Source organism: Oncorhynchus tshawytscha, linkage group LG04 (assembly GCF_018296145.1).
Source record: "Oncorhynchus tshawytscha isolate Ot180627B linkage group LG04, Otsh_v2.0, whole genome shotgun sequence".
NCBI lineage: Eukaryota > Metazoa > Chordata > Actinopteri > Salmoniformes > Salmonidae > Oncorhynchus > Oncorhynchus tshawytscha.
In genome coordinates, this window is record NC_056432.1 from 61,968,455 (window position 1) to 62,085,952 (window position 117,498).

The 117,498-nt window shown below is 42.8% G+C and overlaps 4 protein-coding genes across 7 annotated transcripts; all 4 read left to right on the top strand.

The window, feature by feature from the left end:
* Positions 1 to 2,831: 2,831 nt before the first annotated feature.
* Positions 2,832 to 5,318, top strand: LOC112249751. Its single transcript, XM_024419528.2, has one exon. It carries the CDS (start codon positions 3,549 to 3,551, stop codon positions 4,404 to 4,406), a length of 858 nt encoding a protein of 285 aa, XP_024275296.1. The 5' UTR covers positions 2,832 to 3,548; the 3' UTR covers positions 4,407 to 5,318.
* An 8,410-nt stretch (positions 5,319 to 13,728) lies between these two features.
* On the top strand, positions 13,729 to 30,613 carry LOC112249137 (cytochrome c oxidase subunit 5A, mitochondrial). Its single transcript, XM_024418803.2, has 5 exons — positions 13,729 to 13,895; positions 21,210 to 21,326; positions 21,505 to 21,626; positions 29,302 to 29,426; positions 30,483 to 30,613. The coding sequence occupies exons 1-4, from the start codon at positions 13,823 to 13,825 to the stop codon at positions 29,413 to 29,415; spliced, it is 426 nt and encodes a 141-aa protein (XP_024274571.1). The 5' UTR covers positions 13,729 to 13,822; the 3' UTR covers positions 29,416 to 29,426; positions 30,483 to 30,613.
* A 3,003-nt stretch (positions 30,614 to 33,616) lies between these two features.
* LOC112249138 (protein FAM219B) lies at positions 33,617 to 38,408 on the top strand. Its single transcript, XM_024418804.2, has 6 exons — positions 33,617 to 33,839; positions 35,149 to 35,263; positions 35,392 to 35,485; positions 35,593 to 35,670; positions 36,170 to 36,221; positions 36,535 to 38,408. The coding sequence occupies exons 1-6, from the start codon at positions 33,765 to 33,767 to the stop codon at positions 36,682 to 36,684; spliced, it is 564 nt and encodes a 187-aa protein (XP_024274572.1). The 5' UTR covers positions 33,617 to 33,764; the 3' UTR covers positions 36,685 to 38,408.
* Positions 38,409 to 39,160: 752 nt separating this feature from the next.
* LOC112249139 (AT-rich interactive domain-containing protein 3B) lies at positions 39,161 to 113,776 on the top strand. Of its 4 annotated transcripts, XM_024418806.2 has the most exons (10): positions 39,161 to 39,787; positions 41,088 to 41,738; positions 77,913 to 77,990; positions 78,303 to 78,375; positions 104,800 to 104,983; positions 106,676 to 106,929; positions 108,447 to 108,716; positions 109,385 to 109,426; positions 109,607 to 109,699; positions 109,798 to 113,776. In XM_024418806.2, exons 1-10 carry the CDS (start codon positions 39,752 to 39,754, stop codon positions 109,977 to 109,979), a joined length of 1,863 nt encoding a protein of 620 aa, XP_024274574.1. In that variant the 5' UTR covers positions 39,161 to 39,751; the 3' UTR covers positions 109,980 to 113,776. The 4 variants fall into 4 exon arrangements, 2 of the variants coding, with proteins under 2 accessions (XP_024274574.1, XP_024274575.1); XR_002953315.2 differs by having other exon boundaries at positions 39,162 to 39,787; positions 108,447 to 109,139; positions 109,385 to 109,699; positions 109,798 to 109,853; XR_006083276.1 differs by having other exon boundaries at positions 39,162 to 39,787; positions 108,992 to 109,699; positions 109,798 to 109,853.
* The last annotated feature ends 3,722 nt before the right edge of the window (positions 113,777 to 117,498 follow it).

Here is a 117,498-nt window from a genome sequence, read left to right on the forward strand (position 1 = left end):
AGGAGAAAGCAATGGCTGGAAGAGAGGAGTCATTGTGCATGTAGAGAGAGAGAGAGGAAGAGGAGAGATGGCGGGGAAGTGGGAGAAAGAGGGAGATTAAATATGCAATTCAGCCACATCATGGAGTCATGAGTGACACCTTGGTATTATTGCCTTTTGACACACACTAACACATAGACCAATCAATCTTATCCAGAAGTGATGACAATACTGAGAGGGTCATGTACCCCTCCACCCCCATATAGACTCTCTCATTAATGGCATCAGCATTTTTCCTGGTCTCTCTCCATTTCCCTCCTGATGGCGAGACCCTGCTTCATTGTGTTCTGCCATGTTCCTGTAATTGCTGAAACGACCTGCCTTATGCTGAGCATGCACGTGTGTGTGTGTGTGTGTGTGTGTAGAGCAACTCTGTACCCCACCGAGGCCGGCTGGGAGTTTGTGGGGCTGAACGGCAGCAGAGCCGCGGGCGAGCTCCACACTGAGGGAAATGACAGCCTCCAGGCCAGCATTGGTTGATGACCGTGAAACTCTTGCGGTTAACGTAAAGCGAGCGGGAGGCTGCCACAGCGAGGACTGTGAGGCTGTGTGCAGTTCTGCCAGCAACACAAGCCCCTCTCCGACTCTGCAGTACAGAAACAAAACAACAGTCCGTGTTACAATTCATAACACCAGCAGCTATGCCATCCAAGGTAAGCAGAGAGGAGCTAGACAGAACAACTGCTATTTGTCACAGTCTTTAAAGAATAAATTGTTTTGTGCGTGAATAAATGCTGGTATACACGCAGCAGAGAAGGCTGAGAGAACCTGTAGGTAGAGTAAACTACATGGTCAGAGAACAGTATTTGGGAGAGATAGAGTGCCTGCCTGCCTGCAGTCAGAGCAGAGGTGTCAGGAGAACAGATAAAATGTAGGAGTAAGTGTTTGGAGAGGTGTGGGAGCAGAGGGCAGCCGTGGAGGAGGTGTGAGAGGGTGAGTGACCAAGCGTGAGCTGCTACTGCTCTCTCTGTCATTAAACACCACCACCATTTTAAAAAGCTTCTCTCTCTCGAAAAAGGTACAAATACAGTCTGATGGAAATGTGTGATGTTTTCATGTAGTGATTTCGAAAATAGAGAATAGATCATAATTTTTCATACGCACAATCAAATGAAATGGCTTTTTCAGAGAAACTCTGTTGAAGACATTGAGTTCTTAAAAACACCGGATTCGTAAATCTATATTTTCCCCCTAAGCAGAGAGCTTTTTCAGGTTAAATTGAGGTTCAAATGTGGTGCTAAAAACAGGTTGTGAAGTGGGAGTGATTACTGGCAGCTTTTTATCATGTAGTTTAACCTCTGGGCACTTAAATCAGCCCTCTTCTCTCTCTCTCTCTCTCTCAGTTTATTATGCAGTAACATCACCAGATCTCCTTAGGCAGCTGTGCATCTCCTTATGACTGATGAGGGTAATTTCTCCCAAACAGCAGAATGATCACTTTGGTTTGGTCCCCCAACTCCCTCCTCCTTCTCTATATCCGAGTAGAAAGAAAACAGAGACGTTTGCTGCTATGTCTCCAGCAGTGGGTAGAATGGGTTCAGATGATGAATAGCTCTCCAGTCCCATGCATTTGAGATACGCACACATTGGCTATAATAAAGTGGTTGGTGAGAAAAGAAACAAAATTGTGCACAAACAAAAGAAATTGGCAAATGTGTTCAGTTGGTGATCTGGATTTTTCATTGGTGAAGAAATGGAGCTTCTCAATCGTAGAAACTTGGACTAGAACACAACATTTAATACTGATTTAAATAATACCATCATGTGTGAAAACAACAAACCTCCTTATTTTCTTTGATTTTCCTTTGGGGATCCAAAATAATACCCACGCCAATGCTAATTACCTTCATGGACTAGTCCCAGATATAGCGTGGCTCTTATTCCCGGTGTGTGCCCTCAGAGGAGTGATTGGAGAACAGTTAGGAGTTCTATGCCTCTCTCCTAGCCTCATAGGTTCAGCCTCAGTGGGCTGTCTTTACCAATTTTCCCATCTGTCAGTCACAGGCCAAAACAAATCCACCTGTCTTCCAGGAGGCTGGGCTCAGAGACGCTGCAGCTGTCTGGGCCGGGACAGGAGAGTGTGAGCGCCCTCCTCTGGTGATGGAGGGTCCATTAGTCTGCTTATTAGCCCACCTGTCACCACTACGACACCATCTCACCTGGAGGTGCCTCCAGCACACTAATGTGCAGACCTATCGATGCCCCATCACAACAATACTTTGGTGATAGAAGTAATGGCTCTATGCTTCTGTGATCCACACGTCCTTGATCATCATGAGGTTGTTTCCAACCTGGTAACAACATAACAACTCATCCATGAGAGACATGCCCCTCAGTGGACTCATGATTGCTTGAACAATGAAGCCATTAACACCACATTATGTAAATAATAATGGACAAAAACATCTAATAGGATAAAGGCTTAAGTACAGTGCAATATAATGCCGCTGACTTTAACTGGCTCTTTGAATGATGTTTTCAATTATAACCTTGCTAATGTAATTCATTGTTTCACAGCCGAAAATGCATTTTTAAAGCTTCACTGAGTCATGTACATTGAACACATGCACTGAAACGTCCTCTAAAGAGATTGACAAAGTTGCCCGGGATCTGCGCTCGCTCCAGCTCTTAAAAGGGATATAACCCCCTCCCCGCCATGGCAGGTTTCCATTGTGGAGGGAAAGTGTTCATCTGAGATATGAAATGCCTGTGCCTTTAAGAGGGCTGTCCCCCCTTTTCCTCATGCTCCCCCTCAACCACACAGAGTAGACACTCCTCCTGCGAGCATTTGTGAAGCAGCTCCTGTCCCTTACGTCTCTTTGTGGGGAAACAGAGGGCACACTTTCTAGAGCATAACTGGAGACAGAGACACAGAGGTCCGCAGGACGCCCAGGGTTCCAGCCTACAGCCACCCCTGGCACAGCCCTGAGGGGGACAGCTCCCACAGAGCACCTTGGCCAAGAGGTCCACGAAAGGAGAAGAGACGCTAATCAACTGGACCGTCCCAGAAAGTGAGATGAGAGTTGATGATATGAATGATGTGAATCCAACTGATCAATGTGGGATCTGAACCCTAAGTGAGAGGTGTATTGAGTGTGTTGTATAAAGTAGCAGTTCTCTTGAAAAGTTAGGCTGAAGCATCGAAGTATCCAGGTTACAAGGATAAAAGCTCATCGAGAGAAAACAAGAGAAAGGACACTTCAGCTGAGAATGTATGCATTTTCAAGGTTATTTTTTACATCTTGAATTGCCCCATTTGTATTCTTAATTCACCACCCAGCGTTTATCTTATTTTTTCAGCTGTCTGTAAAGCAGCATGAAAAGACTCCATTGAAAGCACTTTCTGCAAGCCGGATAATATTCCTTTCCAAAGCCTTGAAACTTTCGCAGACGTCTACAGAAAAAAGAAACCTATAACGAGAATAAGAAAACAATGCTGTGCTGGATCCCATATGAGTACGAATCGCTGACTGGACTTTTATGATTGGAGAAGATACAGGAGTGAAGAGATGTATTCCGACTGTGGAGTTGGAGTGGCCAGCATTCAAAGACAGTATCAGGTCAGGGACTCTGTCAGACCATACACCGGACCTGGAGGGAATACACAGGTCCCAATGGAAACCGGTGTGACCCCAGCTAGGTGCCCAATATATCAGGTTCAGCCTTACAGTGGGCAGCCCTCCTGCACTGTCAACAGTGTTTCCAACACACAGCCCACTCCGGTGCCTACACATCTAACTCCACCTCCCGCTGCACTCAAACCGGGCCAGGATGGGTTCAAGAAGGTGTGTCGCACAGAGGAGGCCAGCCCGTGTCCCTTCCCAGGATTGGCCTCAGGAGTGCTGGAGATGCGTGTCAAGGAGGGCAGTAAGATCCGTAACCTCATGGGTTTTGCCATGGCTCGCATGCAGGGGGATGTCAGTGGTGTTGGGGTTAGTGGAGGTGGTGGCCTGAGGCAGGTTGTTTTCTCTGGGTCAGGTCGTGCCGTCACCAAGACCATCACATGCGCTGAGATCATGAAGAGAAAAGTGGGGTCTCTGCACCAGCTGACCAAGCTGCGCTACAAGGGTGTGAGGGAGGTGTGGGAGAGCAAAGAAGGGGGGGCATCGGAGATGACTGTTCACAGGACCGTCCCCGCCATCAGCATCCTTTTGTCCAAAGACCCCCTGGACCCGCAGGAGCCCGGCTACCAGCCCCCTGAGACCCTCAGTGCTCTCTGGGAGGACAGAGATGGTGTGGATGCCCTACAGACAGCCAGCAAGAGACCTCTTGGTCTGTCCCCATACAGTAGTTTCCCGGACTCTAAGAGAGTGTGTCTGAGTCTGGACGAGGGGACTCTGGCTCTGTCCACCCCCCTGGCTAACTGACTGACTGAACTGGTATCAAACAGTCGAGTGGGAAGGATCAGAGGAGTTCATTCTGCACTGCCCTCCACTCAAGCACAGTGCTGAAACAATCAGAACATTCACTCAGACAGAACAGTGCTTTCTGAGGAGAACTGAGCACCCTGCCCACCCCATCCTCCAGAGGTCAGTCAAAATAGGACCTGAAAGCTTGTCTTTGTAGATACAACATTTATTGAACCCATTTCTCAGCACAATCAATCGTTCGCCTTTGTGCCCAGAAATACTTAATGTCATCATACTATATGTCACACTGTAAAAGCTTAGACATGACAGCACACTTATCACATTTTAAATCATCAACACAACAAAACACAGAGCAACCAATCACCCAAGATCCCAGATTTCTGCTTTCAGTAGACTGACAATACCTTTTGAACATTGTCGTTCTGTTTTCCTAATTATATCCTACAACTGGAAATCTGTTCAAATGCACAAGGTAGGTCCACAATATTGTAATGAATACACAGAATATCTACACTCCCCTCCGTATATATTTGGACAGGGAAGCATAGCATGTTTCATTTGGCTCTACATGCCAGCATTTTGGATTTGAGATCAAATGTTTCATATGATGCAACAATAGAGTATGTCACCTTTTAATTTGAGGGTATTTTCATACATATCCATTTTACCATTTAGAAATGAATGCACTTTATGCATCTAGTCCCCCCATTTGAAGGTGTCATAAGTGTTAAAGGCACTTACAATAGTCTACATTTTATACACTATAACACAATAAGTGAATTTGTCCAAATACTTATGGCACCTTCAAATGGGGGGGACGATATACATAAAGCGCATTCATTTCTAAACTATCCATAATATGACAAATGTATCATGTTTTCAAATATCCAAACATTCAAATAAACTATATGCAGGAAAAGCCTTTTTGTGTATTTCTATCCCTCAGACTTGCCTATAGTACTGTACAAAGTCCAGATTGAAAAGGAAATCACAGCATGCTGATGTGTTGATAAGAGTAACGGGAGTGAAATTTGTCTAAGAGACAGCTGATTTAATGACATGGCCCCTGATAAGACGCAGCTCCAGAACCAAGCAGCCTGACAGATGCTGGGGGCTGAAATACAGGGACAGATTATCATTAAGATTACAACACTACATTGCGGCACACTAGAGAAAAGGATCAAAACTAGGCTTGATATAACTAAACACAGTCAGTGTCCCACCAGAATATGAAATCATAGCAGCAGACTCAACTCCATACCATTACTACAGTGCTAGGGTTCACGTAGAGGATATCGTATGCAGTGTTTGGGAGTAGTGAACTACATGTAATTCAACAAGTAATTTAATTACATTTGTTAGTGGAACTCAATTCAAATCTTGGTAGTGTTTCCGGAGTTAATTACATTTTTGAAGATGTGTAGCTAACGAACTACACACAAAGAAAATATTGGTGAAGTAGGCAAGAATTTCCTTTCTTTTACGGCATCAGACCTGCCTAATTCTCGCTTGTAACAGTTTTTGTGTTGAATAGGCTAAATTACACATTATGTTAAATACGATCTTTGGGTAAAACATTTTGGAACTGTATCAACAGTGGGCTAATGAAACAAATACCAAAAGGTCATTTTTGAGAGGTATTTTTCTTTAACATCGGACTCCAGAGTGATATGTTATTGCAATTTGAGGTATGACATTTCAGATATGATCATTTAGTTTGGATGTTTCAAAAAACAACTTTAGAGTCATTCCACCTTAAAAAAACATAAGAAACACGACTGATCATTTATTTTCATCATGAGCAAAAGCTATTGGTTTTCTACCCAAAGTCGCAAAGAAAATGTTTATTTAATAAACACAAGAAACAAGCAAAATGGATAAAAGGGTGTGGTGGCAGTAGCAGGAACAGTGGCATCTAGTGGGCAAAACGTGGTACTTTCACACTAGCTTATATTAAATAACGCAAGTGACTTCAATGGCTAATTTCTCTGAACAGGAGGAAAAGACCATCACCAGATTCACATGGAATACATTACAAAGGATGAAGAAGCAATACTCCAAGCAGCAGCTCCAAACTACCTGTCAGACAGAGAACTGATATTGTATACTGGTTGTTGAGTTGGGGTGTGTGGGTCCGTAGGTGGCTTTTGATCGTTTTATGGGATTCCTCATGCCTAATCATTGTTAGGTTGCATTATGGACCAAGTCAAATGTTAGGTACTATATTTATTGAAGAATATATACATCCTATAAATTAAAATGGCCAATATGGGTGCAATCAATTATCAATGTTTCAGGAATGCTAATCGTATCTGTTTCAACCTACATAAAGGATTTCAGAACAATCTGAGATGGTGGGTGTCACGGCTTGCTGAAATGACCCTTCAGTTAGGTAAACGATATGTTTCTTAAGGGTAGCTTTAGTGGAGCTCAACTTCTTCCAGTGTGAAGTAATTGGTAGCTTGGTAAACTATATTTTCAGAGTAACCTCCCCTTCCCTATATCTTATGGGATACTGTACATCTGACCCGAAAAGGAGTCAAGTAGTCCTAGCTCCATCTGTTGTGGACGACTCATTCAAATACAGATAAGTGTAAGAAGGTTATCCTTTATCAAAAATGATTAGATACTGTCCCAAACTGAGATTACACTTCCCAAGAGGTATTAGTTCTATATCAGCCATGCCTGCTGAGTATGATAACCTTTTACAAACGGAATGAAGTGTCCTTTCTCTTCATCATAATGAAAATCTGCAAGGACAACACAACACAAGCCTTATACAATCCATTTATCAAACTGCCTTTAGAGCGCTGGAAATGGTTTTGAACAATTACAAGTGTGAGCCCATGCACTCCTAATATTTTGGCTGAGATGACATCTTTCAAAATAATTGTAAAAAAATAATGAAATGCCAAACAGTGCTTTTGTAGCAAAGGTCTGCCTGCGTTTCACTGTCTAGAGCGGACACAGCCATTAACCTCCTTCTCAAACCCATTAAATTAATCTGAGCAAAGCAGAGAACCCAAGGTTGAATAAAGAAATGCTGCGACTGCAATAAAGCCCATATGGAACAAACTCTGTGTCCTCAAGACTGGAGAAGGTTATCACTTCAGGTCGCTGTTATCATACAGTTAACAGCTTCCAGTGAGAAGCCTGAAGGACGGCCAGTCAGTGATGCAGGTCACATAGATAGAGGCTCTATAAGTAAATCTCCAATCGACCTGCTCAATCCGTTATCAGGCATGACGAATTCTGGGCCAAGTGTAAAATGCAGAGAGGGTAATTAGGGAGAACTGGATAGTGTATGCCTGAGTGAGAGGACAGATAAAACACTGTGACAAAAGCATTACCCTACAGCCAAATCACATGTGGCTGGTGAGAAATAGCATATCAGACGAGACAACAAGGCACCATATGAGCCTGTGGCGTACAAGGATACACAAGCTGGAAGTCGATTTCCCCAATGACATTGGTTTTCTATGAAGTACCACAGCTTTTTGTATGGAACACGTCAAGTGGTATCCTCCTAAAACATATAGGCCTACAATTACACTGAACCAAAGTATAAACGCAACACGTCAAGTGTCCCATGTTTCATGAGCTGAAATAAAAGATCCCAGAAATGTTCCATAAGCACAAATAGCTTATTTCTCTCAAACTTTGTTCACAAAATGTGTTTACGTCCCTGTTAGTGAGCATTTATAATCAATCCACCTGACAGGTGTGGCATATCAAGAAGCTGATTAAACAGCATGATCATTACACAGGTATACCTTGTGCTGGGGGACAATAAAATACCACTTTAAAATGTGCCGTTTTGTCACTCAACACAATGCCACAGATGTCTCAAGTTGAGTGAGTGTGCAATTGGAATGCTGACTGTTTCAGCATGATAATGCACGGCCCCATGACGCAAGGATCTGTACACAATTCCTGAAAGCTGAAAATGTCCCAGTTCTTCCATGGTCTGCATACTCACCATACATGTCACCCGTTGAGCTCGTTTGGGATTCTCTGGATCGACAGCGTCAACCAGTTCCCGCCTATATGCAGCAACTTCGCACAGCCATTGAAGAGGAGTGGGACAACATTCCACAGGACACAATCAACAGCCTAATCAACTCTATGTGAAGGAGATGTGTCGCACTACATGAGGGAAATGGTGGTCACACCAGATACTGACTGGTTTTCTGATCCAAGCGCCAACCTTTTTTTTTTTAATGGTATCTGTGACCAGCAGATCTCATGTGAAATCCATAGATTAGGGCCTAATTTATTTATTTAAATTGACTGATTTCCTTATATGAACTTATATGTAACTCAGTAAAATCTTTGAAATTGTTGCATGTTGTGTTAATATTTTTGTCCAGTGTACTACAACTACTACTAATAATAAATATGTTTTAATATTGATGAATCATAATCCTTTTTTGCCAAAACCTTCCAATGACGTGGATGTGGATTGAGGCAGCCCCCCGTACCGCTCTGATTCAGAGCATGTGAGTTAAATGCGGAAGACACATTTCAGTTGAACTGACCAGGTATCCCCCTTTCCTCTTCCACTGCATAGAGAATGAGAATAAATTCATTTTGAACTTGTGATAAAAGTGTGCACTCTGTTTCTTCCCCCCCCCCGCTGCAGCAGATGAGAGCGAGGTCTCTCGGATGGCGTGGGAGTTTGCTATCTCCCTGCCTCCAGATGGTCCCATCTTTTCTTATCTAGAAGAATGGGTGCTGCCTCCATTCCCTTATCTGGGAATCCTTTCAATTGAATATTTACGGGGCCTATGTTGCTTTCTGCCTGTGTTAGCCCCACTGAACACACTATTCCTCTTGCTTGGGAAGACAGGCCAAAGGGTTTCCTCCCCCCACCCCCTCCCTTCACTCTCCATCTCCCTAGTCAGGGAATGGGACAGTGATTGATTATGTGATTATGCCAGAAAAGAACGTAAGGTTTAGCTGGGCGCAGCACGGAGGTATTAATGAATGACCATACAGGGAATATGTTCATCAATAGAGAAACGTATGGATTATGACAGGGGGAATACCTCCTCCATCTTGTGTCAAGAATAGAATAGATGGAGTTAATCACTTTTTCCCCCACACTCTTATTTCCTTCTTCACGTTGTACACCACGGATTAAGAGGCACACTCAAACAGTCATTGAAAACGTCTTATTGCAATATAACTGGCAGGCTGGGGTCTATCAGCATGAACAAACCAGGTCACAGCTCCTCCCTGGTAAGTGTCTCAAAATGTATTTTCAAAAAACAAATTCCTCCATGTTGGATTCATCAGTGCAGCTGAGGATGTAATTGCAGTGCTGAAGTCAAAGCTGTAAGTGCAGATAATAAATACTGAATAAAGGGCTGCCAGAATTCAAAGTAAAAAAAAATTGAGAATAGCAGAGACCATTGTGCCCCTGATTTATATGCTCTAAAATTGTAGCGGGCCAGAATGCAAAATGATGGGACTTTAGTTGGTTTGACATTTTATATAAAACAAATTGATCTATACCCCCAAATTCCATTTCTGATGTGCAAGCTGATGATTGAATGAGAAAAGTGGGTTAAATTAATATTTTTTTGTTTGTTGCCTAAATGGTGGTTTTAATATTTTTTTAAAGAAGTATGGTCATCTTCTGATGCTCTCTCAAAACTCTCAGATAATCTCCATTGAAATAGCTTTTTAGTCCAGGACTAAATTAGTCTCGTGTCCAGGAAACCATCCCTCATTGTGTTACATTGGTTAAGGTAAAATTGTGAAAGCTGTCAATTTGGTGACTTGAACTGACTGTTGCTGCCCTCTGGTGGAATATTATAAAATATTATGAAATATTATAGACGCCTACATTTGGAAAGGACATCAGTAAATAACAATATAGCTCTATATGCTTCATTTTCAGGCCGTTTAAGGGACTAGATGATGGAAAACTTTTGTTTTGGCACAAAAATGTGTAAAATTGTTCAGTACATTGATTGATTGATGATCCTCAAGTTATCGCACTTAGTCTAATGTATAGGGCCCTAGCCCAATATTGGACTTTAACGTTTCTCCTTACACCATACCGGGCACTCACGTGCATCCGCAAACTGATTGTGTCCCCCCCCACACCAAACACAATCACGACACGCAGCTTGAAAAATAAAAACTCTAAACCAATTATATTAATTTGTGGACAGGTCGAAAAGCATTAAACATTTATGGCAATTTAGCTAGCTAGCTTGCAGTTGCTAGATAATTTGTCCTATTTAGCTAGTTTTCTGTTGCTAGCTAATTTGTCCTGGGATATAAATGTTGAGTTGTTATTTTACCTGAAATGCACAAGGTCCTCTACTCCGACAATCAATCCACACATAAAACGGTCAACCGAATCATTTCTAGTCATCTCTCCTTCTTCCAAGCTTTTTCTTCTTTGGACTTTATATGGCTATTGGCAACTAACTTTCATAAGGTGTATTACCACCACCGACCTCCGTTCATCTTTCAGTCACCCACGTGGGTATAACCAATGAGGAGATGGAACTTGGGCAAATGCTTCTAAAAGCCAATGAGGAGATGAGAGAGGCAGGACTTGTAGTGCGTTCTGCGCCACAAATAGAAGTTGCTTCTATGTTAGCGCCTGGCAACGCAGACGTTTGTTGGCGCGCGTGAGCAGTGTTGTGCAATGATTGAAATATATGTATGTTTAGATTTATTTTGCAATGCTCACGCATGGGACGTGAGCAGTGTGGTCAGCATGTTAGTCCAATGACCTTACATTTCATATGATATGTTACGAATTGCAATTTGTATGATATGTTACAAATTGCAATTCGTACAATATGTTACGATTTTGCAATGCGTATGATTTCTTACGAATTTCAATTTGTTGTGGCTAATGTTAGCTAGGCTAGGAGTTAGGGTTAGAGTTAAGGTTAGCTAACATTAAGTAGATGCAAAGTAAACTCAGCAAAAAAAGAAACGTTCTCTCACTGTCAACTGCGTTTATTTTCAACATGTGTAAATATTTGTATGAACATAACAAGATTCAACAACTGAGACATAAACTGAACAAGTTCCACAGACATATGACTAACAGAAGTGGAATAATGTGTCCCTGAACAAAGGGGGGTAAAAATCAAAAGTAACAGTCAGTATCTGGTGTGGACACCAGCTGCATTAAGTACTGCAGTGCATCTCCTCCTCAAGGACTGCACCAGATTTGCCAGTTCTTGCTTTGAGATGTTACTCCACTCTTCCACCAAGGCACCTGCAAGTTCCCAGATATTTCTGGGGGAAATGGCCCTAGCCCTCACCCTCCAATCCAACAGGTCCCAGACGTGCTCAATGGGATTGAGATCCGGGCTCGTCACTGGCCATGGCAGAACACTGACATCCCTGTCTTGCAGGAAATCACGCACAGAACGAGCAGTATGGCTGGTGGCATTGTCATGCTGGAGGGTCATGTCAGGATGAGCCTACAGGAAGGGTACCACATGAGGGAGGAGGATGTCTTCTCTTTAACGCACAGCGTTGAGATTGCCTGCAATGACAACAAGCTCAGTCCGATGATGCTGTGACACACCGCCCCAGATCATGACCAAATCGATCCCGCTCCAGAGTACAGGCCTCTGTGTAACGTTCATTCCTTCGACGATAAACGCGAATCCGACCATCACCCCCGGTGAGACAAAACTGTGACTAGTCAGTGAAGAGCACTTTTTGCCAGTCCTGTCTGGTACAGCGATGGTGGGTTTGTGCCCATAGGCGACATTGTTGCCAATGATGTCTGGTGATGACCTGCCTTACAACAGGCCTACAAGCCCTCAGTCCAGCCTCTCTCAGCCTATTGCAGACAGTCTTAGCATTGATGGATGGATTGTGCATTCCTGGTGTAACTCGGGCAGTTGTTGCCATCCTGTACCTGTCCCGCAGGTGTGATGTTCGGATGTACCGATCCTGTGCAGGTGTTGTTACACGTGGTCTGCCACTGCGAGGTCGATCATCTGTCCGTCCTGTCTCCATGTAGCACTGTCTTAGGCTGTCTCTGTCTCACAGTACGGACATTGCAATTTATTGCCCTGGCCACATCTGCAATCCTCATGCCTCCTTGCAGCATGCCTAAGGCACATTCAGATGAGCAGGGACACTGGGCATCTTTCTTTTGGTGTTTTTCAGAGTCAGTAGAAAGGCCTCTTTAGTGTCCTAAGTTTTCATAACTGTGACCTTAATTGCCTACTGTCTGTAAGCTGTTAGTGTCTTAACGACCTTTCGACAGGTGCATGTTCATTAATTGTTTATGGTTCATTGAACAAGCATGGGAAACAGTGATGAAACCCTTTACAATGAAGATCTGTGAAGTTATTTGGATTTTTACGAATTATCTTTGAAAGACAAGGTCCTGAAAAAGGGATGTTTCTTTTTTTTTTGCTGAGTTTAGCTAAAAGGTAGTAAGCAGCTGCAAAGTTGGTAATTAGTTCAAACGCTAAAATTGTCAATGATGAGATTAACACACAACCCTTAGGTTCCTAGATGTTCATGTTATACACCCACCCTCCATTAGTTTTTGGCCTAAGTAACCTTCTGTCTCATGTAAACATACCAGACATAACATATACTAATTTGAGTGTCCCGGATTGGCGTTTACTATTTTACGTCTAGTCAATGTGACCAGGCTGTCCGTTTACACACAGGTGTTCAGAGAGGGATAGCTAATTAGCACAGGTCGTCCAATCTCTCTTCCCTCTTGTACACAAGCGCTGTATAACATGGATATATGGCCGTCTGGGAACCTTAACCCTATAAAAAGGTGTGTATCAATTGAAGCTTTGTTTTTCTAAAATGATTTCTCACTGATAGGAAAGATCGTTTATATGCTTCCAAAACCATACTGCAAGCAATGCCCTGTTTTAATTGTTTTATTTAATTAGGCAAGCCAGTTAAGAACAAATTCTTATTTACAAAATGACGTCCTACCCCGGCCAAACCCTAAGGACTCTGGGCCAATTGTGCGCCGCCATATGGGACTCCCAATCACGGCCGATTGTGATACAGCCTCGAATCGAACCAGGGTCTGTAGTGACATCTAACACTGAGATGCAGTGCAGTGGTAATGTAGCCTCGCAGTTTATTTACTGCGTTAGGCAGGTTAACACTGCTATGGGAGTGTGTATTTACAGCAATTATGTTGTAACGACCCTGGGTTGAATGTATTACCTGAAGGTGTATGTTCATTGTATGCATTTATTTCCAAATGGCAGTTGTTGATAAGACCACCAAAGGTGAGGCTACCAGCCTACCTCGCGCGGTTGTCTCCTAGCACGTAACCCTGCGGTTTTGCGCAGACGCAATTGCTTCCCTTTTCGATGTCCCTCTGAATCTGTTCCTTAGCATACGACACCGTTAGCCACTAATTCTCACCGGTCGGCAAGATGTTCAGACCTGTTGTTCGACTTTCAACCTCTGGGGTACGGAGTTTAACGCGGACACGACAATGCTACTCGGGTAGGATTGACTGCAAAGCCTATTGTCTATTTATTCATAAAACGGTTTGCCTTTCGTGTTAGCTTGTTTGCCAGTTGTCCATAGCAAGTAGCCATCAAGCTAACGTTAGTCGTAAATGGTATGTAACGTAACGGTAGTCTAAACAACACTCGACATTATATATAGTTTGCACCTTTAGGCAAATTCGAAGCATTGCGGTAAGAATGAAGTCAAATGTATTCTGATCATACACCGCTGATTAGACTAGATGGCATTAGCTATATAGCTAGCTAAAGCTAAGTCAATGGGACTAACGTTTGCGTCAGGGTGACATTGATTTTCATTTGATCTAAAGTAACATTTCTTGGTGCCCATAAAGTGTAGAGTTTTCACGTTCTTAAATTGATGCCATATCCAGTGTGAATGTATAGAACCATCAGACAGCTAGTTAACTTTAGCATGTGTCCTTGTGATGACCCATGATTCGTTTTTTTGAGGGAGTCACAGCAGTGTTGCCAACTCCTCAGTAAGGAAAGTAGCTATTGGCTGTCCTAAAAGTCGCTAAATGACATCACCTAATTTGCATAATTGGCCATGTGCATGTAATTGTGATGGACGCTGTAGGAGAGAGGAATAACGTAGCCGGAGAGACAAAGTGAGTAAAAAAACACACAAATAATGGTTTAGAACTACAAATTATCTTATCTGTCTCTTTTTCTTACGTCACAATTCCAAACCTCCTCCTTTATCTGGGCTTGGGACTTCGCAAAAGTGATCCAAAAGAGAGACTCTGGCGGAGTTACTTAGTTTTTTATTATTTTTATTTATTTGGTTTGGGTTTTAACCTTATGGTCCATCTAGTCCACTACAAGTCACAGTAAAACATGAACATTTTTAACCATAACATGTTTTACATTTTTATACAATCTAAATGGACCAAAAAGAGACATTAGAAAAAACTGTCAATGGCAATGTGAGAATTATGTTAATGAATCTGGCCCTAATTCAGGTTAATTAAAGAAAAATTCAGACCCCCCTCACTCACACAGGCTGTGCTGGCTCACAGAAAGAGTGGGTCATCGTAATTTTTGTCAAGGCTCTATGGCAGGTTCAGCAACTGAGGGAGTTGACTTAAATGAGTAAGCAGCTGATGTGCCAAAAAGCTGCAAAACATTATCAGGCAGCTGGTGCTCATAGCAAGCCTCACCAGACAGCTTCAGTCCATATTGAATGTACAGGATGGAGTTAAGGGTCTGCAAGGACATCAGATTTCTAAGTTTGCTTTTTACCACTCATCTGGCTGAATACTCTCTCGACTTCCGCATTAGCATTCGAGTGTGGCAAGGACAACACAGACACAGCAGCCATGGCAAGTTCTTGAAACGGGTTGATATCAGCAGCATCCCTGAACTTCCGAAACTCACTCCAGAAGCCCAGTGTGTTTTTTTTTGTCTTGTTCCATTTACTAAGATGGCTGGCACGCCATTGCTGGACAATCTTGTCTATCTCTGCAGGGGAGTAGCCAAGGAGCTTGGCTATTTTTTTATTTCTCCAGGGCTCTTATAGTGCTTTAGCGTTTCCTCCACATTGAAATCTGACATGTACTGCAATGCTTCGATGTTGTCAGGCAGTCTCACCCTCAACTCATTAGTGAGGGAAATGGTGAAGGCTACACACTGCTTTCGGACATTGTTTTCATCCTCAGGCGCAAGGTGGAGCTCCACTGCCTTTGACTTAAAAAGGTAACCAAGGTACGGTTTGGGACTGATGTATCCATCTATTGGCCCTTTGCTTACATCAACATTTGCCAATGGATTCAGCACCCCGCTGCTCACAGACTTGATCAGGCTAACCAAGCTTAACTTCTTGCGTCGAGCCATCCCGGATCCAGGATCGTGAATACAGCCTCAAAGCTCATTACCATAACGCAACGTTAACTATTCATGAAAATCGCAAATGAAATGAAATTAATATGCTAGCTCTCAAGCTTAGCCTTTTGTTAACAACACTGTCATCTTAGATTTAAAATATGCTTCTCAACCATAGCAAAACAAGCATTTGTGTAACAGCTAGCACAGCTAGCGTAGCATTTAGCGTAGCATTTAGCGTTAGCATCAGCAGGCAACATTTTCACAAAAACCAGAAAATATTCAAATGTTTTCAATGAGGAGACTCTCAGTTAGATAGCAAATGCTCAGTTTTTCCTGAAAGATTATTTGTTTAGGAGAAATTGCTCCGTTTGGTGCGTCACGTTTGGCTACCAAAAAAAACCCGAAAATTCCGTCTTCAAAACGCCAAACTTTTTTCCAAATTAACTCCATAATATCGACTGAAACATGGTAAACATTGTTTAGAATCAATCCTCAAGGTGTTTTTCACATATCTCTTCATGATATATCATTCGTTGAAAGCCTCCTCTCAATCACTGGATGACTGCGTGCAGCTTGTAGATTACGCACCAATTTAGACAAAGGACACCGGGCGGACCCCTGGTAAATGTAGTCTCTTATGGCCAATCTTCCAATGATATGCCTACAAATACGTCACAATGCTGCAGACACCTTGGAGAAACGATAGAAAGGGCAGGCTCATTCCCGGCGCATTCACAGCCATATAAGGAGACAATGGGAAACAGAGCTTCAAAAATTCTGCCCATTTCCTGGTTGAAGTTTCATCTTGGTTTCGCCTGTAGCATGAGTTCTGTGGCACTCACAGATAATATCTTTGCAGTTTTGGAAACCTAAGAGTGTTTTCTTTCCAAAGTTGCCAATTATATGCATAGTCGAGCATCTTTTCGTGACAAAATATTGCGCTTAAAACGGGCACGTTTTTTTATCCATAAATTAAAAGAGCGCCCCCTATATCCAAGAAGTTAAGAGGATCTACTGGCTCTCCCTCAAAAGCCTTGATGGCCAACTGTACCTCACCCAGCACTGACTTCAGAAAAGCCAGATACAATATGTTTTGAGGATCACTGTACATGGAGTATAAAACCTCAGCCATGTAGCAGTGTTCACTGGACTTGGTGACTGCGAAATGCAGCCTAAGCTCCTCCCACTGGTCCAAAATGCGTGAAACCGCAGAGTCAATGGAGAGCTAACGTGTGGCACACACCTTGGTTATCTGTAAAGGTTTCTCCCCACAGTTGTTGGTCTCATATGGCCTTGTAGGCCTCCCTGCACTTTGGAGACACTAAAAACCAGTTACGTCTCTCGTACCAAGTACTCCACACTACGGGGGATGGTGTCATTGGAAGCATGACTTACAGCAAGCTGCAGAGAGTGGCACACACAGCGAATAAGAACCAGATATGAGGATATACTCCTCCTTCAGCACTTTATGGACCCCATTGTTAATCCCCGTCATAAGAGGCATTCAGTCCCTATCCCCAGGAGTTTCTCTTAAGACACCACTTCTCGAGGAAAGCCACAATAGCACGGGCTATAGATTTGGTATCTCCAACTCAACATGCCCCAGAAATGTTGATACAATTGTCTGCTTGGTCTCACTAAAGTACCTTATCACAACTCCCAGGTACTTAGAAACACTTACATCCATGGACTCATCGAGGAGGCTGAAACGCTGGTCACCCACATCTGCGACCAACTCTTTCAGAAAGTGTGGTGCTAGAACACCATTAATCATTTCTGTGCACTTTGTCCTGTGCATTTTGAAGTGGGTAGCAGCAGTGGAGTCTGAGAAAGCTCTACATGCTTCTCTAATGTGATCACATGCCCGCATGGTACAGTGTTCAGTGATAGCTAATGCCATGGTGGCCTCAGCATTTTTTGCAGAGAAGTTTTTTTTAACCATAAATGGCAACTTGTTTTGGGTGGAACTGTTATAAAGGCTCTGCCTTTTGAGTATGTTTAAGATTTTTTTTTACATCACTATGTTTAGTGTAGAAATCAGCCTTACAATACAAGAGGTATACCTGTGTATCATCTCCAATAAATGGCTTCAACCAGCCTTTGAATTCCGGGTTTGATTCCCACTCCTTTCTGTATTTTTGAGTGTACAGTTTAGACTGAGACATGAGCTAGCCAGCTAGATGTTTAGCTTATGTCACAGAGAGGCACACACACACAGTGTACAAGGTGAGTAAGTGACTGAGGCTGTGTGAGTCAAATGCAGTGATTTATTTTTTGTGCAGTGATTTTATTTTAGACGGAACAATTTACATTTACATCCCGCCCTGAATGTAAGTCAGGGTGTGATCAGCCAGCGGCGGCTTCCCGCATGCGTGATTCATTTGCAGTCTGGACGCGGAGGGGTCAACATCTCCTGCTCTGACTGCAGCTGGGAGGGACTGCTGCGTGAGGACTGGGCCGTCTGAGTGCTTTGGGACGGGGGTGGGGCCCACAGCAGCACCCGCTGCTCGTTGAGAAGAGTAAGAACAATACGTGCTTTCACGTCGGTCTCCAATAACACCAGGAAAAAGTCATTAAATTTGTCTCTAGTCAAAAAAGTTGTTTTTAAATGTGTGGCTAGAGGGGTCTGAATGCTCGCTAAATATAGCGACAAAGTCGTTAAGTTGGCAACAATGGTGCGCAACAATGCGCAGAAACTCTAGACCTTGCGGTCAAACCAGTGTATGGTCATGTCCTACACCATCTACTGCTCTTGATCTGGGATAGTGCAGAGAGCTGCCCGGTGACACGAGCCTACCAGACGAGCTAAATTACTTCTATGCTCGCTTTGAGGCAATAACACTGAAACATGTATGAGAGCATCAGCTGTTCCGGATGACTGTGATCATGCTCCTTTTTATTAAAATTTAGGCAAGTCAGTTAAGAACAAATTCTTATTTTCAATGGCGGCCTAGGAACAGTGTTAACTGCCTTGTTCAGGGGCAGAACAGATTTTTTTTTTTTTACCTTGTCAGCTCAGGGATTCGATCATGCAACCTTTTGGTTACTAGTCCAACGCTCTAATCACTAGGCTACCTGCCATTCTCCACAGCCGACGTGAGTAAGACCTTTAAAACAGGTCAACATTCACAAGGCCGCAGGGCCAGACTGATAACCAGGACGTGAATTCTGAGCATGCGCTGACCAACTGGCAAGTGACTTCACTAACATTTTCAACTTCTCCCTGTCCGAGTCTGTAATACCAACATGTTTCAAGCAGACCACCATAGTCCCTGTGCCAAAGAACACAAAGGTAACCTGCCTAAATGACTACCGACCCGTAGCACTGACGTCTGTAGCCATGAAGTGCTTTGAAAGGCTGGTCATGGCTCACATCACCATTATCCCAGAAACCCTAGACCCACTCCAATTTGCATACTGCCCTAACAGATCCACAGATGATGCAATCTCTCTTGCACTCCACACTACCCTTTCCCACCTGGACAAAAGGAACACATATGTGAGAATGCTATTCATTGACTACAGCTCAGCGTTCAACACCATAGTGCCCTCAAAGCTCATCAATAAGGTAAGGACCCTGGGACTAAACACCTCCTTCTGAAACTGGATCCTGGACTTCCTGACGGGCCACACCCAGGTGGTAAGGTTAGGTAACAGCACATCCGCCACGCTGATCCTCAACACGGAGGCCCCTCAGGGGGGGTCCCCTCATGCTCAGTCCCCTCCTGTACTCCCTGTTCACTCATGACTTCACGGCCAGGCACGACTCCAACACCATCAAGTTTGCAGATGACACAACAGTGACAACGATGAGACAGCCTGTAGGGAGGAGGTCAGAAACCTGGCCGTGTGGTGCCATGACAACAACCTCTCCCTCAACGTGATCAAAGTGGCTACTGCCAACACACTGTCAATGACACTGACTCTACTCCAGCCACTTTAATCATGGGAATTGATGGGAAATGATGTAAATATATCACTAGCCACTTTAAACAATGCTACCTTATATAATGTTACTTACCCTACATTGTTCATCTCATATGCATACGTTGATACTGTACTCTATATCATCGACTGCATCCTTATGTAATACATGTACCACTTTAACTATGCCACTTGGTTTACATACTTATCTCATATGTATATACTGTACTCGATATCATCTACTGTATCTTGCCTATGCTGCTCTGTACCATCACTCATTCATATATCCTTATGTACATATTCTTTATCCCCTTACACTGTGTATAAGACAGTAGTTTTTTTTGGAATTGTTAGTTAGATTACTTGCTTTTTATTACTGCATTGTCGGAACTAGAAGCACAAGCATTTCGCTACACTCGCATTAACATCTGCTAACCATGTGTATGTGACAAATAAAATTTGATTTGATTTGATTGTGGAATACAGGAAAAGGAGTACCGAGCGCGCCCCCATTCTCATCGACAGGGCTGTAGTGGAGCAGGTTGAGAGCTTCAAGTTCCTTGGTATCCACATCACCAACAAACTAACATGTTCCAAGCACACTAAGACAGTCATGAAGAGGGCACGACAAAACCTATTCCCCCTCGGGAGACTGAAAAGATTTGGCATGGGTCCTCAGATCCTCAAAACGTTCTACAGCTACACCATCGAGAGCATCCTGGCTGGTTGCATCACTATCTCGTATGGCAACTGCTCGGCCTCTGACTGCAAGGCACTACAGAGGCTAGTGCGTACGGCCCATTACATCACTGGAGCCAAGATTCCTGCCATCCAGGACCTCTATTCCAGGCGGTGTCAGAGGATGGCCCTAAAAACGGTCAGACTCCAGCCACCCTAGTCATAGACTGTTCTCTGCTACCGCATGGCAAGCGGTACCACCGGAGCACCAAGTCCAGGTCCAAGAGGCTTCTAAACAGCTTCTACCCCCAAGCCATAAGCCTCCTGAACATTTAATCAAATGGCTACCCTGATTACTTGTATCCCGCTGCCTTTTTATACTGCTGCTACTCATCTATGCATAGTCACTTTAATAACTCTACATGTACATATTACCTCAACTAACATTGACTCTGTACTGGTACCCCCTGTATATAGCCTCACTATTCTTATTTTACATTGTTTATTTTAAAGTTAATACATTTTTTAAAACTGCATTGTTGGTTAGGGCTTGTAAGTAAGTGTGACAAATACAATTTCATTTGATATTGCAATTATGCATGTGATGTTTACAGGTCAGTTTCCCTTGAATAGATCTTAGTGGAGCACACAGGCAAAGTCCTCAAAACAACACCCTGGGCTGCAAAAATTGCATTTGAAATCAGCTGGTAGTGAGATGACATGTCTGACAGCAGCTATAGGTTATGGCTCACCTGCTTTTTCATGAGAATTGAAGTGTGTATGTATGCATTTTTTTTTCTTCAGTCAAGCATCTACAAATAGGCCTCGACCTCTGATCTAATGTTTGTTTTCTTTGTTGCAGCTCCTTTGGCCTCCCGATGCTACTCCCATGCCAAGGTGGAGACAGATGAGGAGTTCGATGCCCGTTGGGTCACTTATTTCAGCAAGCCAGACATTGATGCCTGGGAGCTGAAGAAAGGTGATCTTCTAAAGAATATTGAAAATACGTCTGCGTCTTTTTACGAAGGTCTACAGTAATCTTTCTGTTTGAGTTGGAGACTAATGGATAGACACATTTTCTAAAAATAAAATTGAAACTATCAAATTTGAGAAAATGTATAACGGTGTATGCTTGAATCCCATTCCACATCCCATAGGCATGAACACACTAATTGGCTATGACCTGGTACCTGAACCCAAAATCCTCGACTCAGCTCTTCGTGCTTGCCGAAGGTTGAATGACTTGGCCAGTGCTATCCGCATCCTCGAGGCAGTCAAGGTGAGCTACACAGCTTCCCCTACCAACTCCTAGTGAAGTCATCTCAATAAAATAAACATGTGTGTGTGTGTATATATTCTGGAATTGTATAAGTGCAGTCAGTGATCAGACCCCTTGACATTTCCACATTGTTATGATAATTTAATCAATTTTAGATTAAGGCTATTTCCCCCCCCCCCTCAAGCTACACACAATAATGAAAGCTAAAACGGGTATTAAAATAAACATACCTTATTTGCATAATTATTCAGACCATTTGCTATGAGACTTGAAATTGAGCTCAGGGTGCATCCTGTTTCCATTGAGCATCCTTGATGTTTCTTCAACTTGGAGTCCACCAGTGGTAAATTCTATTGATTGGACATGATTTGGAAAGGAGCTCCGGGACAGGATTGTGTTGAGGCAGAGATCTGGGGAATGTCTGCAGCATTGTCTGCAGCACTCTACCTTTATGGTAGAGTGGCCAGACGGAAACCGCCACTCAGTAAAAAGGCATATGACAGCCCGCTATGAGTTTGCCAAAAGGCACCTAAAAGCACTCTCAACCTTGTTTCTCATGGTGTTTCTGGTCTGATGAAACCAAGGTTGAACTATTTTGCCTGAATGCCAAGCGTCACGTCTGGAGGAAACCTGGCACCATCACTACAGTGACGCATGGTGGTGGCAAAACCATGTTGTGGGTATGTTTTTCAGTGGTAGGGACTGGGAGACTTGTCAGGATCAAGGGAAAGATGAACGGAGGAAAGTACAAAACCTTGAACTCCAGAGCACTCAGGACCGTAAGCACACAGCCAAGAGAATGCAGGGGTGGCTTCGGGACAAGTCTCTGAATCTCCTTTTGTGGCCCATCCAGAGCCCGGACTTGAACCCGATCGAACATCTCTGGAGAGACCTGAAAATAGCTGTGCAGCAACGCTCCCCATCCATCCTGACATGGCATGAGGATCTGCAGAGAAGAATGTGAGAAACTCCCCAAATACAGGTGTGCCAAGCTTGTAGCCTCATATCCAAGAAGACTCGGCTGTAATCGCTGCCAAAGGTGCTTAAAAAATTACTGAGTAAAGGGTCTGAATACATATGTTAATTATTTTTATATTGAGAGATTGATAAATCAAATTTGTAAACCTGTTTGCTTTGTCATTATGGGGTGTTGTGTGTGTGTGTGTGTGTAGATTGAGGGGGAGGAAACAACTTACATTACAGCCTTATTCTAAAATGGATGAAACTGGAAAAAGGTCAAGGGGTCTGAATACTTTCTGACTGCACTGTATTAGGATCCCCATTAGCTGTCGTGAAAGCAGTAGCTACACTTCACGGGGTCCACACATTAAACATGACATAATACAGAGCATTATTAGACAAGAACTGCTCAAGGACAGAACTACACTGGATATACTCACTGCTTTTATATCATATGTCCAAATGGAAAATAATTTCAATTTTTGCATTGTAATTTCAGAAAATGTCCATAATATACGGAACAAAAATATAAATGCAACATGTAAAGCATTGGACCCATGTTTCATGAGCTGAAATAAAATCCCAGAAATAGAGTTTCTGTCTGTAATAAATCTCTTTGTAGGGGAAATGCATTCTGATTGGGTGGGCCTGGCTCCCAAGTGGGTGGGCCTATTGCAATTCACCTAGCTTCCACATGGGTGAGACATTCTACATGTTTATCATTTTCGGGTGTTTTTGTTCCAGATGGTTAAATTTGAAAATTGTACAGATTACTGAGCATAAATGATTTAAATGGCTTCCATTCACAGACAAATTCACTAATAAAGTACATTTAACTTTCCAGTAGCTTTGTAAAACACTGCTTATTTCAGGGGAACTGTACTATTGACTTTTAGGGTTTTGGCTATTTCTTATATTTGGTGGAAGCAGACTTTAATCCTCACATGAACCACCTAGCTGTACAAAAAGAACAGTCAAACTCCTTAATTAGTAGGTGTACTAATTAGAGGTCGACCGATTATGATTTTAACGCCGATACCGATTTATTGGAGGACCAAAAAAAGCCAATGCCGATTTTAATTTATTTGTAATAATGACAATTACAACAATACTGAATGAACACTTTTTAACTTAATATAATACATCAATAAAATCAATTTAGCCTCAAGTAAATAAGGAAACATGTTGGTTTAAATAATGCAAAAACAAAGTGTTGGAGAAGTAAAAGTGCAATCTGTGCCATGTAAAAAAGCTAACGTTTGAGTTCCTTGCTCAGAACATGAGAACATATGAAAGCTGGTGGTTCCTTTTAACATGAGACTTCAATATTCCAAGCTAAGAGGTTTTAGGTTGTAGTTAATATAGTATTTATAGGACTATTTCTCTCTATACCATTTCTATTTCATATACCTATGACTATTGGATGTTCTTATAGGCACATTAGTATTGCCAGTGTAACAGTGTAGCTTCCGTCCCTCTCCTCGCTCCTACCTGGGCTCGAACCAGGAACACATCGACAACAGCCACACTCGACACAGCGTTACTCATCGCTCCACAAAAGCCGCGGCCCTTGCAGAGCAAGGAGATGAACTACTCCAAGTCTCAGAGCGAGTGACGTTTTGAAATGCTATTAGCGCACTCCCAGCTAACTAGCGAGCCATTTCACATTGGTTACACCAGCCATATAGGCTTGAAGTCATAAACAGCGCTGTGCTTGCGAAGAGCTGCTGGCAAAACGCACAAAAGTGCTGTTTGAATGAATGCTTACGAGCCTGCTGCTGCCTACCATCGCTCAGACTGCTCTATCAAATCATAGACTTAATTATAACATGATAACACACAGAAATACGAGCCTTAGGTCATTAATATGGCTGACTCCGGAAACAAAACGTTTATTCTGTCAGTGAAATACAATACCGTTCCGTATTTTATCTAACGGGTGCCATCCCTAAGTCTAAATATTCTTGTTACATTGCACAACCTTCAATGTTATGTCATAATTACGTAAAATTCAGGCAAATTAGTTGGCAATGAGCCAGGCAGCCCAAACTGTTGCATATACCCTGACTCTGCGTGCAATGAACACAAGAGAAATTACACAATTTCACCTGGTTAATATTGCCTGCTAACCTGGATTTCTTTTAGCTAAATATGCAGGTTTAAAAATATACTTCTGTGTATTGATTTTAAGAAAGGCATTGGTGTTTTATGGTTAGGTACAGGCGTCCAACGATTGTGCTTTTTTCGCAAATACGCTTTTGTTAAATCGATTATATGCAACGCAGGACACGCTAGATAAACTAGTAATATCATCAACCATGTGTAGTTACAACTAGGGATTATGATTGTTTTTTTTATTTTTATAACAAGTGTAATGCTAGCTAGCAACTTATCTTGGCTTCTACTGCATTTGTGTAACAGGCAGGCTCCTCGTGGAGTGCAATGTCTTTTACCCTTATTGGAATGTATAGGCCACCTTCCACCAAGTGTTTTTTGATCAGTTTAATAACATGCTTAGGGAATGTGATTTTGGGAAAGAGGTCATCTTAATGGGAGATTTTAACATTCATTATGAAGACAAGTCTTGTAGGAAAACCCTCAAACGGATCACTAATACCTTTGACCTTACACAGCTAGTTAAAGGGCCAACGAGGGTGACCTGTTGCGCTAAAACACAAATTGATTTGGTGTTCAGTTATAAACCATTAAATATGGTTATTGGGCTATCTGATCATGATCTGACACTTATAGCCAGAAAGCTGTCTAAGAGCAGGTTTAACCTCTACTGTTAGAAAGCCGGATCAACTAAGAATACTTGAGTGAATTACACTATTTTGAAAATGCAATTTAAGGGAATTTCACTGGAATGATCTCTTGTCGTATACAGACGTGGAAGCTGATAGTCAGGTTTTTCTATCCACAATCCAGACTACATTACATGGTTTCCTAAAGAAAATCAAATCCAAACCTGGCCAAGAGAGCACTCTTCCTTGGCTAAATGGAGAAATCTGGAAATTGATGAAAGAACGAGATTATGCTCTAAAAATAGCCCTAAGATCCAAATTGGAGCATGACAGGCGTAGGTTTAACAACAATAACAATGTAACACAGGATGCAATAGCAATAGCCTTCAATTCCTACTTTATTGACTCTGTCAGGGTACTGACACAGAACCCCTTCACTGGTTTATTGGGCTCAGTGCTAGTGAATGACGCTCAACCTAAGGAAGGTTTCTGAGTCAAAGGTGAACAAGGTGATTAGCTCACTAAAGAACTCTAACGCCAAAGATGTGTTTGGGCTGGACTCTACCTTAAACTACAAAGAGTCACTCATTGGCCCCATTACTAAGGTCACCAACACATCTATTGGTCTCTGGGTGTTTCCAAGGGTATGGAAGTCGGCCATAATAACGGCCATCTTTAAATCGGGCGACCCTGCTGACGTGAGTAACTACAGGCCCATTAGTATACTACATGTGGTGTCAAAGGTTGTTGAAAAGTGTAGCAGAACAACTGATTACCCACCTCAACAGCCCCTTCACATTACACTCCATGCAGTTTGGCTTCAGAGCGAAACACTCTGTGAAGTTCAAGATGGACAAAGGGGGCGTTGTTGGGGCTGTGTTTCTGGACCTAAGGAAGGCTTTTGATACTGTTAACCATGGGTCTCATCACAAAATTGTCCAAGTTCAACTTTTCCCCCGATGCCTTGATGGATGGAATCATACCTTAAAGGCAGAACTCCGAGTGAGCAATGAGCTGTCGCCCACTCTTAGCTATAATGTGAGCGTGCCCCAAGGGTCAATACTGGGGCCCCTCCTGTTCAGCCTGTACATTAATGATCTGCCTTCTGTCTGTACTGGGTCTGACGTTCAAATGTATGCAGATGATAGTGATGTTTGCTCTTTGCATGCACATAACAAGCTGCACAAGAACTCACTACTGTAATGGTCCAGGTTACAAAGTGGCTCAGTTACTAGTGTTTGCATCTCAATATGAAAAACGTTTGCATGTTCTTCACAGAGGGCAACAGATGCTACTGAGCCAGATGTCTGTGTCAGGGGAGAAGCTCCAGGGGGTATCTGATTTTAAGTACCTTGGCATCATACTTGATTCCAACCTCTTAAAAAGCATGTGGGGGGAAAAAACAATTCAACCTAGCTAATTTCCGTATTATATGAAATTGTTTGACTACAGAGGTAGCAAAACTGTACTTCAAATCTATGATACTCCCCCACTTAACATACTGCTTGACTAGTTGGGCCCAAGCTTGCTGTACAACATTAAAACCTATTCAGTCTGTCTACAAACAGGCTCTCAAAGTGCTTGATAGGAAGCCCAATAGCCATCATCACTGTTACATCCTCAGAAAACATGAGCTCCTGAGTTGGGAAAATCTTGTGCAATACACTGCATGTCTTGTATTCAAGATCCTAAATGACCTGGCTCCCCCTCCACTCATTATTTTTGTTAAACAGAAAACCCAAACATATGGCAGCAGATCCACAAGGTCTGCCATGAGAGGTGACTGTATAGTTCCCTTAAGGATAAGCATCTTTAGTAAATCCGCTTCCTCTGTGAGAGCTTCCCATGTCTGGAATATACTGCCATCAGACACACAACTGCACCACATATCACACTTTCACAAAATGTATGAATACATGGCCAAAGGTCAATCAGATTTGTGATCATAATCCCTAGCTGTGTATTGCCGCTTTCCATGTTGTCTGTTGTCTGTAGCTTGTGAGGTGTGGAAACACTGTTGCTTTTATGAATTTTGTGTTGCTGCTTTTTGTTCTGTTGCTCTGTCTGTTTGCTACATCTTGCTTGTCCTATGTTGCTCTGCGTGTGCTCACTGCTCAATGATTGTCTATATTGTAATTGTTTTTAATAACCTGCCCAGGGACTGCGGTTGAAAATTAGCCGGTTGGCTAAAACCGGCACTTTTACTGAAACGTTGATTAATGTGCACTGTCCCTGTAAAAATAAACTCAAACTCAATCAAATGTATTTATATAGCCCTTCGTACATCAGCTGACCTCTCAAAGTGCTGTACAGAAACCCAGCCTAAAACCCCAAACAGCAAGCAATGCAGGTGTTGAAGCATATTGGCTAGGAAAAACTCCCTAGAAAGGCCGAAACCTAGAGGAACCAGGCTATGAGGGGTGGCCAGTCCTCTCTTCTGGCTGTGCCGGGTGGAGATTATAACAGAACATGGCCAAGATGTTCAAATGTTCATAAATGACCAGCGTGGTCAAATAATAGGTCTGGGACAGGTCAGGATTCCATAGCCGCAGTGAGAGGCGGGTGGTTTGAGCATTGGACTGGGTTAACTGCCTGAACAAGGCAGTTAACCCACTGTTCCTAGGCTGTCATTGAAAATAATGTGTCGTTAACTGACTTGCCTAGTTAAATAAATGTATTTAAAAAAAAAATAGATGTAAAAAAACAGCAAAATCGGCGCCCCAAAAATACAGATTTCCGATTGTTATGAAAACTTAATCGGGCATTCCGATTAATCGGTCAACCTTTAGTACTAATTTCTCACTTTCAACGTAGCGGACATTTTAATTTTATTTGACTAGCCGGAAGGTTCACAGCATAATCTATTTTTATGCAATACTGAATTTAAAAAAATGCAACGATTTCAATGAGTTACAGTTCATATATAAGGAAATCTGTCAATTAAAGTTAATTGGGCCCTAATCTATGGATTCACATGACTGGGCAGGGGCACAGCATGGGTGGGCCTGGGAGGGCATAGGTCCAGCTAATCAGACAGTTTTTCCCCACAAAGGGGCTTTATTACAGACAGAAATACTACTGTTTCATCAGCAGATCGGGTGGCTGGTCTCAGACAATCCCGCAGGTGAAGAAGCCAGATGTGGAGGTCCTGGGCTAGTGCGGTTACACGTGGTTGTGAGACCTGTTGGGACGTACTGCTAAATTCTCTAAAATGTTGTTGGAGGCAGCTTATGGTAGAGAAACGAACATTAAATTCTCTGGCAACAGCTCTGGTTGACATTCCTGTTTTCAGTATGCCAATTGCACGCTCCCTCAACTTGAGACATCTGTGGCATTGTGTTGTGACAAAACTGCACATTTGAGTGGCCTTGTGTCCCCAGCACAAGGTGCACCTGTGTAATGATCATGCTGTTTAATCAGCTTCTTTATATGCCACACCTGTCAGGTGGATGGATTATCTTGGCAAAGCAGCAATGATAGGGCGGCAGGTAGCCTAGTGGTTAGAGTGTTTGGACTAGTAACTGAAAGGTTGCAAGATTGAATCTCCGAGCTGACAAGGTAGAAATCTGTCGTTCTGCCCCTGAACAAGGCAGTTAGCCTAGGAACAGTGGGTTGTCATTGAAAATAAGAATTTGTTCTTAACTGACTTGCCTAGTTAAATAAAGTTAAAATAAAAAGATGCTCACTAACAGGGATGTAAACATTTGAGAAAAATGCACTTTGTGCATATGGAACATTTCTGGGATCTTATTTCAGCTCATGGGACCAACACTTTACATGTTGCGTTTATATTTTTGTTCTGTATGTCACTTTCTTGTGAAAAGGTGTTAACATGTCAAATAAGTTGGATTTCATTTTGAATTTATTCACATAATATACTAGTAATTTAGGAAACTTCTGGAGTCTTCAACCTGTATGCCTTTTTTGTAATATTCCCTATGGTGAACTTGATCATCCTCTCTTTGTAACAGGACAAATCTGGTCCCCACAAAGATATCTACCCATACCTGATTCAAGAACTGCAGCCCACTCTGATTGAGCTGGGTATCTCCACACCTGAGGATCTGGGCATGGACATATTATAGACATCCTCTGGGTGAGTGCTTACACATTGAAAAACAAATGCTCTGATGCCCTCAAAAGCATCTTAAGGCTAAGTTCATCGTTACAACCTTTTGTAGGGGCATCATTAAATCTCCAAGTTGTGTCCCAACATTTTTATTGAAGTTGCACTTAAACATTTTATTTACCAACTGCCTCAGACCACTTGTAGAAGAGCGACGTGCACCGTTAAATGTGTTTTCCCCCTACCGTGTGACGTTATACACAGATCTCTGTGAAACAGAATCAAAATGTTTATCAGTCTTTGTGACCCCAGATAACTTAACAAAGTTGAATGCAAATACAAAGTTGCCAATGTCTCTAAATGTTAAACAAGCGAAGGATCAAGATCTTCACATGAAACCTGAGATGACTGCATCAAAAGACAAATAGTCTACCTACAGTATAGGCTACATTCGCCTATATTGAAATCATGTTCATTCAAGTTTTAATTAGTGCATTAGAATAAGCTGCTTCAATATTAGCAGCTGTAGGTGATAATCTCTAGGAGCTGATACAGCGTCAGTATTGTGGAATAATTCTGTTAAGGTGCAATGTGCAGAAAATCGCTCTGCCATTTCCTGGTTGCTAAAATTCAAATAGTTATGTTTAGAGAATCATTGTACTGCTCTGAAATAACTTTTCCATAACCAAAAATAGTCCATCAATTTGAAGCTGGTGTACAAAACCAAAAGATGCTAAAGCTAAACTTAAGACCGGGAAGCATAGATATAGCGCACATAACAGATCTACCACTTCTTAGACTTGTTTTCAATGAGTGACAGATCTATAACCCATTTCTATGTGAACTTGGTTAGGTTGCCCAGAAAGTTACGTACTGCAGCTTTAAGGTAAGATTTTAATGGAGAAAGCTGGCCCGAGAGCAGCGCTGCCTTGCTTTCGATCCTATCAGTATATACACATGCCTCAACGACACACTTAAGAGAACGTTCTCTCTGCATGCTGTTTTGGGAAACGCATGTTACATCTTCGGGCCCTTTACAGTTCTTAATTTTAAATAATTAAACATTTCCTTTTCATTTCCCCTCAGGTCATCTGGTGTCCAACAAGATGAACCACTTCTCTTCAAGTCTCTGCCTTGTCCTGGTGTCTGATGTTGATTTAATCCACACTCTCCTGTTGTGTACAAAATTATGGAATTAATAAAGAAATATCTATTGATTCTGCTGTCTCAATGGTAAGGTTGATTTACTGGCATGTAACCCATTCATTCAAATGTCTTAATGTTCAATTTACAAACACTTTTGTTCAATTAAATCCATTATAGGCTTTTTTCAGACCACTGACATACACAACACACTGATAACCTTATGTTTACATGAACATATGGCAGACCCAAAAATGTAACATATCTAGTAGTATGTACTTTGATGCACCTCAGAACACTGCTGGGTTGAAACTGATAAGATAGTACAAGAAAGTTGAGGACAAAGGGATCAATTCCAACAATGGGTTTGGTCAGTGTTCACTTTGATTCGATGCAGAGGGGTCCTGTTATTCTGTCAGGTTTTGCACTAGATCTCAAACCCTTCTCTCGGTAGGGTGTTCAGCGGGTAGCTTCGCCCACGGCTGGCTTTTACATGTCAGTCATTGCTTATGGACCGGTTTTCGAAAGATATGGCCCTTACCTCTCATTTTAGCGAACTAATCTTCCAAATAAAACACTACATACTATAACATTAGCTAGCAGACTTGCACAGATCCATATGCTGTGTGCTTCCTCCCAGTTAATGTTACACATGCTAGATTGCTAAATAGCACTGGTGGTCGTCTTCCTTAACAAGTGCTGTGATATGGCTGTGTGGAAACACTAACCCTAAAGGTGTTTATTTAACCATTTTGTTTTTTCAAAATGATTTCACGCTGATATGAATGATAACATGCGTTCCATATTTCCCAAACCTTACCGCAAGCGATGTGTGTTAACATTAAGGGCTATCTTCGGGGCTCTTAACAAAAGGCCCCGGGAAGAAGTTTCCATCAATAGGTGCTAGCCTCAAGGTAGTCTTGCACTCTGTTAGGTGGCCCCTTTTTGTTGAATATTGCACTGATCTGACACAATTTGATAATGACATTGATAACTGATTGGCTTCTTTTTATGCAGTTACGGAACAAGTGTTATTTTCTCAGGAAGGCCAAGTCTCAATATTTTGTCTGTTACCACTGATAACCTGAATGACCCTAGAAAGATTTGGAAGGCTTAAGTATGTCTGGAAACAGTAATGTTAATGAATTACTGTCATGTGTATTGAAGGACTGTTGCTGTATATGACAACTGAAATGTTTCAATGAGCACTTTGTATCATCTAGTAGGCTGTTTGATTCAGTGCTCTCTGTCTCTGTACAACCCTGTGTGGATGAACCAGCGAGAGGTGGTCAAAAATGTTGAGCTTTTTGCCATTCTACATGCAGGAGGTACATAAAGCCCTGAACTCCTTAGATCAGAGAAATTCTGCAGGTCCTGATCTTCTTTATCCCTGCTTTTTAAATCTAGCAGCTGATTTCATAGCTGAACCACTTACAAATCTGTTCACTCTAACCCTGGAATATAATGAAATTCCAAAGATCTGGGAATCAGCATTTGTCCTACCACTTTTAAAAGGGGGAGCTCCAACTCTTAAATAATTATAGGCCAATCTCAAATCTGTCACCCCTGTTGAATACTTGAAACCCTTGAGTGAGCAGCTAAGTTTTTATATACTATTTTATCAATGTACCAGTCGGGCTTCAGGAAGAAGCATAGCACAATTTCTGCAGCCATGAAGGTTTTAAATGATATCACTGAAGCCCTTGACAAAAAATAGCACAGTATCACTTTTTATTGATCTCTCTAAGGGTTTTGATACAGTTGATCATGCTATACTGAGGCAGAGATTGTTGAGGGTAGGTCTTTTGGAGCATACAGTTGCATGGTTTGCTAACTGTCTGATAGAACTTGCACTCAATTTGATGGGCTCATGTCTTTTAAATGGTCTGTAATGGTGTGTCACAGGGCTCTGTACTTGGTCCCCTCTTATTCACTATTTATATAAAGTACTTAGACAAATGTGCAAAATGCACAACTTCACTTATGTTGATGATATTATTTATTGTTGTGCCTCATCTAGCACAAAAGCTTTCCAGAACTTGCAAACTGCTTTTTATATATTGTTCAACATACCTTGTGTCAATTGAAGCTTATCCTCAATGCTGACAACTAAACTAATGGTGTTTTCTAAAGCAAGAAATACATCACTGAACCTTACACCTATTACTACCTGTCAGGGCAATGAGATTGAGACTGTAACCTCATAAATATCTTGGAATTTTAATTGATGGCCTCTTAAATTGCATATTCAACAATTTACAAAAACTTTTAAACTGAAGTTGGGATTTTATTTGAGGGATTAGGCCCGTTTTTCTTTTGACGCCAGAAGGAGGCTAGTATTAGCTACATTTATGCCTTTACTAGACTATGGGGCTTTTTTTATATATATGAACGCTTCCACTCAGCGTTTTACATCAATTGACACCCTTTACCATGGCGCATTGAGATGTATTTTAAAACTGCAAAACCCTTACGCACCACTGCACTTTATATACCAGGGTTGGCTGGCCTTCCCTAGTCACTCGTAGGCGCAGTCACTGGTATACTTTTATTTACAAAGCCATTTGGGGTTTACTACCATTTTATTTGAGCATTTTTATTGTTCAGAAATGTGGTGGGTACTCTCTTCGTTCGCAGGACTTTATCCTGCTAACTGTTCCAAATGTCCGAACTGAGTTTGGTAAAAGGGCTTTTATGTACTCTGCGCCATCGGCTTGGAACGCCTTACAAAATACTTTTAAACTGGAAGAATTTGTCCCAATTGGTGTTTTTAAATCATCGATAAAGGATTGAGGCTTATTCTGACCTGTCAATGTTTTTAATTTGCTGCTTTATGATTTTGTTTTACTCTTGTGAATTCTATGGTTTTTACAAGATAACTTGTAGTTTTTCATGTCTGTAATTGTGTGCTGACGCTCTTGAAAAAGAGATTTCAAATATCAATGAGCCCTTCCTGGTTAAATAAAAATACGATCACCAGAAAGGTTTGTTACCTGTTTGCTACCACTGAAGTTCTCCCACCTTGTGGTTTCTGATGTCATGGGGTAGTGATGAAGGAAGGACGGTGAAAGTAGTCCAAGGCTTCTGTTGACAGGAAGCGGAAGTGGTCCTTTTACTCCTGCTAGCTAGTCTAAGACAGCAGCGATAAGACATCCTTTCGTGGATAGTTGGAAATACAGTCAACATGCCTGTTTTAGCGTATAAAGCGTGAACATTCCCACCAACATGAACAACATTATGGAGGAACAGGAGAGGGATACTCTCCTTGCTGCAGTCCCCGAGTCCCAAGTTTTGACGCCGGTAACTGTTCTGGCTAGCTCGCTAACCAATAACAACAAGCAATCTGATATCTGGCAACTCTGTTTTCAAATGACAGCCAACCTTGCTACCATTCTCTCAGCGTATAATGTTACTTGGCTTGTTATTTACGGTTTACTGCTAACGTTAGCTAGCTACGTTTGTGTAAGCTAACCATACTAGCTACAGATTGTACACCAGCTAATTAGAACGTTATTTACATTTGTCATTTAGAAGACACTCTTAAACCTAATTGCTCTGAATAAGTGCCTTGCTCAAGGGCACACCGGTATATTTTCCACCTAGTCGGCTCGGGCATTCGAACCAGCGACCTTTTTGTTACTAGCCCAACGCTCTTATCAGCTTGGCTACTTGCCTCATCCAGCAACTTTAGGCTCACTAACACATATTAAAAAGAGGATATGTTCAACTGTGTAGAATACACACCAATATCGTTATTTTGTTGTGTAATCTTAACTATTCCATTAACCCTTTACACTCGTGGGAATATGCCTACATTGCACAGGAGGTTGGTGGAACCTTAATTGGGGAGGAAGGGCACATGGTAATGGCTGGAGCAGAATAGGTAGAAAGGTATCAACAACATCTAACATGGTTTCCATGTTTGCCATTCCATTCTGTCAATTCCAAGCATTATTAGCCATCTGCCCCTCAGCAGCCTCCAATATGGAAAGGGCTAAATTGAAATGTTTCTTACAGAAGAAATATGAAAATTATTTGCATAAGCATAGCTATGGTAGCAATTGAAACGGAAGAGTTTCGCAAAGTTAAGGACACAACACGACTGAAGTCAAAACATTACACTGTTGATTTTATGATATAACCAAAGATTTTGGGTGTCCGTTACAGGACAGCCCCGTACAAACCTCCGCCATAGATTTGAACTAACCTTTATTTGACTATACCTTTTTTTGGTCTCGATTTGGGCAAAGAAGTATCTTTTAAATATACATGACCAGTTGCAGGTGGTTCATTTGAATTTAGATAGATAAGGACAACAAGTTAGATAAACTAGCAATATCATCAACCATGTGTAGTTAACTAGTGATTATGTTAAGATTGATTGTTTTTTTATAAGATAAGTTTAATGCTAGCTAGCAACTTACCTTGGCTTCTTGCTGCACTCGTGTAACAGGCGTTCAGCCTGCCACGCAGTCTCCTTGTGGAGTGCAATGTAATCGGCCACAATCGGTGTCCAAAAATGCCGATTACCGATTGTTATGAAAACATGAAATCGGCCCTAATTAATCGGTCGACCTCTTAAATACATTCCTGATTTTCACATGTTAAGGGTCCTGGCACTGGCAGCAGCTCAAGACCAAGGGCTACAGATGGGGGCATCAGACCTTTGGAGAAAAGGGGACCCTACATCATGTCCAAAGCCTCAGCCATTCACATGAAACTACGTAAGTGCATTCCTTGCCCTAGATTGACACAATTCCTGTTTAAAGTCTTGTGATGTTTCAGTGTTGTCATAGCCTATGTTTCTATTTAAAGTGTTGTTCTTCTGCATGTGACTGAATCCTGGCTTTAGAGAAACACCGAGAAATGGCCCGCAAAGCAATGAAGAAAAATGGCCTTACCTCAGGGGGTCCAGTGATGCAACAGCCCAGGCAAGGAGGAAAGAGGTAAGAGGAGAGGAGGGAGAAGTATGTTTGTATGTGTGCATGCAAGCATAATGGAGTTTGAGGTATTCGAGCTGTTACAATTGATGTTTTTCTTGTTCCTCTTGTAGAAGTGTGAAGTTCAACAAAGGTTATGCCGCTTTGACTCAGCACGCTGAAGATACACTGGTAGCATTGGAATCAGACAGGTAAAGGACTACACACATGACACCGAATGTTGATCTGCCAATCGTTTGGTGCGCTGCGTTTTAGGGACCACACGCTGATGGATGTCTGACAGTGTGCAAATTATGGCTGGCACTCAGTTCAGAGGTGCTAAGTACTCTCTCCAGCAAACACTATTGGCAAGGCACTACTGACTGTAGACAATCTCTAAAGAGCCCTATGTTTATTTAGGAAGTTTTTTATTGAACCTTTATTTAACTGGGCAAGTCAGAACATTTACATTGATGGCCAAACCCAGACGATGCTGGGCCAATTGTGCGCCGCCCTATTGTGCGCCGCCCTTCAGTGTGCTGCCCTATGGGACTCCCAATCACGGCCGGTTGTGATACAGCCTGGAATCAAACCAGGGCCTCTAGCACTCAATCGTAAATTACTTTTTAAATGGCACATTGTCCAAATCCTCGATCGGATTGAATCGCAGCCTAAGAGTTTTCCTAATGACATCTTGTCTTAACCTTGCAGTGATGATGAGCTAGATGTTGAGCAGTATTCCTCAGGATACTCTTCAGCTGAGGTGAGTGTGTCCAGTGTATACTATACTCAGACCATGCTTCTACATAGAAAGGCTTGTTCGTTGGGCAGCAGTGTTCTCTATCAGGAGCAGGGTTCAGTTTCCATTTAAAATAGTTGTCCCTTTATAGTCAACTACAAATGTATTCATATTTAAACAAGATTCAATGCAAGTATACACCATTATTGCCTAAATAGGCTGTGTAATAAAACATTAAAGAAATATCCAGCCTATCCTCACACCTGTTTCTTACACCTCCTGTCCGCATACCTTTTTGAATTGTCATTCCACGGCTGACTTGTTGACCTCTGTGCAGGTGCACCCAGACCTGAGCAGGCAGCTGCTGCAGGATGGATACCGGCTGGATGAGATCCCTGATGACGAGGACCTGGACCTTATTCCCCCTAAAGCCATGGGTTCCTCAGCCTGCTGCTGCGCTGAGGACCCATCGTGCTCCGTGCAGTGAGGAGGGCACTTAGTGCGGTGACCTGGCTGACCCTGCAGCTCTGTGTTTAAAGACTGGACCTCTGTTACCCTGACCTTAGCCACTGTCTAAGCATGGAACCCCCCCTAACACTTTAAATGGCTAGCCACTGTTTTTGCAGCGCTCTCTACACCCTAACTAACCTTAAGCATGGACTGAAGTCATCCAAAGCCTTAGCCACTGTCCAAGCAGGGCTCTCTGTCACCCCAAAGGTTGACCTCTGTGTTATTTTGGAACTAGATTAAATGCTAACCACGTTGCATCCCCTCTCAATAGACAGGTGCAGGGTGATTAATCTCTAGGCTTGCACTACACTCATTCACCTGATGGAGAAGGTCTTGTTGTCCTCTTTGACATATCACTCCCAGGTCTATTTAAACATAGAAAATTGATATGCAAGGTAATATGCATACAGCAAATGTCCTAGAGCGGTTTGAAGGCTAAAGCTTTTTCTGCAAGCTTGTCTTGCTCCAATTCACTTTTTTTTCAAAGTAAGCCCTTTGAAAACAAACCTGAACATTCCATAACTATAGCTTCATTGAGTTGAAATTTTTAATCCATCTTCCTAAAATTCCTTGTTTTGTTGTAAATCCCTGGTATTAATCTTGGGTCTAACCTCAGACCCTTAGGTGTCTTTGACACTACATGGTTTACTTGTATATGAATTAATGCTTTAAAATATATAGGGATACTATCACTTACTCTTATGTCAGGCTGCCTTCCAATGCTTTGTCCAAAAAAAGTTATGTAAAAGGGTTACAAAATGGCACTGTTTACTGTAATGTTACAGCAATGAGAACTCTGGTCAATCTTGTCCTGCATGTTAGATGTAACATTACAGCCCATGGTGTCACTTAGGTTAACCACTACCTCCTGACAATGCTGTACACAACAACACAATAACCCACTTGATCCTCTTTGTCTACTACGTATAGTAGTTACTAGATACTCAGAGGGACATGCATATGATATCAGAAGGCGATCTGAACAGACAACAGACCTACCTGTTACATTTTGATCATTCTCTCTCTCGCATGTCACTCAGCAAATTGTACATTTTCCCACCCTAATGTTAGTGTTTTGGTATCTTCTGGTTTTAAAAGCAAGCAGTACATTGTGAGTACACTAAACATTTTGAAGAATTCTGTCTGTGTTGTCAAGCATTAGAATGGGTGATTCTCATCACTCAAGCCCTTACTTGTGTGGCTAAAGATAAGTGTGTTTGCTAGTTGCTGTTTATCAATGCAGACCTAATGTGGAAGTGTGTGTTGGTCTGGCTGCGTTTACACAAGTGACCCAATTCTGATATTTTTCACTAATTGGTCTTTGACTAATCACATCAGCTTTGAAAAAAGAGCTGACATGGAGAGATCTGGCATGATTGGTCAAAACACCAATTTAGTAGAAAGAATATCAGAATTGGGCTGCCTGTTTAAACGCAGCCATTGAGTGCTTGACCTGTGTCACTAGAAAGATAAATATTGGACTCATCACCATCCAGTGCAGTCAGTAGCCAGTACACTGCACTTGCCTGTACTATGCAACTAATGGGACAATCTGCTTCTGTATCCTAGTTAAAACAATATACCAAGTGTTACTGAGTGCTAAATGCATTAACTTGAAATATTATTATGTAAAGGGAACACTATTTTTATTTGATTATAAATATTGTTTTTGCTATATTCAATATAATTAATTAATATACACATGTCCTTTTGTCATTTTCTTCTGGTTTGCTGGAGGGAAAAGTTATTCTCACAGAATTCAGAGAGCTACCAATCTAATCTCTGTCAAATATTTGTTATGTAGAAGAGTTTGGATGTACAACGTTGAGGAAGCAGAATATGTTTATGTTGAGTATTCCGGTATATTACGGGGCGGCAGGTAGCCTAGTGGTTAGAGCGTTGTACTAGTAACCGAAAGTTTGCAAGATCGAATCCCTGAGCTGACAAGGTAAAAATCTGTCGTTCTGCCCTGGAACAAGGCAGTGAAAATAAGAATTTGTTCTTAATTGACTTGCCTAGTTTAAAAAAAAAAATAGGTAAAATATTGGAAAGACAACTTGATAAAGCAGGTTGGTTGGATTAGATCAGGGGTGTCAAAACTGGTCTGCTGGTTTAGCCTTTCAAGTAAGACCTAGATAACCAGGTAAGGGGAGTTCTTTACTAAATCATTCCATAATCAAGTACATAATCACAGCCAGTTGACGCTCTGTGGAATAAATAGATCGTTAACTGAACGTAAAGAACAGAGTGGGGCCATAGTACCAGACCAGAGCATTTACCATCCACATCCATTTGGGGGCAGAATTGAGTTGTCAAAATATTATATAATGGCGAGGGAAGTAGCCAATTGACTATCATTACTTGCGTTACGTACATGCACCACTGAGTATATAGGCTATTTTATAGCTCACTGCTCATCAGACTCATTTTTATCTGGGATTATAAATTGCATTAAATAATTTTAACTTTGCATTATCATTGTTTGCCAAAAATGTAGGGCAGGCTAATTATTCAACAGGCAAGTTATCCACATGTTAAATGTAATTGTACTGAGGGAAAAAGCCTGTCAGCATAACGGCGACAAGCGATCTATTATGTACTATTTAATAGGCTCTAGTTTGTATGGACTGTGACAAGTGTTGCCTTTCTCATAAGATTGCCATTCTCATGAGATTTGCATACGCATAGTAACTATTCAGCCAACGCTGCGCTGGAACTCTGGAACTTGTTGCTGTCACTGGGCGGGCCCTAATGATGTTGTACGCCTAGACGGGGGGTGTAATTCAAGTGAAGGAAAATCGAGTCAAGGGAGTTACCTCAACGGCAAGCTTTCGAGATATGAGATCGGGCCATATTTCATGTCCGTCTTTCTCTAAATTAAAAAAAGAAGTGGAGAAAGATACAATTGAGAGTTACACAGCCAACATTCCACCTATCAGCTGGTGGACAAATGTGACCCCCCCCCCCCGTGCATGCACAAATTCTCTGTGTTTACAAGTGATTGAAACCGTGCCAGCGAAGAGGGAAAAAGATAACCAAGGGGGATGGTGGACAATTCCGGTAGCAGCAAGGCACAAATGGTGAGTTGTTTCCCACTGTTTGGCGCTGTGCCCTGGCTAGGTCTCGGTTGTGTCATAGCATAGGAGCGAGGTAGTGAACATTTTATTTGCAGAGCAATGTAGGCTAAAAGCACGAGGCTATCAAATGTAACACGTTTTTCCTTATTGAAATCCTTATTACTGTTTGGTTTTGATAGTTTAGCGTACGTCATTGCCAATTTCCTGTTTTAATTACAGTTGTAAATCCGACTAGTTAAAATATATCGTGAAAAACCCAATAAAATAGATCAAATGCATATTTTCATGCACTGTATCTGCGCCCCTAATATATAATTTAGATACATATACTTTTTTCTATGTGCGTAGCCTACAAACTAGTCAGATATTATACGCTGTTTACTCATTCATGTACGTTTTCTAGAGCCACGCCATATACACCCTGAAAGCTAATTTTGACATACTGCACGAATAGGAAAGAAGAGGCTGTAGGCCTATGTGTTTTGGATTAAAAAAAATATATTCGAACTTTAACCATATCAATCATCTCATTTTGAATGTAGTATACATCTGGGTTTGTTCTTGTTTCGGGTTGAAGCTAAATTGTACATTTTTTTGATGATGAACTGTTCGAGACAACATGTTTCACAATTTTTTCTAAGTTGTTATATTGTTACAGATGTTTCTGTCAAAATCGTATTCGGTTTATATTGTTCTGGCTCATTCTTAAAGTGATGCATATCTATTTCAATTGATTGTTATGCGTTAACTCGAATTACTTTTTTAAAATAAGAAGCATAAATGCAATGTGCTGTAGATCTATCTACAGGACGAAACGTGGTCTTGTAACTTCTGTATTATGTGCAGCTGTGTTGAACAGTGTGTAATTTGCCCGTCGCTATACTTCTGTACAAATGTGTCCTGCATTTTACTACTGTGCTTTTAAATACAATCACGTGTAGCACCAGCTATTGCATACCATACAATATCTTCCGTGCAGTCAACTTTTTTGTTTATCGACAGTATTTTGCCTATCTTCTCCCCCTTTTCTCAATACCAATTAGCCTTTCCCTCATCTATTGTGCTCATGTTGAAACTTACCCATGTTATCCTCATGAAGTGGATGGTTTGTTGTAGCCTACTGTACTAAGTCTGGCGGTGACTTAACTCAAATCCTGACAGATAGGACTTTTAAAAAATGTTTAAATAGTCTACTTTGTGTTATGCATGTTTTTATTTGAACCGGGAAAGCCAGACATCCAGTGGTAATTTGAGTTGTTGGTTTATAGTTGACTATTGATGTCTTTCTCACTTCCTCTCCCAGCCCAGCATGTCACAGGAGAGTGGTCTGGGGGGTGTCTATCCTCAGGCAGGCACGGCAGGAGGAATGAAGCTGGAGGCTGTCATGGAGCAGCTGCAGCGCCAGCAGCAGGCCAGGCTGGAGATGGAGCGCAAGGAGAGGCGGCTCCGCGAGGCCCACATCATGTACGCCCAACAGGTAGCAGCGCAGCAGGCCATCCTAGCCGCGGCTAGGGCCTCTGGAGCTGGCTTCATGGGCAAGGCCCTGGTTGGAGGTGGTTCAGGGATACCCAGAGGAGGCCCACTGTCCCGGGTCTCTAACCAGAGCAGTGTGGACTCAGAGAGGGAGGACGAGGAGGACAGAGGCCGGGATTCAGGGGATGAAGATGACGATGAGGAGATGATGGATGGAGATGAGTTGAGCGAGGAGGAAGAGGGAGGGGCTAGTGGTCTTGAGTACCTCCGCAAGCAGACACTGGCTCTTCAACAGGGTGCCTCCCACCTCCCAGCGAATCCATTTGGTAGTTACTCTACCTCGGGCCCCCAGAATGCCCCATTGCCACCCGTTAGGGTGAAGCAGGAGCCTGACGAGAGCCGCTCTCCTGCAGGGCCCCACTCTGCCTCCTCCCCCAACGGGCAGGCCGACTGGAATAGCTTTGATGATCAATTAAAACAGGTAAGGCCACCTTGGCTTACCGCCAATCTACTGTCCTTATTAATAATGTATGTCAGTTCTCCTTTCTTAGCTATATATTCCAAATCCTATCCCTTGTTGAATTTTATGTCTGCCCTTGACATGAAAGAGTAGAGTTGTCCACATGAAGAAATATTGCCACATCTCTCTGAATATTTATCCTCAGCAGCTAATCTGGCATCAAAGTCGTACTATCTCTTCCCCAAACACAGTGAGTCAACACAAAGCTGTGTAATGAAAACACAAATGTCCCCTTAGTAAGTTAGCGTCATATAGGGGGAAAGCCTTTCGCTATTCTCCTGTTGTGTGTTTTGTCTGATTGTCCCGCCTGCCCCTGCTGTGAGTGGGTGGGTTAATCTTAGCTTCGACGCAGACCTCTCAGCCAGTATCTTTGTGAGACACTTAGAATCACTGGGGAGGGCTGAGCTGCTCTTTGGCTTTTGTTGCCAAAAATCCTAGAAGTGTGCACTGGCAGAGGGCCAGGCACGTGTATTGCTCGCTCTCACTCACTCTGCGCTCAGTGATTTCTCTCTTGTGCTCTCCTGGCAGACGTGCAGCACACGGGTTGGGAAGGTAGAGGTATCCTACAGCATAGTAGTGGTGCTACTCATCTGAAGGGTTTCAGCACTGCCAAGTATACTTTTTCATTGAAGGTAAATATGTCCTCACCGCTGTGTTACAGCGTGACAGAATGCAGAGTGGAATCCAAGCTATCCTTCATGGTTGAGTCAGCACTAGGGAAGTAGCATGTGTTGTGTAACAGCCCACCAGTGGTTGATATAAAAAGCCATGTTGCAGTGGAGTTGACAGATGTAGGAGGCAGAAAAGATCTGTTGCTGTGACTGAGCATTGCATTGCGTGTGCTGCACTCATTTTCCCAAGGATGTCATTACTGTCTATTTAAAGGGGAAATGACTTTGGGACTGTCACTCCCATCTAATTCCAAATTTAGCTCCAGAAGGGCGATGATGGAAGGGGAAGTAAATAAATGACAGCAGAATGAGCCCTGAATTAGAGTAGGCGACAGTTATCACAGAGAATAGTCAGACAGGAGAGAGGGTGGAGTAGACTTCTAGCTACCACTACCAGATCACAGTGGAAACAACCTGAATGAAATGAAGTTTGACCACATTGTTGTGTGACTGTGAACAAAAACTGCTTCATTGGTTGGCGACATGTCAACCACCTCAAACCTGTCTCTGTTTAGGCCAGCTGTCAGACAGCCACCAGTGATCAGAGCAGGAGAGGTGTCACAGAGCCCTGGCCTGGCTATCTGTGGTGTGGTTCTTTTATTAGGAGAGGGGGTTGAGCCTGGGGGGTTGGGGAGACATTGTCAAATGAGAAGTAGTCTGTGTTTGTTTTTGTTTTTTGTTTTTTTCCTTTCCTCTTTTGTCTTTCCTGTCTTTATGATGGCTCATCTCTTGTGGCAGTTTCAGGTTGCACTGTTGAAGGGGGACAGTGGAGGCAGGGTGACTTTTTTTTGATGGTATTGTCTTCAAGAGGCTGGAGAAAACCTCAACAAATACAATTCTCTGGAGGGAGGGTTGATAATATTTTCAAGAGCAATGGCACACCATAACCTTAGTGTCACAATAGTTAGAAGCAGCCTAATTATATACATTTATATTAAGAATGTTATAAAAACCCAATGGAACAACCTACCACTGATTTTGATATTATGCATTATTCTATTAGCCTAAAAGGGGGATACCTAGTCAGTTTTACAACAGAATATCGCTCTGACAGCGTTTCCCAACTCCAGTCCTCCAGTACCCCCATCAGCACACATTTTTGTTGTAGCCCTGGACAAACACTTTGTGGTTCAAATAATCATCAAGCCCTCAATGAGTTGAATCAGGTGAGTTTGTCTGGGGCTACAACAAAACTGTGTGCCATTGGGGGTACTGGAGTTGGGAAACACTGCTCTACGACAGCCCTCTGTGTGTCAAAGGAGTGTGGTGTAAATATCGGGGGGAGTAGTTTCTGTGTTTTCTGTCATTGATGCATGTGTCATGACCTCGGCCCTGCCCTAAACAGCAGAGTAAATAATTGTCAAACAAGAGGATGGACAAAGGCCTTGCGTGGAGTGTTGGCCAGAGTGTTATTGTGCCTGGACAGGTGTGTGTATGTGTGTGTGTGTAATCTCCCAGTGATTAATAGAGTAATAATCATGCCTGTGGACAGTGCCCTGGGTGTGTGTTCTCCTGGCCCCCGATGGTGTCATGCAGTAATAGCTAACTCTGCCTAGCAGTTCCATACTGGAGTGGTTGAGCTGGGCATTCTCTAATGATAATACAGGTGGCAGTGGTAGACTAGAGGTGGTTTTGGTTTTACTGGATTATCTGCTGTTTCTTCATGTTTACGTCTTTTGATGTTCCTTCATTCTGTTGTCAAGGGAGACTTAACCAACAAAATGGAGAATAACCAGGGCTTCATTTGCATTGTAGTGATGACAGAGAAAGAGGGAGTCTGGGAGAGCTAATGGTCTAGGAGGGAGGATAAGCCTCTCTCTCATCATTAAACTCCAAGCCCTGCTGGTTTGTACTGCTAGCTACTGGCCACGCATTAAGACATGTTTGTTGAATGCATGCTGTTGCATAATTTAACTGTCACCCCAACAACGCATCAGTCAGGAAATGGGGAGCTGGCTGCACAGCTGCAGCTGCCTGGAATGCGATCGATGGAGGTTGTGGGAGCTGCTTTTAGAGCAGGGAGTGACTGTTAGGTCTCATTTATGGCTCATGGATTATGAATGAGGACATAAACTCAGCAAAAAAAGAAACGTCCTCTCACTGTCAACTGCATTTATTTTCAGCAAATTTAACATGTGTAAATGTTTGTGTGAACATAAGATTCAACAACTGAGACATAAACTGAACAAGTTGCAGAGATGTGTGACTAACAGAAATGGAATAATGTGTCCCTGAACAAAGGGGAGGGGGGGGAGGTCAAAATCAAAAGTAACAGTCAGTATCTGGTGTGGCCACCAGCTGCATTAAGTACTGCAGTGCATCTCCTCATGGACTGCACCAGATTTCCCAGTTCTTGCTGTGAGATGTTACCCCACTCTTCCACCAAGGCTCCTGCAAGTTCCCAGACATTTCTGGGGGGAATGGCCCTAGCCCTCACCCTCCGATCCAACAGGTCCCAGGCGTGCTCAACGGGATTGAGATCCATCTGGGCTCTTTGCTGGCCATGGCAGAACACTGACATTCCTGTCTTGCAGGAAATCACGCACAGTATGGGCAGTATGGCTGGTGGCATTGTCATGTCAGGATGAGCCTGCAGGAAAGGTACCACATGGAGGAGGATGTCTTCCCTGTAACACACAGCGTTCAGATTGCCTGCAATGACAACAAGCTCAGTCTGATGATGCTGTGACACACCGCCCCAGACCATTGTGGACTCTCCACCTCAAAATCGATCCCACTCCAGAGTACAGGCCTCGGTGTAATGCTCATTCCTTCAATGATAAACGCAAATCTGACCATCACCCCTGGCGGTTTTGTCTCACGACTCGTCAGTGAAGAGCACTTTTTTGCCCATGGGCGACGCTATTGCCGGTGATGTCTGGTGAGGACCTGCCTTACAACAGGCTTACATGCCCTCAGTCCAGCCTCTCTCAGCCGATTTCGGACAGTCTGAGCACTGATGGAGGGATTGTGCGTTCCTGGTGTAACACAGGCAGTTGTTGTTGCCATCCTGTACCTGTCTTGCAGGTGTGATGTTCGGATGTACCGATCCTGTGCAGGTGTTGTTACATGTGGTCTGCTACTGCGAGGACGATCAGCTGTCCGTCCTGTCTCACTGTCTTAGGAGTCTCACAGTACGGACATTGCAATTTATTGCCCTGGCCACATCTGCAGTCCTCATGCCTCCTTGCAGCATACCTAAGGCACATTCACTCTGATGAGCAGGGACACTGGGCATCTTTCTTTTGATGTTTTTCAGAGTCAGTAGAAAGGCCTCTTTAGTGTTCTAGGTTTTCATAACTGTGACCTTAATTGTCTACTGTCTGTAAGCTGTTAGTGTCTTAACGACCGTTCCACAGGTGCATGTTCATTAATTGTTTATGGTTCATTGAACAAACATGGGAAACAGTGTTGAAACCCTTTACAATGAAGATCTGTGAAGTTATTTGGATTTTTACGAATTATCTTTGAAAGACAAGGTCCTGAAAAAGGGACGTTTCTTCTTTTCTTTTTTTTTTTCTGAGTTTATTTAGCAGATGTATTCCACTATACATTTTGACAATGGCATTTGGAACAAATGCAGCCTGATGCATCTGCACAGAAGACTGCTGTGAAGGCCACTGGAAATGTGTGAGAAATGGTTTCTTTGCACGGTGACATGGCTTCAGTTCTCAGCGGTGGAGGCTGTGGTTGGAATCATGGGGCCTTTCTCCCTCCTTGCCTAGTCTGTGGTATAGTACAGGTGTACACTGTCAGTATGACCTGGTTATAGGCTTCACAATGTTGCCTTGTTTGTCTTCACTTTCCAATGTCACTTACCACCAGTTGTTTTTCCAATGTTGTATACTTACCTTGTTCAGTTTGAACTCTCCCCTCTCCTTTGTTTAGCAAACCAACATCCTGTTTGTGTTCTCCTATCCCTTTGGCAATGTCATTAAGGCGTTCCGGATGGACGGCTACTGCTTGGGATCTGTAGCTATTACAAGCCAGATTCTTACCATGTTGAGTTAACACATTCTGCCTTTAGTTTATTTTCTTACCTGCTGCAGGCTAGAGTTCTTCTCACAAGCCTTTTTTTTTTTCAATCAACAATTTCCTGGCCTAGATGATTATTCATATCTATTTAAGGAACCATTGTGCAACAACTATTTGTTTTACAGCTAAACGCATAAAAAAATAACATGAAAAGCTGTCTCATTAATTCTACACAGGTTTTCTAATGGTTGTGTTTAAAGACTGGTTGAATAATTATAGCTTAGTCCTGTTTTTCATTTGGGGGTTGTAGAATGTTAGTGTACAGTCTTTTGTCCACTCAGATGGATGTCTCTTATGGACCTGGCAGTACAGGAACTCACTTTGAATTATTTTACTGATGTTCTACTGAGACTGAAACGTTGGTTACATAAGATCCATAACTTTTTTTTTTGTGGACCATCAAGATTTCTTTTAAATTCATAATACAGGAACTAACAGAATAAAAACCGATCAAGATCACACGTCCTATGGTCTGGGCTTTCTTGATATGTCCTAATGCGATTCATGTGATTGATAGGCTAAGAGCTTCCATGATTCCAGCTTTATTTTTAGTTTGTGGTGGACAACTCCCCTGTGAAATTGTAGCTGGAGCCAGCATTTATGAAAACACAGTTTGAGAAGTTTATAATTATTTAAATGTAGGATATCCTAAATTTATGTTGCTCTTGTGTTAGGCTGATTTTAAGATGTGGCTTTAACAGTGTGTTTGAACTAACTGGCTTTGTATACATTTCTAATTTCATGCTTCAGGCAGTCAACATTAATGAATGATGTATGTTGATGTTTTTCTTATGTATTGTAATGCGTAGTCTTTATTTTCATAACCTGGGTTTCAGTGACGTACCATTTCTAACTCTTTAAACAGACTCGGGCGATGTGTTTATACATTTACTTCAGATGGTGCGTTGCGTCTGTAGTGGGATTTTCTGTCTCTTTTTGTGTCTCAGTGCTTTGTGGGCCTTCGTTGTGCCTCATTAACACAGGGCCCCGGCTGGGTGGTTTGGGTGAAAGAGGCAACACGCGATTAGCACCGTCTCCACCATTCTAATAGCATTCTTTCCATCAGAGAGTAGTCTGCACTCAATGGAACTGTGTTTAGTTTGTAATGGTATAGAAACAAATACAGAACCTGTTTTAAGGTGTCAGATATACAGAGATTTAGAATGGTGACTTGAGCCTGACTAATCTCGTGAGATGATCTAACCATGGGTTTATAGGAAGGCTCCTTTTATGGGAGATCGCTTGCGCTATCCTGCCCCTAACAGTCAAGTGTGGAATATTCCACTAACCTAGAAGTAGAGAGATGGAGGGGGAGATGTTGTAGAAGGAGGAGCAGGGGTGGAGGGGTGGGGTCAGGGGGATATTGGTCTGTCTCAACATTCCACTGCCCTACCCAAAGGAAACATTCCAGGCAGAATTAAAGAGTTAACTCTTCAAACAGTGAGAATTCCCAGCGGGGCTCCTACAAGAGGTTGGGGGTGGGGAGCATGTCCGTGCTGTTCTGTTAGTCAGGGCCGTGATTGGTGATCTTTTAATTTCAGTCATTGTCACAGGGGCTGTAAAAGAGAATGGGGGGGGGTGCTGGGCCGATGCAGGGAAAGACACTTTATTTATATTTGTTATTTATCTGAGTCTCAAAGGGCACACTGGCTGCTGGGAGAGAGCCCTTCTGGGGAGGCCGGTCTGGTCTGAGTGAACCTGCATGGCTCCTCCACTTCTCTGGCTGACTGACAGACAATGCTGTGCTAAAGATGTGCACCAGCTGACCTGACCAGAGCTTGAGCTCTGCTTTATTGTCATTGATGAGTCCACTATGCCAATCCAATGGTTGGTCATTTTTGTCCGAGGCTACAGGGAAGAAAGGAGCTTTTGTAGTTTAATTCCAAGATCAGTGTGCTTGATTGCAGCTCCAGCACTATGTCCACATGAGGCCAAATGTTATTAAAGATGTGGTATTTTCTTCCACTATATGTAATAATTTGGTCGGTGCTTACATTTGTCCTATTTTACACATGTACAAGTAGGGCTGACCATATGGCCTTAAAAGTATGTGGACATGGGTTGAACATCTCTTTCCAAAATCATGGGCATTAATATGGGTAGGCCTTCCACTAGATGTTGGAACATTGCTGTGGTGATTTGCTTCCATTCAACCTTGAGCGTTAGTGAGGTCAGACACTGATGTTTGGCGATTAGGCCTGGCTCACATCCCAAATGTGTTCGATGGGGTTTGAGGTCAGGGCTCTGTGCAGGCCAGTCAAGTTCTTCCACACCGATCTCACAAACCATTTCTGTGTGGACCTCACTTTGTGTACGGGGGCATTGTCATCCTGAAACAGGAAAGGGCTGCCACAAAGTTGGAAGCACAGAATCGTCTAGAATGTCGTTGTATGCTGTCGCGTTAAGATTTCCCTTCACTGAAACTAAGGGGCAAAGCCCGAACCATTATTCCTCCTCCACCAAACGTTACAGTTGGCACTATGCATTGGGAAGGTGACATTACATGGGGGCCTGTATTCCCCCCCAAATCGACCCTGGTGGATTTGACTTCCTTGGCCCCTAATGGAAAGGGAGCTACTGATGGCTGGTGTAATCTGATCAGTCAGCAGCAACCGCAAGCCCCCCTCCCACTCTCCCCTCTCTTGCGCCCCCTCTTTTTTTCTCTCTCTTCATCCTCAGCGACCATATCCTTCCCACTTCGACATATCTCAACACCTGCTCTTTAATGAAGCCCCCTACGCACAGACAGATGAGAGGAAATGGCCGAGTGAAACAAAGGCCTCCACCAGCTGCAGCCAGGGAGCAGAGCCACGCTGAGCTCCGATGTCACAGCAGAGCCTCGTCATTAAACTTAACATTTCTATCTCCATCTGGAAGTGAGTGAATTCTCACTAACATCACTGACTATTTAGTAACCATAGCCCGTCTTTAGAACAGACCGGAGTGGAGGGTGGTCCGGGTCGGGTCTGAGTTTAATCCTGGCTTGTCGACACCGGGCTGTGCTCCCTATTGAAAGCACAGTGCTTCTGCGGTGACGTGGAGGTGAGGAGTGAAAGGTGTTCCGCTATTGTTAGTGGCAGTCTTGGCCGTCTTCGAACCCTGGCGGTGCTTTGGCTCAGGTCCAGGCCAGTGGCAGGCGGGCCCTGAGGTGCTAAATGACCCGCTATGTCAGAGGCCCTGGGTAAACAACACCACAGCAGCTGACTGGAGCCTGGCACCCAGCCAGGCAGAGGAGCAGAAGGTGTGTAGGAGGGAGGCTTTCCTTTCACTGCTGCCTTTCTCTCCGCCTACTTCACCGTAGCCCACCCCCTGCACTAACGGCATGTGTAGACGACCTGCCTGCCATCCTCCTGTGTAGTGTACAGTACATTACAGACCAGCAGTGTGTGGTCAGGTTGTTAATCTGCCAAGTCTTCACAATACAGGCCCCCATGTAATCGTCAGCACCAGTCTCTTGCAGAGGAGGGAAAGAGAGAATTGGCCACTCGTTTTAGTGGTTAAATGTAATATTTTACAGCAAAACCGATGTCTTTTTTTGCTGTGCCAGCTGATGTTTTCACACATTCGTAAATCTGAGAATTTTCACCTCGTTGACTCGTGTTTCACCCTGTTTCTGAACTAAAAGAGAGGCTACATCTCTGTATTTATATATTTCAATATTGCTCTCTCAGTGCTGTTGTGAAGCAATGAAACTTGTATTTTAGAGACATTTCACTTGCAAATCAGGCACATGGATAGATTGGACTTGCAAAGGTCTTTCTTGAGGCTTGTCTTTCTGAGCTTATGTTTCTCAACTAAAACCCTGCTCCCAGCTTTGAAATCATGCAAACTACTTTTGTCTGATGTCCATATCAGTCAGAATATGGTGAACAGTTCATTGCTCTAGTGATTCAGATTACATTTAAATGTGAGATATAGAAATGTGTGGTGATAGATTAGGATATCACTTGAGTAATAAAACCTGTGATTATTTTTTGCTGATCTAGTTAATAGACCATCACATTCTCAATAGAACTATGACTCCAGTTGACATGGTTCAATCATTTCAAAAGCTGTGTTGGTAAATGATTGGTATCAACATGTTAATTATTAACCTCAAGCCTTTGAATAGGAAGAGTTGGGACTGCATTGAATGGTAAAGATTATGTTCAGTATAAAATTGAGAATACTGTGGCATACCTGAAGGTATGGAAGGAGTAGGAAGATGAGAACATCAATTGAAGAAAAGAGCCTTTGCAAGTTTTGGATCCATGCAGTTTTCAGAAATCAGACATTTGAATAGATCTAAATGTTTTTGTTTTACCTTTAATTTAACTAGGCAATTCAGTTAAAAACAAATTCTTATTTTCAATAATAATGTTCAGGGGCAGAACGATACATTTTTACCTTGTCAACTCGGGGATTTGATCTTGCAACCCTTCGGTTACTAGTCCAACACTCTAACCACTAGGCTACCTGCTGTGAGGACTGTGGAGGCTGTTTTCTTTTCCCCACTTGAATTAGCTTAGATTGGTCCACCATCTGGTCAAACAAAAGACATCCAGTCAGACCTGCCTGACTCAAGTAAATGTGATTTAATCCTCCATGAACCATTAAACTAGAATGGCTAACGTGACTCCACAGCGCAGGGAGAGCTGTGACCACACTGGTCTGGAAAGGAGGAGAATTAACACGAAACAAATGGAATTAAATGGAAAAGAGTTTGAAAATTAAAAAACTTGCGGTACGCTCAGTGCACCATGGACATTTTAGAGAGATGCTTGTTTTTGTGAGAACTTAGAGAAGTACAGGAATTTCACATTAATATGAAAAGCGTATACTAAAATATGAAAGTACATACATGACATGTAGTATCTCCATCTTACCTCAATTGTTTTTATGTCCTCTGGAATTGAGAAGACCAAATGGCGAGTTCAGCGGTGGGCCTGTCAGCCTTAATTCTCGCACAGCATCCAGACTAGTTTACGTAATGCTATTTTCCAAATATTTTTTTACCACTTTTTCTCAGGCCTCCATTAATTTAGTCACTCTAATTTTGGCCATCCTACAAGGGTAAAAACTCCAATAACTTTTGAACGAATGATGATAGAGATTCGTTTTGGACTATCCTCATAGAGGAGTATCTACAAAATGTAACTTTTTTTTTTCTCACATTTTACAAAAACACATTCATTTGAAGAACAATGCAGATGCAAAGTTTGGTTACAGAATGACAGCGCAAACAGAAAAAATGTTAATTGTGTTACCAAACTTTGCATCTGCGCTGCTGTTCCAAGTAACTGTGTTTTTGTAAAAGTGGAAATTGTTCAAATTAAAACTTTGCACTCATTTATTATTTGGCATATATTTTAAAGTGGCCAAATCTTGAGTCTCAGCATCATTTCTGTTACCAATGGATTTGCCCTAATGCAGAAAGATACAAATTGTCATTCTTTTCCCACAAATAAAATTTTGCAATTGTGTTTAGGAAGGTGAGTTTTTAATGTACCTTTTTTAGGGGGGAAAGAACATTATTAAACATCACCTTTTGCACTACTTTGATTTCAATGTGTATAGTACAGTTTTAAATGACATCTTAGACATGTCATAAATATCCCTATTTCAATCAGTTATTTGTTATACAAATGTCAAGTCTTTCTGTCGGCTTTATGGCTTCAATTATAGTAAATGTCAGCGGGTTGTTTACTCTTATGATTTGACTGCTAAGTGAATAGTTATTTCCTTGTTTAGCAGGAACTCTATTCTTGAACCACCCAGTCAAGTATGTGAGCGGAAGGCCCGGAAAAATGACTCCTGCCACCCAAGCCAGAGACTGTTCTCTCTGCTTCCACACGGCAAACTGTACCGAAGCAACAAGTCTGACACCAACGGCTCCTGAATAGCTTGTATATCCTCAAGCCATAAGACTAATAAATAACTAACAAAATGCCTTCACCGGGCTATCTGCATTGACCCTCTATGCGCTCTCTACACACTCATTCACACTGACACTACAATGCTTCCCAACAATGTAGAGACATAAAAAAATATATATATAAAAATAACAGTGTAACAATAATTGTATTGGTCACATATACATGGTTAGCAGATGTCATTGCGAGTGTAGCGAAATGCTTGTGCTTCTAGTTCCGACAGTGCAGCAATATCTAACAAGTAATCTAACAATTCCACAACTACCTAATACACACATCTAAGTAAAGTAATGGAATAAGAATATATATGGATGAGCAATGCCCGAGCGGCATAGGAAAGATGCAATAGATGGTTTAAAATACAGTGTATACATCTGGGATGAGGAGTGAAAAATAAATAAACATCATTAATAAAGTGACTAGTGATCCATTTGTTAGTGGCCAATGATTTCAAGTCTGTTTGTAGGCAGCAGCCTCTGTTCGTGATGGCTGTTTAACAGTCTGATGGCATTGAGAGAGAAGCTATTTTTTCAGTCTCTCGGTCCCAGCTTTGATGCACTTGTACTGACCTCGCCTTCTGGAGGGTAGTGGGGTGAACAGGCAATGGTTCGGGTGGTTGTTGTCCTTGATGATCTTTATGGCCTTCCTGTGATATCAGGTGCCGTAGGTGTCCTGGAGGGCAGGTAGTTTGCCCCCGGTGATGTGTTGTGCAGACCGCTACCAGCCTCTGGAGAGCCCTGTGGTAGTGAGCGGTGCAGTTTCCGTACCAGGCGATGATGCAGCCCGATAGGATGCTCTCAATTGTGCATCTGTAGAAGTTAGTGAGGATTTTCAGTGATAAGCCACATTTCTTCAGCCTCCTGAGGTTGAAGAGGTGCTATTGCACCTTCTTCACCACACTGTCTGTGTGGATGGACCATTTCAGTTTGTATGTGATGTGTATGCCGAGAAACTTAACTTTCCACCTTCTCCACTGCTGTCATGTCGATGTGGATAGGGGGGGTGCTCCCTCTGTTTCTGGAGGTCCACGATCATCTCCTTTGTTTTGTTGACGTTGAGTGAGAGGTGGTTTTCCTGGCATCACACGCCGAGTGCCCTCACCTCCTCCCTATAGGCGGTCTCATTGTCGTTGGTGATCAAGCCTACTACTGTTGTGTCATCTGCAAACTTGATGATCGAGTTGGAGGCGTGCATGGCCACTCCGTCATGGGTCAACGGCGTACAGGAGGAGGCTGAGCTTGCACCCTTGTGGGGCCCCAGTGTTGAGGGTCAGCGAAATGTTGATGTTGTTTCCTACCTTCACCACCTAGTGAAGGCCCGTCAGGAAGTCCAGGACCCAATTGCACAGTGTGGGGTTGAGAGACCCAGGGCCTCAAGCTTAATGATGAGCTTGGAGGGTAGTAAACACATCAGCCAGCTGGTCTGTGCATGCTCTGAGGACGCTTCTATGGATGCCATCTGGGCCGGCAGCCTTGCGAGGGTTAACATGTTTAAATGTCTAACTACGCAGTCCTTGGTAGCGGGCCTCATCAGTGTCACTGTATTATCCTCAAAGTGGGCAAAGAAGGTGTTTAGTTTGTCTGTAAATAAGACATAGGTGTCCGTGTAGTGGCAGTTTTTTTTTTTTTTTTTTTTTTTTTTTTTTTTTTTGTAGTCCGTGATTGTCTGTGTAGACCCTGCCACATACGTCTCGTGTCTGAGCCGTTGAATTGCGGCTCCAAGGCTTTAATTTAACAAAATGTGGAAGAAGTCAAGGGGTCTGAATAGTTTCCGAAGGCACTGTAGGTAGGGATAAAGTGACTAGGCAACAGAATAGATAATAAACGGTTCCAGCAGTGTATGTGATGAGTCAAGAGTTAATGTAAAAAGGTTCAATGCAGATAGTTCAGGTAGCTATTTGGTTAAATATTTAGCGATCATGGGGGTAGAAGCTGTTTTAGGGTCCTGTTGGTTCCAGACTTGGTGTAGCGCTTGCCGTGCAGTAGCAGAGTGAGCGGTCCATGACTTGGGTGTAGTGATGGACGATATATCGAATTAATTTGATTAATTAGAATGTATGTTTTAGCACTATTTTGCAAATGCCTGTATCGCAAGAATCACTTTTTTTTTTAAACAAGCGTTTGTCCCCTTGTTATCATGTTGTCTTTTGGTCTTGTCTCCTTCGATCCTTCTGCTGTTACTGTGCACTTTTCATTTACACATACACCAAGCTCCTCCGCCTGTCACTCACAACAACGAAGATGAAAAAGAACTTCTTCCTCTCTGACAAGCGGTTTCCACTCTGTATTTGCATGAGGTTTGGTCCAATAGAATCACTCATGTGAACACTGAAACACATTAAGAAATTATTTTACTCTAATAGTGGAGAAGCGAACCTTTTTTAACGATACCTTTTCTTATGTCTCAACTCCTAAAATTGTGTGAAGAGCAGACTTCCAAAAACGGAAGAATCAATGAATGCTCCGTTTCAGTTGTGTGCGGCATTGGGGTACCGCTAGCAGTATTTTAGCCAAAGACTGTTATACTAGCTGTTTTGTCTGTGTTTTTATAAATGAGCATAAAAAACAATTATACAAGGAATTGGCAACTTTTCTCATTCTGAGAAATAAGGTAGGCCACTTCAGTTCAACATCTGAACAAAGTGGACAGGCTAGCATGCTGTTCAAACAGTTAGAGATGACCTGAAGAGTATATCCATAACAATTCAACTGTTCTATCTTTTGTAAGTTAGCAAATAGATACAAGTTGGCTAAACTTGAAATATTAAAATGAACTTGGCTACTCACTAGCATGTGGGTTTGTGCTTGAGAGATTGAGACCTAGCTGTGTTTAATTTTCTACAATGCCCGCTACCAGAATTGCTCATTATTAGGGAATGTGCTTTATGCATGTTTGTGGTTAAATTTGTTACAAAAATGGCATTTTTATAGACTGACTTGAAAGCCAGATTAGTGATTATTGCAAAAAAGCATGTTAAACTGTTTTGAGTAAATACATAATTGTAATTGTGTAAGTCTTATATTTATTTAGCCTATGCTATGTATAATTTCACAACCCCTGAATTTGTTAGATTGTTTTTGACTGTTTTAAATGCAGTGTATTTGACCTTTTTAATTGTACAACAAAGCTTATTTCGAGAAAAGATTTAAGAAATCAAGATCTATATTGCGAATCGCCCATAACTTTTTGAAAAAAATCGCTAAATTATTTTTTGTCATATTGCCCAGCCTTACTTGGGTGGCTGGAGTCTTTAAACATTTTTTTTTAAACAATCTGTAGGGCCTTCCTCTGACACTGCCTGGTATAGAGGTCCTGGATGACAGAGAGCTCTCCTTGTCATTGAATGCCAAGCAGTTGCCATACCAAGTGGTGATGCAGCCAGTCAAGATGCTCTCAATGGTGCAGCTGTATAACTTTGAGGACATGGGCCCTCAGATCCATGTCACACAGTCGTGGTTGAACAGGGAGTATAGGAGGAGACTGAGCACGCACCCCTGAGGGGCCCCCGTGTTGAGGGTCAGTGTGACTGATGTGTTGTTGCCTACCCTCACCACCTGGGGGTGGCCCGTCAGGAAGTCCAGGATCCAGTTGCAGAAGGTGTTCAGTACCAGGGTCCTCAGCTTATTGATGAACTTGGAGAGCGCCATAGTGTTGAATGCTGAGCTGTAGTCATTGAACAGCATTCGCACATAGGTGTTCCTCTTGTCCAGGTGGGAGAGGCCAATGTGGAGTTCAATAGAGATTGCGTCATATGTGGATGTGTTGGGGTGGTGTGCAAATTGGAGTGGGTAGGGTGTACATAACACACACACGCATTCATACTGACTCAACACACACACACACACACTGGCATACAATCACCACATACGCTGCTGCTACTCTGTTTATCATATATCCTGATGCCTCTTCACCTTACCCCTATACATACAGTGCCTTGCGAAAGTATTCGGCCCCCTTGAACTTTGCGACCTTTTGCCACATTTCAGGCTTCAAACATAAAGATATAAAACTGTATTTTTTTGTGAAGAATCAACAACAAGTGGGACACAATCATGAAGTGGAACGATATTTATTAGATATTTCAAACTTTTTTAACAAATCAAAAACTGAAAAATTGGGCGTGCAAAATTATTCAGCCCCTTTACTTTCAGTGCAGCAAACTCTCTCCAGAAGTTCAGTGAGGATCTCTGAATGATCCAATGTTGACCTAAATGACTAATGATGATAAATACAATCCACCTGTGTGTAATTAAGTCTCCGTATAAATGCACCTGCACTGTGATAGTCTCAGAGGTCCGTTAAAAGCGCAGAGAGCATCATGAAGAACAAGGAACACACCAGGCAGGTCCGAGATACTGTTGTGAAGAAGTTTAAAGCCGGATTTGGATACAAAAAGATTTCCCAAGCTTTAAACATCCCAATGAGCACTGTGCAAGCGATAATATTGAAATGGAAGGAGTATCAGACCACTGCAAATCTACCAAGACCTGGCCGTCCCTCTAAACTTTCAGCTCATACAAGGAGAAGACTGATCAGAGATGCAACCAAGAGGCCCATGATCACTCTGGATGAACTGCAGAGATCTACAGCTGAGGTGGGAGACTGTCCATAGGACAAAAATCAGTTGTATATTGCACAAATCTGGCCTTTATGGGAGAGTGGCAAGAAGAAAGCCATTTCTTAAAGATATCCATAAAAAGTGTCTTTTAAAGTTTGCCACAAGCCACCTGGGAGACACACCAAACATGTGGAAGAAGGTGCTCTGGTCAGATGAAACCAAAATTGAACTTTTTGGCAACAATGCAAAACGTTATGTTTGGCGTAAAAGCAACACAGCTCATCACCCTGAACACACCATCCCCACTGTCAAACATGGTGGTGGCAGCATCATGGTTTGGGCCTGCTTTTCTTCAGCAGGGACAGGGAAGATGGTTACAATTGATGGGAAGATGGATGGAGCCAAATACAGGACCATTCTGGAAGAAAACCTGATGGAGTCTGCAAAAGCTACAATGGAATGGTTCAAAATGGTTCATAAACAGATCCAGGTGTTAGAATGGCCAAGTCAAAGTCCAGACCTGAATCCAATCGAGAATCTGTGGAAAGAACTGAAAACTGCTGTTCACAAATGCTCTCCATCCAACCTCACTGAGCTCGAGCTGTTTTGCAAGGAGGAATGGGAAAAAATTTCAGTCTCTCGATGTGCAAAACTGATAGAGACATACCCCAAGCGACTTACAGCTGTAATCGCAGCAGAAGGTGGCGCTACAAAGTATTAACTTAAGGGGGCTGAATTATTTTGCACGCCCAATTTTTCAGTTTTTGATTTGTTAAAAAAGTTTGAAATATCCAATAAATGTCGTTCCACTTCATGATTGTGTACCACTTGTTGTTGATTCTTCACCAAAAAAATACAGTTTTATATCTTTATGTTTGAAGCCTGAAATGTGGCAAAAGGTCGCAAAGTTCAAGGGGGCCGAATACTTTTGCAAGGCACTGTATCTACCTATATCACTCCAGTATCCCTGCACATTGTAAATATGGTATTGGAACTAACCCTGGTACTGACTCTGTATATAGCTTACTTACTTTCTCGTGAGCTTCTTATATTTGTTGTGTGTTTTTGTTCTACTTTTTCATACTTATTTTTTTAATAGTACTATTGATTGCTGCTTTGTTGGGAAAGAGCAAGCAAGAAAGTTATTTCACTGTGTATGTGACAATAAACATGAAACATAAAGGGCATGTACACATTAAATGCTTCATATTGGACCTAAATAAATCCTTGGAGGTATGTTTTTACATGCCACATAGTGACCTCTGTTACTCCAGTGTTGTAACTCATTTTAAACCACAGGGTATTGGAAATATGACATTTCACTTGACATATGGACGGCTGTTTATTAAAGTAAATTAAAGTACATTTTTGTGAGACTTTAGCTTGATATAACACACTTCCATTTGCATACTGTATTAGCCCGCCACATGAAGTGACTTTGTGAGAATGTACAATAGAACAATAGCAGCCAGAATAGTAGCTGGACTCCCCTCTGTTGCCTCCCTGGGGCCTGGAGATGAGCTCCAGATGCGCGACGGCCAGGCTGAAGCCGAGGCCAGGGTGGACGATCCAGAAGCCACTGGGCCGCAACTCCTCATCTCAACAGCGGGCCCACAGTGGAACACCAGCCTGGTCCTCTAGGGAGCCGACCAGCTTGTCAGAGGTGGAACACCCCCACACACTTAACACTAGCTGAGACAAAACCGATACCCGCAGCCACTGAAAAGGGAAATCAGTCCCTATCGATTTAGCCTTTGCCCCGTTCTGCTCTGCTCTGCAAAAGGGCTGTGTTTGAATTGGGAATATGACTAACGCCATCTGATACTTCAGGATGGGGAACATTCTTCCTGCTAGCTGCTATGTGGCGTTAGGAGTTAAGAAGGAAAGCCTCTGCTCTGAATGAGGCACTCTTTTTTTTTTTTATATCCCCACCAGACAAAGAAGTCATTTCACAGCAGGATTTGTGGCTCTGGCCCCATTTCATATGTGATGTGGCTTAATAGCAGAAAGGCCTTTGTTTATTTCTGAATGTATTGAATTCCTTTGGCTCTGCAGTATAATGAGAATGGCTATAAAAGCTGACCGTGCTATGTGATGTCTACAGCTACCATTAGCACTGGGTTGAGGTGGATGAATGTGAGAGATGCAACGTATTTTTAGCCCAAACCTTTAACCCAACAAAAAAGGCTAATGGCTCTTTTGACGTGCATAGATCAGTGTTCGCTCTGAGCAGTCTTGACTTTAATGGTTTCAAATAAATGTAGTTTTATTGTACGTATAATGTACTTCAATTTTAGTCTTAATCTCCCACTTGTTTGTTCACTGGAACTACTTTAGCACTATCGTCTCTTCTCGCTCCCCCACCTCTGAGAGCACTTCAAATAAAATGGTCACTACACTTCAGAGAACAAAGCTAATAGCTCCAAATCCAATTATATTAAAGGTGGAACTGGGTCTCATGCAAATCTGCACATTCAGTAGTTAGATTGGAAAAGTCAACCCATTACAGTTCGGTTCTCAGATGTTCACTCCTAAAGCGCCAGTGGTATGGTGCATGTTGAGCCACAGATGTGTTTTGATAAGTTTAGTCTGGCTCTGAAAGGGGTCTTTGAACCAATGAGTGTGAACTTCTGGCCACGCCAGCCTGTAAATGTTGCATTTGCGTGAGGCGGGGAAAGGGGGCAGCGGGAGAGAGTGGGGGAGGGGATCTCTCTCTGCCTGAGGAATGTGGTGTCTAGGTGAAAGGGCTGGAGCTGAACAAATGCAGCCAGTTTATTTGACGAACCAGACTTACTGGTCGCCAGCAGTAGAAATGTTTACCCAGAATGTTGATACGCCCTGGCTTTCTCTAAGACCCTGTCTTTGTCCTCTGAGTTTCAAATCCTTACTTATGGTGACTTGGAGGGTCTGAAGAAGCCAAGTTGGACAAGGTTAAAAAGTTAGTTGGTCAGTCAGGGTCTGGTTTGTCCTCTCTGTCGTTCTCTTTGCTCTGTAATTGGAGTGATTTAATGGAGGGTGGTGGTCTGTCCTGAGGCCTACCTGCCTTTCACATGCCTCTTCTCTTTAGAGGTGCAAGACAAATCGCAGGATGGGCAGGTAGCGACATGCTCTCCCCTCTGGACGTTTGGCCCCTTGTCCCTGGCTCCCCACCGTTCTGTCTGCTGCTCCCCAAAGAAATACATCTCCCTCCAACATGACTGGACATCCAGAGGGCAGGCAGGCTCTGATCTGATTCAGAACCCTGCTGCGTTTCATATAATGATGTATGAGCTTTTGAATGCATTTTGGTAGTTCCAAATGTGAACAGAGAGAATCCGGTCGTGTGTGTGTGTGTGTGTGTGTGTGTGTGTGTGTGTGTGTGTGTGTGTGGAGGAATTTCACCATATGTTCCAGCGTTGGCAGTGAGATTTACTCCCTGTGAGCATGGAATTGTGATTAGTGAGAGCCTTTGTGCTAGCATAGCATATGGCCAGCTCACCATGAGATACTTTACAGCCCTATCCACTCAGCACCCCCTCCCCCACCACAGCAAGAGGCACTATAAATCATTATATGAGTCCCGCAGAGGGATAAAGCCCAATTATTTGATTTGGATTAAAGATGGCAGCCCCCTGCAATGCCTGTTTTTTTAAGCGTGCTGAGAGGGCAGTATCAATGTCCGACATAGGGAAGGGGATTTGCAGCTTTAGGGGACACGAAGGAGAGTGACAACACAGTATGAGTTCAGTAACAAAGGAGGTGCTTGCTGTACATTTAATCTGGTTTAATCCATCACTTCCCAACCAGTAATTGAGTAATGTGCAAATAATTGAAGTTTTCTTATAATTTTTTTTTTTCATTATGGTACAATGAAGTTACATTATAGAAAGACTGGGAAACATTCTGACTAGCTGTAATTTAATTGTGTAGGCATTTGCTGTTTAATGTGAGACAAAACATAAGGAAAACTTAACCACTGCATGTTTATTTTAGCACATGGTTTTTGGACCTGAGGGAAAGACATAATTATGGTGTATAGAGTTAACTGTATGGAAATGCTCATTTTCATGTTTCTTGTCATTTATCTCCAGCGTTTGGCTGGGTTCCAGAACTATCTCAGAAGCCTTGTGGTATGCTTAGCCCAGAGACAACCTTGAATATGATTAAATTACCACCCCTCCCCATGTCTGTTTTAGAGATTTCCCTCAATCTTCCAGTTTGACAGCTAGTCATTTTAGGGGAAAAGATTAGTAAGGGGAGTGTGATCTAGAGACAGCTGTGAGGTGGTAACTGCTCTGCTCCCCCAATATTGTGAGGTCCCATTACTGTGTGTGGATTTTACAGTGGAATGTGTGTATTTTAGCAAAGTCTGCCTGTCATTGGGGCGGCAGGGTAGCCTAGTGGTTAGAGCGTTGAACTAGTGACCGAAAGGTTGCAAGTTCAAATCCCCGAGCTGACAAGGTAAAAATCTGTCAATCTGCCCCTGAACAGGCAGTTAACCCACTGTTCCTAGGCCATCATTGAAAATAAGAATTTGTTCTTAACTAATTTGCCTAGTTAAATAAAGGTAAAATAAATAAAAATCGTTGACTAGGTCAAGCTGGTAGTACAATGGCATTTCTCTAGCCATGATTTACAACCTACGGTTACCATAGTGATATTGTTTGTGTTTTTTGCAAAGGACTGTTGTGGCTCTTTGTTCCGGCTAGCTTGTAGGTGATTATGGGTTTTATTATTCATTCAGCCAGATAGGGGACAGGAGTGTTTCCAATGGAAATTCCCAAGCCCCAGTCCCAAACCTGAAGCTTTTGCTCAAGGGGATTGGGTGAAGTCACACCAGAGTCTTAGCGATGATGATGATATTTTCCCCGATCTCAGTTACCCTGATCATAGCAGAAGTATGAGGAAGATGAGTATTGACCCGTGTGGTGAGATTGTGTCCGGAGGGGGTTGGGGAGTTCACCATGTTTGCACATCCAGAGCTATTGATCGGGCTTCTGTTCGATCGCTGGCCAGGCCCCGGTGGAGAGAGCCAGGGCCTGTAGCATGAAGCTGTAGGAGGGGCTGTGGCAGCTAGGTGGAGGGTTTAGGGGGCTGCAGCAGCTCCGGCCTGCCTCCGGTTAAATACGGCTCTGATATGTCAGGGACACGCGTGCCTTCGTTGATTAACCCTAGCATAGCTCCATACGAGCATAATGTAACTCTGGAAACCAGAACTGCAAGCCAGCCAGCCAGACACGCGTTTAAACCAGCCAATGAGAAAATGATCTTCCCTGCTCTCCACCCTGTCCCACAAGCATGTTCAGTGTTATCTGCTAAGTTATCTACAACATGACAATGACCTAGTTCAGTAGGATGTTCTCTTGCAGTATGTGCTGCAGGTTGACCTGCTTTAGTGTGCTTGTGTAGTGTTGCTGTAGAGAGGATTTGCCCAGAGCCAAGGTTTCTCTTTTTCATGTATTTCCCCTTGTAAGCACCACACTTCAGAGCCACACAACGGCATGTTTTGGACTAGCTCTTTCCATCGGGCCCCTCTGGAGAAATAAAGGAAAATCACAAAATGCTTTAATTGCAAACTAGCCTCTTCATCTAATATCAGCTACTTATCAAATTGGAGAAGTGCTGTCAACATCCTGAGCAATCAATTCTGTCCCCTCCCCCCTTTAAAGCTGCCTAGCGCCTGCCGTTAACCCCTCCTGTTCCAGCTCGCCTGGCTTCCTCCACCAAAATGGAGGCATGACTCCAAACATTTGTTTTTAATGGCTGTTTTGTGTTGTTCCTCGGGTATGTGTAGACATTCAACTTGGAGGGGTTGTACATGTGTGTGAGAGAGATGTTGATAGAAGCATATGTAAAGAATGTAAACACATTACACACTGCAATACACAACACCTATTTCCCGGAGATGTATTATCCAGCTACAGTCAAGTGCATTTCAAATATTATGTTGATGTTTACTTCTCAAAATAAAACCTGCTGCTTTTGTTTTGCCAGAAATGGGCCTTTTTCCAAATGATTTGCATTTCTGGCATGGTTCCTCCATCTCAACATAAGTGTGGCTCTTTGAGCTGCTCATCAAGTGTCTTTTATATATATACAGTGGGGAGAACAAGTATTTGATACACTGCAGGTTTTCCTACTTACAAAGCATGTAGAGGTCTGTAATTTTTATCATAGGTACACTTCAACTGTGAGAGACGGAATCTAAAACAAAAATCCAGAAAATCACATTGTATGATTTTTAAGTAATTAATTGGCATTTTATTGCATGACATAAGTATTTGATCACCTACCAACCAGTAAGAATTCCGGCTCTCACAGACCTGTTAGTTTTTCTTTAAGAAGCCCTCCTGTTCTCCACTCATTACCTGTATTAACTGCACCTGTTTGAACTCGTTACCTGTATAGAAGACACACCTGTCCACACACTCAATCAAACAGACTCCAACCTCACCACAATGGGCAAGACCAGAGAGCTGTGTAAGGACATCAGGGTTAAAATTGTAGACCTGCACAAGGCTGGGATGGGCTACAGGACAATAGGCAAGCAGCTTGGTGAGAAGGCAACAACTTGGCGCAATTATTAGAACATGGAAGAAGTTGACGGTCAATTACCCTCGGTCTGGGGATCCATGCAAGATCTCACCTCGTGGGGCATCAATGATCATGAGGAAGGTGAGGGATCAGCCCAGGACTACACGGCAGGACCTGGTCATTGACCTGAAGAGAGCTGGGACCACAGTCCCAAAGAACACCTGTAGTAACACACTACGCCGTCATGGATTAAAATCCTGCAGCGCACGCAAGGCCCCCCTGCTCAAGCCAGAGCATGTCCAGGCCTGTCTGAAGTTTGCCAATGACCATCTGGATGATCCAGTGGAGGAATGGGAGAAGGTCATCTGGTCTGATGAGACAAAAATAAAGCTTTTTGGTCTAAACTCCACTCGCCGTGTTTGGAGGAAGAAGAAGGATGAGTACAACCCCAAGAACACCATCCCAACCGTGAAGCATGGAGGTGGAAACAATTCTTTGGGGATGCTTTTCTGCAAAGGGGACAGGACGACTGCACCGTAATGAGGGGAGGATGGATGGGGCCATGTATCGCGAGATCTTGGCCAACAACCTCCTTCCCCCAGTAAGAGCATTGAAGATGGGTCGTGGCTGGGTCTTCCAGCATGACAACGACCCAAAACACACAGCCAGGGCAACTAAGCAGTGGCTCCGTAAGAAGCATCTCAAGGTCCTGGAGTGGCCTAGCCAGTCTCCAGACCTGAACCCAATAGAACATCTTTGGAGGGAGCTGAAAGTCCGTATTGCCCAGCGACTGCCCCGAAACCTGAAGGATCTGGAGAAGGTCTGTATGGAGGAGTGGGACAAAATCCCTGCTGCAGTGTGTGCAAACCTGGTCAAGATCTACAGGAAACGTATGATCTCTGTAATTGCAAACAGGTTTCTGTACCAAATATTAAGTTTTGCTTTTCTGATGTATCAAATACTTATGTCATGCAAATTAATTAGTTAAAAATCATACAATGTGATTTTCTGTATTTTTGTTTTAGATTCCGTCTCTCACAGTTGGAAATGTACCTAATGATAGAAATTACAGACCTCTACATGCTTTGTAAGTAGGAAACACTGATGATTTTGCAGGTTATCAAATACTTGTTCTCCCCACTGTATATGTAATCGTGCCTGGGCTTAGTGCTATATTGTCATCAGTCCAGTTCTCTCCTCTCTGAGATGTAGTTCTAGCTGTGGCAGACACTGCTTGTTTGTCCCTCCCACCGCCTGGCCAGTAAACCTGCTAACAGCATTACGCTGAAAGACTGGAGAGGGAAAGAGAAAAAAGTTGACAGCCTCGTTAACACACACACATGCCATATACATGCGTGGGCACCCCCCCTAATGGCGTCATTGCTATTAGTTTCAGTACATGCATACTATGGAACGCCTTTTGGGTATTTCCTTGTCAAAAAAGATACAGTAGCACTGTCCAAGCTGTACAAAAAAGTCTGCAAACACCGGCCACGAACGTTGTGTTTACAATGCCGTGTTGGTAATAAAGCATAATTTGTTTGACCCCAACTTCATTGGGTAGCTAGCTTTAGCTTGGTGCCTAGCTAGCACCAATACAACCAGCCTGAAAACAATGACCAGTAGAAACTGCAGTCATTTAAAAATATATTCTTAGCAAGGATTTAGGAATCCTTGTGAGTAAGTATTAGCTAGGTTGCCACTTGTTGTTCGCCGATTGAAATTGAACTTCAGCTCATGAAAATAGCAAACCAGCTACTTAACCCTGTTGCCCAAAGCTAAAGTTATAAGCAGCCAGCTAGCTTCGTCTGGCTAGTGAGGCTTGACTGGACTGGGTTATGTGTTGTGAAGCTAGCCACAATAAGGATTAGGCACAATAGTGGAATTTGCGGTTTGCCTTCAAAATAAAAGTATATAATTGACAGTGATGCAAATTAATACTAATATTAGAATTATGCTTTTATTTTGAAGGCTAATCGCAAATTCCACTCTTGTGGCTAATCCTTGTGGCTAGCTTCACATAGATGGATCCGACCACCATTAATCAAATAAGAACTGTTTTATAAATTTGGGTTATTTTAGATGATGACACCTAGATTATGTCGTTTTGCTATGTTTTTGGGGAAAAACATTATTTGCATCTATGAGCTAGGTAGCTTTTTTTATGACCAGCACTGTAGGTGCGTGAAACAACTTTACCAGCATCATAGCATACGTATCGATGAATCGTTGTGACATGAAATATGAGTGATAGTGTAATCCATGTGTAATAACTACTTAAAAAATGTATGAACACATTAAATTATTATGTGACATGCAATCATATTTAGGTCCTAATTGGTCACAAGCTTATTTGACGTGTATCTTTTTGACCTGCAAAGATCCAAACGGCGTCCCATAGAAATCCTGGTTGAGAATGAAATGACTGAACAAATGAACAACGAAACAGCACAGCAAGTAAGTGAAAGAAATTGTTATACTGGTAATGGGGACAATGCAAACAATAACTTTTTGGTGTGTGCGTGTAACCTTTTTATTTAACTAGGCAAGGCAGTTAAGAACAAATTCTTATTTACTATGACGGTCCGGACGACGCTGGGCCAATTGTGTACCGCCCTATGGGACTCCCAATCACTGCCGGATGTGATACAGCCTGGATTTGAACCAGGAACTGTAGTGACGCCTCTTGTATTGAGATGCAGTGCCTTAGACCGCTGTGTGTGTTTGTGTAACTATTTAATTGTACTAGAATGCTTAAAAGGCAGCATTGTTTTTTTTGTTTTTTTACATCGGTATCGGGGTTTTTTGCAAGGAAAATATTGATGCATCACTAGTTTGTAGGATCGGAGCATAATCACAATCGCCTTCATCCAGAATTTGACTTGGTAAAGTGGTGCTGCTAGCAATAAACAATATACAGACAGAATATGGACCGAGGAATTTACAAGCCTGTATACCCAGTAGCTGTCCATTTAGGAGGGTAAGTCCAGGGAAGGGGAAATCCTCTGGCCCCTGGAGCAGACAGTTGGTTAGAAGGTAGGCAGTAGCCGAGACAGACGTGGGTCAGTGGACAGGTAGTCTGACCCAGACGCTGGAAGTCTGTCATTTAGCTGTGACAATCTATCACACAGACCTTTGTTGCCTGTGATGTCACACACACCTTGACCCCCGCTCTCACAGCGCAGTGCAGCACGGAGTGTCCCTTGGGGAGATGTGTGCATGTGTGTACTCTAACAAATGGCAGCCAATAACCCAACAGTCACTGCCAATAGTTATCATATTATATATTCACCCTATGGAGGGAGGGGGCTACCAGTATGGAATGCTGTTTGGGTCTTTGCGTGTCAAAGATACATGTCAAATAACACTATTTGACGTGTCAAATAAGCTTGTTGACCAATCAGCACCTGAATATGACTGCATGTTAAAATTTAAGACGTTCATACATTTTTGACGTACTGTAATCCATGTGTAATAACTATCACCCGTATTTCATGTCACAACGATTCTATGATGCTGGTAAAGTTTTTTTGTCTCGTGCCCGTCCCGCTCCCATACGAGCGAAGACACACTTCCCCAAGCTCTGGACAGTACTGGTCGTAAAAAAAAGCTACCTAGCTCATGGATGCAACCAATGTTCTTCCCCCAAAACATAGCAAAACAACTTCTTAGCTAGCTAAGTGTCATCATCTAAAATAACCCTAATTTATAAGACACTTCTTATTTGATTAATGGTGGTCGGATCTGCCTATGTGAAGCTAGCCACAATAAGGATTAGCCACAATAGTGGAATTTGCGGTTTGCCTTGATCTCAATGAAGTCATGCAAATAATACAAATAGTGGAAACATGCCTTAACCTGTTGCGACGAGCAATCCCGTATCCGGGAGCGTAATTATAGCCTCAAGCTCTTTACCATAACCTGGTCCGTTCAAGCCATAGTAGCCAGGTAAAGCTAGCTGGCTGCTTATAGCGTTAATTTTGGGCAACAGGGTTAAGTAGCAGGCTAGCTAGTTATTTCAATAGAACCACATGTGATTGCTAAATCATTGCTAAGAATATTGAAAATTACTTCAGTTTCTTCTGTTCATTGTTTTCAGGCCTGTTGCATTGGTGTTAGCTAGGTACCCCAGAAGTTGCTGATAACATCTGTATCAAAGATATTTGCAAACATTTTTGATCCTGCTTGTTTGATCCTGCTCTAATTTCAAATGCTCACACAGACGCTTTCTCGAACAAATAATGCCTTATTACCAATGCAGTATTGTACAGCTTTGACAGTGATCGTAATGGTGGTGCTTGGCTTGCACGTGCAAATTCAGCGCGCACAACATTTGATCATAAGAATTGTGTTATTTGACATATTATAAGCTTATTTGACGTGCATCTTTTTTGACATACAAAGTCCCAAACATCGATCCGTATACCAGTAGTTATGCTCTTCAGTCATGAGTCCCTCACTTACAGATTTGGATCTCTCAAATGTCATTTTTTTCCCCCTCTGGGGTTGAGACCTCTCGCTGTTTGGATTTGAAAATCCAACCGTTGTAATGGGGGGGGGGGCTGTGCGTCTGGATGTTTGAGTGAGAAAGACAGAGGAGAGACAACCAGTAAAAGCACAGCCCCCTTCATTATCGAAGCATTGTGCCGATAACATCAAAGAGCCATTCCAGACTATGAAGTCAGAAGGACTTTGAGAGTTAGGTGTTAGCCAGACTAGTGAAATGATTGAGTGTGACAGATCTAGGTTTATGGCTTTTTACATGGAAAAGAGAACAACAATGTCGTTTATGACATACAGATCACAACATTTTGAATGAAAATGTAAATAAAGTATATGGGATTCTGCATGGTCATAAATCTGAATTATCTGCTATTATAATAATTTCTAATTGTCTAATTTGAACAAAAGCAACCAAATAGTGTGCTGGGGGATTAATAAAGATTTCTAAATGTACTATTTTGCATGTGTACTCTCTTGATGGTCCTGTTACTTGAAGCACACACACATTGCACCAAATGTGGATCTAGTGTTCATCTGCTGATTGTTAAGCACACTGTTTTATGGACCACCCGTTGGTGGATGTCTGACTGATCACATTTTCACAGATTCTACTTGGTAAATTGGTGCGCAAATTACAGCCGTCACTCTGTTCAGATTTGCAAAGTACTCTCAACCAGCCAATGCTATTGGTGTGTCTGAGCCCTTAGATAGTGGAAATTTACACCTAAAGTGTTTGATTTTTATTGTAAAAAGCTATTTGTTTGACCAATTACTTAGTGATAGTTCAATCATAACTGGATTGAAATCTGTGTTTTAAGCTGATATAAATATCTATTTAGACTGCATGACCATTGGCAACCATTAAGATATAGATGGACACAAGTCCAGTGAGTGAGCGGGTGAAAAAAGCTTGTTCTCTGTGGCCTTGGCAACCTATGTCCTCCTGCCTCTTGTTTTCAGGAGTTTTCTTTTGTACTGACCAATGGGCTTGGGGCTATTAACAGCCCCTCTCTTCTCTCTCCTGTCCGGATCTTGTTTTGATTCCTGATACTTTTATTGGGTTTGTCTTAAAGGAAAAATTCCTGTTCTGCACATCCTGTTTTACCCTCTACCCCTATGTTCCTTTATCTTCCATCCCGTGGGGCCACTGAGTGACCCCCCCCCCCTGACCAAGCCGCCTCTGGTGAGGGCTACTGACCTGTCTGTCTGTCAGCCTTGCTACACCCCATGAACCTGGCCGCCTGCTGCAGCTGCATTTGGGTTGAGGGATGGAGGGGCTCAAGATATCCAGCTGGGTAAGGCCTGGTGGGGGCAGGTCTGGGTCCGGGCCCAGATGTAGATGGTTTAGGTGAAATGGAGATGTTGGCTAATGGGGGAAGGGAAGGGCACAGGAGCTTCTGAGGAACACAACTCCTTAGGCTTCTCTCATAGGTTCCAAATAAATGCTTTATGAGTGTTTGTAGGGCTGTCGCAGTGACTATTACCGCCACACTGGCAGTCATGAGTCATGACCGCAGTCAAATTCCATGTGACCGTTGAGTCACTGTAATCTCTTATGTACTCTGGACATGCATTGGTAGTACCTAACTCGCTAACGACCATCAGGTTGCTAATGGCCTGGTACTCGGGGCTCTATTGTGTCTCTAGCCACTGACATCAATGTAAATGCAATCCAAAATTACATCACTGCATATTACCCATGGAAGAAAAACATACAACAAAAAAAAGATGTCTTTGGTACATAATTGGTCTATCCTATGCTCCAAAAGTAAACACATTTTAGTCATCGCCTTTTGGGTGTGGACTGTGCTATTATGCATAGCCTACTGGATGGACTGGTTACCTTTATTTAACCAGGTAGGCTAGTTGAGAACAAGTTCTCATTTACAACTGCGACCTGGCTAAGATAAAGCATAGCGGTGTGAACAGACAACACAGAGTTACACATGGAGTAAACAATAAACAAGTCAATAACACAGTAGAAAAAATAGTCTATATACATTGTGTGCAAAAGGCATGAGGAGGTAGGCGAATAATTACAATTTAGCAGAGTAACACTGGAGTGATAAATGATCAGATGGTCATGTGCAGGTAGAGATACTGGTGTGCAAAAGAGCAGAAAAGTAAATAAATAAAAACAGTATGGGGATGAGGTAGGTAAATTGGGTGGGCTATTTACCGATGGACTATGTACAGCTGCAGCAATCGGTTAGCTGCTCAGATAGCAGATGTTTGAAGTTGGTGAGGGAGATAAAAGTCTCCAACTTCAGCGATTTTTGCAATTCGTTCCAGTCACAGGCAGCAGAGAACTGGAAGGAAAGGCGGCTAAATTAGGTGTTGGCTTTAGGGATGATCAGTGAGATACACCTGCTGGAGCACGTGCTACGGGTGTGTGTTGCCATCTTGACCGGTGAACTGAGATAAGGCGGAGCTTTACCTAGCATGAACTTGTAGATGACCTGGAGCCAGTGGGTCTGGCGACGAATATGCAGCGAGGGTCAGCCGACAAGAGCATACAGGTTGCAGTGGTGGGTGGTATAAGGTGCTTTAGTAACAAAACGGATGGCACTGTGATAAACTGCATCCAGTTTCCTGAGTAGAGTATTGGAAGCTATTTTGTGGGTGATATCGCCGAAGTCGAGGATCGGTAGGATAGTCAGTTTTACTAGGGTAAGTTTGGCGGCATGGGTGAAGGAGGCTTTGTTGTGGAATGGAAAGCCGACTCTAGATTTGATTTTGGATTGGAGATGTTTGATATGAGCCTGGAAGGAGAGTTTACAGTCTAGCCAGACACCTAGGTACTTATAGATGTCCACATATTCTAGGTCGGAACCATCCAGGGTGGTGATGCTAGTCGGGCGTGCGGGTGCAGGCAGCGAACGGTTGAAAAGCATGCATTTGGTTTTACTAGCGTTTTAAGAGCAGTTGGAGGCCACGGAAGGAGTGTTGTATGGCATTGAAGCTCATTTGGAGGTTAGATAGCACAGTGTCCAAGGAAGGGCCAGAAGTATACAGAATGGTGTCGTCTGCGTAGAGGTGGATCAGGGAATCACCCGCAGCAAGAGCAACATCATTGATATATACAGAGAAAAGAGTCGGCCCAAGAATTGAACCCTGTGGCACCCCCATAGAGACTGCCAGAGGACTGGACAACATGCCCTCCGATTTGACATACTGAACTCGGTCTGCAAAGTAGTTGGTGAACCAGGCAAGGCAGTCATTAGAAAAACCGAGGCTACTGAGTCTGCCGAGGTTGGAGTAGCCAGGAGGAAGGCGTGGCCAGCCGTTGAGAAATGCTTGTTGAAGTTTTCGATTATCATGGATTTATCGGTGGTGACCGTGTTTACCTAGCCTCAGTGCAGTGGGCAGCTGGGAGGAGGTGCTCTTGTTCTCCATGGACTTTACAGTGTCAGAACTTTTTGGAGTTAGAGCTACAGGATGCAAATTTCTGCTTGAAAAAGCTGGCCTTTGCTTTCCTGACTGACTGCGTGTATTGGTTTCCTGACTTCCCTGAACAGTTGCATATTGCGGGGACTATTCGATGCTATTTCAGTCCGCCACAGGATGGTTTTGTGCTGCTCGAGGGCAGTCACGTCTGGAGTGAACCAAGCATTATGAAATGCTCCAAACTTTCTATCCATGAGTCAGGGAGAGAACGTATAGGCCTAGGTGACGCTGTTGGTTCACTGATTTGTGTAGGATGGCTTACAGAGTTTGCCTACAATTATAGTGAATTTGTGTTTTATTTTAAATAGCCTAGTAATAATGTTTTAAATATTTTAATAAAGAATATGCTGACACATTACCTTTTAGCTTCAAAATATCTCACCACCATGCGTTTCCATCCTCTCTCTTCTTCATTCCTTTCTCAATCGTGCAGAGATGGGAGCTGGCAACAGTTTATTTAAATATGTTTCGTTGTAAAAACAACAACATGTTACTTACTATTGATGTTCCCGAACCTAAATGAGGCACTGGGTAGCTGCAGGAACATGGTTTGGGAGAGCCCATGGCATAAAGAGTTTGGGTGGAATATCACCTGTCGTGTGAAATAAGTATTCTTATAATCCCAGACATTTCTATATGCAATCCTGTGTGAAAGCAGAGTTGATGGTTTCCACTAAAAGGTGGAGGATCTCAGCTGCTACTATATTTATTTCTCAGCTGCTTGGCCATAAAACTGAAGGAGTCTACCCGGGAATGATTTAAACCGCGGGAAAGCAGCCTCCATTCACAATCCGAGTGCATCTGGACGACCTGCTATTTGCCCCTGTTCCTACCCATTTGATAATGGGACATTCTAAGTAAAAACACATTTGACATATTAGTGAAGAAGAGATTAAATTGCGAATAGTCGGATGGGTTAAAATATGATTACTTGATGAGAGAACAGGGTGTGCAGCCTGAGGCAAATAACAGATGTAATATTATTTTGCAACTTTTTCAAATAGCCTAGTTGCATCACTCAGCCCATTATAAACTCAGCAAAAAAGAAACATACTCACTGTCAACAGCGTTTATTTTCAGCAACTTAACATGTGTAAATATTAGTATGAAAGTAACAAGATTAAACAACTGAGACAAACTGAACAAGTTCCACAGACATGTGTAGCCATCAGCTGCATTAAGTACTGCAGTGCATCACCTCCTCATGGACTGCACCAGATTTGCCAGTTCTTGCTGTGAGATGTTATCCCACTCTTCCAGCAAGGCACCTGCAAGTTACCGGACATTGCTTGGGGGAATGGCCCTAGCGCTCACCCTATGATCCAACAGGTCCCAGACGTGCTCAATGGGATTGAGATCCGGGCTCTTCGCTGGCCATGGCAGAACACTGACATTCCTGTCTTGCAGGAAATCACGCGCAGAACGAGCAGTATGGCTGGTGGCATTGTCATGCTGGAGGGTCATGTCAGGATGAGCCTGCAGGAAAGGTACCACATGAGGGAGGAGGATGTCTGTGAAGAGTACTTTTTGCCAGTCCTGTCTGCTCCAACGACAGTGGGTTTGTGCCCGTAGGTGACGTTGTTGCCGGTGATGTTTGGTGAGGACCTGCCTTACAACAGGCTTACATGCCCTCAGTCCAGCCTCTCTCAGCCTATTGCGCACAGTCTAAGCACTGATGGAGGGATTGTGCGTTCCTGGTGTAACACAGGCAGTTGTTGTTGCCATCCTGTACCTGTCTTGCAGGTGTGATGTTCGGATGTACCGATCCTGTGCAGGTGTTGTTACACGTAATCTGCCACTGCGAGGACGATCAGCTGTCCGTCCTCTCTCCTTGTAGCACTGTCTTAGGTGTCTCACAGTACGGACATTGCAATTTATTGCCATGGCCACATCTGCAGTCCTCTTGCCTCCTTGCAGCATGCCCAAGGCCTGGTCACAAAGATGATCACGGACCCTGGGCATCTTTCTTTTGGTGTTTTTCAGAGTCAGTAGAAAGGCCTCTTTAGTGTCCTAAGTTTTCATAGCTGTGACCTTAATTGCCTACCATCTATAAGCTGTTAGTGTCTTAACGACCGTTCCACAGGTGCCTGTTCATTAATTGTTTATGGGCCATTGAACAAGCATGGGAAACAGTGTTTAAACCATTTACAATGAAGTTATTTAGTAAAAATCCAAATATCTTTGAAAGACAGGACCCTGAAAAAGGGATATTTCTTTTTTTGCTGAGTTTATATTTTGTTTTCTAAGACATTGTAATGTTTATCATTCACAACTAAATTTGCCAAATAACACTAAATCTAGCATGTAGGACCTGTTTCAAATGAACACTTACGCTCAACAGCCTCTGAAATATGCGCACTCGCTTCGGAATGAGAAATATATTTTCTATTTCATTCTGCTAAGTTCAATTATATTATTCTTACAATAAAATAATGGCATGGGGCTTATAAGCATATCTTGTCAGCTAAATGAACTAGCCTATAGCATGGCGCATAGCCAGATAACAACATACAGTAGGCCGACTCATTCTGTTCTTCTGAAATACATTTTCTTCATATGTTTCTTTACACCTGCCTACAATTTTTTTTAAAAGGGTTTATTGTGAGGGTGTATATTTAAGCAATATGGCCCGAGGGGGTGTGGTATATGGCCAATATTCCACCACTACGGGCTGTTCTTAAGCGCGATGCAACGTGGCGTGCTTGGTTACAGCCCTTAGCCATGGTATATTGGCCATATGCCACAAACTCCCGAGCTGCCTTATTGCTGTTAAACTGGTTACCAACCTAATTTAAAGCAATAAAAACAAATGTTTTGTCATACCCGAGCTATACAATGTGATATATCACGGCTGTCAGCCAATCAGCATTCAGGGCTCAAACCACCCAGTTTATAATAACCCTTTAGACCCCAATAGAATTCTATAATGCTGCTGTAGATTACTGATCATTTTCAAGATAAAGCTCATTTTCTCACACATTTCAAACACACTGCTCTAAAATAAAGAACAAATGACAATTAGAAGTTAACTTAGTTTTGAAGAGCAGATTCATGTCAATAGGAGTAACACTCATTTTGTCTTCCGTTATGTACAATCACTATTAAAAAAACTCCACAACAAACTCTAGAGTATTTAAATTCTAGTAAATTACTCACTCAATGTACCAAGTATAATTAATATATTATACTTATAATTTACATATAACTATTTTTTAAATAATCATAAATGTGACCAGAGAACAATATTCAAATTGTATTGGTCACATACACATGGTTAGCAGATGTTATTGCGAGTGTAGTGAAATGCTTATGCTTCTAGATCCGACAGTGCAGCAGTATCTAACAGGTAATATCTAACAATTCCGCAACAAAACCTAATACACACAATCTAGTAAAGGAATGGGATGAGAATATATAAGTATAAAATATATAGATCAGCAGTGACAGACAGAGCGGCTAAGATGCAATAGATATTAAAAAAGATAATGAAGCATGCAGTATATACATATGAGATGACTAATGCAAGATATGTAAACATTATTAGTGGCATTATCAAAGTGACAAATGTTATATTTATTAAAGTGGCCAATGATATCAAGTCTGTAGGTAGACAGCCACCTCTCTGTGTTAGTGATGGCTGTTTTAACAATCTGATGGCCTTGAGATAGAAGCTGTTTTTTAATCACTCTGTCCTAGCTATGATGCACCTGTACTGACCTCTCCTCCTGAATGGAAGCAGGTTGAGCAGGTAGTGGCTCGGGTGGTTATTGTCCTTGATGATCTTTTTTTGCCTTCCTGTGACATCGGGTGTTGTAGGTGTCCTGGAGGGCAGGTAGTTTGCCCCCAGTGATACGTTGTGCAGACAGCACCACCCTCTGGAGAGCCCTGCGGTTGTGGGCGGTGCAGTTGCAGTACCAGGCGGTGATGTAGCCCTACAGGATGCTCTCAATTGTGCACCTGTAAAAGTTAGTAAGGGTTTTCGGTGACAAGACACATTTTCTTTCACCACAGTGTCTGTGTGCGTGGACCATTTCAGTTTGCTGGTTATATGTACACAGAGAAACTTAAAACTTTCCACCTTCTCCACTGCTGTCCCGTCGATTTGCAGTTTCCTGAAGTCCACAATCATCTCTTTTGTTTTGCTGACATTGAGTGAGATGTTATTTTCCTGACACCACACTCCGAAGTCCCTCATCTCCTCCCTGTAGGCTGTCTTGTCGTTGTTGGTAATCAAGCCTCCACTGTTGTGTCATCTGCAAACTTGATGATCGAGTTGGAGGTGTGCATGGCCACGCAGTCGTGGGTGAGCAGGGAGTGCAGGAGGGGGCTGAGAACGCACCCTTGTGGGGCCTCAGTATTGAGGATCAGTGAAGTGGAGATGTTTCCTACCTTCACCACCTGGGGGCGGCCTGTCAGGAAGTCCAGGACCCAGTTGCACAGGGCAGGGTCGAGACCCAGGTGATAGTCATTTAGTTCAGTTACCTTCACTTTCTTGGGAACAGGAACAGTGGTGGCCATCTTGAAGCATGTGTGGACAGCAGACTGGGATAGGGATTGATTGAATATATCCGTAAAGAGACCAGCAAACTGGTCTGCGCATGCACTGAAGATGCGGCTAGGGATGCCGTCTGGGCAGGCAGCCTTGCGAGGATTAACATGTTTAAATGTTTTACTCGCGTTGGCCACGGAGAAGGAGAACCCACAGTCTTTGGTAGGTGGGCCGTGTTGTTGGCACTGTATTGTCTTCAAAGCACGCAAAGAAGTTGTTTAATTTGTCTGGAAGCAAGACGTCGATATCCGCAACGGGGCTGGTTTTCCTTTTGTAATCCGTGATTGTCTGTAGACACACGTCTCGTGTTTGAGCTGTTGAATTGCGACTCCACTTTGTCTCTATACTTGACACTTTGCCTTGTGGAGGGAATAACTACACTGTTTGTATTCGGCCATATTTCCAGTCGCCTTGACATGGTTAAATGCGGTGGTATGTGCTTTCAGTTTGGCCCAAATGCTGCCATCAATCCACGGTTTCTGGTTAGGGAAGGTTGTAATAGTAACAGTGGGTACATATCCTATACACTTCCTTATAAACTCGCTCACCGAGTCAGCGTATATGTCAATGTTATTGTCTGAGATTACCCGGAACGTATCCCAGTCCACGTGAACGAAGCAATCTTGAAGTGTGGAATCTGATTGGTCAGACCAGTGCTGGATAGGCCTAAGCACTTCCTGTTTTAGTTTCGGGCTATAGGAGGGGAGCAACAAGATGGAGTCATGGTCAGATTTGCCAAAGGGAGGGCATTGTATGCATCGCTGAAGTTAGAGTTGCCGTGGTCGAGTGTGTTACCTGCTCGTGTACTGCAATCGATATGCCGATTGAATTTAGGTAGTCTTGTTCTCAAATTAGTTTTGTTAAAATCCCCAGCTACAATAAATTCAGCCTCAGGATATATGGTTTCCAGTTTGCATAAAGTCCAGTGAAGTTCCTTGATGGCCGTCTTGGTATCCGCTTGCTGGGGGATATACACGGCTGTGGCGATAACCGAGGAGAGTTCTCTTGGGAAATAATATGGTCTGCATTTGATTGTGAGGAATTCTAGGTCAGGTGAACAAAAGGACTTGAGTTCTTGTATGTTGTTACAATTACACCATGAGTCGTTAATCATGAAACATACACCCCCACCCTTCTTCTTACCAGCCTCAAATAAATGCTTCACAGAGTTCAAGTAACAGACACATCTCAACATCCAACTGTTCAGAGGAGACTCCGTGAATCAGGCCTTCATGGTCGAATTGCTGCAAAGAAACCACTACTAAATGACACCAATATTAATAAGGAGACTTGCATTGGCCAGGAAACACGAGCAATGGACATTAGACCGGTTAAAATCTGTCCTTTTGGTCTGATGGGAGATTTTGGTTCCAACCACCGTGTCTTTGTGAGACGCAGAGTAGGTGAAGATATGATCTCTGCATGTGTGATTCCCACCGTGAAGCATGGAGGAGAAGTTGTTGTGACCTAAGCCCAACAGTTAAACACAAATGACTGATCTCCATTTCGGTGGCTAGTTAGCGAAAGTGACAGCTGAGGTTGACGCTTCGCGAGTACATCCTATATTTACCGCCACACACAACTTTTCTTGCCTAACAGGCTGGCTAGCTAGCTAGACACAGATATTATTGTAGGAAAAAAAGGCAGTTTGCGGCCGCTATAATAATTCTAAAGAAGGGCCTTTGACTGCAGCTATTGGTTCTAAAGGGTTAATTGGATTTATTAACTTTTTTAAATGTAGATGTTCCAAAGGCGCACATCAGCTGCTTGTATGCGTGGAGTCTTTGAAATGCTAAATTTGTTTTATTATTTATTATCAGTCAATTACTGTGACACCGGCAGTCATTTGCATGACAATAGCCGGCGGACAAAATTGAATGACCGCCACAGCCCCTAATGTGTATATGTTTGGGTGTACTGAGTGTTCATTCTGTCATCTCTCCGCAGAATGGGAGCGCTGCTTGGGCTGATGAGAATGACAGTGGAAGAGGAAGAGGAGGAGAGGCCTCCAGAGACTTTGCTAAGGTACGTATCTGGTCTGGAGCACATTATGGCTGAACCAGGCTTTGGTTAGCACTCAGAACACAACAGGTCATCAAATACCTATCTAGCAGTAAAGAAAGAATGTTGTTCATCTCATAGAGAAGGTCACAGGTCAGATTTTTATATAATGAACCCTTACTATTTATTAGTAGTGATTGCTTGATGATACTTTCCTTTCGTTAGACAATTGATTAGAAGCAATTCATTAAATACAAATGCATGTTGGACTTGAGTGATATATTTAAAAGTATCAAAAGATAAGACTGACTGAAACGCAATGGCTTTCACCTTCAGCTGTATGAGCTTGACAGTGACCCCAACAGAAAGGAGTTCCTGGATGACCTGTTCACCTACATGCAGAAACGAGGTAAGAAGGTTGACTTGTAGAAAGCAACGTTCCCCTACTACTTCCATTTAGACATCATTAATTTCCTCTTTTATGTGCTATGGTTCACTTGTAGAGATACTGAAATTCTCACAGAGTGTGTCTTGCCTGTATGATTCACAACACCATAGTTTCTCTTCCACTTTCAGTCGCATGCAAGCACACACACACACACACACACGCACACATACACACACACACACACACACACACACGAAACAAGCCCTTTCTCAGAGAAAATAGTAGTCAACTAGAAAATACACAATGTATTGAACACTGAATTCTGTTTTGCTGTGTTAAAGGTGTTCAGGGCTTGTCAGGTGAGATCAGTCTCCTGGTGTCCCCTCTGAGAGAGAGACACACACACACACACGAAACAAGCCTTTCCTCAGAGAAAAGAGTAGTCAACTAGTAAATTGACTTAACTATTGAACACTGTAAATCCTGTTTCGCTGTGTTGAAGATGTTTGAGGGCTTGTCAGGTGAGATCAGTCTCCTGCCGTCCCCTCTGACCCGCGTACGCACACACACACCGTCTCAGACCTGAGAGAACCTGTTTAGGCTGTGACTAATTCACTAAGCGCAAAGCCTGGAAGGCTCCACAATCAGTCTGCTTTCTAAACATGCCCCTCAAATGAGAGAGACCACCTCAGACTACAGAACTGCTAAGGGATAAAGGGCTCAGTTCAAGCCAACCTGCAAATTGCAGTACTTTATAAACATAGCTTTTTCTCTGTGGTCATATCACATTTCCAGAATGCTTTTATCTCATGTTCAAATGCCAGGTACACTCCTCTCCATATGTATTTGGACAGTGAAGCTATTTTTTTTTTTAATGTGGCTCTATATTCCACCATTTTGGATTTGAGATCAATTGTTTCATATAAGGCATAAGTATTTTGACAAATTCACTAAGTGTATTAAAGTAGTCAAAAGTTTAGTATTTGGTCCCATGTTCCTTGCACTCAATGACTACATCAAGCTTGTGACTCTACAAACTCAGATGCATTTGCAGTTTGTTTTTGTAGTTTCTGGTTATATTTTGCGCAATAGGAACTGAATGGTGACTAATGTATTGCCATTTTGGAGTCACTTTTATTGTGATTAAGAATAGAATGTTTCCACATTCATGTGGATACTACTATGATTATGGATAATTGTGAAAAAGGTTCGGTGAGAAAGTTAAGAGGCACAAAGAATATTACTTCCTTTTCAGTCTTTCATTCAGGTTAGTATTGTGGAGTAATTACAATGTTGTTGATCCATCCACAGTTCTCTCCTATAATAGCCATTAAACTCTAACAGTTTTAAAATCACCATTGGCATCATGGTGAAATCCCTGAGCAGTTTCCTTCCTCTCCGGCAACTGAGTTAGGAAGGGAGCCTGTATCTTTTTGTAGTGGCTGGGTGAATACTTTCTCAAGGCACTGTACCATAATGAATTTAATGGATTGGAAATGATTTTCCCACTGTAGCTACTGGCTTTCTGTGACTTTACACTGTAGAGTACTACTCAATTCCTAAATTGTATGATTGAATCCCCCATACCACTGCAAGGCTTGTAAGGAGAAAAGGTTTGTTAACTAACTTGTAACAAATAAAGAAGAACATTCACATTTAACATGGTCAATTTATAAACACAAATAAAACTTGTATATCAGGTTTATTTTCAAATGAAAAAGTTTTACATTGTGAAGTAACAAGATGAGCATCTTGTGTGTGAGCATTATTTTTCATAACCAGTGATAATTGGTAATAGTAATATTGGGCTAATTTTTTAGTTCAAAGACAACTTTGGTAGTATTATAAACTTTGAAACAACTGATTTGTAGTAGGCTACAGAATTTAGAGAAAAGTTGTTTCTCTGAACCTCAGGCAGTAGGCTCAAACAAGCCTGTTACTCTCCCCAGTCAGAGGCAGCCTGCTTGTCTCAGACTCTGACCAGCAACCTATACTCCCTATTTATGGTTAGAAAACAAATTTGAAGGCCAGAATTGTGGGGATAAAACACTCCTCATGTTTATGCAACCTAATCACCATACTAATTCTTCCAGGGTGTAGGGGGGCATATGATGTTCCCCCATGATGAAAGGGGGCCATGACTGAAAAGGTTTGGGAAGCACTGAACTAGCTAATGATTATCACAAATACAGATGGGCAACCCCATGTTTCTGCCTATTTATTTATAGCCACTATGTTGCACAATTTGGGCTACAGGTTATAATGCTTATTGCTGAACAACACACCAGTCTGATAATATGGACCAGGGGGAAATTATATTCGAATGGTGTCACCATTTTACATGAATTTTGGAGTAGAAAACTCACCAGGGCTGCGTTCAGTACAAAAACATGAAATGCAACGTTGAATTAAACGGAAAGGGTGTGTTCTGAACGACCAGTTGAAAAAACGTGGAGGGATTCTGTTGTGGGTCCAAAATGCACCACTTCCCTTAAAATATGTCACTCATTGCTTCAAGCCACACCTCGGCACACCCACCAAATGGAGCAAATGGAGGCTATCTTAGTCTGTTCAAGGAAGTTGAACGATTTGGGGAAACATGTCATTCAATACAAGCCGTTACTCAACGTAGTAAACATTCAATCAAACCTCGGAACTGACTTTCTCAGTCGTTCTACCAAGAAATTGTCAAGGTTCCTTTCTGAACTGTTAGTTAGACCAACAGTTTATAGTAATACAGAAATTATTGGTATTTCAGTTGTGGTTGGGATATATTGACCAAATTATCAGGAAAGTTTTGATGTATTTTCCCTTAATTTCACCAGAAACATTTCACAGCTATTTCTTGTTTTATTATTCTGCCCCTAGAAGGTTGTTGACCCCGGAACCTATTGACCCTGACCACCCATAATATGCAACACAAAGTTACACACTAGGCAAAACCTAACGCAACCAAAACATACTGCAAATGAATCTGCGTCAACAGCTTGATGTAGTCATTGTGTACTTGGAATGTGGGCCAAATATTTAACTTTTTGACTACTTTAATACACTAAGTGAATTTTGTCCAAATACTTGACTTCCTCAAATGGCCGGACTAGATACATGAAGAACTTGCGTTTCTAAACGGTAAAACGGATTTGTATGAAAATGCCCTCAAATAAAAGTTGACATTCTGTACTGTCACCACGTACAGTGGGGAGAACAAAGCGTGTAGAGGTCTGTAATTTATCATAGGTACACTTCAACTGTGAGAGACGGAATCTAAAACAAAAATCCAGAAAATCACATTGTATGATTTTTAAGGAATTAATTAGCATTTTATTGCATGACATAAGTATTTGATCCCCTACCAACCAGTAAGAATTCTGTCTTTCACAGACCTGTTAGTTTTTCTTTAAGAAGCCCTCCTGTTCTCCATTCATGCACCTGTTTGAACTCATTACCTGTTTAAAGACACACCTGTCCACACACTCAATCAAACAGACTCCAACCTCACCACAATGGCCAAGACCAGAGAGCTGTGTAAGGACATCAGGGATAAAATTGTAGACCTGCACAAGGCTGGGATGGGCTACAGGACAATAGGCAAGCAGCTTGGTGAGAAGGCAACAAATGTTGGCACAATTATTAGAACATGGAAGAAGTTCAAGATGCCGGTTTATCACCCTCGGTCTGGGGCTCCATGCAAGATCTCACCTCGTGGGGCATCAATGATCATGAGGAAGGTGAGGGATCAGCCCAGGACTACACGGCAGGACCTGGTCAATGACCTGAAGAGAGCTGGGACCGCAGTCCCAAAGAAAACCATTAGTAACACACTACGCCGTCATGGATTCAAATCCTGCAGCGCACGCAAGGCCCCCCTGCTCAAGCCAGCGCATGTCCAGGCCCATCTGAAGTTTGCCAATGACCATCTGGATGATCCAGAGGAGGAATGGGAGAAGGTCTTGTGGTCTGATGAGACAAAAATAGAGCTTTTTGGTCTAAACTCCACTTGCCTTGTTATGAGAAAGAAGAAGGATGAGTACAACCCCAAGAACACCATCCCAACTGTGAAGTATGCAGGTGGAAACATCATTCTTTGGGGATGCTTTTCTGCAAAGGGGACAGGACGACTGCACCGTATTGAGGGGAGGATGGATGGGGCCATGTATTGCGAGATCTTGGCCAACAACCTCCTTCCCTCAGTAAGAGCATTGAAGATGGGTCGTGGCTGGGTCTTCCAGCATGACAACGACCCAAAACACACAGCCAGGGCAACTAAGGAGTGGCTCCGTAAGAAGCATCTCAAGGTCCTGGAGTGGCCTAGCCAGTCTCCAGACCTGAACCCAATAGAAAATCTTTGGAGGGAGCTGAAAGTCCGTATTGCCCAGCGACTGCCCCGAAACCTGAAGGATCTGGAGAAGGTCTGTATGGAGGAGTGGGCCAAAATCCCTGCTGCAGTGTGTGCAAACCTGGTCAAGAACTACAGGAAACATATGATCTCTGTAATTGCAAACAAAGGTTTCTGTACCAAATATTAAGTTTTGCTTTTCTGATGTATCAAATACTTATGTCATGCAATAAAATGCAAATGAATTAGTTAAAAATCATACAATGTGATTTTCTGTATTTTTGTTTTAGATTCCGTCTCTCACAGTTGAAGTGTACCTATGATAAAAATTACAGACCTCTACATGCTTTGTAAGTAGGAAAACCTGCCAAATCGGCAGTGTATCAAATACTTGTTCTCCCTACTGTATGAAACATTTGATCTCAAATCCAAAATGCTGGAGTATAGAGCCAAATGTAAAATGTTAGTTTCAGTGTGTGTGTGTGTGTGTGTGCGCATGTGCTAAGATGCTGTCAAAACATTGCCACGGCGGATGCCATCGACTCCGACCCTAAGACAGTCAAATGAGTGCCTGTAGAGAGAGCCTTATGTGTGTCCTCACACAGCCAGTGAAATCAGAGGTAGCTAGTGACTCCCCTCCCTGGGCTTGGCCGGCCTGGCACGTGTGTTTTTAGATGTCTTGTTGGGGGATGATGTATTAGTTAGAGAGGGAGAGGATCTGTCATTGGCCAGTTAGCATGTCACTGCTCTGACAGTGGGGAGTGAAAGGCTGACCCTTGTACTGTGTTGGGCAGATCGCAATCTTCATCAAGCTGACTAAAACGCCTGATTGATGATGATGATGATGATTTAATCAGTTGTTTTTTGTGGATTCCTTTTTTATCCGCTCATACTGCAAGTGTGTTGTTTTCAACCAGTCAAGTTCAATCTGGTTTCATTCATGGTGCATCATTTTGTTCAGAACACGGTGCCAGGATGAGTTTCAAAATCTAATTTGTTTCTTCACATGCTTAATCCACACCTGTTGTTTACGAACAGTGAAATGCTTACTTACAGGCCCAATGCAGTGAGAAATAATAGAAGTAATAATAGATATACAACAAGTAACTCATTTGGCTATATACAAGTGTTACCAGTACTGAGTCGATATGCAAGGGTACAAGGTAATTGAGGTAGCTAAAGGTGTACAGTACCAGTCAACAGTTTGGATACACCTACTCATTCAAGGGATTTTCTTTCTTTATTTTTACTATTTTTCTTGTTGTAAAATAATAGTGAAGACATCAAAACTATGAAATAGCACATATGGAATCATGTAGTCATCAAAAAAGTGTTAAACAAATCAAAATATATTTGAGATTCTTCAAAGTAGCCACCCTTTGCCTTGATGACAGCTTTGCACACTCTTGGCATTCTCTCAATCAGCTTCATGAGGTAGTCACCTGGAATGCATTTTGATTAATAGGTGTGCCTCGTTAAAAGTTCATATGTGGAATTTCTTTCCTCCTTAATGCGTTTGAGCCAATCAGTTGTTGTGGTATACAGATGATAGCCCTATTGGGTAAAAGACCAAGTCCATATTATGGCATGAACAGCTCAAATAAGTAAAGAGAAACGACAGTCCGTCATCACTTTAAGACATGAAGGTCCGTCAATCTGGAAAATGTCAAGAACTTTGACAGTTTATTCAAGTGCAGTCACAAAAACCATCAAGCACTATGATCAAACTGGCTCTCATGAGGACTGCCACAAGAAAGGAAGACCCAGAGTTACCTCTGCTGCAGATTATAACTTCATTACAGTTAACTGCATCTCAGATTACAGCCAATAAATGCTTCACATAGTTCAAGTAACAGACACATCTCAACATCAACTTTTCAGAGGAGACTGCTTGAATCAGGTCTTCATGGTCAAAATGCTGCAAAGAAACCACTACTAAAGGACACCAATAAGAAGAGACTTGCTTTGGCCAAGAAATATGAGCAATGGCCATTAGACCAGTGGGAATCTGTCCTTTGCTCCGAGTCCAAATTTTAGATTTTTGGTTCCAACCGCAGTGTCTTTGTGAGACGCAGAGTAAGTGAACGGATTATCTCAGCATGTGTGGTTCCCACCGTGAAGCATTGAGGAGGAGGTGTGATGGTGTGGGGGGCTTTGCTGGTGACACTGTCAGTGATTTATTTAGAATTCATTGCAAACTTAACCAGCATGGCTACCACAGCATTCTGCAGCAATACATCATTCCATCTGGTTTGCGTTTAGTTGGGCTACCATTTGTCTTTCAACAGGACAATGACTCCAAGCACAACTCCAGACTGTGTAAGGGCTATTTGACAAAGATGGAGAGTGATGGAGTGCTGCATCAGATGACCTCAACCCAATTGAGATGGTTTGGGATGAGTTGGACCGCAGAGTGAAGTAAAAGCAGCTAATAAGTGCTCAGCATATGTGGGAACTCCTTAAAGACTGCTGGAAAAGCATTCCTCATGAAGCTGATTGAGAGAACCCCAAGAGTGAGCTAAGTTGTCATAAAGACTAAGGGTGGCTACTTTGAAGAATCTCAAATATATTTGTTTAACACTTTTTTGGTTACCACATGATTCCATAGTTTTGATGTTTTCACTATTATTCTACAATGTAGAAAATAGTAAGAATAAAGATTAACCCTTGAATGAGTAGGTTTATCCAAACTTTTGACTGGTACTGTACATATAACTACGAATAAAGGTACGGACAGTAAACAGTAGCGGCAGCGTATGTGATGAGTCAAAGAAGTTATTCAAAAGTAATTCAAGATAATTGTGAGTGGTGATGGGTGAGTCCTGACTTGTAGCTGTGTTGTGTTTCCAATAAGATGCACTGAGAGAGTGATTACCCCAAGGCTTCTTTATTGATGATATCACAGGATCATTCTAGAAGGTCAGTGCTTTTAGCTGAGATGTTCTCTATCCCGTCATTGCCATGGTGCAGCAAAGAATTTCACCTACCTAGCTACCCTGTCAATACCTCTTTTGTGGCCTGAGAGAGAAAGAACCTCCCTTTTTCTACTTCAATAAGCAGCACTTGGCTGACCTCCGCTGTCTCCTAAATCGGGGCCTTAATCATGGAGAACAAATTGCTTGGCTGTCTTCCCACTCGGCTGTGAGAACAGGGCTGCAGCACAACACACATTCCCCAGGACTACCGTGAGATGCAGCCCTCAGCCGCTTGCTTCGCCGGCCAGGCCGGTGATCTCTTTGAAAAGAAAAACATGTCTGGCCCTGTTATGGATCAATTGGAGGCACTGTACTCCATTTTTGTTTTGTTTTTGTGGCTTCTGCTGCACCATCAAATGAAAATACAGATTTTATACCTGGATACTGCATTTCATTTTCAGTTCTTTGAGTGTCAAAATGTCTTCTAATTATATTACCGTGTTTTGAGGTAGGAGAAAACACTCTTTAGATATTGAGTATATTTGGACAGCTGATCAAACAATGTTAGTTGGAAAAGAAAGAAAGAAATTACCCACTTCATGCCCCCCCCCAAGTCCGTGGGAAATAACTGAAAGGAAGCTTGCGAGAGAATCCCATTTGGCCTTGTGTGCCTAAAAACAGGCATGTTTTGTCTGTGTGTTCATTGTTGAGGAATTTCACCAGCTGTCTTGCACCCAATGGGCCTGAAGAGGCCCATTGATGCACCCCACATTAGAGTAGCAGCAGCAGCGTTTCCTCTTCAATTGGTGGCTGAGGACTCAGGAGTGTTTAGCTGCTGTGTTTTCCTGTAGCCTTATTGTTTATCATATCCATTTCACTTCTTGTTTTCTCGCCCCCATTGGGAACACGGAGAAAAACTTTGACACTGTTGTGTTGCTATTAACCACCTTAAAGGCTTCAATTTAAGCAGATGGGTGATTGTTTGTTTTGATTTGACAGCCTTCCCTCACCTCCTGCTCTGAGATGGGATGGGGGCTAGGAGGGAGGGGGTAAGGGAGACTGTAGGAGAAAAGGGCACTTTATGAAGAAAAAACCCAAGTGCAAAGCAGCCAAATGCCTGTCAGCGCTGTCCACTTGAGATGATTAATGGTGCCTAGGTCTGATGGACAGAGCAAGTGTGAGAGACCTCTGTTGAGGCAATCACGGGACGGAGAGAGAGCGAGAGAGAGAGTGGGGTTAAGACAAGTGTTTAATGTCTTTGCTGTAACTAAGAAGCTTGATCTTGACATCTAGCCACTTCGCTAGCAAACCAAATGAAAAGCTGGAGCCCAGAGCAGGATATTATTGATTTGACATCTTAGATTTCTTATATTTATAAGCAGTGGCATAGCATGCACCCCTGCAGCTGTGCCCCTAACTCCCTAAAATTGTATTGAAAATTATACCGTCAGTATTATGCAATACCCTAGTATATTGTGGCGGTGTCAGAGGAAGTCCCAAAAAATTGTCAGACTCCTGTCACTCAAGTCATAGACAGTTCTCTGTTCTCAAGTGGTACCGGAGCGCCATGTCTAGGTCCAAAAGACTCCTTTAACAGCTTCTACCCCCAAGCCATAAGACTGCTGAACAATTAATCAAATGGCCACCCAGACTATTTGCATAGACCCCACCGCCCACCTTGTTTTTACACTGCTGCTACTCGCTGTTTATTATCTATGCATAGTCACTTTACCCCTAGCAACATGTACAAATTACCTTAACTAACCTGTACCCCCGCACATTGACTCTGTACCGGAACCTACTGCATATAGCCTCATTTATTATTTTGTTACAATTTATTTGATTTTTTACTTTAGTTTATTTAGTAAATATTTTCTTAACTCGATTTTCTAAACTGTATTGTTGGTCAAGGGCTTGTAAGTAAACATTTCATGGTAAGGTACCTGTTGTATTCTGTGCATGTGACATAAAATGTGATTTGATTTGGTACGGTATAAATGGTAGTCGTGGCCAAAATTGGGGATGCACGATCTATCGGTGAACATATCGGAATAGGCTGATATTAGCTAAAAATGCCAACATCGGTATCGGCCGAAAGTCTAGTTTAACGCCGATGTGCAAAACCGATGTCAAAGCTGATGTGCATACCTATATAATGTAGGTACATGATGTAATGATGCCACATAAAATTTTGCGGTACACTTGCAACACAGCATTCCTAGCCCACAATGTCTGCTGTGTGGATCGAGCAGTCAACAAGTCGAGCAGTCATTTGAAAGATTAAGAACATTTCAGCGAGACAACTCAAAGGCGAAATCCATTAATGCCAAGATAATGGAATTCATTGCCCTTCACTATCAACCATTCTCTGTCATTGTTGATGTTGGCTTTCACAACTGATCGAGCACCAGTTACCAAGTGCGCTATTATTCAGATGTTGCCCTACCGGAGTTACACAGTAATAGCGTCATTGCTATTTGCTTCACAACATACTATGGAACACCGTTTGGGTCTCTGTGTATCAAAAAAGATAGACGTCAAATAACACTATTTGACAATAACACTATTTGACGTGTTAAATAAGCTTTTAATTTGACACTTGAAATAACACACTTCTAGTATACAGTGTTGTGTGTTCTGAATTTGTAAGTCCAAGCGCCACCACTACTATTTGTAGCACTGTCAAAGCTGTACAAAAAAGTCTACAAACACCGGCCACAAACGATGTGTTTACAATTCCACATTGGTAATAAAGCATTATTTGTTCAACCGCAACTTCTAGGGTAGCTAGCTAGCTTTAGCTTGGTACCTAGATGGCACCAATACAACCACCGTGAAAACAATGACCAGTAGAAACTGCAGTCATTTTCACTATTCTTTGCAATGATTTAGGAATCCTTGTGAGTAAGTATTGTTGTTCCCCTATTGAAATTGAACTTCAGTTCATGAAAATAAATAGCTAGCCATCTACTTAACCCTGTTGCCCAAAGCTAATGTTATAAGCAGGCAGCTAGCTTCATCTGCCTAGTGAGGCTCGACCTGACCAGGGTATGTGTTGTGAAGCTAGCCACAATAAGTATTAGCGGTTTGCTTTCAATATAAAAGTCCCTTTTTGAAAGTGATGCAGAAGGTTGCTATTGGTGGAATCATGCCATATTTAGACTAGATAATGTTAAACAAGGTTGGAATGTGAAGCAATGAAATGTGGTATCAGTCTACTCTGTGACACCCACAGAACACAACAGTGAAGGGTTTACGAAAATATTAGCGTTGTAGCTCTTATCGCGGGACTGTGACTGTGTGAAATCACCTCCCCGGTCAGCCTATTGTGTGTATTGACATTCATATTGCACTGTAAGCTTTACCTAAGGTTTGGGGATCAATGAAATGGGGTAACAGTATACTCAATACCCAATATATTTTTTCCCAACGTCATCCTCAGAGTTATCAGACTCCAAAACATTCATGCAGTATTGTTTTTCCTAGGGAATAGCGTTCAATACACATAGGTTGACAATAAATGTGGCTCAATTCACAGTTGCTTCAGAGTCCTGCAATAAGAGCTACAATGCTAATGTTCTCTGGGTGTTTTTGAGTAGACTGATACCCCATGTCATCGATCCACAATCCATAGGTAAGGCTGTACAGTGAAATACGTATGCCCCCAATGCAATTCTAAAGTATAATACATCCAGTGTGATTTCAACAGATTTTTGTGAAATAAACTGATTGTCTTTTGTTGATTTTATATAACATTCCAACCTCGTATAGCATGATCTATTAAATAATGGCATAATAGCTAGCTAACTACAGCTACTGAAACAGATTGTCGTTTTACTATTTTTGGGTAAGAACATGGTTTGCATCCATGAGCTAGCTAGCTTTTTTTATGACCTGCACTGTAGGTGCGTGAGACAGCTTTACCAGCATCATAGCATACATATCAATGAATCGTTGTGACATATGAAAAACGAGTGTTGGTGTAATCAATATGTAATAACTACGTAAAGAAATTATGAAAGCGTTAAATTGTGACATGCAGTCATATTCAGGTCATGATTGGTCATCAAGCTTATTTGATACGTCAAATAGTGTTATTTAATGTGTACCTTTTTTGACATGCAAAGACCCAAACGGGTAATTCTGATTGAGAATGAAACGACTGAACAAATGAACAACGAAACAGCACAGCAAGTAAGTGAAAGAAATAGGTTTTGATTAAGTTTTACTCGTAATGGGGACATGCACTACCGTTCATAAGTTGATCAAATTGATCAGAAATGCAGTGAAGACATTGTTAATGTTGTAAATTGTAGCTGGAAATGGCAGATTTTTAATGGAATATCTACATGGGCTTACATAGGCCCTTTATCAGCAACCATCACTCCTGTGTTCCAGTGGCACGTTGTGTTAGCTAATCCAAGTTTATAATTTTAAAAGGCTAATTGATCATTAGAAAACCCTTTTGCAATTATGTTAGCACAGCTGAAAACTGTTCTGATTAAAGAAGCAATAAAACTGTCCACCTTTAGTCTAGTTGAGTATCTGGAGCATCAGCATTTGTGGGTTCGATTACAGGCTCAAAATTGCCAGAAACAAAGAACTTTCTTTTGAAACTTGTCAGTCTATTCTTGTTCTGAGAAATGAAGGCTATTCCATGTGAGAAATTGCCAAGAAACTGAAGATCTTGTATAGTACTGTGTACTACTCCCATCACAGAACAGCGCAAACTGGCACTAACCAGAATAGAAAGAGGAGTGGGAGGCCCCGGTGCACAACTGAGCAAGAGGACAAATACATTAGTGTCTAGTTTGAGAAACATGCTTCATTAAATAGTATCCGCAAAAGACCAGTCTCAACGTCAACAGTGAAGAGGTGACTGGGATGCTGGCCTTCTAGGCAGAGTTGCAAAGAAAAAGCTATATCAGACTGGCCAATAAAAATAAAACATTAAGATAGACAAAAGAACACAGACACTGGACAGAGGAAGATTGGAGAAAAGTTATGGACAGACAAATCTAAGTTTGAGGTGTTTGGATCACAAAGAACAACATTCGTGAGACGCAGAAAAAAATGAAAAGATGCTGGAGGAGTGCTTGATGTCAAGCATGGTGGAGGCAATGTGATGGTCTGGGGGTGCTTTGGTGGTGGTAAAGTGGGAGATTTGTTCAGGGTAAAAGGGATTTTGAAGGAAGGCTATCACTCCATTTTGCAATGCCATGCCATACCCCGTGGACAGCGCTTAATTGGTTCCAATTTCCTCCTACAACAGGACAATGACCCAAAGCACAGCTCTAAATTATGCAATAACTATTTAGGGAAGAAGCAGTCAGCTGGTATTCTGTTTTATAATGGAGTGGCCAGCACAGTCACCTGATCTCAACTCTATTAAGCTGTTGTGGGAGCAGCATGACCGTATGGTACGTAAGAAGTGCCCATCAAGCCAATCCAACGTGGGATGTGCTTCAGGAAGCATGGGGTGAAATCTCTTCAGATTACCTCATCAAATTGACAACTAGAATGCCAAAGGTCTGCAAGGCTGTAATTGCAAATGGAGGATTCTTTGACGGAAGCAGAGTTTGAAGGACACTTATTTCAATAAAAAAAACATTATTTATAACTTTGTCAACGTCTTGACTATATTTCCTATTCATTTTCCAACTCATTTCATGTATGTTTTCATGGAAAACAAGGACATTTCTAAGTGACCGCAAATGTCTTTGGTGTGCAGATGAAGAAATCCACAAATTTGGAATAATTTACTAAATCTTAGCTAATTCCACAAAGAAATCATAAAATGTCCCGGACAATATTATTGGCACCTTCTAGAAGTAATTTTAAATAATTAATGTCAAGCAGGTGATTCTCATTTACGTTGGAATTGAACTCACCTGTGGTTAGTTGAAGGTGGCTGCAGTATAAAAATCACGTATTCAACCAGTTTGAGTAGAGAAAAGGACTCATTCTCCTGTTTTGTGTCACTGTGTGTACTGCAATGAGCATGGACAAAAGAAAACCAGATAATTATCTGAGGTGGTCAGACACAAGATTATAGCCAAGCATAGACAATCTCCAGAGACCTTGATGTTCCTGTTTCCACCGTATGTGATGTTATCAAGAAGTTTTAGGTCCATGCCACTGTAACCAACCAACCTCACTGGACATGGCCGCAAGAGACAACTTAATGGAAGATTGCAGCGAAGGATTATTCTAATGGTGGAGAAAGCACCTCGGTCAACTGCCACACAGATTCAAGCTGACCTTCAGACACCAGGTACGACAGTTTCAACTCACACCATCCGTAGCCAACTCAATGAAAGGGGGTTATCTGGCAGGAGACCCAGGAGGACCCCATCCTAGCCTGACTAATTTGTCAGAAAATACCTGAACATGCCAAAATTCTTCTGGGAGAATGTCCTGTGGATAGATGAGACCAAATTAAAGCTGTTTGGTAAAGCACACATCTCTGTTTACAGAAAACAACATGAAGCTTTCAAAGAAAGTAACACTTTCCCTACAGTCAAACATGGAGGTTTAGTGATGTTTTGGGGCTGCTTCGCTGCCCCTGTCACTGGTTGCCTTGAGCGTGTGAATGGCATCATGAAATCAAGTGAATACCAAGGTATTTTGGATCGCAATGTCGGACCTAGTGTCAGAAAGCTGGGTCTCCGTCCAAGGTCATGGGTCTTCCAGCAGGACAATGACCCCAAACACACTTCAATAAGCACCCAGAAATGGTTCAAGACAAAACGCTGGACTGTTCTGAAGTGGCCAGCAATGAGCCCAGATCTAAATCCCATTGAAAACTTGTGGAGAGATCTGAAAACAGCAGTTATGAGAAGGCACCCTTCTAATCTGGGAGAACTGGAGCAGTTTGCACAAGAGGAGTGGGCCAAACTGCCAGTACAGAGGGGCAGAAAGCTCATCGATGGTTACTTGTTTGTTGTTATTTTGACCAAAGGCTGTGCTACCAAATATTAAGTCTAGGGTGTCAATAATTTTGTCAATGCCATTTGTTTGTTATTTTCTGTTTTAAATTCATATATTAAGTTCTGAATCAAAAACAAAGGTTCTGTAATATTAACAGGGAAATAAAGAATTGTGGAGACCAAATACTTTGTTCAATTTCAACTTATCTTTAGGGAAAATTGTGAGTTATTTGAAAAATATTTTGGCACGACTGTATACCGCCCAAACATGTTGTAGTGTTGAGTATACTGTAGTAAGTTGATGCGTCAAGAAACCTGATGCTGGGGGTTTGTTTGGCTATTGGAGTAAGAGCTAGCTAAGTTTATTATGGGAAAATCCTCCGTAGTAAAGATTGTAATGCTGTAAGCTGGCCTTGTCTGTGCCATTTAACCAGAACAGTCAGGACTGGACTGGAGAGAGGGAGAGAAACTGAGCTGATGGTTGTTTTGCATCATGGCTAAAACTGACAGACTGGTCAATAGTTTCTCTCCCAGAAACTATTGCACAACTTTTAACCAGGGCACAGGTCAAAAGTAGTGAATAGCCACCACTACTCAGCTACTTGCTCCACCCCCCAATGGACATGTATTCTTCTTACTCACTCATCACTCTATGGACAAGTATCCATGTTTACGCACTTTGCCGCATCTGTATAGAATTTAAATCTAGTTGTAATATACAGAGTATACCAAATAAAATATTAGGATCACCTTCCTGATATTGAGTTGCACCCCCCCCCTGGGAAACTGTGGAGTGTGAAAAATCCAGCAGCGTTGTAGTTCTTGACACAAACCGGTGCGTCTGGTACCTACTACCATACTCCGTTCAAAGGCACTTAAATCTTTAGTTGTGCCTATTTGCCCTCTGAATGGCACACATACACAATCCATGTCTTAATTGTCTCAAGGCTTAAAAATCCTTCTTTAACCTGTCTCCTCCCTTTTCATCTACACTGATTGTGAAGTGGATTTAACAAGTGACAATCAATCATAGCATTCAACTGGTCAGTCTGCCATGGAAATGTTTTGTACACTCAGTGTATATCAAATCAAATCAAATGTATTTATATAGCCCTTCGTACATCAGCTGATATCTCAAAGTGCTGTACAGAAACCCAGCCTAAAACCCCAAACAGCAAGCAATGCATGTGTAGAAGCACGGTGGCTAGGAAAAACTCCCTAGAAAGGCCAAAACCTAGGAAGAAACCTAGAGAGGAACCAGGCTATGTGGGGTGGCCAGTCCTCTTCTGGCTGTGCCGGGTGGAGATTATAACAGAACATGGCCAAGATGTTCAAATGTTCATAAATGACCAGCATAGTCAAATAATAATAATCACAGGCAGAACAGTTGAAACTGGAGCAGCAGCACGGCCAGGTGGACTGGGGAAAGCAAGGAGTCATCAAGTCAGGTAGTCCTGAGGCATGGTCCTAGGGCTCAGGTCCTCCGAGAGAGAGAGAGAAAGAAAGAAAGAGAGAATTGGAGAGAGCATGCATAAATTCACACACGACACCGGATAGGACAGGAGAAGTACTCCAGGTATAACAAACTGACCCTAGCCCCCCGACACAAACTACTGCAGCATAAATACTGGAGGCTGAGACAGGAGGGGTCAGGAGACACTGTGGCCCCATCCGATGACACCCCCGGACAGGGCCAAACAGGAAGGATATAACCCCACCCACTTTGCCAAAGCACAGCCCCCACACCACTAGAGGGATATCTTCAACCACCAACTTACCATCCTGAGACAAGGCCGAGTATAGCCCACAAAGATCTCCGCCACGGCACAACCCAAGGGGGGGCGCCAACCCTGCTGCCTTGTGATCTTTTTATATTCTATTATTTTACTTATTATTTTGTTTCATTCACTTCATTTTAACCCGTATTGTTAGCTTAAGAATTTCACTGTACCCTGCAATTACATCTGCGACCCTGTGCATGTGACTAATAACCTCTGAATTGATTTGGATTTGTTGAAGGCAGGCTTCTCTTTTGAACTACAGTAGCTCAGCACAGCCAGGCCTATTGGCTAGTGACTGAATCTCGAGGCGTGCAGTAGTTGTGCCCTAACCGCTTTAATGTTACCAGGTTGTCAGTCAGTCAGCTGTGTTTACTGAGGGCCGGCCACATTGGCTTGGCGATGTGTCGGCGGCCAGCGCTGCGTAGTGTAGTGGTGTGGGAACAGTAGATGCCCAGCGGGGGACGTGAGGAAGTCCCTAACAGTAACCCAGAGACAGAGTGCTCTGTCCTCTACAATTACACCATGAATGGGCTCTTGGGGATCCATGTATGCATTATATTACCACTGAGCAGGGCTAGCACTCACACTACAGGGCTACCCCCACCCCCCATACAGGACAGGGAGGCTCGCTGTGCTGTACGTACACACACACTACAGGGCTACCCCCCCATACAGGACAGGGAGGCTTGCTGTGCTGTACACACTCAACACTATAGCAGAGCTACAATGGGAACATTCTGTGGCCTGTTTAATAGGGCTTTATTTTCATTTAACAGTTTCTGGAAATGACTTGCCTGAGAGTTTTGCACACTCTGTCATATGAGCACATCTGTCCATACTATTATAGTAGGTGTTGTGTGAGCAAAATGGTTTCCAACTGAATCCAAACCTGTTGAGTCTAACCTCCCCCGCTGGTCTGAGAGGTGGTAAAACGTCAGGCTACTCATATGGTGCACTGATTTAGAAACCATTTATTTGAATTTCATTCTGGTTTCACTACACTACTAACTCAACCATGAGTGTAGCAACCATGAGTGTAGCAACACGTTATATAGATGACTAGCTCACAGATTCAGTTCCTTATGAGAAGTGTGAAACATGGCTGTAAAGAACAGTGACTGGGGCCAGAATAGAAATGTGATGGTACTGAAAAATCCCTCTCTCTGTCCTCCTCCCTCCCCCGCTCCTCTCATCACCCCCTTTTCCCTCTGTTTATTGTGCTACAGTTACAGCCACTGAAACCTGATAAGACCATGGGGGATAGGGGCCGAGGTTAGTGCGCAGGGCAGGCGGTGGGGGGAGGGGCTGGATTAAGGGGCCTCCTGTCCTACAGAGAATGATTAATGAGCCCCTAAAACTGAGGGGGCCCGCCTTTTTGATAGGGGGAACACTGATGGACAGCAGACGAGGGAAAGACTGCCACGTGTCTGGACTGCGAGGGAGGAGGGCATGAGGGATTAAGGTAACCAACAGACAGGGGAGGCACAGGGAAAGGGGAGGGGGGAGAGGGTGCCACAACTACAGAGGCATCAGAGGGGGAGTGGAGTGAAGGGAGGCATCAGGCCTGCATGTGTGGAAACAAGGCCACAGTCTTTCATTTCCCCTGGAAATGAGCGATCTGTCACTGGGGAAGACACTGGGGTTGTGTCCCAAACAGCACCCTATTCCCTATATAGTTTACAACTTTTAAACCGAGCCCTATGAGCACTACTTTTGACCTGTTCCCTGGTTAACTTCACTAGGGTAGGGGGCACTATTTTCACCTCTGGATGAAAAGCGTGCCCAAAGTAAACTGCCTGCTACACAGGCCCAGAAGCTAGCATATGCATATAATTGGTAGATTTGAATAAAAAACACAAGTTTCCAAAACTGTTAAAATAATGTCTGTGAGTATAACAGAACTGATTTGGCAGGTGAAAACCTGAGAAAAATCCATGCAGGAAGTGGGATTTTTTTATGTTTGTAGTTTTCTATTGAATGCCATTACATTATCCATTGACTTAGGACTCAAATTGCACTTCCTATGGCTTCCACTAGATGTCAACAGTCTTTAGAAATTGTTTCAGGCTTGTGTCTTGAAAAATGAGAGAGTAAGACCACTCTGAATGAGTGGACCCTACAGTGTCCCAGAGCTTTTTCATGCGCGCGACTGAGAGCACGCCTTTCTTGTTTACCTTTTATATTGACGACGTTATTGTCCAGGTGAAATATAATTGATTATAATTCTACGAACTTTACGGATACCATTGGATTTTTCGTCTGCCTATTGTGACTGCGTATGAGCCTGTGGATTACTGAACAAAACGCGCAAACAAAACAGAGGTTTATGGATATAAAGAGGGATTTTATCGAACAAGACAAACATTTATTGAGTAAATGGGAGTCTTGTGAGTGCAACCATATGAAGATCATCAAAGGTAAGTGATTAATTTTATCGCTATTTCTGATTTGTGTAACTACTACTTGGCTGGTAACTGTTTGTAAGAGCTGGGCGCTGTTCTCAGATAATCGCATATTATGCTTTTGCCGTAAAGCCTTTTTTAAATCTGACACTGTGGTTGGATTAACAAGAAGTTAATCTTTAAACCGATGTATAACACTTGTATGTTTTATGAATTTTAATAATGAGTATTTCTGTTTTTGAATTTGGCAATTTCACTGGATGTTGGCCAGGTGGGGCTAGCATCCCACGTACCCTAGTGAGGTTAAAAGTTGTGCAATACATGGGGAATATGGTGCTATTTGAGACGCAACTTGGGTCTGGGGCTGGTCCAGGCAGGAGCTGGGGATGTGCTGACAGAGTAGATTGGTCTCCTGAGGGAGGAAAGAGTGTGAACCGCAGGGCCAACCCCAGCCCAGTGCAGTCTGAGCCACTGCTTTATAATAAATGCCTTCTAGAATGTAGACAGATGCCGACAAGTATTCTTAGCTGCAGACATTTCTCTCTTTGATCAAAGATGTGGTCAGCGTGTTGATATGTTAGAGGTCTGAGATTGTCTTGGGTAATTTTAAAACCTCGCCCGCCTAAATTACAAAGCCGTATTTAGATGCAGGCTCATCCACAGGCAGACCCATCAGTCCTCTTTTTTTCCCCCACTTCAAAACCAAAGGAAATTGGGGTTTTCCTGATGTTAGCTCGATGGGAATCTACTCTATCTTATTTGTTTAGTTTCGTTACCATCGGGCCCGCCCTTTTGTTTGTGTGTCTTTCTCCCCCCCCCTTTTCCTGAATCAATCCACTTGGTTGTGGGATGTATTTAGTGATTTAAATGTTGCAGACAGAAACAGAATGAATAGACATGTGACAATTCCCTTCTCTATATGACAAGGTTTCAATCTGAATGTTGTAATGTTAATGTAACATCTCTATAGTTCTCTCTTTGTCCTGTCCATCCAGTGATGGATGGACTGAGATAGTTAATGGCCCCCGATGGAGATCTTCACCAGCACAATAGCCCGGCGCTGACATACAGTATGGTTTATATAGTACTGTTACATACGTTTCGGTAATGTACGGGTACACATTGGGTTTCCAAGAGAAACAAAGAATGACATGTCTGTACTGTCGGTGGACGAAGGATGTCTCATAAGAGCCTGTTGTACTCATTTACGCACACAGTCAGTGCTACAGTATCGATCCTAGACCTACTTTTTATTGCTTTCTCTAGGTTACAATGTCAGCCCATATGGTCCATGTATGGAGACTGGAACCTTGAGCTGGAATGAAACAATCAGCAGTTACCATAGAGAGGGTTTTGTATTGAGTTGTGAGGAGTACCTGGTTTCCTCTCCTCCACACCCTATGCTATCCCCAGTCCACAGCAGCTGATGCTCCTGTATTGATCACCTCTTGCTGAGGTCCAAATTGGCTCGCCAGCTGATGGCTTTATCTGTCAATCTGGGTGTCCATTGATTAGAGCAGTTATCTGTGTTACAAAGAGAAGAGTGGGGGAGTGGGGGGGGGCGCAGAGGTCCACTGAGACCCTGTCAATTGTCCTCCTGCCGGTGGGGGGGAGAGGTTTCTGTCCCCTACCTACCCTCTAAGCCAGCCCTGTTCTAGTTGGCCACCTCTGTGGTCACTGCAGCAGCCCAGTTCTTCTGTTATTTGAGGAGCAGCTGATTTCAGACCGGTCTCTCTTATTACCTCAGGCGAGAATGATGACGTTTTATACTTTGTCGGGGAGAGTAAACGTAGAAGCACAGTGGAGATCGAAAAGCTGTCTAGTAATGTGTTCATCATGTCAAATTTCGACACCAAGCCAATTTTTGCTTAAACAAAATACATTTACCCACCAGCGCAATTTGGTTATATTAGACTACTGAAACTGAATACAAATGTAAAAGTGTAGGCTATGGTTTGATCACCTCTTTATCTGATGGACTGATGATTAGAGTCCAGTCAGCCAGTAGTCCAAGCCAGACCCCGGCCTCGAGGGACCAAAGGGATTTGGGTTACAGTTGAAGTGGCTGTCTCACTTTTTGCGTTATCCACATTCCACCCTTTCAATCCCCCTGCCCCAATTCACCAGGTGACCCATCTTTATGACCCGAGAGAGAGGGAGTCATGTTTCTCTCTCTCTCTCTTTTTAATCTTTCTTTCTCCCTCTCTTTTGCTCCTTCTCTCACCCCTTTTTATCGCTGATCTTCTTACTGAGCTAATCGTTCCCAATGAGAGAGGGAGAGATTACCGTCCCCATTTTGGACTGCAGCCAGATCACGGTCTACTCCGTGAGTTGTTGCTGTTGTTCCTTTATCATATAAAAAAATATAAAAAAGGCTCTCGTTACCCAGGCTTCAATCTAGTGATTTACATGTTGTGTATCGAGTTTAACATATAATGGAAGGTCTCTTTGCAATTTACTCTTCAAATGTTTGTTGTGGGATTTCTGTGTCATGGTTTGTCATGAGACACTACCCCCTCCTCCCCCTGGGCCTGGCCGGCACCAGCTGTGCTTTTATATCCCCGCCTGCCTGGTGTTATTGGCCTCCTACATATATATATATATATATAGGGGGTCATCTTAACTCTCGCTATAGATAGGAGGGCTGTTTGGCTGCTGTGTCTCCACATACATATTCCGTACCACTTGATATGAATTGGTCAGTCATGTGATGCCTATGAATGGCTCTCCCCAGACTAAAGATAGCTGAAGAATTCCATACCGTCGTTGGACTTTACCTTCTATGTCCCTCGGCCCGGCATTAAAAATCAAACAAACGCTGCTCCAGCATAGCAGGCCCTGACAATACCAGGCTCAACATATGAACATGTAAACCAAATGGCCTTGGGTCCCTGGGTAAACTAAACACTCAGTAGGAGCAGTAAGGGCTGCTTGTAGACTGTAGTGGGTCTGAGACAAAGAGGCAGAACAGTGGTGGGGAGCTGCAGGCCCTTGTTTGGTCTAATCTGGGATGTTGCTGGTGGTGGATCCAAAGGGGTTTGGGGGGGGGCATTTGTGTTCTGGGTGACACCTTATAGCAGTAATCCAGTCTTTATCCAGCTGGCTGTCCCATCCACCTCATCCGCTCCCTCCCTCTCTGAGCTTGGGGGCGTGTGTATATAGAGAAAGGGGGAGGGAGGTCCACAGAAAGCGATATATCCTTTAGATAATGATGGGCTTATAAATGTGCTCCTGCCTGCCCTTGTTTCTCTCTCTTTCTCACCTCTCTCTCCATCCACTCTTTCCTTCCTCTTTTCCTCCTCCCTCACTCCAAAGAGGTGGATGGTAGTGAAATCCCACACCTCATGGCAGCACATTCTGTAAAAATGCATTTCCTGTCTCCTCTCCCCAGCCCCTGTCAGCTGGAATGCGAGTAATGTGAAATCAGCTATATTTAATTTACGATGCCGTTCATTTATTTATTATAGAATTATTTAATGCAGACAGCTGGTTTACAAAAAAATGGTCAGGGATCATCATGTAATGACCCTTTTTTTTTGTCACATGGAGATGGATCGCATCCTTGGAACTGTAGGGGGCAGTGTGGATGGTGCAGGGGGAAGGGGGTTATACTTATCATGTGACAAAGGGATGCTTCAACACCAGTCTCATTGGTGTTTTTAAATGTTCTGCTTTCTCCCCTGGAACTGTGACTCGCTAACTGACTGGTTCAGACTGCACTAGGCTGGTCTCCCTCTTTTTGATCTTGTTCGCTATCCAGCGTAGTGTCTTCTAAGCTGGGCTGTGCCCACTACTGACAATAATGCCTCAATTACTGTACTGTAACTCCCTCCCAGTGGGGTGAGAGGTGGCTGCCTCCTGGCCCTTCCTGCCACTATGGGCCTCTCTCTGTTGGGCTCTGGCCCTGTCTGAACACTGGAAGTACTGCGAATGGAGGAAGGAGTTAGGGAGTGGCTCGGGGAGCCTTCACCACCACAGCACTTCCCACCACCATGACCTCTGACCTCCACAGCCATTAATCATTCGCCTCCTGATGGCCCTGTCCCAGGGGGGAAATCAGTCCAGGGCAAAGGATGATGGGAGGTGAAGCCTGTAGCCAATTACAAATCGTTTCGGTGCTGCAGTGGACAAATCCCTGCTGCCCTTTGAGAGAAAGCAGCCAATAGTGGCCTACATTAACACTAGCATGAGCTAATGCTTCAGCTGTTCAATATGTGGCCTGCTATCATGGCTACGCTGCTCTGCTACTCATTTCTACATCGACTGACTCTGAGGTGGTGATTCCCATATTAAAACGTGTTTAAAGTGATTGTGCCCACAGGCCCAAAAGAGCTGGAGCAGATGTTTATCACCAAAGACTGGTGGGTTGTTAGTTCTCACTAATGTTTCTCTATCTCCTCCAGTCCAGCTGAAGGGGCTTTGGTTAATTACGTCATTTAATCATTTTCATAAATGGGTTGTTGCAGTTTGCTCACATTTCAGCAGATCCTGTTGAAATGTGTTCATTTGATTCTGTGGCGTTAGGTTTATTGTGGCGTTAGGTTTATTGTAGCGTTTTGTATTATGTTTACGCAGGCAGAATATCTGCTTCAGAGGGAAAAAATCTATTGTCTAAATTAAAATACTGATTCTTGCAACAACAAAAAACACTTCTCTACATCGCTTCCTGATGGTCCTATTCCTAACATTGATATTAGTGCGCTGGAATGGAATAGAGGCATTGATGTGAATTAAAGCCTAAATGCTGGGTTGTCAGTGCAGGTCAGGTCTATTGTGCTTATCTGTTCTGGCCTCATTGTCCAGGGGGACATACGGCTGGCTGTGTATGAAAACGGCTTCTTGCTGACCTGCACTTTAATTCAGACATCAATAACCCCTGGCCAACCTCTGACCCCTGCAGTTGTACTAATTGTTTGATGCAGGATTGATGTCCTTGCAGCACTGCATTAAATAACTGTGGCCTGACCAGGGCTTAGGCCGGCCTTTTACACCACATTCCTTCTGCTTTTGATAGGCAGTATGTTCTGGAAGCGCCGGGTCGGGCTGGGCTACTGCCTCCTGTTCTATCTACCCTCTACCCAGCCTCTCTCCGACTCTCTCTCTGGTGGCTGGTGGTAGTGACACCATGCTCTCTGTGCTAATCAAACATCCTGCCTGATGTCATCTCATCCACCACATAGAGAGACAGGACTCCAGACACATTAGTGGGCTGTTGGCACTTCTTCAATCTTACAGGAAACTGATATGTGCTAGCGGCCATGGACAATCTAAAGTTCATATTATGTGTATATTGTACCCTAGTTTTGTGAAATGTCTGTTTCTCCTTTCAGATTTGTTTTATTTATTACTACTCAATACTACTACTACAGTACTATAGATGAGAAATTGGCTATTTTGGCAAAAGTGTCATCTGTTTCGGAGTCTGTTAATTGTCTCCAGAGATCAGAATGTTGAATTCCGAGAAAAGCTGAGACTATTCCCACTGTCTCATAGGTGTAGTGGATTTTGATTTCCTAGCTTAGCTAGCTGTAGTTACCGCTGGCTTTGTTGATGGCCTACTGTATATAGGCTTTAGTCGTAAGTAGGGTTGCAAAGATTCAGAAACTTTTTGGTAAATTTCAAGGAATTGTCCTGGGTATTTAGGGAATTTTGCTTAAATTCATCAAAAAAGTTTTTGTGGGATACACATGCGGCAATTCTAGGTCTTGTGGCATATTTTGGTTAAACTATCCCCAATTCAATGGAATTGCAACCCTCTGCATGCACAGTGCATTCTTCCATCACATGTACTGTACAGCTGATTCTCAAGATCTTGCACACTAATGAGATGCTATTGAGCCCACAATACTACACTGTCTGAGCCAAGGACTACATGCTTTCTCGTAAGTTTTGATTTCAATACTGGGTGGGGTGAATATATTTTATATGACACACATATGATATATGATTTTTTGTTAACTAGTAAATAGTAGCCTTCAGCAAAGTGTGTTAAAATAAAACTGCAGTTCTGAAATGCATCAAAAAGCATGTTGAACCCCAAGTATGCTGGCAAGAGCATCCTGTCTGGTGCAGAGATCAACAAGGTCTATGGTGTCATCATTAACGTGTCTCGCCACCTTGGCCTGGATGAGGGCAAGGTTCTTGGCAGTCTGGCAAAGTACACTTCCAAGCAAGGGCTTTGGAATGGAGATGCAATATGGCAGTCGTGCCAACATATCTCATCAGCCACCAGGTGGAAGGGACTTTGTGGATCTGAGGCTCTTTCCCCTGTTGCCTCCATCATCCTCCAAATCCCACCAACATCAGCCACCTCAGAGCGCAAGTGGTCTTTGTTTGGGAACACACGCAACAGGATGACCAATACAAGGGTTGAAAAATTGGTGGCTATCCGGACAAATGTGAGGCATTTTGAGCCTGACAACGAGCCATCCTCAACAAGGTTGGAAAGTGACAGTGATGATGAGGCCTCAGAGTCTGATGTTCAAGAGGTGGACATTGAGAAGGTCCAGGGAGAAGATATGGAAGCCTGAGAGGAAGACAAATTAAGCTTTAGTTTGTAGACTATCATTTTACAGATGTATGTTGAAAACGTTTTTGGGAGATGCGATGGATCATTGGGATCATTCAATATTCCCTTTTGTTGATCAGTGAAATTATCCCATAAGTCAACTCATTTAATTGAAGTTCAATTCGTAACTAAATAGTTTTTTATTTCTATTAGTTGGATTTAATCATTTGCAATTATGTCTACTTATGATAAAGTAAAAGTTTATGTTTCTCTCTCCATATGATATGGTAAATATATCCATTGCAAAAAAAATCGACATTTAAATGGCATTCATATTAATTTGCATATATTTCTGTTAATTCCCATCTATTCCCGTTAATTCCCATAAAAAGTTCCCCAAAATATTCCCCAAAATGTGCAACCCTAGTCGTAAGGGTTTGCAGTGTTTTACAACACATGTTCCTCTCTGACATGAGGTTATGCCTCTGCAGCCACACCCAGGCCCAGAGTTAGCTAGCAACACTTACACAAGCTAGCCCATGTGTCCTCCAGTCAGAGCCAACGATTCTAATGGTTTAATTAAAGACAACCTGTGCCTCGGAGGACTGGACTGACTGACTGGCTGCTGCTAACTTGAGACTTTGAATCAGGACCAGGGCTTATCTCCTCTCCTGGCCTGATCATATTGCTATTTGAAAAATACATTAATGGGTCTTATTCCAGGTTAGAGCTGGTAGCATCCTGCGGAGGCTGGGAGGATTGGCTGCCATTAACCACTGTGACACAAAGCTGGCCAGGCTTCCGCCTGGCCGTCCTCTCTACTCAGCAGCCACTCTGCACCAGGCCCCGGGCAGCACTAGCACAACAGCTAACAGCCGAGGGGTGTGGATTTACTCTGCACAATCCCCTAAATAAGCTTCATTATACCAGGCTAACCATGCCCCCCCCGCCCAAAGATTAACAGGCCTACAATCCCCCGACATGTCAGGACTGGAGAGTGGCGCATAGCACTTTTTCTGGGCCAGGGTTACACCTCCCCACCCCTCACCCCCCCGACACACACACACTTTCTACACGCTTTACTGCAGATAAGCTGTTAACCAGATTAATGCATCTGTATCAAAAGTCTGGAGCAGGTTCACTTTGTTGTTTGCAAATCCCTCTTTCCAGGTCCAGCTGTCTTTGCTTTAACTTGGCTAATATGTTCTCTTTGTCAATTATATTCCTTTGTGTTTACGTTTCCCAGTCTAATCCAACCGGCTCTTTGAGTTATGGGCCTCTGTCACGGAGAGCAGTAACGATATCATCTGGGTATTTGTTTCAGCAAACAATGTGGGGTGAAAATGTACTTTCAATAATAGAAGATCGTGTACCGTTTCTGTTACAATTAACTTTTCAAAGCATGTTACAGTGCTATGAAATATTCAGAGGAAAAAACAAAACAATGTTCACTTTCTTAAAAAGTTGTTAAAATGTGCAACAAACTTCTTCATCCACACCATTCCAGCTCCTTCAGCAATGTCACTTTAACAGGATATTTGGATCCATATTGATGTGTGTGGTTCTACCTTCAGGGACTCCAGTGAACCGCATCCCCATCATGGCCAAGCAGGTTCTGGACCTGTACATGCTTTACAAGCTGGTGACGGAGAAGGGCGGCCTGGTGGAGGTCATCAACAAGAAGATCTGGAGAGAGATCACCAAGGGCCTCAGCCTGCCCACCTCTATCACCTCTGCTGCCTTCACCCTTCGCACACAGTAAGTCTCTCTCTCTCTCTCTCTCTCTCTTCGTCATGTGTCTCTCTCTTTCTATGAAGTCTGTGTCCATTCATCCTGACCCTGTGTGTGTACATCCCTCTCTTTTAACTACTCACCTCTCTCACTGCATTCCATCCATTACACCACACGTGTGAGGAGCCCATTGATCCAATAGATTTTGTGATGTGATTTGGGCCAGAGTTCACAACAATTGAGGTGGGCTTTCACTGAGGGGCGAGCGCTCTGCGTTCTGTAAGCCCCTGTGTAGGGCTTTAGCTCTCTATACTACTGCCTGTAAACCAGAGAGCCTTAATGAACCTTTATGTATTTTTAATGCTAGCCTACTCAGCCTGCCTGTTCTCTCCAGCAGCAACAGTCCACTGGTCTTATCTAATGGATAGGGCTCTTCACTCTGTATTGATCCTCGGTGTGTTCTCTCTCTCTCTCTCTCTCTCTCGCTCTCCATTATGCGCTTCGCTTTTATACATTTTTATGAGGTGGAAAAATACCTATGCTGCTAATGCTACTGCACACTCAGGCTGTTACATACCATGGTCTCTGTTAGGTAGCTATTTGACCTCTCTGCCACTGCATCAACAAAATTATGTGAACACCTGCTCGTCCAACATCTCATTCCAAAGTCACGAGCATTAACATGGAGTTGGTCCCCCCCTTTGCTGTCTCTACTCTTCAGGGAAGGCTTTCCAGTAGATGTTGGAACATTGCTGCAGGAACTTGCTTCCATTCAGCCACAAGAGCATTAGGGAGGTGGGGCACCGATGTTGGGTGATTAGGCCTGGCTTGCAGTTGGCGTTCAAATTCATCCCAAAGGTGTTTGATGGGGTTGAGGTCAGGGCTCTGTGCAGGCCAGTCAAGTTCTTCCACACCGATCTCGACAAACAATTTCTGTTTTGTGCACGGGGGCATTGTCATGCTGAAACAGGAAAGGGCCTTCCCCAAACTGTTGCCACAATGTTGGAGGCACAGAATCGTCTAGAATGTCATTGTATGCTGTAGCATCAAGATTTCAGACTGCCAGATGGTGAAGCGTGCTCCATTGTCGGCGAGCTTTACACCACTCCAGCCGACGCTTGGCATTGCTCAAGGAAATCTTAGGCTTGTGTGCGGCTGCTCGGCTATGGAAACTGGTTTAATGAAGCTCCCAACGTTCTTGTGCTGATGTTGCTTCCAAAGGCATTTTGGAACAGCCGATTTTAAGCGCTACGCACTCTTTCTGTGAACTTGTGTGGCCTACCACTTCACGGCTGAGCCATTGTTGCTCCTAGACGTTTCCACTTCACAATAACAGCACTTTCAGTTGACCTGGGCATCTCTACCAGGGGAGAAATTAGACAAACTGACTTGTTAGAAATTTGGCATCCTATGACGGTGCCACGTTGAAAGTCACTGAGCTCTTCAGTAAGGCCATTCTACTGCCAATGTTTGTCTATGGAGATTGCATGGCGGTGTGCTCGATTTTACACACCTGTCAGCAACGAGTGTGGCTGAAATAGCCGAATTCTCGAATTTGAAGGGGTGTCCTTATACTTTTGCAAATATAGTGTGTGTGTGTGTGTGTGTGTGTGTGTGTGTGTACTCTGATCTGAAGACCATGTATGCCCGCATGACTAAGTCACTTTGGTCTGCTAAATGGCATATCTTATCTTCCATCTTAATGTTTGTCTCATTCAGGTACATGAAGTACCTGTATCCCTTTGAGTGTGAGAGGAAAGGTCTAAGTTCGCCAGGCGAGCTTCAGGCGGCCATCGACAGTAACCGCCGGGAGGGCCGTCGCCCTAGCTACAGCAGCAGCCTCTTCCGCTTCTCCCCCAGCACAGCCCCTCACATCCTCTCCCCTCCCAAGATGCACCTGTCTGCACTGGGGGCGGGGGCCGCTGGGAGCCTCAACGGCCTGCTGGCGTCACCCGTCCACTCTCTCAAAAAAGGTGAGTATTAAAGGATCAACAACTTCTCAATAAACGACTGGGAATTAAGGGTTACGATTGGTTATAAATGTATTAATACAAATAAATACTGCAATTAAGATATAGCCTAAACACACAGTAGGCATCTTGGCAAAAGGAAAACAAAGCCCATGCTGTCTATTGGGTTCAAATAAGATAGAAGTGAGAGTTTAGCTCCGAGTTTTGGAGTGCATCAGACTGATCGGAGCACAACCCTCAAGAAATATCCATAGTGCCGTGGCGCCCTCTGTCGCAATGGTTAGGAACTAAAGGAGAATTTTCTTGAATTGTCTGGAAAGGATTAGACACCACAGCCTATAGAGTAGTATTACAAGAAGAAATGCTCTGATTTCTTAATAGCCCTTTACAGAAGTATTTTGTACGTAACGTTCATTGGCAGGCCTTGTGTTATGGAATCTCTGCAGCACAGGAGGTTGGTGACACCTTGGGGAAGACAGGCTCTTGGGAATGGCTGGAGCGGAATCAGTGGAATGGTATCAAACACAAGGTTTCTGCCAACTGCGTGGCGCAGCGATCTAAGGTACTGCATTGCAGTGCTTGAGACGTCACTACAGACCTGGGTTCGATCCTAGGCTGTCACAGCCGGCTGTGACTGAAAGACCCATGAGGCGGCGCACTATTGACGTAGCGTCGTCCGGGTTAGGGGAGGGTTTGGCTGGCCGGGATGTCCTTGCGCTCTAGCGACTCCTTGTGGCGGGCCGGTGTTTCCTCTGACACATTGGTGTGCCTGTTAAGCGAGCAGTGTCAAGAAGCAGTGAGACTTGGCTGGGTCATGTTTTGGAGGACACATGGCTCTTGACCTTCGCCTCTCCCGAGTCCGTACGAGAGTTGCAGTGATGGGACAAGACTGTAAATACCAATTGGATATGAAATTGGGTACAAAACATATGGTTTCCATGTGTGATGCCATTCCATTAATTCCAACCATTATTATGAGCCGTCCTCCCCTCAGCAGCCTCCGCTGTTCTCCTGTGTGTATTGTACTGTAGATTGTGTGATGATGGATGCACTCCCTTTGGGATCAAAGCGTCTGAATGTGACTGAGGGTTTGACCCTGGGCTGTTCACTGTCTCTTAACCATTTACAACTGATTAATAACACGTTTCCCACAGTCAGCAGGACACTTTACGGCCAGCCTGGATTACAGCTGTCTGTCCTCATCAATAGGATCTGGCTGGATCACTACCATTACCTGTTTTTCTTATCTGATCTTGACTTTGATGTTATTGGAATGCGGCTCAGTTACAGAAAATACTGTATAATTGGCCCACATAATTGCCGTGTTTTTTTTTCTTCTCTAAAATAGGTAGTTATTGTTTCAACAGGTCTCCCTCCCTTTCTTTGGCCTTCATTTTACCACGTTAAATTGTCATTTTATTAAAAATAAATCTTCATATTTTACGATACTGAAATGAATCTCATATTTTTGTTTCCATGGAAGTAACATATCCTACCTCTCCTACCCTGCCTGTCTTTAGAAGAGGTCACCCCCTCCGTGATGGCAGCGGCTCGTGGTACCTCCATGTCCCTGTCGCTGGGGCAGCAGCAGGTGGCAGGGCTGGCGCGGGCTGCCACTCTGGAGCAGCTGAGGGAGAAGCTGGAGACTGGCGAGGGCCCTGAGAGGAAGATGGCACGCCTGGCAGAGGAGCAGCAGCGTCTGATGCAGCAGGCCTTCCAACACAACCTGCTTGTCATGGCCTCGCAGGTCCCCATGAACCTGCGCCTGGGCAACAGCACCACCGCTAGAGGTACGTGCCCAGGCTGACTCCCCCTGGGCACTCTATACAGTTACATATCATAGTCAGTTTGTATCTGACACATACAGTACATTTTATACGTATTCGAGACTGGAGTAATGCCTGATATGCACTAGTAATTCTTTTCTCAATGAAACGCATACATTTAAGTACACTAGTGATGCACGCTGAAGTTCCCTCGATGCCTGACTCTCTCTCTGAGCACCATGAAAAAACACACGGCCTACACCAGATACCCTCACAGCTCTCCAACTCCCATTCCTCAGCTCCCCCGTGAGATACAGGATGACATATAGAAGCCATTATAAAGGCAACGCAGTGGTCACTGCACAACAGAGATGAAGGCTGCCAGGCCACTCTGCTAGCTGACTCACTGACCTGCGCCTCTTCAGCACAGCCTCTGGCTGTTTGGATGTACGTCATAACACATGCTTTATTTGGCGCCTTAATGTTATCACATGCTGGTTATTCCCCACGTCTGTCTCTCTCTCGCTCTCTCTCACACTCTCTCACTCACACACAGTAGAGGTGCAGCCTGTATGTGTGTTTGCGAGTACAACAATCAACACATTATGACTACTACACAAAAGCTTTGAGAGGGGAAGTGCAGATTGTTTTCCTGGGGTTACTGTGACATGATTGTGTTTCTCTCTCCTCAGTGGGTTATGCAGATGTATGCTGCAAGACACCCACAAGGAAATGTGCGTGACACCCGATTCTCACTTACTGCATGTTATTGTACAGTACCTGAGTAGACAATGAATAGAGAGAGTTCGATTCTAGTTCCCATGTTTCTGCGTCCTTTCCTTTGGAGATATATATTTTTGTTAATTGGTCCGAGGTTCTGTATTTGCTTTCTGCCCATTTCTCTTTCTTTCTAGTTGAGAAGCAGCAGGACATGGCTCTGAGCATCTCCACCAATGGATCTGCTAGCATCAGTGTGTCTGTGGAGGTCAACGGCACACTCTATTCAGGTGTGTGTGAGCGTGCGTGTACATACACTCAGAAATAAACGGATTTGGCCGTGTTGTTTATCTTGTTGTATTGTTCCGTTTGTCCTTTTGTCCTGTAGGAACCCTGTTTGCACAGAAGTCAGGCGCACCAGGGACTAGCGTGTCCACTGCGGCCACAGTGCCCCCTGCTGGACCCAGCGCTGGGTTTGGGTTCGCCACCTCTGCTCACAGCCACAGTCCAAGTTCCTCCTCTTCCAAGGGGCCTTGCTCGGCCGAGCCCTCCTCCAGTGGCTCACCTTAGCTCAGGCTGCCCTACCACCCACTCTCCAGGCTTTTCCTCACCACCGAGGCCTAGCATGAATACAGTACATTGATAAATCGACAAGAAAAAAACTGTTGCACAACAAATACCTCATCGCTCCTGTCAACCTCGGCTACCCATTTCTGAATACACAATTCACACACCCAATTACATCTCAAGAAAACATGCACCCACACACACACACCTATGCATTTTACACACTCGACACACATGTGCACAAACACACATGCATTTCAGACACCCAGCACACAGACTCTTATACCAAATGCATGCTAAACACAATCAAATCACTCAGCCAAAACCCACTGACAGGTGTTCACAACTGAACTTGAAGAGTTTTATTTTATGAATTTGTTTGTTGCCGTTTGTTTTTTGTTTTGTTTTTTGAAACATTATTATTTTTTTAGTTATCTTTTTACATACCTCAAATCAAGTAACCTGCAGTGGTATCTTTACCTCAGGAGCTGTAGTATACTTCACCTGAATTAACTTTATTTTTGTATCCTTTTTGATCTTGTTGAAATCAGGGGAATTTCTGGGAATTTCACAACGGAACCTCACTCACCTCAGCACACCTCCTACGCATTTATACAAGTAACTCTATCACAACGCTCGAGTTGCCATGACGACGGGCCGTAGCCTTTTTACTTCTGAGTGCACTACATTATTGATCCTACAGATCGCCATGTAATACCTCGTATACAGTAGTCACTCCCACAATCAATACCAGGGAGTCACCCACTCATTCAGCCTATTTGGAATGATGTACTTATAATCTTCAGTCTAACTCAAGATACAGATGGTCCTTGTGTCTAAAGGGCTTTGAGGATCAGAATTAGCTTTGGACATTTTATCACACACAATGTGATGTTATAAGAACCGACTGATCTGCCGATCTGTTTAGGACTAGCAAGCCCCAAACTCACCACCCCGCATCTATCTATCTATCTATCTATCTATCTAATAATCAGAAAGGTAGTGAAGGAGTTCTGGTCCCTGCTCTGGGATCAGTGTGTGACCCTAGTTCAATTCAACAGAGAGGAGAGACATATCCACCCATCAATGGTTTTCCTCCAACACTAACAGACCAGAAGTGTTTTAACCACATACCTTTTCAAACCTCATATTCGCCTCTCCGTTTGAGAGAGGGGCCTTTCTCAGGAAGCATTGTGAAGTCTCTTATTATGGACTCGCTTTGTCATTTTAAAAAAAGGATCCCACCGAAAGAATGCGCAAGTCTAACAAACTGTCTTCAAAGAATACCTCAGACTCTCTAGAAGGAGATGTACACTACATACCTCATTGCTGCAAAGCCAGCGTGACTTGACCTGGTGGTTTGAGTCCCTGTGACGAGCAACAGTCCACAGGAGTGGACTCCTCCGAAATGCTGGACTACAAACGTAGAGACTTGACTGCTGGATTTTCTTGGGGACACATTATTATACCAAGCTGAACTGGGATGGGCTTGCTCTCCTCTGGTTTTCTCTGGCTTCCTGCATTTTATGAGACTAAATCTATTTAAGAGTATTGCTCTGCATGTGTACAATCAGGTTGCCAGTTTTTTACACCGTAATCCTCTGGTGTGTGGTAGCCTCTGGTCGGTGCACAGCTGAATACCAAAGACTAGCCCTGTTCCCTGCCCAGGCTGCTGTGGGTTAGCTGAACCACTAGGTAGGATACAGTGGGGTAAAGGATGGGTTTCATAATAGCCCATCTTCTATAGTCCCTACTGTTAAAGTTGTCAGCTCTAGTTATGTAGCTATCCTTATCTTAATCAGACCTTTGCTTACCTGTGATTGAGTCTTGGGACTGGTATTGTTCTGCCTGGCATGGCACACATCACCTGACATACACCTCGGTGAGTTATGCTGCAGTCGCACAGTGTATGATGCACAAAAAGCCCTTTGACCTAACCTCTACATTGAATAAGACGGAGAAAGGGTAGCTGTTTCGCCAACTGGTTTCTCTGTCTCAATTCAAAGTTCAGGCCTCCCAAATTCCTCCGACACATCCACTGTTACAGTATTTCCATTCTCATACTGTTCAGGTAATTTCTCAGCATTTTTAATAGAACATGATTTGGATTCAATTAATTTCATGCATTATCTGTGTTGAATGTGAGGCGTTTAACTGTTTCTAAACCTTTTACCCCCTTATCTCTGAGGTGGGCAGCCTTGTTGCCTTCTTTTTTTAAATTTAACCTTTATTTAGCTAGGCAAGTCGGTTAAGAACAAATTATTATTTACAATGATGGCCTAGGAACAGTGGGTTAACTGGCCTAGGAACAGTGGGTTAACTGCCTTGTTCAGGGGCAGAACAACAGATTTTTATCTTGTCAGCTCGGGGATTCGATCTAGCAACCTTTCGGTTACTGGCACAACGCTCTAACCACTAGGCTACCTGCTTCCCTAGTAAGCTGTGTTTTAGCTGTTATTTGTTGGCTTTTGTGGCGCAGACCACCGGTCAGGATTACAGGACCTCCACAACATATATACAATGACTGAAGAGAGACCTGCAATCCCTCAATGAAATATTATGTCCACATTTAATAAAGGTGAAAGATGTAGTTGCTGCCTTAATCAGCTGTGAGAGAACAGTGAACCTTTCAGGACTCTGCTAGGAATGACTGTTTTATCTTCAAGCTTAATCCTTTGAAGAGTAACCTATTTCCATGATCTTTTGAATTCCGTCAAACATTAAGGCATTCATCATTCATGTTATTGGTTTCAAAACCAAGGTATGCTATTTATTTGTGTTGATTTTTCTTCTTCTGATGGATCGAGTTATCTTGATCACTTAGGTGGTGTCACTAAAACCCTTTTTTGTTTCTCTCGCTGTTTTAAACAGAAATGTCTGTTTTCTATCCAATCAGTCTAGTCAATGACTGTCTGACAGTGTAGCAGCCTTTGCATGAGAGAGGGAGCGTGTGTGAGAGCAAGTTCAGTATATGCTAGAGGAGGGTGTGTAACAACCATGTAATGCCATGTAGGAGACTGCAGGTGGTGCTGTCCTCTAAGACCACACCATGACAAGGGTGGGCAACAGGTTAGAACCACATTCACTGGGAATTCAGTTTACAGCTCAGGCTTATGTGGGTTACAATTGTGTGTCTGTGTGGGCTCTTGAAGACCTCTTACCTCAGGGCATTGGGCTGCTGTCATTGTTGCATTTGGTATTAAAGTTATGCAATTGGCATGTATACTGAGGGACACATCCAAATGCAAATCTTGGACAACCTTAAAGCTGTCTCTAGTGACTTGCTAAATGCCATTTTAGACTGGTTCGGTTTTTGTTGCTTTTTGATTTTTGTCATCAGTTACAGGCAAGGTCACATCACTCAGGAAACTGTGAAGTTGAAAGTCTGCAGAACCTTGTCCCTGGATGGTTTGGATTTTATTAGATTATTAATTGTTTAAATCTAACCTGATCTGTGTAATACAAGTGCATATGTAAGTGGTTATTGAATACCTCATTTATCAATTATGTTGTTTTTGGCTTGTATAATGCTCCGTATATACATCTGTGGGGTTTGTGCATATTTTTGTACGGTTGTTATCATGTCCATAATAATAACATTACTGATGTTATAGTTTTCTCTTTTGATTAAAACAAAATTGGGATGTGAATGCTTGTAAAACTGGTTTGTGCTGATTGTATTTAAAAGAGAAGCACTTTTCCAAAGTGATTGACACATTCAGTTTTGTTCATATTAGTAATATAAAGATATGGTTCTCAGGGCTTTAAACTTGTATGTCATGATAAAGTTTTACTTTATATCTTGTGTGTGTGTGGTTTTTGTGAAGTGTGGCTTGGATTTCCTTCATCCTTCCTTTCGCATGGGGCCAAATCTATTATTTGGAAAAACAACGGCGAAATACGCTGGTGAAATTGAACTAGGCCTACTCTCATATCCCCGTGTGGACCTTTTTTTAAATATTAATTTTCATTGGCACATGAATGATACAGGACTTGGAGCCATGTTTCAGCAGCTGCACCGTAGAGATTAGAGCAAGAAATGTACAACTAAGTGCAGGAAGGTAGTTGATAACATTTTGTCAGTGTAAAAACATGAGTTCCCTAATTACTAACCGCTTCCCCCACTTCTTATAATGTCCCATAAAGACCATGTGACAGCTGAGACCTATTTTGCTACACTGGCCTAAACTGCCTGTTACTCAAGCATGGATTAAGCCTGCTCGGAAGGGGCCTCTCGCAATGAGAGGTGTCATAAGATGTTAGTATCGGTGGATAACCCTCAAACATTTTCTGTCATTTCTTTACAATGGGCCCGATTCCGACTTCGGGAATTACGCCTTTCTTACTCACGCCTTTCCTACACACTTCTCAGTAGTTGGTATTCAGACTTACCTTAAGGTGCATAGTGGGCTTTGTAGGCGTGGTTCTCTTGTGTGCATGGAATAAATGTAATTCAACTGCTGAAAACCCTCTCACTTGCTGGCCAACATTTTGTTTTCATTGAGTTTTCTGTACATTCTTAATTTCAGCCATCCCTTCAAATACGGTGTACTTTTAATAAAAATGCACGCTTAACTATGGTCGGAATCGGGGCCAATGTAGGTTTGGGAAATGATTCAGCAGGCAAATGCCCCCCACCCCCAGATGCTCTGACTCTGGTAGCTCGCCACACCACCCGAACACTCATCTTTCACTCCTCAATGGTCTGACTCATGTTCACTTACTCAAACCATTCCATCTGTTACACCAGAAATGTAAGCATTAAGTCAGCAGTGTGGATAGCACAGATACAGTACTGTGAAAAAGTAGCCCTCTTTCAATTTTTTTCTACTTTTGCATATTTTGTCTACTGATTACCAGATCTTCAATGCCCGTGTGACAAAGTAATTGCGATGTGGCAAGACTTGAAACGAGCAGTTTGAAAACCCACAAATTTTGCTAAGTTAAAGCAGTTCTGCATGCAAGAGTGGGCCATAATTCCTCCGCGGCGATGTGAGACTGATCAACAACTACAGGAAGCATTTTGTTGCAGTCATTGCAGCTAAAAGGTGACAACCAGTTGTGTTACCAGTAAGGGGGCAATTACTTTTTCATACAGGGGATTTGGGTGTTGCATAACTTTGTTAATTAAATAAGTATAAACTCAGGTTCCCTTTCTCTAATATTTGGTTTTGAAGATCTGATACCTTTCAGTATCAAAAATATGCAAAAATAGAGAAAATCAAAAAGGAGGCCAATAATCTGTCATGCAATGGTATCTAAAAACAACAATCTTTCCCTTGAGATATAATTACAGCCTGGGCTTTTCTCATTTAACACGAACTTTACTGTGATGCAATGTTTCAACAGCAAGAACATTTCACAAACATGTCATAAGTCCCTTTGATTTCACATACAGTGAGCTTCAAAAGGATTGGGACAGTGACATTTCTTGTTTAGGCTCTGTACTCCAGCACTTTGGATATTGGAGACACTTTTATTGTACATAAAAATAGAATATGTTTCAAACACTCCAACATTAATGTGGATTATGGATAGTCCTGAATGAATTGTGAATAATGATGAGTGAGAACGATAGACGCATAGCTTTTGACTACTTTAAAGTGCAGACGGTCAGATTTAATTTTAGTGTGTTTTCATCTATATCGAGTGAACCGTTTAGAAATTACAGCACTTGTTGTACATTGTCCCCCCATTTTAGGGGACCAATTCACTTTCTGTATATGTGTAAAGAATCATACCCTTTTTTTCAATTCCTGTTGCGTTCTGTGCAACAGAGTCAGGGTATATGCAGCAGTTTGGGCCGCCTGGCTCGTTGCGAACTGTGTGAAGACCATTCTTACTAACAAAGATCGTAATTAATTTTCCTGACTTTTACATAATTATGACATAACATTGAAGGTTGTGCAATGTAACAGCAATATTTAGACTTAGGGATGCCACCCGTTTGATAAAATACGTAACGGTTCTGTATTTCACTGAAAGAATAAACATTTTGTTTTCGAAATGATAGTTTCCGGATTTGACCATATTAATGACTTGTGTGTTTATTATATTATAATTAAGTCTATGATTTGATATTTGATAGAGCAGTCTGACTGAGTGGTGGTAGGCAGCACCAGGCTCGTAAGCATTTATTCAAACAGCACTTTCCTGTGTTTGCCAGCAGCTCTTCGCTGTGCTTCAAGCATTTCACTGTTTATGACTTCAAGCTTATCAACTCCCGAGATTAGGCTGGCAATACTATAGTGCCTGTAAGAACATCCAATAGTCAAAGGTATATGAAACACAAATGGTATAGAGAAATAGTCCAATAATTCCTATAATAACTACAACCTAAAACTTCTTAACTGGGAATATTGAAGACTCATGTTAAAAGGAACCACCAGCTTTCATATATGATCTCATGTTCTGAGCAAGAAACTTATCTTTTTTACATGGCACATACTGCACTTTTACTTTCTTCTCCAACACTGTGTATTTGCATTATTTAAACCAAATTTAACATGTTTCATTATTTATTTGAGACTAATTTTATTTTATTTATGTATTATATTAAGTTAAAATAAAAGTGTTCATTCAGTATTGTTGGAATTGTCATTATTACAAATATATATATAGAAATCGTCCGATTAATCGGTATCGGCTTTTTTTGGTCCTCCAATAATCGGTATAGGCATTGAAAAATCATAATCGGTCACCCTCTAATAGAGATTATGCAAAAAATGCCATGGTAATAGAAAAATGTAAGTTTACACACTCCCAGGAATGTCATACATGATGGATCATTAGCTTATACAGTTCACTAACTTTCACACATCTAGATGTCCGGGTGGGGTGGGTGCAGAGCCAGAGACATCAGTGGGGTCAAACTGTAGACCCCAGTTCCTACATTTGAACATAAAAATGGATTTAATCAAACAAAACTATGCTATATTTTATCTCTGGGACCCGCAAGATTACTTAATGTAAGTACATTATTTACCTTCAGAGGTGAATGTATAAAACCAGTTGCTTTGATAAAGGGTTTTGTTGTGCACTCAAACAATATCATGATATTTTTTCACTGTAACAGCTACTGTTAATTGGAAACTGCAGTTAGATTAACAAGAATTTAAGCTTTCTGCCCATACTGTATGTATGTCTATGTCCCAGAAAGCTGGCTGTTGTATACAACGTCATTCTAGTCACATTAGGGACACCCACCCCGTAGAGGTTAACCTCAAAGTTATTGTATCATTTTAAATCCAAAGTGCTGGAGTACAAAGCCAAAACATCATCAAAAAATTGTCACTGTCCCAATACTTTTGGAGCTCACTGTAATTATATATATTAATACAAATAAATAAGCAACAGAAAAATATATATACAGTACCGGTCAAAAGTTTGGACACACCTACTCATTCAAGGGTTTTTCTTTATTTTTACTATTTTCTACATTGTAGAATAATAGTGAAGACATACACTATGAAATAGCACATATGGAATCATGTAGTAACCAAAAAAGTGTTAAACAAATCAA

What these genes read in the sequence shown, in the direction of transcription:
- LOC112249751 (XM_024419528.2), top strand. Translation starts at nt 3,549, where the DNA reads ATGTATTCCGACTGTGGAGTTGGAGTGGCCAGCATTCAAAGACAGTAT.
- LOC112249137 (XM_024418803.2), top strand. Translation starts at nt 13,823, where the DNA reads ATGTTCAGACCTGTTGTTCGACTTTCAACCTCTGGGGTACGGAGTTTA. An exon ending in TGCCTGGGAGCTGAAGAAAG is followed by an intron (nt 21,327 to 21,504) that starts GTGATCTTCTAA and finishes CACATCCCATAG; the next exon opens with GCATGAACACACTAATTGGC. An exon ending in GCATCCTCGAGGCAGTCAAG is followed by an intron (nt 21,627 to 29,301) that starts GTGAGCTACACA and finishes TCTTTGTAACAG; the next exon opens with GACAAATCTGGTCCCCACAA.
- LOC112249138 (XM_024418804.2), top strand. Translation starts at nt 33,765, where the DNA reads ATGAACAACATTATGGAGGAACAGGAGAGGGATACTCTCCTTGCTGCA. An exon ending in AGTCCCAAGTTTTGACGCCG is followed by an intron (nt 33,840 to 35,148) that starts GTAACTGTTCTG and finishes TCACATGTTAAG; the next exon opens with GGTCCTGGCACTGGCAGCAG. An exon ending in CAGGATACTCTTCAGCTGAG is followed by an intron (nt 36,222 to 36,534) that starts GTGAGTGTGTCC and finishes ACCTCTGTGCAG; the next exon opens with GTGCACCCAGACCTGAGCAG.
- LOC112249139 (XM_024418806.2), top strand. Translation starts at nt 39,752, where the DNA reads ATGGTGGACAATTCCGGTAGCAGCAAGGCACAAATG. An exon ending in GTAGCAGCAAGGCACAAATG is followed by an intron (nt 39,788 to 41,087) that starts GTGAGTTGTTTC and finishes TTCCTCTCCCAG; the next exon opens with CCCAGCATGTCACAGGAGAG. An exon ending in TTGATGATCAATTAAAACAG is followed by an intron (nt 41,739 to 77,912) that starts GTAAGGCCACCT and finishes ATCTCTCCGCAG; the next exon opens with AATGGGAGCGCTGCTTGGGC.